This window comes from Oncorhynchus tshawytscha, linkage group LG17 (assembly GCF_018296145.1).
Source record: "Oncorhynchus tshawytscha isolate Ot180627B linkage group LG17, Otsh_v2.0, whole genome shotgun sequence".
Taxonomy (NCBI): Eukaryota; Metazoa; Chordata; class Actinopteri; order Salmoniformes; family Salmonidae; genus Oncorhynchus; species Oncorhynchus tshawytscha.
This window is the reverse complement of record NC_056445.1, coordinates 17,744,674-17,871,188: the sequence shown is the minus strand read 5'-3', so window position 1 is coordinate 17,871,188 and position 126,515 is coordinate 17,744,674. Positions and strand designations below refer to the sequence as shown.

General features: G+C 43.4%; 3 protein-coding genes across 16 annotated transcripts; 1 reads left to right on the top strand and 2 right to left on the bottom strand.

Moving 5' to 3' along the window:
- Positions 1–10,963: 10,963 nt before the first annotated feature.
- Positions 10,964–15,627, bottom strand: LOC112216965 (E3 ubiquitin-protein ligase Hakai-like). Its single transcript, XM_024377135.2, is given in 8 exon segments — positions 10,964–11,489; positions 11,491–11,545; positions 11,548–12,284; positions 14,147–14,220; positions 14,337–14,420; positions 14,527–14,633; positions 14,774–14,941; positions 15,546–15,627. Coding segments are annotated over 8 exon segments (1,458 nt in total). The 5' UTR covers positions 15,559–15,627; the 3' UTR covers positions 10,964–11,269.
- Positions 15,628–21,487: 5,860 nt separating this feature from the next.
- Positions 21,488–39,100, top strand: LOC112216964 (serine/threonine-protein phosphatase 6 regulatory subunit 2). 5 transcript variants are annotated; one of them, XM_024377134.2, is made up of 23 exons: positions 21,488–21,813; positions 25,303–25,470; positions 26,898–27,152; positions 31,994–32,180; positions 32,269–32,406; positions 32,542–32,607; positions 32,717–32,943; positions 33,282–33,408; positions 33,708–33,860; positions 34,059–34,301; positions 34,888–34,952; positions 35,089–35,204; positions 35,332–35,417; positions 35,563–35,643; positions 35,724–35,821; positions 35,976–36,033; positions 36,134–36,261; positions 36,384–36,541; positions 36,747–36,828; positions 37,027–37,109; positions 37,244–37,430; positions 37,816–37,935; positions 38,261–39,100. In XM_024377134.2, the coding sequence occupies exons 3-23, from the start codon at positions 26,926–26,928 to the stop codon at positions 38,310–38,312; spliced, it is 2,682 nt and encodes an 893-aa protein (XP_024232902.1). In that variant the 5' UTR covers positions 21,488–21,813; positions 25,303–25,470; positions 26,898–26,925; the 3' UTR covers positions 38,313–39,100. The 5 variants fall into 5 exon arrangements, with proteins under 5 accessions (XP_024232902.1, XP_024232900.1, XP_024232901.1 ...); XM_024377132.2 differs by having other exon boundaries at positions 36,684–36,828; XM_024377133.2 differs by having other exon boundaries at positions 36,384–36,568.
- A 1,342-nt stretch (positions 39,101–40,442) lies between these two features.
- On the bottom strand, positions 40,443–121,606 carry sbf1 (SET binding factor 1). 10 transcript variants are annotated; one of them, XM_042300311.1, is made up of 44 exons: positions 121,358–121,606; positions 88,850–88,935; positions 86,806–86,943; positions 86,353–86,478; positions 86,016–86,126; positions 85,288–85,374; positions 82,723–82,752; positions 81,194–81,299; positions 76,845–76,977; positions 76,546–76,669; positions 75,392–75,505; positions 72,696–72,773; positions 72,324–72,437; positions 71,953–72,081; positions 71,763–71,861; positions 69,224–69,434; positions 68,601–68,713; positions 68,262–68,411; positions 67,894–67,962; positions 67,610–67,768; positions 67,137–67,429; positions 66,723–66,895; positions 66,389–66,462; positions 64,072–64,264; positions 63,849–63,976; positions 63,480–63,655; positions 62,178–62,314; positions 61,757–61,964; positions 61,144–61,340; positions 56,805–56,942; positions 55,232–55,327; positions 54,818–54,892; positions 50,980–51,152; positions 50,674–50,850; positions 50,392–50,493; positions 50,036–50,221; positions 45,001–45,127; positions 44,647–44,777; positions 44,159–44,401; positions 43,944–44,051; positions 43,514–43,719; positions 43,329–43,416; positions 43,133–43,264; positions 40,443–42,967 (listed from the first exon to the last, which is right to left on the bottom strand). In XM_042300311.1, the coding sequence occupies exons 1-44, from the start codon at positions 121,410–121,412 to the stop codon at positions 42,869–42,871; spliced, it is 5,892 nt and encodes a 1,963-aa protein (XP_042156245.1). In that variant the 5' UTR covers positions 121,413–121,606; the 3' UTR covers positions 40,443–42,868. The 10 variants fall into 10 exon arrangements, with proteins under 10 accessions (XP_042156245.1, XP_042156246.1, XP_042156247.1 ...); XM_042300312.1 differs by having other exon boundaries at positions 67,149–67,429; XM_042300313.1 differs by having other exon boundaries at positions 76,561–76,669.
- Between the last annotated feature and the right edge of the window lie 4,909 nt (positions 121,607–126,515).

Here is a 126,515-nt window from a genome sequence, read left to right as displayed (position 1 = left end):
TGGGTTAAAAAAAAAACTGTTATGCATTCCTGCGCCTGTCTCCCGATCCCATTATATCAAGGTGACAGAATAATCAACCCTTAACTGAGACTGTGGGAATAGCCCTATCTTAAACTAAATATGGAGCCCACAATTAATAAGACTGACCGAACTTAATTTAGCCAACAAAAATGTCTCAATAGTGTCACGTTTTATCAAGGTGGGTGGAATCAGGCGCAGAGAGCAGGTCTCAGTGATTCGAACAGTTTATTCTCCAGCGCACAAAAACATGGTCAACCCAACACACAGGGTGAATAATCCAACACAGGATCAAAATAGACCGGAGAATAAAACACAAGTGCTACAAATACAAAAACAATCCCGCACAAAACAAGGGCGGGACAACCTACTACATATAAGGACGTTAATTAAACTAAAATACACACAGGTGAAACTAATAAGACAAAACCAACAGACAAACGAAAAAGGGATCGGTAGTGGCTAGTACGACGGTGACGACGACCGCCGAGCACCGCCCGAATAGGCAGGAGAGCCAACTTCGGCAGAAGTCGTGACAAATAGAATGAAACAAAACACATTTTGCATATTTAAAGAACTGGTTTAGATTCATAAATAGGCTACATTAATAATAACAATAAAATACAATAAAGATTAAAAACCATAATTAAAAATCAATTTTGGACTGACCAATGTAGATATTTTCAAATACAAGCAACTTAAAAGTGACATCACAACATTTCCATTTGAAATCTTTTGGACATCAGAGCAACCTTGAGGGTATCATATTCGAGTCAGAAAAGGATGTTCATATGATAGGTAAGATATACAAAACCTTGAAGAGAGCATATCCAACTGACAAGCTCAGTTGTCAGTTGTCAGCTAGAAGGCCTGTATCGCCACAGCTGCCGAACCTGCTGCTGGTAAACGCCCTTCACTCCTCAGTTGAAGTCGGAAGTTTACATTCACCTTAGCCAAATACATTTAAACTCAGTTTTTCACAATTCCTGACATTTAATCCTCGTAAAAAATTCCCTGTCTTAGGTCAGTTAGGATCACCACTTTATTTTGAGAATGTGAAATGTCAGAATAATAGCTGTCACGACTTCGGTTCGCCGGCCTACTACCCGTCACCGATCCATGTTTCATTTTCCGTTTGTTTTGTCTTTGGTTCATTCACACCTGGTGCTCATTTGCTTTAATTTCTGCATATTTACCCCTGTTTCCCCGCTTGTGCGGGATTATTTTTCTTGTTGCTTGTGGAGGCATTCCTCAGTGTATTTCTCGTGTGGTTATTATAGTAAGGTGCGTTGTGTTTTTGCGCCTTACGGGAGTTCCCTTACTGTTAGTTCCCTTTGCCATGGGCGTTGTTTTGGGGTATTGTACTGTACCGTGTTTAAGGACATGCCCTGATTAAACTATACGCTTCACTGACATCTCTGCTCTCCTGTGTTTGACTCCTCACCTACCTTCAGTGCATAAACGCAACAATAGTAGAGAGAAGGATTTATTTCAGCTTTCATTTCTTTCATCACATTCCCAATGTGTCAGAAGTTTACATACACTCAATTAGTATTTGGTAGCATTGCCTTTAAATTGTTAAACTTGGGTCAAACTTTTCACCTTCCACAAGCTTCCCACAATAAGTCGGGTGAATTTTGGTCCATTCCTCCTGACAGAGCAGGTGTAACTGAGTCAGGATTGCAGGCCTCCTTGCTCGCACACACTTTTTCAGTTCTGCCCACAAATTTTCTATAGGATTGAGGTCAGGGCTTTGTGATGGCCACTCAAATACCTTGACTTTGTTGTCCTTAAGCCATTTTGCCACAACTTTGAAAATATGCTTGGGGTCATTGTCCATTTGGAAGACCCATTTACGACCAAGCTTTAACTTCCTGACTGATGTCTTGAAATGTTGCTTCAATATATCCACATAATTTTCATACCTCATGATGCTATCTATTTTTTGAAGTGCACCAGTCCCTCCTGCAGCAAAGCACCCCACAAGATGATGCTGCCACCCCGTGCTTCACGGTTGGGATGGTGTTCTTTGGCTTGCAAGCCTCCCCCTTTTTCCTCCTAACATAACGATAGTCATTATGGCCAAACAGTTCTATTTTTGTTTCATGAGACCAGAGGACATTTCTCCAAAAAGTACAATCTTTGTCCCCATGTGCAGTTGCAAACCGTAGTCTGGCTTTTTTATGGCGGTTTTGGAGCAGTGGCTTCTTCCTTGCTGAGCGGCCTTTCTGGTTATGTCGATATAGGACTTGTTTTACTGTGGATATAGATACTTTTGTATCTGTTTCCTCCAGCATCTTTTAACAAGGTCCATTGCTGTTGTTCTGGGATTGATTTGCACTTTTCGCACCAAAGTAAATTCATCTCTAGGAGTCTCCTTCCTGAGCGGTACGACGGCTGTGTGGTCCCATTGTGTTTATACTTGCGTACTATTGTTTGTGCAGATGAACGTGGTACCTTCAGGCATTTGGAAATTTCTCCCAAGGATGAACCAGACTTGTGGAGGTCTACAATTGTCTTTCTGAGGTCTTGGCTGATTTCTTTTGATTTTCCCATGATGTCAAGCAAAGAGGCAGTGAGTTGGAAGGTAGGCCTTGAAATACAATGCAATCTAAGTGTCATATTATCTTATCACATGATCTCAGTATATAAACAGCTTTTCTGAAAGGCCACAGAGTCTGCAACACCCCTAAGCAAGGGGCACCACCAAGCAAGTTGCACCATGAAGACCAAGGAGCTCTCCAGACAGTTCAGGGACAAAGTTGTGGAGAAGTACAGATTGGGGTTGGCTTCTAAAAAAATATCAGAAACTTTGAACGTCCCACGGACCACCATTAAATCTATTATTAAAAAATGGAACGAATATGGCACCACAACAAACCTGCCAAGAGAGGGCCGTCCACCAAAACTCACAGACCAGGCAAGGAGGGCATTAATCAGAGAGGCAACAGAGACCAAAGGTAACCCTGAAGGAGCTGCAACGCTCCACAGCGGAGACTGGAGTATCTGTCCATATTACCACTTTAATAAGCCGTACACTCCACAGATCTGGGCTTTACGGAAGAGAGCCAAGCAAAAAGTCATTGCTTGAAGAAAAAAATAAGCAAACACGTTTGGTGTTTGCCAAAGGGCATGTGGAAGACTCCCCAAACATATGGGGAAGGTACTCTGGTCAGATGAGACAAAAGGTGAGCTTTTTGTCCATCAAGGAAAACGCTATGTCTGGCGCAAACCCAACACCTCTCATCACCCTGAGAACACCATTTGTTTTTCATTGGCAGGGACTGGGAAACTGGTCAGAATTGAAGGAATGATGGAAGGCACTAAATACAGGGAAATTCTAGAGGGAAACCTGTTTCAGTCTTCCAAAGATTTGAGACTGGGATGGAGGTTCACCTTCCAGCAGGACAATGGCCCTTAACATATTGCTAAAGCAATACTTGAGTGGTTTAAGGGAAAACATTTCAATGTCTTGGAAAGGCCCAGTCAAAGCCCAGACCTCAATCCAATTGAGAATCTGTGGTATGACTTAAAGATTGCTGTACACCAGCGGAACTCATCCAACTTGAAGGAGCTGGAGCAGTTTTGCTAGATGTGCCAAGCTTATAGAGACATACCCCAAGAGACTTGCAGCTGTAATTGCTGAAATAGGTGGCTCTACAAAGTATTGACTTTGGGGGGGTAAACAGTTATGCATGCTCAAGTTTTCAGTTTTTTTGTCTTATTTGTTTGTTTGTTTCACAATACAAAATGTGTTGCATCTTCAAATTGGTAGGCATTTTGTGTAAATCAAATGAAACAAACCCATCAAAAATCTATTTTAATTCCAGGTTGCAAGGGGGGAAAAAAGGAAAAAATGCCAAGGGGTGAATACATTCGCAAGCCACTGTATCTTCATATTTACTGTCACAACCGGCCAGGGGGGGTTGGCTGCGTTTCTGCCTTACTCCCTCCGTCACTCCTTCACTAACCTCACACCATTTTAGTGTGTTCTAGGGTATCAGCCGGCCCTGGCACCCAGGCACCAGAGTCAGATCGAGGCTCCTGCAGTGGACGATTGGTTCCCACGCCTTGAGGAGGTATGGAACACAGCGCACACCCATCTCCAGCCCGTCGTCCTCCAGCAGAAGTAGCCTGCCGATCGTCACCTAAGTGTGGCCTCAGTCTTTCACCCCGGTTACAGTGTCTGGTTTTCCATGAAGGACCTGCCCTGACGGAAGCTGAGCCCGCGGTTTGAGGGGCCATTCAAAGTCCTGAGGAGACTCAATGAAATGACGTACAGATTACAGCGCCCCGTCAATTACCTTATCTCACTCTCATTTCATGTATCTCTCTTCAGGCCGGTGGCAGCTGGTCCTACTACTCCTCTCTACACTTGTGACACCGTGCTTTCAGGGAACGCTGTAAAGTCAAAAAATTATGGGTGAGGCTAGAAAGTTGGCTGTCAGAAGTATTACCATGTAAATGTACCTTTAATCAGTCTGTCTGCATATTTCAAGACATGGCATATGGGGGTTGTGAGATTCACAAACGTCTGGACGATTCTCCTCTCATCACTCATCTTGAAAAAACGTACACAAAAAACCTGGAAATCAATCAATCCGCCATCATTTACAAAATGGAAAAAATCTAATGTAACGATGTGTTCTGAGTCAAAACTATGAAATAACACATATGGAATCATGTAGTAACCAAGAAATGTGTTAAACAAATGAAAATATATTTTAGATTATTCAAAGTAGCCATCTTTGCCTTGATGACAGCTTTGCACAATCTGCAGGGCTGGGAAGGTTGAATCCCCATATATACACTGCTAAAAAAAATAAAAGGAACACTAAAATAACACATCCTAGATCTGAATGAATGAAATATTCTTATTAAATACTTTTTTCTTTACATAGTTGAATGTGCTGACAACAAAATCACACAAAAATTATCAATGGAAATCAAATTTATCAACCCATGGAGGTCTGGATTTGGAGTCACACTCAAAATTAAAGTGGAAAACCACACTACAGGCTGATCCAACTTTGATGTACTGTCCTTAAAACAAGTAAAAATGAGGCTCGGTAGTGTGTGTGGCCTCCACGTGCCTGTATGACCTCCCTACAACGCCTGGGCATGCTCCTGATGAGGTGGCGGATGGTCTCCTGAGGGATCTCCTCCCAGACCTGGACTAAAGCATCCACCAACTCCTGGACAGTCTGTGGTGCAACGTGGCGTTGGTGGATGGAGCGAGACATGATGTCCCAGATGTGCTCAGTTGGATTCAGGTCTGGGGAACGGGCAGGCCAGTCCATAGCATCAATGCCTTCCTCTTGCAGGAACTGCTGACACACTCCAGCCACATGAGGTCTAGCATTGTCTTGCATTAGGAGGAAACCAGGACCAGGGGTCTGAGGATCTCATCTCGGTACCTAATGGCAGTCAGGCTACCTCAGGCGAGCACATGGAGGGCTGTGCGGCCCCCCAAAGAAATGCCACCCCACACCATGACTGACCCACCGCCAAACCGGTCATGCTGGAGGATGTTGCAGGCAGCAGAACGTTCTCCACGGCGTCTGCAGACTCTGTCACCTCTGTCACGTGCTCAGTGTGAACCTGCTTTCATCTGTGAAGAGCACAGGGCGCCAGTGGCGAATTTGCCAATCTTGGGGTTTTCTGGCAAATGCCAAACATCCTGCACGGTGTTGGGCCCTCATGTTTCTGACCGTTTGAGCAGACACATGCACATTTGTGGCCTGCTGGAGGTCATTTTGCAGGGCTCTGGCAGTGCTCCTCCTGCTCCTCCTTGCACAAAGGCGGAGGTAGCGGTCCTGCTGCTGGGTTGTTGCCCTCCTACGGCCTCCTCCACGTCTCCTGATGTACTGGCCTGTCTCCTGGTAGCGCCTCCATGCTCTGGACACTACGTTGACAGACACAGCAAACCTTCTTGCAACAGCTCGCATTGATGTGCCATCCTGGATGAGCTGCACTACCTGAGCCACTTGTGTGGGTTGTAAACTCCGTCTCATGCTACCACTAGAGTGAAAGCACCGCCAGCATTCAAAAGTGACCAACACATCAGCCAGGAAGCATAGGAACTGAGAAGTGGTCTGTGGTTATCACCTGCAAAACCACTCCTTTATTGGGGGTGTCTTGCTAATTGCCTATAATTTCCACCTGTTATTCCATTTGCACAACAGCATGTGAAATTTATTGTCAATCAGTGTTGCTTCCTAAGTGGACAGTTTGATTTCACAGAAGTGTGATTGACTTGGAGTTACATTGCGTTGTTTAAGTGTTCCCTTTATTTTTTTGAGCAGTGTATATAAACTCAGCAAAAAAAGAAACATCCTGTCACTGTCAACTGCGTTTATTTTTAGCAAACTTAACATGTGTAAATATTTGTATGAACATAACAAGATTCAACAAATGAGACATAAACTGAACAAGTTCCACAGACATGTGACTAACAGAAATGGAATAATGTGTCCCTGAACAAAGGGGGGGTCAAAATCAAAAGTAACAGTCAGTATCTGGTGTGGCCACCAGCTGCATTAAGTGCTGCAGTGCATCTCCTCATGGACTGCACCAGATTTGCCAGTTCTTGCTGTGAGATGTTACCCCACGCTTTCACTAAGGCACCTGCAAGTTCCCGGACATTTCTGGGGGAATGGCCCTAGCCCTCACCCTCCGATCCAACAGGTCCCAGATGTGCTCAATGGGATTGAGATCCGGGCTCTTCGCTGGCCATGGCAGAACACTGACATTCCTGTCTTGCAGGAAATCACGCACAGAACGAGCAGTATGGCTGGTGGCATTGTCATGCTGGAGGGTCATGTCAGGATCAGCCTGCAGGAAGGGTACCACATGAGGGAGGAGGATGTCTTCCCTTTAACGCACAGCGTTGAGATTGCCTGCAATGACAACAAGCTCAGTCCGATGATTCTGTGGCACAACGCCCCAGACCATGACGGACCCTCCACCTCCAAATCGATCCCACTCCTGAGTACAGGCCTAGGTGGAACACTCATTCCTTCGACGATAAACGCGAATCCGACCATCACCCCGGTGAGACAAAACCGTGACTTGTCAGTGGAGCACTTTTTGCATGTCCTGTCTGGTCAAGCGACGGTGGGTTTGTGCCCATAGGTGACGTTGTTGCCGGTGATGTCTGGTGAGGATCTGCCTTACAACAAGCCAATAAGACCTTTGGCAGTCTCTATGGGGGTACCACAGGGTTCAATTCTTGGGCTGACTCTTTTCTATGTATATATCAATGATGTCGCTCTTGCTGCTGGTGATTCTCTGATCCACCTCTACAAAGACGACACCATTCTGTAAACATCTGGCCCTTCTTTGGACACTGTGTTAACAAACCTCCAAACGAGCTTCAACGAGATACAACACTCCTTCTGTGGCCTCCAACTGCTTTTAAATGCTAGTACAACTAAGTGCATGCTCTTCAACCGATTGCTGCCCAACTAGCATCAAATCAAATCAAATTTATTTATATAGCCCTTCGTACATCAGCTGATATCTCAAAGTGCTGTACAGAAACCCAGCCTAAAACCCCAAACAGCAAGCAATGCAGGTGTAGAAGCACGGTGGCTAGGAAAAACTCCATGGAAAGGCCAAAACCTAGGAAGAAACCTAGAGAGGAACCAGGCTATGTGGGGTGGCCAGTCCTCTTCTGGCTGTGCCGGGTGGAGATTATAACAGAACATGGCCAAGATGTTCAAATGTTCATAATTGACCAGCATGGTCGAATAATAATAAGGCAGAACAGTTGAAACTGGAGCAGCAGCACGGCCAGGTGGACTGGGGACAGCAAGGAGTCATCATGTCAGGTAGTCCTGGGGCATGGTCCTAGGGCTCAGGTCCTCCGAGAGAGAGAGAGAAAGAGAGAATTAGAGAACGCACACTTAGATTCACACAGTACACCGAATAGGACAGGAGAGGTACTCCAGATATAACAAACTGACCCTAGCCCCCCGACACATAAACTACTGCAACATAAATACTGGAGGCTGAGACAGGAGGGGTCAGGAGACACTGTGGCCCCATCCGAGGACACCCCCGGACAGGGCCAAACAGGAAGGATATAACCCCACCCACTTTGCCAAAGCACAGCCCCCACACCACTACTCTGGATGGTTCTGACCTAGAATATGTGGGCAACTACAAATATCTAGGTGTCTGGTTAGACTGTAAGCATCTCCAATCCAAAATTAAATATAGAATTGGCTCCCTATCGCAACAAAGCCTCCTTCACTCATGCTGCCAAACATACCCTTGTAAAACTGACTATCCTACCGATCCTTGACTTTGGCGATGTCATTTACAAAATCGCCCCCAACACTCTACTCAGCAAACTGGATGTAGTCTATCACACTGCCATCCGTTTTATCACCAAAGGCCCATATACTACCCACCACTGTGACCTGTATGCTCTTGTTGGCTGGCCCTCAATACATATCCGTCGCCAAACCCACTGGCTCCAGATGATCAAATAAGTCTTTGCTAGGTAAAGCCCCACCTTATCTCAGCTCACTGGTCACCATAGCAACACCCACCCGTAGCACGCACTCCAGCAGGTATATTGCACTGGTCATCCCCAAAACCAGCACTTACTTTGGCAACCTTTCCTTCTAGTTCTCTGCTGCCAATGACTGGAACGAATTGCAAAGATCTATGAAGCTGGAGTCTTGTATCTCCCTCTATAACTTTAAGCATCAGCTGTCAGAGCAGCTTACTGATCACTGTACCTGTACACAGCCAATCTGTAAATAGCACACCTGACTACCTCATCCCCATATTATGACTTACCCTCTTGCTCTTTTGCACCCCATTATCTCTACTTGCACATCACTCCAGTATTAATGCTAAATTGTAATTATTTTTGCCTCTATGGCCTATTTATTGCTTATCTCCCTATTCTTCTACATTTGCACACACTGTACATAGATCTTTCTATTTTTATTTTATTTTGTGTTATTGACTGTACATTTGTTTATGTGTAACTCTGTGTTGTTTTTGTCGCACTGCTTTGCTTTATCTTGGCCAGGTCGAAGTTGTAAATGAGAACTTGATCTCAACTGGCCTACCTGGTTAAATAAAACTTGAGACATATGTGGCATTGTGTTGTGTGACAAAACTGCACATTTTGGAGTGGCCTTTAGCTGTCCCCAGCACAAGGTACACCTATGATCAAGCTGTTTCATCAGCTTCTTGATATGCCACACCTGTCAGGTGGATGGATTATCTTCGTAAAGGAGAAATGCTCTCTAACAGGGATGCAAACAAATTTGTGCACAACATTTTTGAGAAATAAGCTTTTATTTCAACTCATTAAACACACGACCAACACATTACATGTTGTGTCTATATTTTTGTTCAGTGTAAATACCAGACACACATGTAGTTTTAGTACTCTTGATAAATCCAATCCTGTATAATCAACATGTTTACTCAGTTATAACTTTGTTGGCGTTCTCAGTGGAAAGGTACAAATCAATACAATGCACTTCAGGTAGCCTGGTGGTAAGGAGCATTGGGCCAGTAACTAAAAGGTTGTAGGATGAATCCCCGAGCTGACAAGGTAAAATCCCTAATTGCTCCAGGGTCGCTGTCAATAATGGCTGATCCCCTGGCTGTGGCCCCACTCTCAGTGGGAGAAGAATATGCAAAAAATCTATTTCACACTTGTGCAGGTTACCCACTTGTACATACAGTGAAACAGGACTATATAAGCACCCCCTAATTATTAACTTTGATTGAACAAAAGAGTCTGTCTCTGAGTGAAGTCATCAGCAGGTGTCCAACATTAATTCTCCTGCGAACCGAGAGTCATGGAATTTCGGGAGGGAAGATCTGACAGAGAGCTCATTATTTTAGCATAAATAAGGTTCCGAAATGAAATATTGTCCAAGGTCAAAGTGATGTAAACAAGTATGCTATAATGGTCGATTTGAAACCCAAAACCTTTTTTTCATTTAGCAGACACTCTAATCCAGAGCGATTTACAGTATAGTGAGTGCATATTTTCATATTAGTCCCCCATGGGAATCGAACCCACAACTCTGGTGTTGCAAGCACCATGTTCTACCAACAGAGCCACACTGTTATAGGCTGATTCCAGATGTTTATTAATAATGTGAAGACCAATTAGTGGGAAGTATTGGAGTTAACATGGGAGAGCATTCCTGTGGAACACTTGACACCTTGTAGAGTCCATGTCCTGACAAATTGAGGCTGTTCTGAAGGCAAAGGGGGGTGGAACTCAATATTAGGAAGGTGTTCCTAATGTTTTGTACACTCAGTGTATACTTCTGTGTAGCAAAGCCATTTTTTATGGACATACAATAAAGTTGCTTATTTTCAAATAGCCTCAACAATCCTTAGTATCAACAAAGCAAATACTCCACAGCAAAACACTACTAGCTAGATATCATTTTTGTAGCAGAATACTCCCCTGACGCATTTGCTAGGGTGACAATAGCACACTGCAACACCCAGGCAGGATAACACAGTTAATAAGTCACAAATGTTAGTAAAATACTTTTTAATAAAGTAATCTTGGGGTTTTGTCCTTGACATAATTACAGTGCCACCCCTCTCAAAATGTATTTATTTTCTCCCAGCAGCTATCTTCTCTTTTATCACATTTTGTTCAATCATGTTACATGACCTGGATTTCTACTTTTATTTTAAGCTCTTTCCAGAAATGAGAAAAAAGCAATTAAGCAATTGTCTGAAGGACGGTGTTGTACCATCTGACATAAAAAGGGGGACAGTTTGATGAAAAAGCTTTAAAAAGGTTAAAATCCAGGTCATGTGATTAACCAAAACACAGGGCTCCCTCCACAAACAATGTCAAACGTTAGATCATACACTGCCCCCTACTGAAATGGATGAAACAGTTTCCACAACTAATAATATTGAAAAATAATGAGATTTAACGTTTTGTTAGAAAATATTTATTGAGACGTCATCAAACCAAAATTTTTCAAGATACAACAATGTCCATTGGAGACAAATACAGGAGCGATTCAAATGTATCGTTGCTCATTTGACAGTCCAAAAGGTTCATATCAATAAAAGTGAACAGCTACATACATACATTCACCATAGACTAGTCTCTTTAAAGTGTTTCCATAGAAATGACAGTCATACAGAACCCAGAGACTCATGTTCACATTATTCAAACCAGTGGAGAGGAAAAGGGACAAGTCAAACAATGCCCCTGACTTTGTGGGGAGTTGAGAGTTTACTGATAATAAGGGCGGTAGCGGGACTGATCGGGGTGATGGGGTCCAGGCATCTGGCCCTGAGGTGGGGGGCCCTGCATCCTTGGAGGAGGAGGCCCTCGAGGGGCAGGCCACATCCCAGGGCTCAGACCCCCTTGCTGGTTAAAAGGGGGACTGAGTGTGCCCTGGTCCTCAGGGAATTGCTGCATGGAGTTAGGGTTGTAGTGGTGGGGAGGGGGCGTTGACTGGAGGACCACCGTGTTGAGGTGGGGGGCCTGGAGGAGGGTGGTTCATGTAGGGGGCATCTGACCCATGATGTGTCCTGGCGGGGGGGTAATGGGAGGGGGTGCGTTGGACATAGGCGGGGGAGGGCCGGCCTGGTTGTACACCATGTGGGGTGTCCCAGAGCCCTGGGGCGGGTGCTGCATGGGGTGGTTGATGGGTGGAGGGGGAGGAGGTGGAGGGCCATAGTGCTGTTGCGGTGGTGCCATCATGTGGTGGGGATGGGACACTACAGGCTGACCAGGGTAGTCCCCAGGATGGTGGTGTGGGGGTGGAGCAGGGCCCGGGCCAGGAGGGAGAGGGTCACGGGAGGAAGAGGTAGAGGAAGAAGCGGAGTCATCCTGGATTGGCACGGTGATGAGGTTGCTGCGTGCGCGTGTAGTTACTGTGGCAATGCGGAAGGTCTCCTGGGAAAGAGGAGGTGCATCATGGGAAGCCGGTGGTGGCTGACCGTAGGGGTCATGACCCCCGTGTTGGAGAGGGGGCGGGAGGTGCCCTTGGGTCTTGGGCAGGTGAGGCGGGGGCACGCGGAAGCGGTCAGGTACCTCTGTGGATGGGGGAAGGTGCAGGGCATCCTGGCGGCTTGCCAAGGCCTTGGCTGCCCTCATGTGGCGGTGGTTGATGTGGGCTTGCAGGTCACGCTGGGAAAGGTAGGTGCGCTTGCAGCCCTTCACAATGCTGCACATGTAGAGGGAGCCCCGCAGACACTGTTCGATGCGCTGGACCGGGTCTGTGCAGCTGAAGAGCTGCATACTAAACAACACAAAAGGTTGAGTTAGTAAGTGCAGTCAGCAACCACACATACAGAAAGTATATTTTAGATATTTAACTAGGCAAATCAGTTATGAACATTTTTTATATTTTTTTTACAATGACGGCAGCCTGGACTCGAACCAGGGTCTGTAGTGACGCCTCTAGCACTGAGATGCAGTGCCTTAGACCACTGCCCCACTCGGGAGCCCTCTATATGGACAGTTGAATACACTAGTGCAGCGATTCTCAACTGGTGGGACGTTTTCAATGGGTCGCGAGTAGTAATCGGGAAACATTTCCAGCCAATTGTGTAGAAAATAGGTTCATTAAGAAGCTTTGTTCAACAGTGTACACTAGTGGTGCCTAATGGTCAAAATAATTTACAACAGCCAAATTGGTATAGATGACATCACACATGCCTTCACACTTTATCTTCTCCCGAAACCAATCAGGTGGTTGTTCGACAAAACTAAGCACCGGACGTCATTGATCATGTGCTTCTGATAAAGTGAGACAAGCCTCGGCACACTGTTTCGAAGCAAACTGCTTAGCGATTTTGATGCATGCACCGGGGCTTCGGTATCAAACGTAACGTCACTAGACATGGCTGTCTGAGTATTTTTTATTTTTTTACTTAAACAACCTCAACCAGTTAGAACGTGTGTAGAAATTATAATGAACATTGTACTGCCATCCTGTTAGAAGGTAACAGATTATTTTATTACAATGGTTAAGATGCATTTTCATTGTGTTCCATGGTGTTATTCGCCCCCTAGTGGAGCTTTCTGGTACTTAGAAAGACTACGCAAACAGGAAGTAGAGAATTCGTTCTGCACGCATAGAAGCAGCTAAAAACAATGCTACGGTGCAGGTCTTTCAGTGTAGTTATTTCTTGTCACGCTTCAGCCTTAGAAAAGTTTGATTCAAGCATTTAGCTAGTGATGATAATCTTGTTATTGATAGAGTTGCTTACATATCAATGTTGGTTGCATTTACTCACACAAATTGCAGTGCCTTTCATGTATGTCGTTAACTGTATTACTTTGCTCGTGCGTCATGCAAACTAATTGTAAAATATACAATACTGTAGTTTTGTTACTGTTTCTAGTGTAATATGCTTTGTTATTCTACATAGATGGTTGTACATTATTAGAGTAATGAAAGGAGTTAGCCAATTACCATATGAGTAACAATTAGCTATATGGTTTGGCATCATGCCAGATGCATGGTACCTTAGCACGTGCTTTGCATTTATGCAACTTCAAATGTATAATGTGCAGCTACAGTATATCGGTGTGAATTGAATAATAAAGTATATTATTTTCTGTATTTTGCAGTTTCACAACATAAACGTTTTCAATATATTCATTCAAGAAAAGTCACGCCTTGGGAGTTTTATTGAGGACTTAGTTGTTAGCTATCTGTCTAGTTTTGCATGGGAATGCAACTCAAGGGCAGAATAAACATACTTTAAAAAATATATATAATTGAATCTCTTTACCATTTTTGTTAAATCAGTATTTTTTATATAGCTATTAGCAGAGCTATTTAGCAGATCTGGTTGATGTTGTGGTCTCAAACAAGTGAGCTTATTCACATTCTTCATCAAGAATATGGGATTTAAAAAAAAAATTGACAATGAAAAGGTAGGAATGTTTTTCTCTTGTCATATAATTGCTACCTTTACTATCAATATAGCATTAAAAACATTTTTACAGATTGCATTAGGGATATTTTTTGTTTCACAATGCAAATATTGACTGAGACAAGCTGGTTTAATTTGGGTCCAGAGGCAAAACCAGTTGAGAACCCCTGCACTAGTGGGTAGGTTAAAAAAAAAAATAATAATGTCAAGAGCTTACCCTGGGCACATCTTGTCTCCCTTCTTCTCGTGGAGCAACGCACACTCATAACAGAATACATGTTTGCATGGAATCTGGTGAGTTAATACAGATAATAACATTATAAGCTGCTGCGCTCATAGCCTCTTACTATAAAAAAAATAATTAAGAGACACAACACACTATGTAAAACGTGCTCGAAGAGACATACCATGCGTCCATAGATCCTTATGGGCAGACCACACTTGTCACAAAAGTGTGCTGGAATGTCATCCTTTTCACCTATCAAATTCAACTGTGGGGAAAAGACCAAGAGGTCTATGACACAGTAATGATGTAGGTGGAATGCATTCCTGCATCCCCCCCACCCCCCACCACCACAATAGAAATTGAAACACTACCTTAAAGTCCCAAAACATTTGCTGGGGGAACTTCCGTTGACTTGCAAACACATCCCCAGCCTTGGTACCACAGTCGAACCTCTCCTCTTGCTTGAAGCTAAAACTCTCTAGAAACACAGATATGTTGCCTTTACAGTAGTCCCATATGAAAGCTTGCTTCTATGACCTAGCAACAGGTTTCCCTGCCCCAATCCTAGCCCCTGGAAATTAAAACAACGAGATGAGAAAGCACTTGTGGCTGGCTAACCTTCATCCCCGGCCTGGGGTTTGGAGGGCTGCCTGCCCATGGGTCTTTGTGTCCGGGGAGCAGGTTTGCTCCTGATGGTTGGTTTGGAGATGAGTTTGATGGGGATGCGTCTGCGGACATCAGGGCCCCCAAGACTCCCCGAGCCGTCCGTGCCTTGCAGGTCATTGTCTGTGGGGGAACGATGGGTCATTCAAAATGTCAGTGACCAGTCAGTCATCTGCTACCAAGCGAACATTTACATGATACTTCCTACTAGCATTAACACTATAACCACGATAAATAGTTTAGCAAAGCGCTAGTGTTTCATTTTTGCCAACGCGAACATTGTCTGGAGTTTCAGAAGTTGATGGGAGAATGCAAACCTTAGCTAGCACATAGTCTAAGCTACAAACATAACATTATTTATTCTGAATATGTTGTCAAGGTTAGAGTACTGTCCTGACAATTTAAGTTATTAGCTTAGCACTGGCAGATCAACTCCAACCGCCACTTTATTCTAAAAGTATAGCTAGCTACTACTGTAACAACACAGATCTGTGGACGCTAACGCTAGCAATATATTAGCTCTTTAGCTAGCAGTGGGCTGGCAACGAGAGGTTGCTACAAGGCCGCAATTTTTGTACTTTAAACACTCCACTCATAATACTTGTAAAGTATAATTGAATATGAATACGTTTGTAAATTAAATCTATTTCGCTGTGTATCAAGTTAAATCTACTGATACACAAATAAAACTAAAATACAGCTGAACCTGGAGTCATTTGTCGCCTACCAATTTGGTCCATAATTCACCGCAATGCAGTATGGGAAAGTATAATAAAAGGGGAGGAGTTGAGTTCAACCACTGAGGGGATGTCACCAGCACCACAGCCAAAGTCACAAACCCCGCCCATATCTACAATTGCCCTTTTTAAAATCTTAAACCTAACCCTAACCTCAACCCTAACCACACTGCTAACATTATGCCTAACCTCAAATGAAGACCAAAAAAAGCATATTTTTGTATTTTTTTAAATTTATGTATTTTTTATTAACAACAAATCAATACAGGAAGTACATGTGGAAACACAAGCATATTTAAATAATATATAAAGGACAATTGGGCTCAGGGGAACAATATCACATTGCACAAGGACCTTAAGGGACATACATACACTTATAATTCCAACAGCTTTTTTGTTTAGTATAGTAATTAATTGTCTTAAAATACAGTTCAATTTATTTTTGTAAGTTAAGAAATGTGGTGTTTTGTTTGTAAACTTACATTTGTGACTATGAAATTTGGCCAAAAGAATAATGAAATTAATTACATAAAATTGTTTCAGCTTATTTCTATCTTAGGTAAAGAATCCAAGCAGTACATCTATCCACAATAGTGTGAAATCTTCATAAATGTGTTCAATTATAAATCTACTGATGTCTTGCCACAGATTCCTTACATGAATACATTGCCAAAAAAAGATGCAACACCGTTTCTGGGTGGTCATCACAAAAGGTACAATTTGAGTTGATGTTTTCCTTAAACTTCTTCATATAGTAGTTGGCAGGATAATATTTATGAATAATTTTAAAGGAAACTTCCTTAATTTTGTTGACAAGTAGGAATGTGTGTGGCAACATCCAAACTTTTTTCCGACAAATATTATCAATAAATCCGTTCCAATAAGGCATGACATAATGTATAGATACAACATCCTGCTGAAACAAGGTTCGTATTGCTCTGTTGTTGAATGGACCAAAAGATTTTAAAAATCTTTCATACTGATGAGTCAACAGGGTCAATGGAAGGTAGGCTCTGAGGGTCAGGTCTTGACGCGTTCCCGAATAATAAAGAAACACCTGAGGGAATGGCATCTAAAAAAAATGCAAAATCTTTAGGTGTTACAGTGACCTTGTAAAGTGATAAGAATTCCTTATAACTAAGAAAAAACACCCTCTGCATTTACCAGTTGGCTCACCCATAGGATATTATTTCGGAACCAATATTCTAAAAACAAAGAAGCATTTTTATACAATATGTCGCGATTATTCCATATATAATATCTGTGTGGAGAAAAAGTATGCTTATAAATTAAGGACCATGACAAGAAAACCTGCTGATGAAAAGCAGACAGTTTCAGTACAACTTTATCACTATTATAATTGCAAACCATCACATTCCGAGTGTAGAATATTACCACCAAAGGTATTTTTCATTGTAGTGACCAGATCCATGGGAAAGCCAAATATCTTTGCCCCACTGTGACCTCCAGAAGTTGGCATCAGCCCGAAATTGAGTGAGATTCTTGAAAAAAGCACAAATCTGTTCGAAATTGTTTAGAAACTAAAAAATAAGGCCTTGTGCTTCACATTGTTTCGTAACCCCCTAGCATTAAGAGAAACTATAGACAAAGACAAAACAACAAAGATTATAGAACAGTATAAACTGTAGGATGAGTCAAAAACGTATGAGCAGTGAACGTAAGCGACAAGGAACCGAGATCTGCACCATTTAAGTACATTTAAAGTGAAAATAGCTTATTCCATAACAATGAGCTAGACGTTATCCGACTTTTGAAATTCAATTTATCAGAAAATTATGTTCAAGACCAAACCAAGGGTTCTCTGTAGTAAGAGAGACTAAAAACCACCCGTAGTGTAATCAGGAACTATTCTGAGAAATAAGATACAAAATAATCATTTAAATTTAAAAAATAAAAATCATTTTAATCGCCCCTTGCCCTGCAAGTGTAAACTCGTCCGACGTCATAAAACGTCATCAGAAGTGTCCGCTTAATTTGAGGGCTGAGGGGAGAGGGTGTGTCTTTTACGTGTTTGGAATGAGGCCAAACTCATGTGCAGAAATAACGGTCGTCACGCGTCAAATTGTGCATGTTGCCAAATCAAAGGCATTCCTTCAATATTAAGTCGTTTTTGACAAAAAATTCAAACGTGTCTGTTTTTGACTTTGTCTAGGTTGTAGTCATAGCATCTTCTGCTCCTAAAGACATTGGCTCTTTGAGAAAATTAACAACGAAGGAAGAATTTTTCACTTCTCTCATTGACTTCTCAAACCAACAAACCCCGGTCTGGTCTGCTTTGTCTGCTTATAGCAAGCGTTCACGAAAGTCTCGCGATGTTGTACCTCTAGGTTTAAAAACTCTGTGGTTGAACGCAGCGTATTCTTCTTCATGTGTTTTTTTCCGGCAGACTAGACGCCTCGTTGTGTATTGCTGCTTTTCACAGTTCGGAAAGTGAATTGCACATTTGTTCACAAAAAAGGGATATGGGGAAAAAGGAAATTGCACCACCATCTAACCAGATACTGTATATACTCTTTTTTGGTGTCCCGAGTGGTGCAGCAGTCCAAGGCACTGCATCTCAGTGCCAGAGGCTGTCACTACAGTCCCTGGTTCGAATCCAGACTGTATCACATCCGGTCGTGATTGGTAGTCCCATAGGGCGGTGTACAATTGGCCCAGCGTCGTCTGGTTTGGCCGGGGTAGGCCGTCATTGTAAATACGAATTTGTTCTTAACTGACTTGCCTAGTTAAATAAAAAGTAAAACAAATACCACTATCCCCAACACACCCCACCACCCCTTCTCTCAAAACCCCCTGTAGTTATTCTGCACTAAAATCTTTGACACCCAAAAACATCTCTGCTGCTGCTACTACCAGTTCAATCTTCTGGGATTTTCTTTCCATCTGTGCAGTACAATTAATGACCATAGCAATAAACACCAAGCAGCCACCTTACTAAAGCACATCTGTTCAGGTCACTCTGTATTGGCCTACTAATAACACACTTTGCCCTCCACTAATAACACCATTTGCCCTCCATCCTCTACTTTCATCACTGCCTCAGCAAATGACACTTTGTGCACTACTCTCACCCTGGAAACATCAACATGTCCCCGTCCGTCCCCCCCTAACCGGTGTTCGGGGGCACCGGTTAGTTGAGGTAGTATGTACATGTAGGTAGGGTTAATTAAAGTGACTATGCATAGATGACATCAGAGAGTGGCAGTGGTGTGTGTGGGGGGGCCCCTTGGACCTAGACTTGGTGCTCCGGTATCGCTTTCCTTGTGGTAGCAGAGAGAACAGATGTTGGTTTGGGTTTGAACCTCACGTTCTTCTTTCAGCCCCGCATTTCATCCCAGCTCAAGGCAGCATCAAACAAATATAATAAAATATACAAATATAACAAAGTCAATTATATATTTATCATACATAATAATTGTGTTGCAAATTAAATGCATTGTGTTTGTGCAGAAAAACGTATGCTTGAACATTGTATTAGATCTGTAGCAATACATGAAAAATAAAAGTTATTCCATGGACAGTGCAGATGATGCATGGTCATTTCTGTGTTCAACTGGTAATTAGTGGTAAATCAATTGATTATCTTTTGATGGAATTAACGAAGACCTCTAGTCCATTCTAGTGGGAAAATGCCTTATCAGAGGAGCAGGCCAAGACCATTAGGTCCACTATCCTAGACAGTAATATCGCAGACAGGAGATCATATATACTTGTGATTTATTTACATTAATATGCAGCTCATTGTCAGCAATCCACTTAAGCTGCAACCTGGTCCCAATGTATTGAAAACTGTAGCAGACAGACATAAAATTCTCCATGTATGCATCCAGGAGCTGGTGAATAAAAAATTAAAAAATCAACTGTTTATCCCAATCATAATGTAATAATGGAAATTATATTGTTTGATAAATCGACAGTCTCAACGGGGAACAGCAAAGATTTATAGTTTATTCCTCTTCTCTCTCTGAAGTCTTTGCGCCAAGAAAGGTCGACGGACCAAGATTCAAAGGTCAGATTAGGAAGGAAGAGGTGGTGTTTGCTCAGTTTTGTCTAGGACAATGTACATTGCACTCGTCATTACATCTGGTTGGCAAGGATGTAATGCATGGTTTGTGTCTGGAGTGTATGGTCGATGAAAAGGTGGAGCGTGTGTTGTTATATTGTTGTAATTATGTTGAAGAGAGGGAAAGATTGAAGTGTAGAGTCATTGAGGTTGGACAGGTTTGGATGGATTTGGAAGGAATGGGGAAGGGTCTGTTAGAAGTTAGTAGGGCTCTTTTAAATGTTCTTAATAATACAGTTTATGTTTATGTTTATCGGTTTTCTTCCTTTATACATGCAGAGCTAATGTAAACTGTGATTGACCACACACTCCAGCACAGTAGGTGGCAGCATCCACCTTAAAGTTTGTGGTTTGGAAGCGGGTGGTTTGAGTAAAAAAAGATCACGATGACAGACCTTTTTATACAGTTTCTTGACTGTGTCCAGCTTGCTAATACTCACAGAAATTCAAGCTAGACTGTCAGGGAGTATACACTAAAGTATATACTAGTATATACTAAAATTACTCAATATACACTGAACAAAAATATAAACGCAACATTTAATTTGTTGGACCCATGTTTCATGAGCTGAAATAAAAGATCCCAGAAATGTTCAATATGTACAACAAGCAGACAAATGTTCCATATGCACAGGGTTGTCAAATTTTATGCACTAAATGTGTTTACATTCCTGTTAGTGAGCATCTCTCCTTTGCCAAGACAATCCATCCACCTGATAGGTGTGGCATATTAAGAAGCTGATTAAACAGCATTCATTACACAGGTGCACCTTGTGCTGGGGACACTAAAAGGCCATTCTGAAATGTTAAGTTTTGTCACACAACACAATGACACAGATGTCTCAAGTTTTGAGTGAGCATGCAATTGGTATGCTGACTGCAGGAATGTCCACCAAAGCTGTTCCCAGAGAATGTAATGTATCTACCATAAGCTGCCTCAAACTGGTTTTAGAGAATTTGGCAGTATGTCCAACTGGCTTCATAACCACAGACCACCTGTATTGCGTCGTGTGGGCGAGCGGTTTGCTGATGTCAACATTGTGAACAGAGTGCCCCATGGTGGCGGTGGGGTTATGCTATGGGCAGGCATAAGCATGATAATGCACGGCCCCATGTAGCAAGGATCTGTACATAAGCTGAAAATGTCCCAGTTCTTCCATGGCCTGCATACTCACCAGACATGTCACCCATTGAGCACGTTTGGGATGCTCTGGAGTGACTGTGTACCACAGGCACAGCATGTTCCAGTTCCCGACAATATCCACAACTTCGCACAGCCATTGAAGAAAATTATGGGACCACATTCCACAAGCCATAATCAACAGCCTGATCAACTTTATGTGAAGGAAATGTGTTGCGCTGCATGAGGCAAATGGTGGTCACACCAGATACTGACTGGTTTTCTAATCCACGCCCCTACCTTTTTAAAAAGTTATCTGTGACCAACAGATGCATATCTCTATTCCCAGTCATGTGAAATCCAATTAATTAATTAAAATAGATTGATTTGCTTATATGATTGTAACTCAGTAACATCTTTGAAATTGTTGCATTTTGTGTTTATATATTTGATCAGTATACTTTAAAATGACTAAAACCAAATTGAAACTGTGTCGAAATGATAATGGGCCTATTTTATACAGTTTATTGAATGTGTCCAGCTCCCTAATAATCACGGAAATTAAAGATAAACAGGGTGTATCGAAAATTAGAAAAACGATGGATAGAGGACTATATTTTGCAAATGTAGATGGTGAGGTACAGTAACATAACCAATTTTCAGTGAGGCCCCGGGGCAAAATGAGTTTGACACCCAGGCCATAGAAGAAGTCAATGTGCACTCCCCTGCGCGCCTCCGCTAGAATATTCGCCATTTTGTTTCGAAGATATGACCGAGTTTTTCCTGCTTTAGCTTGTAACAGGCTAGCTTTTGAATTTATGTACTGTAGAGGACATACATAGATATTACGCGTAATAATATTGAATATACAAGGTACACATGTGAGGCCTGTCCGTTGCCACGTCGCAAGAGAATAATATCCGTGTCACCAGGTTGACAGATACTTTGCTCATACTGCTCGTCAGCCTGAACCATCAAAACAAATCACATTTGGCTAGCTCGCTAACTAACGTTAGCCATACAGACGAGTGGATTGCAAACTTTGAACAACACGGTAAGTTTCTCGACCAACGTTGTCTAGCTAAAGCTGGTGAGTTATTTGTGCTTGGCGACTTAAAATACCTGGTTGAGCTATCAGTACCTAGTTAGCTGAAGAGGGTTAGCTAGCTTTTGCCAATTTAGCCAGCTAAAGTTATGCTAATGTTAACGTTAGCTGCTAGTTATCGGACTCGGAGAGACACTAACGCCGACACCCAGCCCTTTAACCATCTGGCGACAAAGTTGATGATAATTTGCTCAAGTCCATGTGCTAAAACTAGCTAAATTGTATGTTAACGTTAAGTTAGCTAGGTTAGCTAACTACCTGGATAGCTAGCGGCTCAGGATTCTCTCCGCCTTTGACTGTCGAATCCATCTGGCTTAGCCAATCTACTTTGCTAACTGAATTAGGTTGCTTGCTAATATGTCCTAACTAACGTTAATACTAGCTGACGTTAGCTGCTGCTGTTCAGACATTCGACGTTAGCAAGACCAAAAAGAGAAGTGAAGTTCGTTCAAGATCATGTCTTGGTTGCAAGAAACGCTAACTATCTAACATGTTACTTCTTGCATTCGTGAAGATATACTTGTTGCGGAAAATTCCACACCGTTGAAAATTATAGTTGTCTAAAAACAAATCGACGGTCTTGGAATTTCTATCCATTGAACAAACAAACTCAACCCCGTTTCCAACTGCAGGGCACGGGTATGGCACTGGCAGCTTTAGCTTATAAATAATCAATGTCAAATCTCCAAGTAGTGAATAGAAGTACCCAGCAAGTACTACTGTAGTGACTTGTGAAGTAAACAGAAATGTGAGCTTCCAACACTCAGCAGTTGATGTGCATTTCTTGCCAAGGCTACCAACATATCATTTTACAGTTCTACAGAACACATGTCCCTGCATTGTCAGACAAGGAGTGATAGTAGACCCTAAAGGGTTATTTATCTTGCAACTGTTTTTTCAAATAAATTATTGACACGGAAAAGTAGAATTGGTGGAGTGTTGAAGTGAATTAAATAATCATGTAAAAATATGTTTACATGAGAAAATACTACAAATAATATACACTTTGACAACTGTAGCAATGGTACATGTCCATTGGAGAGTGGGGGCAGGATAAGTATACTGCCTGCATCTAAGTAATGGAAACGGGAGAAAAAGGCTGTAGCTGAGGTCTTTGATAGGCCTACAGACAAAACAAAATGGTCATGTTTGTAATAAAGCAATTATTCAAAACCAACCACATCTTGAATCCTAGGTATAAGGTGGCAACAAGAAAGAGCATCTTAAATGAGGCTACTTTTGTTAGCAACTCATGGAGAAGCACACCTGCAGGTGCTTAGCAGTGCAGCCAACTGAGACTGATAAGCGCCTAATTAGGAAATGGGAGAGCCTGGCTATGTCCCAATTATCTTAGATAGCCTCCTTTCCCTATCAACTCTCCTTCATAACCACCGATTGTAGTAGACTTTATAAGTTTCCACCATTTTGCTTTTGCATATCTAATCAGTGGTCATGAAGGTGAGGAAACAAGGAAAGGAAGCCATCTAAGATTTGTGACAGCCTGCCCTCTGTTTGCTCTGTCTATGCTGTGTTCATGTGCTATCAGAGTTATCAGAAATTCCTAGTTCCGACTGGGAAGTTTCACTTAAACGACCCTCCAAGTCTGAATTACAAGTGGGGAAACTCGGAGAAAATAGTTGATGTTATTGAGAACTACAACCTTATAAAGAAGCTAGATTGACCATATTGTCAATGTTAAGGAAGCTAGAAAACTTGTATTATTACCAACGTTAGCTAGCTTATCAAGCTAACTAAAATCTTGTTGGTTGACGACTTGTTCCGATCAAAAAGCACATGAATGAAATGGTCGTATATCCGACATCACAACTAGGAAATAGGAATGTCTGACGAGCATGTGAACGAACGCTGCATTACTATGCTGCCCCATAAGCCACTTGCTTTGCTTAATGACAGGCTACTGTTGGGTCATAGCATCCAGTTGATTGCTCTTCAACCATTGCTCCTCTTTTCATCATTTACTCTATTAGCCAGCGGACTGTTTTGCTGAGGATGCCCCTGGTGAGTTCTATTTTAGATGAGAAGTCAAGTTTTAGCTTTTTCCTGTGTAGCATCCACAGGGGAGCACTCTAGGGGTTATTGTTGCACTAGTGTGCTCTTTGTAAATGTATGCCAGATGGACTCTCCTGCACGTGCAGGATTGTCCAAATAAGAGGAAAGAGTAGGAAACACTTTGATTTTCTTTTTCAGACCCATTCTTGTGTTGTGTGGGCGGCCAGTCGGTGTAATATTGCACCGGCCAGCACATTTGTCTTTTGTTGACTAAGCAAGTTGGTTTGATTTGGTCCCTTCCAACATATCTAAATAATGGTCTTGATAGGCTAGTTAGTGTGTTTATCATAGCAACCATGGCCAACAGATTTTTCAAAACTATTCTAATTTCCTGTCTATATTTGTGGTTGCCTAGACCTATAGCTAGGTTGTTCAGTGTGAAATGCTGATGTCAAGAACAGTGAAGTAGCTAGAGTTAACCACAACCTTTTCACATTAGTGACGTATGAGTGAGGGTCCAGGAAAGGGTAGTGTGCACTAGATGCATTTACTTTTGCATATTTTTTAAAGCATACAGATAATATTCATTGTAGTAGCTAGGCAGCTAACCCTGCTCGTCACCCCAGTGTTCATACATTAGACTTCAGACAAAGTACTCATGAATTTGACTGTAATTGGTAGCCTATGCAAGCCTATAATCCATTTCAAAATGATTATCTCATTTCATAAAGCATTTGCATAGGCCTAACAAGACCCAAAGCATGCATCTGGGATTTTGTTTAAGATTTTCCAGCCAGCATCTCTTAGTTGATGGTGTGCCTGTATTTCTGTGTGAGCCTCTCCATTGTTGGCCTAAATGCCATTCACTACTGTCTTCAAGTAATTAAGTTAGCTGAAGTTCTTTTATTGTTAGTGTTCTTGACGACACAACAATAAGCGTTGCACATTTCACCGTTGTTAGGCTAAGTTGAGTTGATATATAACGTTAGATTAGGCCTAGTTCTCTTCTTTTTTTATAAGCCACAAGGCAAGTCGGGGCAGGCCGTTGGCACATCAGTTCATTGACTCATTCATAACTGAAAGCTAAGAATTCTATAGAAGCACGTTGACTTAGGTTTCGGCTGCCCAAAGCTAAGATTTCTAAAGTCAAACCCCGCTACAGCTTTCTCACTAGCAACCTACTAACTAGAAGGCTAGGTCATGATCTTATAACTAATGGCAGCCAGACAAACGTCTTTCTTGAAAAGCTCTGTTTAGAATCCTCCTTGTGATGTCGAGTAGTCTGAGTAAATCTGATGCAACACATGCATCTTGCTTAAAGATGACTATGCAAATACTGCTGTTGACTAATAATAGATGCCTTTGAGATCTGATGCAAGGTCCTATATGAATTGAATTATAATTTATTGTAATCCCCTTCTCTCTCAGGTTATGGTGAGCCTTTCAGTGTGTTGTGTACTAAGGATGCCTGTGTTCTAAGAGGAGACCCATGCTGATAAATGCCAGGTCTCGCCACGCTCTCTGCCATCTGCACAAACACAAATGCCTGCCTGTCTGAGGGAGATCTGATTAAAGATACCCACATTTCTTCTACTGGTAAGCACAATTACTGGAGGTTACATCTCAAATTATATCTGTAATGAGTTTGTTGTTCATGTGTGGACAGAGCCAGTGACCATGTTGATGTTTTTAGATGTTCCTGCCTCATTGTTTTCATCCGTTTCTTTGTGTATTTCCCCGGTTACCCTCCCCACCACATGAACAGCTCTTTTAATCTCCCTTTTCTTCCTCTAAAATAAATATATATATATATTTTTCATCTCAAAGTGACTCAAAAGCAAAAAACAAACAAACAAGCAAGCGATATCGTCATGAGTAGGCTAGCTATAGTTGTCTAGGTCAACCAATACATCACCATGAGTAGCCTCGCTATAGTTGGCCAATACATGCATCATCATGAGTAGCCTAGCTATAGTTGGCTCGGTCAACTAATACATACATCATCACAAGTAGCCTAGCTATAGTTGGCTCAGTCAACTAATACATACATCATCACGAGTAGCCTAGCTATAGTTGGCTCAGTCAACTAATACATACATCACCGTGAGTAGCCTAGCTATAGTTGGCTCAGTCAACTAATACATACATCACCGTGAGTAGCCTAGCTATAGTTGGCTCGGTCAACTAATACATACATCATCACGAGTAGCCTAGCTATAGTTGGCTCAGTCAACTAATACATACATCATCACGAGTAGCCTAGCTATAGTTGGCTCAGTCAACTAATACATACATCATCACGAGTAGCCTAGCTATAGTTGGCTCAGTCAACTAATACATACATCATCACGAGTAGCCTAGCTATAGTTGGCTAGGTCAACCAATACATCACCATGAGTAGCCTAGCTATAGCTGGCTAGGTCAACCAATACATACATCACCGTGAGTAGCCTAGCTATAGTTGGCTAGGTCAACCAATACATCACCATGAGTAGCCTAGCAATAGTTGGCGAGGTCAACTAATACATCATCATGAGTAGCCTAGCAATAGTTGGCTAGGTCAACCAATACATCACCATGAGTAGTTAGGTCAACCAATACATCGTTATGAGTAGCCTAGCTATAGTTGGCTAGGTCAACTATACATACATCATGATGAATAGCCTAGCTATAGTTGGCTAGGTCAATTAATACATCACCATGAGTAGCCTAGCTTTAGTTGGCTAGGTCAACCAATAGAGGCCAAGTCTTTGAGTGTATGCATTCTTTAAAAATGGAGAGGGACAGTTCATTGCTTGCTCAGAAGAAGGTAGTCAGGGAGATGAAGTGTCTGGTGATGATCTTGTAGAGGGCTACATAAACCACCAGAAATATGCAGCAAAACCCGATGTTAAAAAAACGAAACGGCTGATAATTATAATAAAATGAAAACCCTTATTTAAAGGAGCTCTCTGCTTAGGCTGCTACTAGGGTGCCATGCCATCATTGCATCCCTCTCTCTCTGACTCTCTCCTTCCTTCTAGGGCTGTGTCCCCTGTCCAAGCAGCCACCATGTTCTGGAAGTTTGACCTGCACACCACGTCCCACATCGACCAGCTGCTGGACCGGGAGGACGTGACGTTGCGGGAGCTCATGGAGGAGGATGATGTCCTGCAGGAGTGCAAGGCCCAGAACCGCCGGCTGCTGCTCTTCCTCTCCCAGGATCACTGCATGACAGAGCTGGTCAACCTCATCACCACAGAGCCCCCTGCTGACTTAGAGGAGAAGAGCCGCTTTAAGTGAGAAAGGGTCACCCGAGGGGGAAGAGGGATGGGCTGAATGTGGCTGTTCAACACACGTGTATACTATGTCATTATTGTAAGAACATTTGTGCTTCACAAAATATACTTTTAATGAAATAAATATTCAAATACACCCTATGCTTAAGCCATCACGGACTGACCTTTCCTCTAAAGACCAGTTGTGCAAAATGAAAGGGGCTTGTCCGTAACATGCTCTGACATGGCCTGGGTTCTATGCTCAGTGGATAAGTACCAACTGCCAAGTTTCAAACTAAGACCAGCATGCATACACTCTATTACATTCTTTGTTTTCCTGTGATTATCAATGTCTAACACCGAGATCCCTGTCTAGAGTGAAAGAGCTTGTGGCTGTGGGGTCTTTGCCTTGTCACTGAGGTTGGGAGTTCAAATCCAGTTATGTCTGTGGAGTTGGCTGAATGGCAGCTGTGATGATTAGAGGTAAAAGGGGCTGGAGCACCATGGCCACTTGATATTGAAATACAGATTTTGCCTAGAAAAACAAAAGCCTTGTTCACGTTGGCAGTTTGAAGTGACTCAAATCATATTTTATTTTTTTGCATATCTGTTTCGAATCTGTTATTTTTCTCTTGCAGTGTGAATGTCCATAAAGCACATGGAATCAGATATTTCAAGCCACATTTCAAACCACGGCTACAAATCCGACTCATGGCCATGCAACTTGTCTGAACAGTCAAATCTGATTAATTTACCCTCAAGTGGTTTTTACTGTTATTTGGCATATCTTGTTGCTTGCTAGCTACTCCGCTACCACCTGTCCTTGTCAAAAATATAACTAGCTTGTTAATTGTTTAGAAATGAGTAAATGTGCTAGAAAGCTAGCTAGTTGAGTGCCGTGGCTTGCTACAAAGGACTCATTTTGGAAGTTGTATCATGTTATCTTTGAGGCTTTAAAATTGTTATTTTAATATTTCTAACATTCAAAGCATCTGGGACACGTCCATGGCCGATGTTGTGGTCACCTTAGCTTGCTACATAACTTTGAGTAATAGGACGCACGAGCACCATCACCAATCAATCTACACCACTGTGCACACACCCGTTGTTACTATTACAACACCACTGTGCGCACACCCATCGTTATTAACTAGTGAGCTAATTACTGCTGTCTGAGCACACACAACCGATTTGGTCACTTCTAACGTTTGAACAGTCAGTATTCCAAAACGGATTCCAGCATTAAGGTCTGCAGTGCCCACTTTTTTGGGGAAATAATCACTGTTATGAAGGTGGGGGTAGGGGGGGTTTATCCCGTCTGCTCATCACTCCCTTCCAACACCACTGTCCTCCAACCATTTGTGGCAGCACCTCCCCAATAACATGAATAAAACTAGCAAAGTTAGATTTGAACCCATAACCATCAGTGTGGGAGGAAATGTTCTTACCCCAGAGCCACAACACCTTCACAGTTCATACATGCCTCTGCATATGATTGATATTGAGAATTGTGGAAGCACAAACACAACCAGTTAGCTTGGAACCCACAACCATCAGTTTGAGGCAAGGTTCTTACTCCAGAGCCACTGAGTACTTCACTATATATGCTCTCTTCACACAGTTGAGGTTGAGTAGAACAAACAAGCACAGCAAGCTAGATTCAAACCTTTGACCCAATGCTTGAGGCAATGGTCTTACCTCATACTCTCCCAAAAATACACAGTTCTCTTCAAATATTTGATGTTGAGAATTGTTTAAACAAAAACACAGATTTGAACCCACAAGTTTAGATGTGAGGCCAGGTTGTTACCTCTCACCCACTGTCTCCTATATAGCAAATATATAAATTGGGTTATATAATAGGCATTGTGGCTTTTAGAGGCAATATCGATTGAGCAGACATATTAAATTATTGCATCTCAGTGCAAGAGGCGTCACTACAGTCTCTGGTTCGAATCCAGGCTGCACCCGGCTATGATTGGGAGTCCCATAGGGTGGCTCACAATTGGCCCAGCGTCATCCAGGTTTGGTTGGGGTAGGCCGTCATTGTAAATAAGAATTTGTTCTCAACTGACTTGCCCAGTTAAATAAAGGCTAGATACACTGCTCAAAAAATAAAGGGAACACTTGAACAACACAATGTAACTCCAAGTCGATCACACTTCTGTGAAATCAAACTGTCCACTTAGGAAGCAACACTGATTGACAAATGTCACATGCTGTTGTGCAAATGGAATAGACAACAGGTGGAAATTATAGACAATAAGTAAGACACCCCCAATAAAGGAGTGGTTCTGCAGGTGGTGACCACAGACCACTTCTCAGTTCCTATGCTTCCTGGCTGATGTTTTGGTCACTTTTGAATGCTGGTGGTGCTTTCACTCTAGTGGTAGCATGAGACGGAGTCTACAACCTACACAAGTGGCTCAGGTAGTGCAGCTCATCCAGGATGGAACATCAATGCGAGCTGTGGCAAGAAGGTTTGCTGTGTCTGTCAGCGTAGTGTCCAGAGCATGGAGGCACTACCAGGAGACAGGCCAGTACATCAGGAGACGTGGAGGAGGCCGTAGGAGGGCAACAACCCAGCAGCAGGACCGCTACCTCCGCCTTTGTGCAAGGAGGAGCAGGAGGAGCACTGCCAGAGCCCTGCAAAATGACCTCCAGCAGGCCACAAATGTGCATGTGTCTGCTCAAACGGTCAGAAACAGACTCCATGAGGGTGGTATGAGGGCCCGACGTCCACAGCTGGGGGTTGTGCTTACAGCCCAACACCGTGCAGGACGATTGGCATTTGCCAGAGAACACCAAGATTGGCAAATTCGCCACTGGCGCCCTGTGCTCTTCATAGATGTAAGCAGGTTCACACTGAACACGTGACAGAGTCTGGAGACGCCGTGGAGAACGTTCTGCTGCCTACAACATCCTCCAGCATGACCGGTTTGGCGGTGGGTCAGTCATGGTGTGGGGTGGCATTTCTTTGGGGGGGCCGCACAGCCATGTGCTCGCCTGAGGTAGCCTGACTGCCATTAGGTACCGAGATGAGATCCTCAGACCCCCTGTGAGACCATATGCTGGTGCGGTTGGCCCTGGGTTCCTCCTAATGCAAGACAATGCTAGACCCCATGTGGCTGGAGTGTGTCCACAGTTCCTGCAAGAGGAAGGCATATGGACTGGCCCGCCCGTTCCCCAGACCTGAATCCAATTGAGCACATCTGGGACATCATGTCTCGCTCCATCTACCAACGCCATGTTGCACCACAGACTGTCCAGGAGTTGGCGGATGCTTTAGTCCAGGTCTGGGAGGAGATCCCTTTGGAGACCATCCGCCACCTCATCAGGAGCATGCCCAGGCGTTGTAGGGAGGTCATACAGGCACGTGGAGGCCACACACACTACTGAGCCTCATTTTGACTTGTTTTAAGGACACTACATCAAAGTTGGCCAAACGTTCTGCGCGGTGTTGGGCTGTAAGCACAACCCCCACCTGTGGACATCAGGCCCTCATACCACCCTCATGGAGTCTGTTTCTGACTGTTTGAGCAGACACATGCACATTTGTGGCCTGCTGCAGGTAATTTTGCAGGGCTCTGGCAGTGCTCCTCCTTGCACAAAGGCGGAGGTAGCGGTCCTGCTGCTGGGTTGTTGCCCTCCTACGGCCTCCTCCACGTCTCCTGATGTACTGGCCTGTCTCCTGGTAGCGCCTCCATGCTCTGGACACTACGCTGACAGACACAGCAAACCTTCTTGCCACAGCTCGCATTGATGTTCCATCCTGGATGAGCTGCACTACCTGAGCCACTTGTGTGGGTTGTAGACTCCGTCTCATGTTACCACTAGAGTGAAAGCACCGCCAGCATTCAAAAGTGACCAAAACATCAGCCAGGAAGCATAGGAACTGAGAAGTGGTCTGTGGTCACTACCTGCAGAACCACTCCTTTATTGGGGGTGTCTTACTAATTGCCTATAATTTCCACCTGTTGTCTATTCCATTTGCACAACAGCATGTGGAATTTATTGTCAATCAGTGTTGCTTCCTAAGTGGACAGTGTGATATCACAGAAGTGTGATTGACTTGGAGTTACATTGTGTTGTTTAAGTGTTCCCTTTATTTTTTTGAGCAGTGTATATTTTCTTTACTGTGAATGGGATCTCTGCAAAAACGGGAACATTGCCTTTAAAAGCCACAATGCCTATAACTCGTTAATTGGATTGAATCCTGAATTTAGTGGGAGCCAAGATATGTTTATGAAGGCTTTTAAGGTTGAAGACTGATAATTTACAGTAGAAACACTGTTTTTAACTCACAATGTCATGAACTGGGAACAGAACTACCAGTGCCATGGTAGATGCCTCTAAATTAGCTAATGTTTTTAGGTTGATTCTTCTAATGTAACAGAAGAGTACAACAGGTGGTGTTGGGTTTGAAACATGCCCAGAGATCCTATTACATTACTATTCTAATTCCTAATTGTATGCAAGCCCTCTTGTGGACAACATCTTGCCCTCTAAAGTAGCTGACGACACAAAGAACACCAAATAGGCCCTGTTTCCCAAAAGCATCTTAATGCCGGAGTTAGGATAGGATGCTATGGTTCTAACGAAGAACTTAGCCTTAAGATACTTTTGGGAAACTGGGCCCTGGTCATGATTGGGTCTGTTAGCATAGCATACACAATGTGGTCATCAGTATACTCGGTCCAATAAACATGAATTCAGAATTGATGAGATGAGCATTGTCAGAATATTTCCAAACATTGTAAAAGTTATATTTCAAGAATTAATACAGACTGTACACCTCCCTCCCACACAGCCTTTCCTTAGACTGTTTCTCCCCCTCTCATCCGGTTGTCCCCTCGCTACAGGTTCCCTAACATCGCCTGTGAGCTCTTGACTTCAGATGTGTCCCTCATCAACGACAAGTTGGGCGGGGACGAGTCACTCCTAGAGACTCTCTACCACTTCCTGGAGCAGGAACCGCCTCTCAACCCGCTACTAGCCAGCTTCTTCAGCAAGACCATCGGCAACCTCATCGCTAGGAAAACAGAACAGGTAACCACAATGCCCAAGCAGTTATAAAGGTGGATATAGAAAGTGTAAGGACCTACCTGGAGCTCACCAAATGTCTCTCTTGTGCCAGGTAATTTCCTTCCTGAGGAAAAAGGATGGCTTCATCGGCCTGGTGCTGAAACACATCGACGCCTCCGCCATGATGGACCTGCTGCTTCGCCTCATCAGCTGTGTGGAGCCTGCCCCCTTGAGACAGGAGGTTCTCAATGTAAGCTGCCACTGTCTGCCAGCCGTTCCTGTTCTCATAAATGTTGTTCAATTATAAGTGTAATTTCTTATTGACCTGGACGTCTTGTATTTCTCTCATTCATTCCCTGTCATTATTTTTCTTTCCTTATCTCAGTGGCTGAGCGAAGAGAAGCTTATTCAGAGACTCACAGAGCTCATCCACACAGGCAAAGATGAGGAAGTGAGTCAGACCTTAAACTGATATTTCAGAATTCTCCTGGACAAGGCACGGCAGTTGATATTAATTATCTGGTCAGAAGTATGAATCCTTTTTTATTACATTTTTCCAGAGACAATCAAATGCGTCCCAGACGCTTTGTGACATCATCCGCCTTAGTCGAGACCAGGCCAATCAGATGCAGGAGAACGTCGAGGCCGACCCCTTATTGGCTGTTCTAGAGTCACAGGAGAGCGTAGCTGGGCTCCTGAAGACCATGTTTGAGGGGGAGAGGAGTGAGGCCTCCATTGTTAACGGAACTCAAGTGCTACTTACCTTACTGGAGACCAGGAGGTCCGGGTGAGTGGAACAACTGTTCTCTCTCCTCAAATAAACTCTCTCTCCCTCATATCTCTTTCCATTACCTTGTCCACAAACAACCTCTAGCCACTTGTGGAGATCTTAAAAGGATATGATAGATTTAAGGAATATGGTAATACATCCACCTTGCCTTCTGATAGGCTGTCTGGATTTATCACCACATTGCTTACACCTGACTAATCCTCTCAGATCTCCCAAATGCTTAAGGCAGGGTTAGGGGCTAGAGGTTGTTTCTGGACAGGGACCATCTCTCCAGCTATTTTAGCATGTGAACATATTTTTCCTTTACCCTCCCTTGTTCTCTCTTTCTGTCCCAGGTTGGAGGGGCTGATGGATCTCTATTCTCAGGGATATGAAAGGTCTTACACTGTCAACAGCAGTATTCTACATGCCATTGAGCCCCATCTAAAGGACTTCCAGCAGCTTCTCCTGAACCCCCCCAAGGTAAGGATATACAGTAAGGCCGTATGGCTGATCAATTTACAGTGGTCTGTGGGTACTAAGAAAGAAAGACTCAGTCATGAAACATACAAATAATACTTTTTGTTAAAATGTTCTTATTTGATTATGTTGGAGGCCAACAGACTGCAGTAGAATTCAAACCATACTTTTATAAATAAGCTGTTCAGGGTGTTTACCTCAGCTCCAACCATTAACACACAATTGAATCAACTTGTTCAACACAGTTCTTCCTGTATACATTGGACTGTTGAGTAATTGAATTGAACATGGTGTGTGTGTAGAAAAGTGCAATACTGACGACCGTTGGCCTTCTGGAGGAGCCGCTGGGGAATGCCCGCCTTCACGTGGCCCGGCTAGTGGCCGCCCTGCTGCAGACCAGCGCCCCCAGTGTCTGTCAGGAGCTCTGCAAGCTCACCACAATGGACCAGCTACTGGTGTGTCTGCACCGCCGGGTTTCATCAACTTGTCATTCTCTTACTCTTTCGCATTCATTCATTTGTTCACGCTCTGGCACTTTCTTTTCTTTTATTCACTTCCTCTCCTTTCTGTTGTTCACACTCACATTCTTGCTCTCTCTTGTTCTGCCACCCACCATCGGTCACGACGGTTCTCTCGTTCTTTGCTCTCCACAGGACCTGTTCTTCAAGTACTCATGGAATAACTTCTTGCACTTCCAAGTGGAGCTGTGTGTGGCGTCCATCCTGAACCACTCTGTCCCAGAGGAGCGGCCCATCCCTGGCCTCCAGAACCACGAGGAAGAGAAGCCCCCAGCAGGCCCAGAGAACCAGGGGGAGGCAGTAGGTGAGGCTGGGGAGCCAGCCAAGGCCAGCGACCCGGTGGAGGAGACCACCCTTCACAACACCCTGGTGGCACATGTAGGTGGCTTGGTAGCTCTGCATTTATCTGTCTATGTGCAGTCAATAGTCTAGTGTAAAACATAACATTTCATTTTCTTATGAGCCCTTCCCTACGATGTAAAATCAATCAATGTGCAGAGGTAGAGTCTATGTACATGAAGGCAGGATAAAGTGACTAGGCATCAAGATAGATGAGTCCAATAAAGAACAGAGTAGCAGCAGCATATAATGTGTGAAAGTGTGTGAATGTCATTGAAGTGTGTATATATTGTCTAGAGCAGGGGTGTTCAACTTCCACCATACGAGGTCCAAAGCCTGCTGGTTTTCTGTTCTACCTGATTATTAATTGCACCCAATCAGTTCCACTTAGAGGGAAACAATGAAAAAACACAGTGGAACTGGTCCAGAGTTGAGTTTGAGGGGTCTAGTGAGTGTGCGTAGTCAGTGCAGATAGTTTGGGTACCATTAATTTACTATTTAGCAGTCTTATGGCTTGGGGGTAGAAGCCGTCTCGGAGCCTGTTGGTCCGAGAGCGTTATACATTATTATTCTGTTTTTATGTTGTCTCTGAATTTATTTATTTTTTCTTCTATTTCCTCCCCAGCTCTTCCAGAAGTGTCGGTTGGTACAGAGGATCCTGGACGCCTGGGAGGAGAATGATCAAATACAGTAAGACATGTCAGACACTCAAATCCAGGGAACTGCTTTTAGTATTGTCCAGTATTGTTTCACTGCAATGGTGGTATCTAACATGATAGTAGTGTCTGTTAGAGGTCATTAACCGGTGTGTGGTTTTGTCTCTCAGGGCGGAGGGCGGCGCTAGGAGAGGTAACATGGGTCACCTGACCAGGATGGCCAACATGGTGGTACAGAACCTAGAGAAAGGACCAGTCCAGTCCCAGATCAGTGACCTCATCAAAGGTATGTGTGTTTTGATGAGCTGCCAGATTACCACTTCTGTATTCATAAAAGAATATCAAAGAATGTTCCACTGCCGGTTACTGTGCCTGGGTGAGTGCTCAGTTAGAACTGGACTGTGATATTGCAGAGTTGCCAGAGGACTGCAAAGGACGCTGGGAGAGCTTTGTGGATGAGACCCTGAGAGAGACCAACAGGAGAAACACAGTGGAACTGGTATCAACCATTCAGTCACCATCTCTGTCTCTCTCCAACACACAGACACCCTTTTTTTTCTTGCTCAATCACACAAGCATTCCCTTCTACACATTCTGTCTGTCATTTCCTCACTCTAATTCTCTGTCTGCCCTGTGTGTCCCAGGTGAGCACCCATAACCTGCACTCCTCCAGTGAAGATGATGATATGGAGAGTCCCTTCCCCAACGATCTGTCACTCCAACAGGTAGGAAGCCACAGCACCATGACGACACATTTGTCTGCCCATGAGGAAAGATCATTATTTCATGTTTTTTTCCCCCCCAGGCTTTCTCAGACTATCAGATCCAGCAGATGACTGCCAACTTTGTGGATCAGTTTGGGTTCAACGATGAGGAGTTCAGTGAGCATGATGAAAACATCAAGTGAGTTTAGTCATCCGTTCCACTATTCCTTCTCCAATAACCAGAAATCAGCTTTGAAACAGACTGTACAGCAGTTTGCTATGACAAAGACCTCTGGGGGGGCTAACAGCTGCTATTTGCATTAAACGCTATTTTGTTTCCTTCCTTTCCTAAGTGCCACATTTGACCGGATTGCAGAAATAAACTTCAATCTAGATGCTGATGATAATAGTGTAAGTTGTTGTATTGTTCTGTAATGTCTAACAGCTTCATTGTGTGTGTAGTGAAAGTTAATTGTTTACATGCGTTTCCCTCTCCCTGTGTTGAATGCAGGCCAACGCTACTGCCTTTGAGGCCTGCTGTAAAGAGAGGATACGTCAGTTTGACGATGCTGAAGAGGAGGACGACATTTGGGAGGAGAAGGAGATTAACTATGCAACACAAGTCAAATCCAGAACACGGTTGGTAAAAATTCAAGATCCAAAAACAAAGTAGGGGATGTTATGCCAATGTGCAGCTCTCGCCCTCGATTTCTCTTTTTCTCATCAAACCGCTCTTCTTTCTCTCCATGTGTGTGTGTCAGGTTTGGGGTGTCCCACACCTCAGAGAGCAGCTCCAGAAGCAGTCTGGAGAACGGGGGTCGGGAGCGGGACCGCGGGTCGGGCTCAGACGAGGACGACGACTCCAGACAGAGCGCCTCAGATCCAGGCAGCCTGAAGGAGAGCAAGGACAACACTCCCAGTACGCCTGGCAGTCAATCAGCTATTTGTAAACTATGCTTATTACCCATATTTACTCAATCAATTAGACAGTCATCATGAATGATTTCCACTTTGCGAAAACCATTGTAGACTTTTTCCTCTTACCATGTTATCATGTGAAGGTCCAAGCTGGACAGCGAGTTTCGGGGAAGCTGGGGGTAACTCGTCCTCTCCGGGTCCTGCAGGCTGGGATTCCCCAGGGGGGAGTGGAGGAGACAAACAGGAGGCAGGTTGGGCCAACTTCACGGAGTTCCAACCTTTCAGCAGGTGGGAACCAAACACTCTCCATACAATTTTATATACATTTGATGTTAGTGTCTGGGATATTGTAACTTGTCAAACTGTTTTTAGTAAGACCTTTTTTAAATCACCAACATAAGATCTTGTTGTTTACTTCATTGTGTTACATACCAAGTGGTGTGTTGTCTGTTCTCTGTACCTGAAGCTTACCTCCTCTCCCTGCAGCCCAGATGTTGGCCCCAGATGCAGCTCTCCCGTAGGCAGCAGTGACGCAGACAAACAAGTGAAACCAGGTCCGGACAAGAGTGGTGAGTGTGGGATGAAGGGAGGTTTCAGCCACCTGACATTTGGCTTAGCTCCCCCTTGAGGAGACGGTCATTATTGCATTTGAGAACAATAAAACGTTTTACAAGGCTTTCATTACTTAACACACAATCCAAAGTGATTGTGTGTCCAGGTGCGAGCCCCTCTCCCGGTGGTGAGTGGCCGGTGGGTGAAGGTAGGAAGGCTCCCCTCGTAGCCTCAGATAGCAGCTCCTCCGGGGGCTCCGACAGCGAGGAGGACGACAAGACTGCCGCCGCAACGGAAACCACCAGCTCGGGCGCCAACAAGAAAGCAGAAGTCAAAAGGTTGGTTTAACATGAGGTATAGACTCGTCATACTCACACAGTCAATGCTAAATCATTTTCTGTAGAAGTCCACTCAAGCTTTAGTACCCATGTAAATAAACATCTATATTTGAAACATAACTACCACATTGAAGTAATTATACACTGGACTTGAACTGAAATGACTGGATTCAGAGTTTGGAAATCCAGGGAGCTTACCATGAGCTATGAATGTGCTTTACTGAAGAGGAAGAATCACTAGCATTTTAAATATGAGTTCAAGTGGTTAAACTACCAAAATACAGTTCAACTCAAAACACTCTTCACATGTTTATTTTCTACACACACACTTCTGTTGATCACTGACTAACAAGCAAAAAAAACTAACTTTTTCTCTGTGCTACAGTGAGAACCCCATCCCTCTGGAAAAACTGTCCCTCACAGACGCGCCCAAGTCCCCCCCAAATGCACAGCTTGCAGCAGACACACCACCAGCCTCGACCCCCACCCATCAGACAGACAACAAGTAGGTGCCAGCTCGTGTGTGTACAAATAATGCATGCTTGCACATAGAGATCTCAGGCAGATCAGGGCTAAAAATATTCTAGCAACCCGGTTTCCTTTTCCTAACAGCCAGAGCCAAGCCACACATCTGGACGTTGAACAATAGCATTGCTAGTTGCCAGCGTTGTGAGCCTGTAGAAGTATTTACTGTGAACTCTAGCCTGCCAGAGAAGGAGGAGAGGCAGTCTGCAATGTTGGATTATGTTATCACCCTCTCACTTTGTCTCCATCTTCCTCACTTTCTTAAATCGCTTATCTCTATACCCTCTCTTCTCCCCCCCCTCCAGAGAGGATCCACCCCAGTGCCCAGAGATGCCAGCAGTCAACGGGCCTGTCTGAGGGGAAGACAGTCCTAAACCCCAAACTGGTGTGAGAGACTGTGCCATTTCCAGGGAGACCACCCTCTCCCAAATAACCTCACTGCAACCTACAGTGTTTTAATGAATCACGCTGCCATGTTATTGGACCTGGACACTGCCAATCAGCATCAATAATGAGGCGGGACGTGTAAAAGCAACCAATAGGCAGAACAGTGTAGAGGAAATTGTCTTCAAAGCCTTTTCTGATGTTGCTCATAAGTACGTGTGGTTTTAATGTAGCAGTGATCTTTTAAACAACCGAAATCCGAAAGGAGTATAAAGTTTTTTTCTGAAGGATTTGTTCTCATACTCTTTTCACAAACGGTTGGACCTGAGTGGTAAGGAGCGGATAGCACAGGTTAACTTAACAAAATAATGCCTCAACAATAAATACCTTTCTGAAATATTTTTCTCCTTGAGAGCTTAAAAGGCATTTATGCAGCCATTTTTACTGTCCATTATAGGACAATGTTATATTCTACACTCAGCTCTGTTGGCCATCTTGTCTGTCTCTCAGATCAAGGTTTTTTACCAAACCTGCTCTTTTTTTTTTGTCATGGAAAAACATCTTTATTCTTGTACCTCACTAGTTCTCTGAATGTTTTAAAGTGTCCAAGGAAAAGGAACACAGTTCTATAATCTTCTGCTCATGTGCAATAATGACAATTAGCCATTTTATTTAAATCAACTTTTAGTGTTGTCGAAAGGAAGACTCATTCGGTATAGTTATGGGCCAACTAATTTGGATATAAACTAAACTCGAGGTTTTGATTTGTCTTGTGTTATTGCATGTATAACCGGTTCTCCGTTGACCTAGCTCGTGAGCTGAGACCTGATTGTAATTGACTGTTATTGCTATCCCCCTTAAAATCAACCAAACATGATCTACCTATATTCAAATATCTACATTTTAAAGTAATTTTACAAGCAATCTTGAGATTACTGTGTGTTAATGTTCCGTTTTTCCTAAACCCTTACAGGGCAGGAACTGCCTTCGCTTCACCCCTATCTGGTGCAGTCTTCTTGTGAAGGTCAGCGTTGGGTTCTGCTAAATACTTCATCTCTCTAGTGCAGGGGTACTCCGGGCAGAGCAAAATTCATTAAGTGGTACATCAACCAGTGTATTTAGTCATTTGACACCTAGCAAGTTGTGTGGTTGACCACATGAATAGCAAAGTACTTAAATGGAGATTTCACTGATCCAACAATTGGATGGATGACAACCATAGTGCTTTCACCCATCCAATCATGTCTGATCACCTTCAGGCAGAGAGGAAGGGGAGGATGCATTGGTGTTTCCCTCATTTTGGGACTGTGACCAGAATGGAGGTGTGTCTTGATGCCAAGTTGTTTCAATCTAAATATATAAAAGTGTGAGCGTAGAACAGATTATGCTTTGTGTTACCAAGTTAATGTCTTGGCTTGTGAAAGCATCAGCTTTCCTTACACCCTGTCATCTCCATCACTTTACATTTTGTGAACATCTTTAATAGCATGTTATCTTGCCTTGGTTAAGTTTAGGGTTGAACGGTAGATTCTGACCTGACAGCATTTTCTTCAAAAGTTCATGTTCTTACTTGGCCAGTCTGATTTCTGTCTGTCTCCTGCCAAGTCTAACAGTGGCTTCAGGAAGGCTATATAAAGAGTTCAGAATGGTGATCCCTGCCCATAGCACTGACCATTAACCACTCCAGGGTGAGGCAGCTCTGGACAACCATCACCTGCATGGATACATAATTAGATCCGTCATATCTATTTAACCATCACATCCACCTTCATACTGGTGCTGTGTCTAACATAACCAGGGAGTGAGGTTGGTTTTAACTGGCTGGTGCTGTGTCTAACATAACCAGGGAATGAGGTTGGTTTTAACTGGCTGGTGCTGTGTCTAACATAACCAGGGAATGAGGTTGGTTTTAACTGGCTGGTGCTGTGTCTAACATAACCAGGGAATGAGGTTGGTTTTAACTGGCTGGTGCTGTGTCTGAACTCATGTAGCTCTAAAATTGAGAGCTTCATAAATCATAACTGATCAGAGACATTAACAGTTGTTACAATCTTGGACTAAATAAGAACTTGCAACAGAGAAAAAAAAGGACAAACCAGTGAATTTTAAACCCACATTGTTTTTGTTTTAATTCTAAAAAATATATTACATGATTGACAGACCCAGCTCAGAAGGAAACTTCAAATTAGAAAAAAAATTAAAACAAATAAATAAGGTTACTGATCTGATTAATGTTGTGGATATAATCTAACCAAATCAGGAGAGATTAGTAGACTGCAGAAAATGGGATGAGCTGGCCTTTAAGTGTGTGTTGAGGTGGGTGGGTGACATGTTAAACACCCCACCTGTGCAGGTAAGCAACTTAATGAGATTCCGTAACTCCATTCCAGAGAACCCACCTTAACTAGGGAGGCTAGTTCTTGCTCATACAAAAACACAATTTCCACTCTGCTTAGGGAAGGACAATGGAAAAAAAAAAAAAAAAAAAAAAAGACATTGAGGGTTTACTTATACAACACATTTTCCAAAAAGTAGCATTAGTCACGTAAACACAGAAATAAACAAATGGCACATTGGATTCCTAATTTTAAAAATAAGTGGTGCTTTTCTTACCGAGGAGACAAAGTTAAATAAATTACTACCATAAACGTTACATACAAATCTGAGTAGTATATACAAAAGGAGTTAGACACAAATCTACAATTCAAATTTTATGTTCAACATGACAGCAGTATAACCATATTTTACACGGCAATGTGTGTGCGTCTGTTTTCATAACTTGGGGGCTCAAAATGAGGGCTAACCGATACTGCTCTGTAGCATAAAAAAAACTAACAATTGACTTAATTGCAATCTCACAAATTCCAGCTAAACATATTTTCTCTACAAGGCTCTAACAGACATTGACTCCTATGTACAGGCTTAAGAATAGAATGTAACAGCCTCTAGGTAAAAACACTGGTTTAGACAGAAGAGCAGCGGCGAGAAAGTCGGGACTCGCTTAAGTATTACTGTTCACGTAGATGCAGTTGTTCAGAAGCCAAGCTGTGACTCACAGACCACCAAACAAAGGCTGAGTAGGTGCACAGAGAGTGATATCTTATCCTCGGACACATGCTTTTGAGACTTTCAATGCTATTAATTGGCTGCGTAATTATAGTTGGGGATTTGAATTATTTTAAGTGCTTTGAACACCCAACGCTCCTCTCTGGTTAAGAACTATATTACCGGAAAACAAAATGGGTTGTTTAGAGCACATTCCAATCCAACTGTCTAATACATGTCACATGTTAAAATCCACTGGCACTTGTATAACTGAAATACCATTTGTCCAACATTAAACCTGACCATAGAAACAGAAGGGGGGGGGTCATATCCAGGAAGTCTGTCATGTTAGTCAGATCCAGTCTCAGCACTGTGCCATGTAGTAAAACAGACTAGTCATCCATCCCATAATCCCCTCTGCTCTGCCCACAGGCCCCGTGCATAAATTAATCTTCACAAAAATATATCCCTCCTGTTCCTTCAGCATCCCTTAACATTCAACTGTAATAGTGGTTTTTATTTGTTTTTGATAAGAAATATAGAGGGAGAAGTACAGCCCATAGCTTCTTGTGTAAACACTAATATTGTAGACTCCCTGTCCGGTGGATTTAGAATCTCTGACTGCCGTTCTCCTGGTTTGATCACGAGGGCTAATAACGGCATATCAACTGCTCTGGGTGTGATAACTAGGAGGACTGATCTCTCACTGACCCAAAAATGTAACAGATCAGCTGTAAAAAATAGAAATTCTTCATAAACCGTTGAGAGGGCTCCCTTGGTGGTGTGTCTGGGGAATAAGAGACATCTTAGAGGGGATCTGTGAGTGTCCAACTCCTCACGAGTAAGACTCTGCTACATCAGGGGGAAACGGGAGGCTTCAACGTCAGCTAGCAGGTGACCATGATGACTGTCCTGCATCAGTTGGGGCCAATTCTGTGTTCTGTTAAATAATTCACTTCCTGTTATCATGGTCAACAGGACATGGCTGGGCTGGATAATGTAGTTCAACATTACTTCCTCCCTGGTGTGTGGAGGAATGAGAGTTGTAGTCTCTAGGAGATGGGAGATTCTGGCTACATCTGCATGCTGGAACATGCTGGAGGCCCCAGTTAGATTACTGAGAAACTGTCCATCTTCAAGCTCACACAACAAACTACATCATGCTTGTTTCATTTTGCATAGACATCCAGCGCAAAGAGTGGTTGTACTACCAAGGTGACAGGCTGCAGCCAGCAACACGGTGAGACAAAAGCGAGTGGTCATTCAGGGACTTCTTACTTTCATTTCGGTTTTCTTTAATTTTTTTATAACAAAAACACTGAAACGTGACATCAGTTCAACGGCGCTCAACTGTGGAAAGGACTCTGTCTCAATCCCGCCTCCTTCTGGAGAGGAACTCCTGTGATTGGCCAGCAGAGATGTCCATCGGGTGCCTCAGCATTGCTCATTGATTCCTGGTTGGATAGTTCCTGTTATGGTGGAGCCTAGGCATCAGAGAGGCAGCTCTGAATACTGTCCATCCACAGCTGTGCGTTGGGGCTGTCCTGCGCACAGAAGTTATACACTCGTTTGGTCGTCTTGAGCTGCCGTAGAAAGAGAACGAGAGAGGTTAAGACTGTTTGACCGTTCTTATGTTACCGTGTAGATTTCCTTTTTACATTTGAGTCATTTAGCAAACACATTCGCTGATCATAACATGTCACAATACACACATAAAAAACATCACACTGAGGGCTCTGGTAACTCACATCGAAGAAGGCTTTCTCCTCTATGTTTTTGGGCGCTCCCATGGTGGGCGTGCCTGGAATGACGGACTCCACCTCCGCCAGCTCAATCACCCCCTTACACTCCTTGTCCTGCCTGGTCTCATAGTATCTCAGCTAGACAGAGAGAAATCATTATCATCACCATCAGTCCATCATCAGTCCACCTCCTTCCTCTTACCTGATGTTTGGTCTTGTCCAGCACAAACCAGCGGGGTTTCCATGGCTTCAGCAACGCACCTTTCTTAAACAGGATGCCCTCAAAACTCCTGGGAGTCAAAGGTAGAGGAAACCCAGTCAGCCACTTTCGTAACACACCGAGGGGTAATGTGTTGCTGGGGCAGCGATAAGGGTGGGGGTACAGACCTGTTCTCACTCTCTGTGCTCTGGAACTGGCTGTATAGGGTGCTGGTGCTGGGGCGCCCAGCCACAGGGGTGGAGGTGGTGCTGGTCTCACGGTCCATGGCCAGGTTAATGGAGGAGCCCACTCCACTCTCCGGAAGGTACACCCCCTGAGACCGCCGCTGGTGACTCAGATTGGACGACATCAGCAAGGAGCTGTTGAAAGACGGCTGAAAGAGCGAGAGAACGGAGGATGAGCAATAAAACACAGGGGGCTAATATATTCAATAAAACACAGTTGCCACAAGAGGTCAGTAGAACACATTACTATAAATCTACAAGAAGTTATTTTCAAATAATCTTCAAAAAGTCTAAGTGTAAGTTTGTTAGAAGGATAGCATCCTAATAGCTAGTGAAATCCTAGGTTAGCTTCTGGTTGTCCAGCGTTTCTCACCCTGTTCTCCAGCTTGGCCTCGGCCCGTTGGTTGGCCTTGATCTTGTCCCAGGTGTCCTTCCATTTCTCTGGTGGCAGCCCCAACTCTGCCTCCAGACTCTGCAGGTCCTAGGACAGTCAGATTCGTGTATAAGAATTTATACAACAAGTTAGGGTTATACAGGGACTACTGCAGTATACTGATGGTACGTAATGTGAAAGTAATCGCCACTAACCTGCAGCAGTTTGGTGATGGCGTCGGGTACCACTCTGCTGCGGCTGTCGTAGCAGGGCCAGACGATGCGTCGCTGGGACTTGGGGGTGGTGGTGTCTGGTTTGTCAGGTACCTCCTCAGCCAGCCTCTCCTGCCGGCCCCTCTGCACCAGCTCCCAGTCGTAAGACGGGCCCTCAGACAGAGTCTCCTCTGTGTAGAAGTCCCACACCTTCAGGTTGGAGATGAAGCTGTACGGCCGCAACACCTGGGGAAAAGAAAATAGTAAAAACACAGAGGGATTTAGCTAGTAAATGACCACATGGATTTAGTTTGTTTACCACAAAACGTGCATGTAATAACTACAAGATCGTCTAGTACATCTTAAGTCTAAGATCGTAAAACTAAACCTCCACTTGATTAGAAAATGAATCAAATCCACTTGAATTTTCAGTAAACTTCCCCACCAGGGGGCAGTCTAACGCAACCAAGTAGAGTTCCAGGCTCACTCACCTCCTCATCCTCTGGTGAGAACATGTAGTTGAAGAAGATAGGTGTTTTCTTGTTGAGCCGGTCGATGTAATCCCACACTGACTTACACACCTGCGGGTTCTTCCTCTCCCCCTTCTCCTCGTACAGAACCCCTTAACACAAACGGAAGGTTCATCAACTCACTGATCACACTCAACTGGCATACAAGTTACACTTAAACACCCAAAAGTGTACCGAAATAACCTACTTATAAGAATTCAGATAGTATCTATGGGGTCTGGAGTTTCTCCTAACCATGTAACCTAAATCTAGAGAAAGGCCATCTGATAAGGGGAAAACTCGAGCCCTTATCTGTAGAACGGAGAAAAGGCTCACCGAGCTCAATACGTTCGTAGTCCGAGTCGAGCAGGAAGGTTCTGAAGCGGTTGGACACGTAGTGGTAGGCCAGGAACTTCAGGTAGTACTGACTGAACTCAAACTCCATGGGGAACTGCAGGTGGATCTGCAGGGGGGACAGGATTTAAGGTAACACGTCAGTTGCCCTTCCTCTGTTTACTGCTTCCTGATCGTCAAACATTCACGGGCCTTTTCTCAACTGGATTTGCTCAACTCCTCTTTCACCTCCTTTAGAAAAAGTTCAAAGGTAATCGAGGAGAAGGAAAACGAGCTTAGACTCTCCTCTCCTGCGTCAACAGGCGAATGTGATAAATGACGTGATAAAACAAAATGTAGCTAGTTGTGCAAGACATTTTATAGATAAAAGTAGCATATTGTTTTTAAACATGTATATGCTTTTCTCCTACGAAAAAACAAAAGCTGATTCAAATGGGGTGTGGCAGATTTTCAAAACTCTTCCACAAAGAACTCCGATAGGATACTACATACAGTACATTTGGAAAGTATTCATACCCCTTAACTTTTTGTTACGTTACAGCCTTATTCTAAAATGTATTAAATTGTTTTTTCTCAATCTACCCACTATACCCCATAATGATGAAGTAAAAACTGTTTAGACATTTTTGCAAAAGTATAACACATTTTAAACTGAAATACTGAAAAACTGAAATACCACATTAAACAAGTATTCAGACCCTTTACTTCATTGAAGCACCTTTGGCAGTGATTACAGCCTCGAGTCTTCTTGGCTATGATGCTACAAGCTTGGCACACCTGTATTTGGGAAGTTTCTCCCGTTCTTCACTGCTGATCTTCTCAAGCTCTGTCAGGTTGGATGGGGAGCGTCGCTGCACATCTATTTTTAGGTATCTCCAGAGATGTTCGATCGGGTTCAAGTCTGGGCTCTGCCTGGGCGACTCAAGGACATTCAGAAACTTGTCCCAAAGCCACTCCTGCGTGTCTTGGCTGTGAGCTTTGGGTTGTTGTCCTGTTGGAAGGTGAACCTTCACCCCAGTCTGAGGTCCTGAGCGCTCTGGAGCAGGTTCTCGTCAAGGATCTCTGTACTATGCTCCGTTAATCTTTCCCTCTATCCAAACTAGTCTCACAGTCCCTGCCACTAAAAACCATCTGCCACCACCATGCTTCACCATAGGGATGGTGCCAGGTTTCCTCCAAAGAGAGTTCCATCTTGGTTTCATCAGACCAGAGAATCTTGTTTCTCATGGTCTGAGAGTCTTTAGGTGCCTTTTGGCAAACTCCAAGATGGCTGTCATGTGCCTTTTACTGAGGAGTGGCTTCCATCTGGCCACTCTACCATAAAGGCCTACTTGGTGGAGTGCTGCAGAAATGGTTGTCCTTCTGGAAGATTCTCCCATCTGAGGAATTCTGGAGCTCTGTCAGAGTGACTATTGGGTTCTTGGTCACCTCCCTGACCAAGGCCCTTCTCCCCCGATTGCTCAGTTTGGCCGGGCGGCAAGCTCTAAGCTCCAAGCTCTCCGGGCGGCAAGCTCAAACTTCTTCCATTTAAGAATGACGGAGGCCACTGTGTTCTTGGGGTCCTTCAATGCTGCAGACATTTTTTATTACCCCAGATCTGTGCCTCGACACAATCCGGTCTCAGAACTCCACGGACAATTCTGTCGAACTCATGGCTTGGTTTTTGCTCTGACATGCACTGTTAACTGTGGGACCTTATATAGACAGGTGTATGCCTTTCCAAATCATGTCCAATAAATTGAATTTACCACAGGTGGACTCAAATCAAGTAATATTTTGTGCCCCCCTCTTTCTCCCCAAATTTGATCTCGTCTCATCACTGCAACTCCCCAATAGGCTCAGGAGAGGCGAAGGTGGAGTCATGCGTCCTCTGAAACCTGGCTAACCGTGCTCCTTAACTTTTTATGGCTGCAGGGGCAGTATTGAGTAGCTTGGATGAAAAGGTGCCCATATCAAACAGCCTGCTCCTTAGTCATAGTTGCATATTATTATTATTAGTATTGGATAGAAAACACTCTGAAGTTTCTAAAACTGTTTGAATGATGTCTGTGAGTATAACAGAACTCATATTGGCAGGCAAAATCCTGAGTTGAAATCAAAACAGGAAGTCAGAAATCTGAGCTTGTATGTATTCAGAGTCCCTAATGAAATCCCCTTGAGATATGAATGATGTTGCACTGTCTAGGGGTTCCACTAGATGTCAACCATCAATGGAAATTATAATGAGGCTTCTATGTTGTTGTGGGAGTGAATGAGAGCAGAATATATCAGCCGTCCATCAAGCAGCCATTTTGTGATCCCACTTTTTCCTCATGGTAGGCACTTGTGTTCCATTGTTCACGAAGAGAAGAAAGAATACTCCGGTTGGAACTTTATTGAAGCTATATGTTAAAAACATCCTAATGATTAATTCTGTACTTAGTTTGAAATGTTTCTTCGACCGGTAATATCACTTTGAAGTTTTTGTCCGATATAACGCTGACCAGAATTAGCGTTTGGATATGTATACCAAACGCTCTAACAAAAGAAGGTATTTGGACATAAATAAGACATTTTCGAACAAAACAAACATTTATTGTGGACCTGGGATTCCTGGAGTGCTTTCTGATGTAGATCAAAAGGTAAGGGAATATTTATCATGTCATTTCTTGTTTATGTTGACGCCATCTTTGCAGTTGTGGTGTTTTTAAATTGAGCGCCGTCTCAGATTATTGCATGCATTTCTTTTTCCGTAAAGTTTTTTTAAAATCTGACACAGTGGTTGCATTAAGGAGAGAATTCCATGTGTATAACTATATTATCATCTACATTTATGATGAGTATTTCTGTTGAATGATGTGGCTATGCAAAATCACTTGATGTTTATGGAACTGGTGAATCTAACGCGCCAACTCTGATTTTTTTTATATAAATATGAACTTTATCAAACAAAACATGCATGTATTGTGTAACATGAAGTCCTATGAGTCCGGCCCGCCACAAGGAGTCCCTAGGGCGCGATGAGCCAAGTAAAACATTTCTAAAGACCTGTTTTCACTTTGTAATTTTAAGGTATTGTGTGTAGATTGATGAGGATGTTTAAGAAATTAAATAATTTTGGGACAATTTTAGTCTAACGTAACAAAATGCAGAAAAGGTGAAGGGGTCTGAATACTTTCCGAAAGCACTGGATGACTATCCTCGATGAAAGGTGGCTTTCGAGGAGGGGAGGAAATTCTTCCATTTGCCTACCCTTCAAAATTGACACGCTCCTGGACCACTTAGGACAGACTTTCACCCAAATGAGAAAGGGCCACAGAGTCAGCAGACTGTGCACTCTCTCAAACAAATGTTTGGATGAATGGGAAAGGAGGAAGTTAAAACCTTTAAATAATCTGTTCTAGCACATCCATATAACAGGATGGTCGGACATAGCGTACTCATCTGATTACATTCAGGAAATATTTGATCCAGGTTAATAGTTTTTGGCTGAGCTTTGTAACATAGTTTACATGAAGAAGACTATTTAAAGACAGTCTAGGCAGAGAGAGACAAAGGATCCTAGTGAGATATGGGTAATTTGGGGCGACAGGGTAGCCTAGTGGTTAGAGCGTTGGACTAGTAACCGGAAGGTTGCAAGTTCAAACCCCCGAGCTGACAAATGTCATTCTGCACCTGAACAGGCAGTTAACCCACTGTTCCTAGGCCGTCATTGAAAATAAGAATTTGTTCTTAACTGACTTGCCTAGTTAAATAAAGGTACATTTCACCAATTAGGTGCCTTTTGAGGCGCATGAAAAACTAAGAAAAAAAAACAAACATTTTATTTCACCTAATTTTAACACTGTTATAAAGAGCAACTTTTAAAATAAAAAGGTTAACTAAAATTACTATAGTGAATTCATCCAGGGGAAATGGAAGATTGTTGTATGAAACAGGGAGGGGCAACTATGCAAGCTTCACCAATAAGTTGTTTAAACACTTCTAGCCCGTCTTTGTATGGGTAACAGGGGTGACGTGTTATGCTCCACCCACTCAGTTACCACCAAACACCAGAAAATGTACAAATAGAGTAGAACCAGCCCACCAGCTTTACTCTACAATTTGATTATTAGATGGTTCTTTTGAATGAAAAAAAAGATACATGAATAGTTTCCCCATATTAAAACGAGAGTTCACATGACGGGGTTGACCTTAAAATGAGGAATGGGGCTTTTTTCCCCTTCTTTCTCCTTAAAATTAATCACATTAAATAATTAATCCTCTTCAGAAATGACTATCAAAGCAACAAAATAACGTGTTTTTACAATGTTGTTGTTGGGATTGAGTGGGTTAAAAATCTTCCTACAAGCCAGAGGACACAAAATGTATTCATTTTTCAATTCGGTCTATATTCAAGGGCACTTCATTTAATATAATATGATTTTAAAATTCAACATTTGTGTACAATTTCTACATAAAACATCAAAGGGACGCAAAAAGCACTCATTATGGGAACGACACAGATACACTGAGTGTACAAAATATTAAGAACACCTGCTCTGTCCATGACTGACCAGGTGAATCCAGGTGAAAGCTACGATCCCTTATTGGTGTCACCTGTTAAATTGAGGCTGTTCTGAGGGCAAAAGGGCGAGCAACTCAATATTAGGAAGGTGTTCCTAATGTTTGTACACAATGTATGTCCCTGTATGTGTAATAATAACACTACTGACAGTAACAGGGGGTTAAATAGAGCACGCCAGTGTGAAGCTGGGATCATAAATACAGACAGGACTATTGAAACCCTCTGCCAGAAACGCATCATACATGCGAGTCCACGTCACTGGCCGGGGAAAAAAAGAAAGAAATGCACTGTCACACTCAGGTAAACACACGCACGTTTACTCAGACACACGCCTATACAGATAAATAGCAGAATCCAGATTATCTGGGTAAAGTAGCTGACATGTAAACACCCAGTGACACGGTTAGACAAACACACACACACTTTACTGTCACACCTGCACTCATAAAACCCACCCTCACACGTACATACCTGGTGCACGCAGTCGAGAAACTGCAGGAATACAGGAGTGAAGCCGCTGCTCTGGCTGGCCAGGGTCTGGGCGCCGCGATGACTGAACCTGTGGCCAAACGACAGCCACTCCTTCTCCACCAGCAGGCGGAAGCCATCGAAGGTCCGGTAGTACGGGTCTGACAGAAGCTGGACCAGAGACACCACCTAGAGACAGAATCGGTGCGATAGTCAGACAGGATGACTGTAATTTATAGGTTACCTAAACAGCGGAGTGAGGAGACAGACCGTTAGCACAGGCAGAGACAGGGCTGAGACCTACATTAGCTGTGAGAGGTGTGTGTAAGCAGTACGTTTAGGGAGCACGTGTGTTGTACCTGAGTAGTGACGTCCCAGCCATCCTCCAGGCTGACCATGACTGACGAGCCCGTGTCTAACAATTCTACCACCAGGACAGACACCTGCAGAACTCTGTGGAGCTGGACACACACACACACACGTCATGACAAAACCACTTAAAATCATACACACATGAACTTATGCAGTCAGGATAAACATACAAAAACAAAATGCATCCATAGGTCTCCCTCTTGCACAATACATACACTTTTACAGTTGCACATGCTAACACACACATACTCTATGAATGAGAGCATTACCAGGCACATCCATTCGGACTCCTCCAGGCAGCGGTGGAAGGTCATGCTGGGTTCAGAGGTGGCTGAGCTGGGAACACAGGCCTTGATCAGCTTCTTAAAGCTGTTCTTCACCTGACGCACGTCACACACCTCTATGGGCACCACCTCCCACTGCTGGAACGAGTCCTGCTTACCACCCTGATAATATGGGACAAACAGGGGTCAAGGTTCAATGACCAACACCTCCAAAGACTTGCGAGATATTGAGTCTTTATCAATATTCAAATCAGTAGACAGTCCAGTGTAGTATTGTGTATTGGCAGTTACCTTGAGCTGTGTCTTGTCTCCGATGATGTAGAGGTAGGCCCTCTGCTGTCTGAGGAACAGGGCCTCGCTGGGGCCCCCGTTGGGCTGGGGAGACTCCTTACTGGACAGCCTGTTCCCCACTTCTGGGTTGTAGGCACTCAGACGCCCACTACCCCGGATACTGCCCCATTTCCCTGGAGCACACACACGGGGAGAGGTTTTAGAGGGGGTCATCACACACACACACAGGTAGAGGTTTTAGAGGGGGTCATCCCACACACACAGGTAGAGGTTTTAGAGGGGTTATCAGACACACACACACATGTAGAGGTTTTAGAGGGGGTTATCAGACACACACAGGTAGAGGTTTTAGAGGGGTTATCCCACACACACACACACACACAGGCAGAGGTTTTAGAGGGGTTATCCCACACACACACACACAGGTAGAGGTTTTAGAGGGGGTTATCCCACACACACACACACAGGTAGAGGTTTTAGAGGGGGTTATCCCACACACACACACACACAGGTAGAGGTTTTAGAGGGGTTATCAGACACACACACACAGGTAGAGGTTTTAGAGGGGTTATCAGACACACACACACACAGGTAGAGGTTTTAGAGGGGTTATCAGACACACACACACACACACAGGTAGAGGTTTTAGAGGGGGTTATCAGACACACACACACAGGTAGAGGTTTTAGAGGGGTTATCAGACACACACACACACACAGGTAGAGGTTTTAGAGGGGTTATCAGACACACACACACACACACAGGTAGAGGTTTTAGAGGGGGTTATCCCACACACACACACACAGGTAGAGGTTTTAGAGGGGGTTATCCCACACACACACACACACAGGTAGAGGTTTTAGAGGGGTTATCCCACACACACACACACAGGTAGAGGTTTTAGAGGGGATTATCAGACACACACACACACAGGTAGAGGTTTTAGAGGGGTTATCAGACACACACAGGTAGAGGTTTTAGAGGGGGTTATCAGACACACACACACACAGGTAGAGGTTTTAGAGGGGTTATCAGACACACACACACACACACACACACAGGTAGAGGTTTTAGAGGGGGTTATCAGACACACACACACACACAGGTAGAGGTTTTAGAGGGGGTTATCAGACACACACAGGTAGAGGTTTTAGAGGGTTATCAGACACACACACACACAGGTAGAGGTTTTAGAGGGGGTTATCAGACACACACACACACAGGTAGAGGTTTTAGAGGGGTTATCAGACACACACACAGGTAGAGGTTTTAGAGGGGTTATCCCACACACACACACAGGTAGCGGTTTTAGAGGGGTTATCCCACACACACACACAGGTAGAGGTTTTAGAGGGGTTATCCCACACACACACACACACACACACACAGGTAGAGGTTTTAGAGGGGTTATCGCACACACACACACACAGGTAGAGGTTTTAGAGGGGGGGGTTATCCCACACACACACACAGGTAGAGGTTTTAGAGGGGTTATCCCACACACACACAGGTAGAGGTTTTAGAGGGGTTATCCCACACACACACACACACACACAGGTAGAGGTTTTAGAGGGGGGGTTATCGCACACACACACACAGGTAGAGGTTTTAGAGGGGGTTATCAGACACACACACACACAGGTAGAGGTTTTAGAGGGGTTATCAGACACACACACACACACACACACAGGTAGAGGTTTTAGAGGGGGTTATCAGACACACACACACACAGGTAGAGGTTTTAGAGGGGTTATCAGACACACACAGGTAGAGGTTTTAGAGGGGGTTATCAGACACACACACACACACAGGTAGAGGTTTTAGAGGGGGTTATCAGACACACACACACAGGTAGAGGTTTTAGAGGGGTTATCAGACACACACACACAGGTAGCGGTTTTTAGGTAGGGTTTTATCCCACACACACACACAGGTAGCGGTTTTAGAGGGGTTATCCCACACACACACACACACAGGTAGAGGTTTTAGAGGGGGTTATCAGACACACACACACAGGTAGAGGTTTTAGAGGGGTTATCAGACACACACACACAGGTAGAGGTTTTAGAGGGGGTTATCAGACACACACACACAGGTAGAGGTTTTAGAGGGGTTATCAGACACACACACACACACAGGTAGAGGTTTTAGAGGGGTTATCAGACACACACACACACACACAGGTAGAGGTTTTAGAGGGGTTATCAGACACACACACACACAGGTAGAGGTTTTAGAGGGGGTTATCAGACACACACACACACAGGTAGAGGTTTTAGAGGGGGGGGTTATCAGACACACACACAGGTAGAGGTTTTAGAGAGGGTTATCAAATACACACACACAGGTAGAGGTTTTAGAGGGGTTATCCCACACACACACACAGGTAGAGGTTTTAGAGGGGTTATCCCACACACACACACAGGTAGAGGTTTTAGAGGGGTTATCCCACACACACACACAGGTAGAGGTTTTAGAGGGGTTATCCCACACACACACACACACAGGTAGAGGTTTTAGAGGGGGTTATCCCACACACACACACATGTAGAGGTTTTAGAGGGGGTTATCCCACACACACACACACAGGTAGAGGTTTTAGAGGGGGTTATCAGACACACACAGGTAGAGGTTTTAGAGGGGGTTATCAGACGCACACAGGTAGAGGTTTTAGAGGGTGTTATCAGACGCACACAGGTAGAGGTTTTAGAGGGTGTTATCAGACGCACACAGATAGAGGTTTTAGAGGGGTTATCAGACACACACAGGTAGAGGTTTTAGAGGGGGTTATCAGACACACACAGGTAGAGGTTTTAGAGGGTGTTATCAGACACACACAGGTAGAGGTTTTAGAAGGTGTTATCAGACACATACAGGTAGAGGTTTTAGAGGGTGTTATCAGACATACAGGTAGAGGTTTTAGAGGGTGTTATCAGACGCATACAGATAGAGGTTTTAGGGGGTTATCAGACAAATACAGGTAGAGGTTTTAAAGGGGTTATCACACACACAGGTAGAGGTTTTAGAGGGGTTATCACACACATACAGGTAGAGGTTTTAGAGGGGTTATCACACACATACAGGTAGAGGTTTTAGAGGGGTTATCACATACATACAGGTAGAGGTTTTAGAGGGGTTATCACACACATACAGGTAGAGGTTTTAGAGGGGGTTATCACACACATACAGGTAGAGGTTTTAGAGGGGGTTATCACACACATACAGGTAGAGGTTTTAGAGGGGGTTATCACATACATACAGGTAGAGGTTTTAGAGGGGGTTATCACATACATACAGTATGCATTCTCCAATCCTCCCTCCAAGTTTGACATTATCAACACACACAAGCCATTTATGCAGTGACACATACAGTCATTGTACTTTATACCACTAGACTAACTGAAAGCCATGCTGATAAAATATAAATAATTGAACTACTATAGTAAGACTCATCTATTTAGCTAAATAGACTATATGTGAAAATGATGCTCCAAACCTAACACTGGAAAAACACGAGTCATCAGACCACTCACAGCACACAGTAGTAATCAAACACAGAACAGAAACATGGACAAACAGGACGATCTGCAGCAGTGTGTGTAGAGTCGACGGCCCACTAGAAAAGCATGCAAACAGATGCCTAGAAAGAAGAAGAGAATCTCGCCAACAAAGAGATTGGACAACAAAAGGTTAGTCCTGAGAGAGAGAGAGACACACACAAGGACATCACAGGGAAAGAGGGACCGACAGGCGGGGGCACCAGCCAACAAAGACAGACATCACTGTTAAGAGGCCTGATTGGTTAGATTGGGGAGCTAGGGGTCGGTGCATACTGTACCTCCAGGGGGGTTTCTGACCTTGCCTGAAACTCTGGGCTGAGAGAGGGAGATGACCCTCGCCCTTTGACCCAGAGCTGAGGTCAAATGACACAGAGATGATGCCCGTTAACCAACACCATAGACCATAGACCATAGGGAGAGATGGTTTCACATAGCTATACATACACACATGCCCAAATATGGATAAGCTATGGAGAGGAGTTATTATTCAGGTAACATAACCACCTCTTTGGGTTAAAACACACTCGCATGTCAATTCGTTCCAGTGACCGTTCTTTGGCATGTAATTGTAGGGCAAGCCACAATACAATCACAAACCAAACCTAGAAATTCCTTGCAAAGGAGGTTTCAATTAACTAATTGACGCAAGTAACACAACCACATACAAACACTGTAAAAAACCACAATCTCACCTCCGCGGCTGAAGGTTCCAGGTACGTCCTCCTTGCCTCCCATCACCTGTTTCATCAGAGCTCCGATCTTAGGCTGCCTCAGCTTATCTGACGAGTCTGGAGATAGACACAAGGCAGGGTAGCCTAGTGGTTAGAGCGTTGGACTAGTAACCGGAAGGTTGCAAGTTCAAACCCCCGAGCTGACCAGGTACAAATCTGTCGTTCTGCCCCTGAACATGCAGTTAACCCACTGTTCCCAGGCAGTCATTCAAAATAAGAATTTGTTCTTAACTGACTTGCCTGGTTAAATAAAGGTAAAATAAATTTAAAAAACAAGTTAAGAGTCAAACTCTGGCTTATGAGAGAGTGTATGTGTTTCAGGGTTTCCTTTAGGAAAATGTGGCGCTGGACATTTGATCGACAGCATAATTCAACGAACATTTGAGAAATGTACCAGACCTATATAATTTTGATTATGATAAGGCACTTAACAGAACATGCAACTCGAGGATGCAATGGCTCGTGTCCTTCCGAAGTGCACTTGATGTTAGAATAACAGTCCACATTCACTTTTCCTGAGCTAACAAGACAAATAAGGAACAAGAAAATCACTAGCCTATGTCAATCTACTGTTCGCCATTGTAGAACATTTTACCTATTCTATTTGTCAGCTTGTCGTTCTGTGCTAGAAAGAAATGGCCTATTCCAAACAGACTGGGACAATTGTGGGACGATAGATCCCAAATTCATCCAACCAGTACATCAAAATTAAAAGCAGTGAGGCTCATGCACAGATGCATGAGCCTCACTGAAGATGCACTAAAGATGCAACGTCTAGCATGGATTGCTAATATGATTAGGATTGTGTTTTTGGTTACTGGACAATGAAAGAAAGTTGATTTGAAAACCAATAGAAAATGAGGCTACTTGTTTCATTGGCATTGGGAAGTCTTTATAAAAGAAATGCCTCCACGTTTACAGGAACAGATTTTGGCTCAGCTACATTGAAGCAAGGTAAGACATGCCTCATAATATGAAGTTAAACATTAAAGTTTCACTCAATTAAGTGTATGTTTTCAGAATACCATCTCCAGCTCACATTCTAAAGTGGTGTGTGACCTTCTGAATCATGCCTTCAGTTGCCTAAGCACTTGAAATAAAAATAGTAGCACTTTAATGCTGGTTATCAAAACAGTTAACACGTAATTGCATTTAAAATTGTGTGCGATGATTGGGCTTATAAAAGCTCTGGCGCTGTTTAACACATTCCAACAAAGAAAAGCTCTGTATCTGTATGTGTGTGTGATAAATAAGAAACATAACGACTAAAGAAAATAAACACATGTCAATTTAATTCCATGAAATTATTCAAATGAACCTATAGACCGATAAGCATGACTGGTCAAATGTATTTCCATTGACTGGTATTTCCAGCAACGAATAGGCTAAATAGCAGTATTTTGAAATGGGATTATGCTATTTTTTGTGGGACAACTGTCTGGTGCCAATTTATCGTCTTCTCGTACATTTTTTGGGGACAAAAGCCGGCTATTACTGGCTAACGGAAACCCTGATGTGTATGTGTGTGTCCTACCGGAGGTGCTCATGTGAGTGGAGGTGAAGCCGCCGAGCGTGTTCCTGCCACTGGGCTCACAGTAGGAGGGCATGGAGCTGATGATCGCCTGCATGTACTTCTCCTGCTCCAGGCTGGTCGAGTCGGCCTGGGAGGGGCCTGGGGAAGGGTCACAACTGTCCATCACCACTGGTTTATGCAGCTTTGCATGCTGGGTATAAAATGCTGAAGACTAAAAAATGCTGCTCAAGCTATAAGGGACATGAGCTGTGCATTTCAATGCATCTAAAGTGTTTGTCTATTTGCTCATTGTTTCCGATGAGTTGAGACTTATACTACCACATTAAATTGCTACTGATATACAGTTGAAGTCAGAAGTTTACATACACCTTAGCCAAATACATTTAAACTCAGTTTCACAATTCCTAACGTTTAATCCATGTAAAAAAATCCCTGTTTTAGGTCAGTTAGGATCACCACTATTTTAAGAATGCGAAATGTCAGAATAATAGTAGAGAGAATGATTTATTTCAGCTTGTAAGGTTTGTAAGCCTCCTTGCTCGCACATGCTTTTTCAGTTCTGCCCACAAATTTTCTATAGGATTGAGGTCAGGGCTTTGTGATGGCCACTCAAATACCTTGACTTTGTTGTCCTTAAGCCATTTTGCCACAACTTTGGAAGTATGCTTGGGGTCATTGTCCATTTGGAAGATCCATTTGCGACCAAGCTTTAACTTCCTGACTGATGTCTTGAGATGTTGCTTCAATATATCCACTTAATTTTCCTCCCTCATGATGCCATCTATTTTGTGAAGTGCACCAGTCCCTCCTGCAACAAAGCACCCCAACAACTGCCAACCCTGTGCTTCACGGTTGGGATGAGGTTCTTCGGTTTGCAAGCCTCCCCCTTTTCCTCCAAACATAACGATGATCATTATGGCCAAACAGTTCTATTTTTGTTTCATCAGACCAAAGACATTTCTCCAAAAAGTACAATCTTTGTCCCCATGTGCCATACCGTAATCTGGCTTTTTATGGTGGTTTTGGAGCAGTGGCTTCTTCCTTGCCGAGCGGCCATTCAGGTTACGTCAATATAGCGTATTACTGTGGATATATACCGGTTTCCTCCAGCATCTTCACAAGGTCCATTGCTGCTGTTCTGGGATTGATTTGCACTTTTCGCACCAAAGTACGTTCATCTCTAGGAGACAGAACGCATCTCCTTTCTGAGCGGTATGATGGCTGTGTGGTCCCATGGTGTTTATACTTGCGTACTATTGTTTGTACAGATGAATGTGGTACCTTCAGGCGTTTGGAAATTGCTCCCAAGGATGAACCAGACTTGGAGGTCTACAATTATTTTTCTGAGGTCTTAGCTGATTTCTTTTGATTTTCCCATGTCGTCAAACAAAGAGGCACTGAGTTTGAAGGTAGGCCTTGAAATACATCCACAGGTACACCTCCAATTGACTCAAATGATGTCAATTAGCCTATCAGAAGCTTCAAAAGCCATGAAATCATGTTCTGGAATTTTCCAAGCTGTTAACTTCTGACCCACTGGAATTGTGATACAGTGAATTATAAGTTAAATATCTGTAAACAATTGTATATAAAAAAAATTTTAAAAAAAAAATTTAACTTGTGTCTTGTGTCATGTGCCACGCTGAGGTCTGTCCAACGCTGGTCCGACCAAGCTGACTCCACACTCCAAGACTGCTTCCATCACGTGGACTGGGAGATGTTTCGTATTGCGTCAGACAACAACATTGACGAATACGCTGATACGGTGTGCGAGTTCATTAGAACGTGCGTTGAAGATGTCGTTCCCATAGCAACGATTAAAACATTCCCTAACCAGAAACCGTGGATTGATGGCAGCATTCGTGTGAAACTGAAGGCACGAACCACTGCTTTTAATCAGGGCAAGGTGTCTGGTAACATGACTGAATACAAACAGTGCAGCTATTCCCTCCGCAAGGCTATCAAACAAGCTAAGCGCCAGTACAGAGACAAAGTAGAATCTCAATTCAACGGCTCAGACACAAGAGGTATGTGGCAGGGTCTACAGTCAATCACGGACTACAGGAAGAAACCCAGCCCAGTCACGGACCAGGATGTCTTGCTCCCAGGCAGACTAAATAACTTTTTTGCCCGCTTTGAGGACAATACAGTGCCACTGACACGGCCTGCAACGGAAACATGCGGTCTCTCCTTCACTGCAGCCGAAGTGAGTAAGACATTTAAACGTGTTAACCCTCGCAAGGCTGCAGGCCCAGACGGCATCCCCAGCCGCGCCCTCAGAGCATGCGCAGACCAGCTGGCCGGTGTGTTTACGGACATATTCAATCAATCCCTATACCAGTCTGCTGTTCCCACATGCTTCAAGAGGGCCACCATTGTTCCTGTTCCCAAGAAAGCTAAGGTAACTGAGCTAAACGACTACCGCCCGTAGCACTCACATCCGTCATCATGAAGTGCTTTGAGAGACTAGTCAAGGACCATATCACCTCCACCCTACCTGACACCCTTGACCCACTCCAATTTGCTTACCGCCCAAATAGGTCCACAGACGATGCAATCTCAACCACACTGCACACTGCCCTAACCCATCTGGACAAGAGGAATACCTATGTGAGAATGCTGTTCATCGACTACAGCTCGGCATTCAACACAATAGTACCCTCCAAGCTCGTCATCAAGGGCGAGACCCTGGGTCTCGACCCCGCCCTGTGCAACTGGGTACTGGACTTCCTGACGGGCCGCCCCCAGGTGGTGAGGGTAGGCAACAACATCTCCTCCCCGCTGATCCTCAACACTGGGGCCCCACAAGGGTGCGTTCTGAGCCCTCTCCTGTACTCCCTGTTCACCCACGACTGCGTGGCCATGCACGCCTCCAACCCAATCATCAAGTTTGCGGACGACACAACAGTGGTAGGCTTGATCACCAACAACGACGAGACGGCCTACAGGGAGGAGGTGAGGGCCCTCGGAGTGTGGTGTCAGGAAAATAACCTCACACTCAACGTCAACAAAACTAAGGAGATGATTGTGGACTTCAGGAAACAGCAGAGGGAACACCCCCATCCACATCGATGGAACAGTAGTGGAGAGGGTAGCAAGTTTTAAGTTCCTCGGCATACACATCACAGACAAACTGAATTGGTCCACTCACACAGACAGCATCGTGAGGAAGGCGCAGCAGCGCCTCTTCAACCTTAGGAGGCTGAAGAAATTCGGCTTGTCACCAAAAGCACTCACAAACTTCTACAGATGCACAATCGAGAGCATCCTGGCGGGCTGTATCACCGCCTGGTATGGCAACTGCACCGCCCTCAACCGTAAGGCTCTCCAGAGGGTAGTGAGGTCTGCACAACGCATCACCGGGGGCAAACTACCTGCCCTCCAGGACACCTACACCACCCGATGCTACAGGAAGGCCATAAAGATCATCAAGGACATCAACCACCCGAGCCACTGCCTGTTCACCCCGCTGCCATCCAGAAGGCGAGGTCAGTACAGGTGCATCAAAGCTGGGACCGAGAGACTGAAAAACAGCTTCTATCTCAAGGCCATCAGACTGTTAAACAGCCACCACTAACATTGAGTGGCTACTGCCAACACACTGTCAATGACACTGACTCTACTCCAGCCACTTTAATCATGGGAATTGATGGGAAATGATGTAAATATATCACTAGCCACTTTAAACAATGCTACCTTATATAATGTTACTTACCCTACATTGTTCATCTCATATGCATACGTTGATACTGTACTCTATATCATCGACTGCATCCTTATGTAATACATGTATCACTAGCCACTTTAACTATGCCACTTGGTTTACATACTTATCTCATATGTATATACTGTACTCGATATCATCTACTGTATCTTGCCTATGCTGCTCTGTACCATCACTCATTCATATATCCTTATGTACATATTCTTTATCCCCTTACACTGTGTATGACAGTAGTTTTTTTTTGGAATTGTTAGTTAGATTACTTGCTCGTTATTACTGCATTGTCGGAACTAGAAGCACAAGCATTTCGCTACACTCGCATTAACATCTGCTAACCATGTGTATGTGACAAATAAAATTTGATTTGATTTGATTTGATGTATAAAGTACATTTCCTAACAGACTTGCCAAAACTATAGTTTGTTAACAAGAAATTTGTGGAGTGGTTGAAAAACAAGTTTAATTAACTCCAACCTAAATGTATGTAAACTTCCAACTTCAACTGTAGCTGGCTTTGGAGTGGTTTGGCGTGTTTTATTATTTCTAAACAAAGCCCAACATCCCCAGTCATTCCCTTAAAGACACCATCTAACTCATTTTTAGTGTGTGTCGTACCGGCGCTGGTGGCATTGGGGGACTTGAAGAAGCCCACCACTCCCTTAGCATGGAGGCCTGCAGAGCGCAGCAGCACAGCCTTGGTACGAGAGTTCCTCCAGCACACCACAGGGAAACGGTTCTGTCTGTAACAGCGGGAGATGCGCTGGATGGTGGAGTCTGGGATGCTCTGGGGCACGATCAACAGGCCGGGGTAACTGGTAACACACACACACACACACAGATAGAGAGAGCAGAGGGAGTCAGGATCGAGATGACATTCTGTTCATGTCACCTCAGAATGTCATGACCACAAGATGTCATGTGTTTAAATAAAGTTTGTTCATAGGCCCACTCTGCATATCAAGTAGCATCAAAGTAAAACGACAATGTTGATCTATATAAATGTCAAAATCAAACGTGTACATTCAACCAGAATCCAAAACTTGGAGACTAAACTCAGGAAGTTACTTGAAACACGGTCCACAAAAGGTTTGACCATAAACCTACCACATGCAATTGAGATTCCCTATAAACGAAGAGTATCGAAGGGACGTGTATTTTGGGAGTCACAGATTTGACGGTGAACCCGTCGTAAAAACATGTTCTATCTGCAGTTGGACCGTGAACTTACCTCCTGCAGACGGTGTACATGCGGTTGACGGTGGAGATGCGGAAGGGCTCGTTCTTGGAGCGCGTTAGGCTGTTACTGAGCGTGCCCAGTCCTAGCCGCTGGTAGTCACGGCAACAGGCGCGCTCCACCACGTTGCTCATGGTCTGTCTATCCGAGGAGCGGATGGTGGAAGAGAGGGTGAGGGAGCCCTGGTCCAACTCCTCTGAGACTGTAGCAGACACACAGACAGTCAGAGACAGTGTACACTGGTCTACTGCATCAGGTCAAACACTGTAAAGAACATTCAACATTTTAATTGCTGAAAGTTAAACAGCAACTCAAGACTTTTACATAAAACATGTATTTATGTCAATGGGAGTGTGTGGATCTTAAGTCAAAATGCCGCCCTAAACCTTGACGTTGCTACAACACCATGTCCTACCGGAGAGCTCATCCTCGTCCAGCTCTGACTGCAGGCTGCTCCTGTTCTCCCAGGTGGGAGGTGAGTACTTCTTCCGGGTCACATACTGTCGACCGATCGTCCTCTTGGCGCTCTTTACCAAGTTTTTAGAAAGTGTTCTTTGGAAGGGTGGAGGGAGAAAAGGGAAGAGGATGAGTAGAGAGGGAAGAGAGAGATGTATAAGAGTTCAAAACAGTTAACTTCAGTTAAAGCTAAACTTTATGACTCCTACTTCCTGGGTCACATTCATTTGGGCACACCATAGCAAAACACTTTGCAACAGAAAATGAAAACAAGAGTTTCTTATTGAACAAGTTTATATCACATGTCCCTGTTTTGGCCTGTTTGCTTCCATTTCATGTCAAGTGAATACAACCCTGGTTAGAAATGTAAAACTTACAAATGCACTGACTAGGTACTTAGAAGTTTAATTAACCAGCCCATTAAATCCAAGGCACATCCCTAATGCAGACTCGACGGTAGTCTGTATGCAGAATTAAAGCTAATGAATGCATTAAAAGAGTGCTAGTTGAGCCTGCTCACTGCTGACGGGGGAGAGAGAGGGGGGGGATGATGATAAAGCAAAAGGGAACTCTGGGGGTCTACTGGCAGTAACAGTGGACAGAATAGAGTGTAGGATGTGAAGCTGCATTCCTCTGTACTGACCCTGCCTGGAATAAGTCCGTGTGCAGCCAGCATAACTAAACAGTCTGCATGCTATATGGACCATTTGTGGTTACACAAGAACAAGGGTTCACACTCACTGAAGCACTTACACTCGCAAGCAGAAGGTCTATGAATCCGGTTTAATTAATACATCACACCAAACACTGACTTTAAATCAGAGACCGTCAGATAAAAACGCCCACGTTTTGGATATATTCTAAACTGTCAGGATGGCTATGAAATGTAGGGCAATAATGTGGGCTACTATATCTCCAGAGGCTGCTGCTTGGGGCAGGCCTGATATTCAGCTCACATTACAGTGCAGGGGTGTCATTTGTGACCCACATCCTTTAGTGAATAAGCGCTTTTTAATTGGATGTTCTGTACTTGACCTGGAGGATGGGAGAGGTGTGAAACGTCTTACAGATTTACACTCTCTCATTAACAATAATCTGCTGACTGACGATAAAACTGGAACGGTACTGACGTTTTATACAACGCTGATGTGTGTTGAAATGTGTTTGGCGTGTGTATGCTCTTCCTGTTTCCTTTTAGTGTTGTTTTGGGTTCTTGTGGCTGACGTGTGTGTGTGTGGGTGTTCTATTGGTCTCGTCTTACTTTATTGACTGGTTCTTGTCCTTGGTCTTGTGTTCGACCAACGTCTTGCCACTCTGGCCCACGGTGAAGGCGAAGGTTCCCTGGACGTGCTGTGGGTAGCGGAGCTTGTGCATGTGCTTCCGGAACACTTCGGCCAGGTCCGACGCCACCTCCTCATCAAACGCTATCTTCAGCAGCTACAGGAGGAGGACGATATTAGGAGTGTCAGAAAAACACAAATGAATGAGTGTTCTGTCAAATTTTAAATGGAGAGCGTTTCGGTGCAGAATGAGAGTGGGGGGGTAGCAGGGTTGAGAAGGCCTAGGAGCCTAGTGTTTAGGCAGTAGGGTGATGGATACGAGGGTGGCAGGACGGAGGGTAGAGGTGTACCTGGAAAGTGCAGGAGCGTAGCTGCAGACCCTCCTGTATGAACTGGTCCATGGACAGACTGACAGAGATCCTCTTCTCCTTAGTCAGGGAGGCGATGGGGAACGACCGAGTCACCACCTGCTCACCCACTGCACAGCAACAACACTCAGGGTTAGTTAGAAAGTGTGTGTGTGTTTTACTGCTAACATGTGTTTGCATGTTTGTGTTTTAAACACCCTCCTACCCAGCGGGTCATTAGGCGTGCCCTTGAAGATGAGGCGATAGGTGGTGAGGAAGATGGCCCCCTCGGCAGGGAGGAGGGGTGGACCCCCCAAGGCCCCTGTGGCCTCCTCCCGGCCGTCTGAGATCAGGTGCACCCGCATGCCGTCCATCACCAGCTCCTCCCCCGCCAGAAGAATGGGCCTCAGAAGCTTGGGCTGTAGCACGGAGAGAGGGAGGAGTGAAGGAAAGAAGAGGAAAGGGGGAAGAGATCGGGGACAAGAAGAGAGAGGGCAGGCAGAGGAAGAGAAGGAAGAGGTAGATGTGAGGTAAAGAAACGAGAAGAGTTGATAATTGATGGAAGGAGAAAGTAAGCAGATTGAGTAGCGGGACATGGTAGGTAAGGATGAGGGGGAGAGAGACAGTAGAAGAGCTGTTAGTGCTCTATGTCCAACAGAACTCAAATGTATAAGCCATCCTCAATACTTCAAACTAAATTAGAGCAAATTCACAACAAAGTCAATCCAGATGCATGTATCACACGACAGACAGTTGAAAACAGAGACATCAACTAAACTAAAATGTGATTGCAATTTGTTATTTTATTTGTTGAATTTTACCCCTTTTTCTCCCCAATTTCGTGGTATCCAATTGTTTTTAGTATCTACCATCTTGTCTCATCGCGACAACTCCGATGAGTTGTCGCGGGAGACACACGGGCTCGGGCTCCGATACACAACCCAACCAAGCCGCACTGCTTCTTAAAACAGCGCGCATCCAACCTGGAAGCCAGCCGCATGTGTCGGAGGAAACACTGTGCACCTGGCAACCTTGGTTAGAGCGCACTGCGCCCGGCCCGCCACTAGAGTCGCTGGTGTGCGATGACCCCACTGACCTCCGGGTCACGACCGGTTACGACAGAGCCTGGGCGCGAACCCAGGGTCTCTGGTGGCACAGCTGGCGCTGCAGTACAGCGCCCTTAACCACTGCGCCACCTGGGAGGCCCTCAATTTGTTATTTTTGTTAATGTTACATAACATAAACGGCTTGCCTAAATCTCAGTTGGCTGGTGGGATCTTGGCAAAGACAACCCTGATGCTCAACAAGTAAAACAAGAAGGGAAAATACAGCCACGTTTATGTGGTTATTTTTATAAAGTTGGATATGAAACCATTCAAATCTCTTAAGACTGGTATCATATAATGGCAATTTCCCTTAGAAAGAGGTAACATGTTTATAACCATTTGTATATTTTCTCAAATTGTTCTCACAAAATCATCTAACAGCATTCTTGGATGTATAGAGAGGTATTCAAAGTATGAAGAGTGGCAGGTCTAGTTTCTGTTAAAGACCTATAGACCATTTGGCTCAGGGCATTGACATTATTTCCTTTCCCCAGCGACCCTGGAGAGGCCTACGCTGGGGCAACGACACCAAACAGAGCAGCTCAACTCATAAATTAATTTAGGCACTCGTTTTGTAACCCATTTCATAATCTGTTGTGCAACAGCTAATACCCTGGGTCCAGCTCATTGGGAGAGGATTTAACTGGAACTCATATGATATGAACGCTCACTCAGAAAAAAAATCTAGAGCATTCTGGGAGGTGGGATCAGGTCAAATGTGATGCGCTCTGAGTTATTATAAGATGGGATAAACACAAAAAAACTCACAAAAGGGGAGATCCAATTGGACTGATATCTGATACAGGGCACCCCTGTGCTCTTGGTTGATGCATATGCTAGGACCCTGCTTAGTTGCCATTAACACAACAGACATGCCAATAATGCCATGCTAAGCTACCATCCCTCTCCAACTGCTGACAGAAAACTCCACCAAACAACCAGAGCAAACTGCACCCTTCTGTCTGAAGGCACAAGTCAGTGACACAGGCTGTAGTCAACCAGGTCACTGAGAACTACAACCTCCAGCATGCACTGCTCAGGCTGTTGTCATCTACCGGGTTCATGTTCAATAGGCACCAACTGGAGAAAATGTAATGAAACAGAAAATCCACATTCTTGTTCGTATTGGACAAAGTCAGGTAGTACCTCCTCTGTTTCAAAACATTTTCTACCATTTAGATCCAACTGAAAGAGACCCCGGCTACTGAGAGGAGGAGGGGAACTACATCAACCCAGCATGCACTGCTCAGACGTATTAGTGTGAGTCACACTAATGGTGCTGTCGCTGGGACAGACGTACCTGCCGTGGGCGTGGCACTGTGACACTGAGCTGCAAGGATTGGTGGAGAGGGGGTTGGGCGGGGCTGGCCTGGGCGGGGCTGGCCTGCGCTCTGCGTGGCTTTTGTCCAGCGTAACGTAAAATAAGGAATTGGTTACCTTTTGGATCGGTGGCAGTCGCTTACTCTCCCTGTGGACTGCATCCAGCGTCTCGATGTGCATCTGAACGATGTCTGTGGAACAACAGGAGGGGGAGAGAGAAACTGATTAAAACTCTCTCCTAATACACAATTTGAACTCTTGAGAAAACCTGGGTCATATTCATTACGGAACACAGTAGCAAAACTAAAACAAGTATTTCTTATTGGACAAGTTCAGGGAATCCCTCCCCGGCAGTCCTTTTTCTTCCATTAAGTGCCTAATGAATACAACCCTGATCTGTCAAGGAAAGTTCACAACATGAGCACCAAAAACACAAAATGGAGATTCCTACCTGGTATCATGGTGTGTAGTGCCTTGAGGTGCTCGTTGGTCACCCCACTCTCGTTACACACTTTGTCTACGAAGCGGTTGATAAATCGCACCACAGAGTTGGCCACGTCAGAGCTCTCAGCGTCCTCAAAGCCGCTCTCTGTGTCGTAGCTCTCCGCCATGCTGCCAGCAATGCTAAACAAAAACAACAAAGGCATCTTAGGAACGACCAATATGAGCTTGAACTTCAATGTTAAAGTCTTTTCCCTAGGCATATGTTTGTTGCTGGTTCCACTGTAAGATGTTACAAAGCTGCCCACTGTATGATAAGCTGTTTTTAACATGTCTGTTAGTGAGAAAGCTGTTGGGTATGTTTTTCTGTCTGTGTGTACACGTGTGTGTGCCTCGTTGTTGTGTGTGTGTGTACGTCCCCCACCTGTTGGTGTACCTGTTGGTGACGTAGCTGTTGCTAACACTCTCCACATCCCCTATCCCGGACCTGTTGAGCAGGCGGTTCTTGCTGGTGTCCAGGGGCAGCAGTAGGTAGGACATGCGGTTGGCGTAGTGGATGGCCTGGCTGAACACCGTGCTCTCCTCTTTCTGCACGCGCTCACTCTGCTGCTCCTTGCTGAGCGTGGGCCACAGCCTGCTCTGCTCTGACGCCAGCTCCAGAGCGCACAGCAGTTCCTGACCTCCCGCTGCTGGACCAGACTCCTGCTGACCGCGAGACTGGGAGGTGGAAATGGAAAGGTCAGATGGGGTCAATGTATGGATGTACTCCAAAGACTAAGTACCATTATCAAGGAAAACGCCACGGTTGTGTTTTTACTGCTGTGTTTAATACTAATATACAGGAGCGTTAGCTTAAAAAGGTTCTGCTTGTTGTGTAATTGTAGGGTCTGTTCTTACAGCGATGGACTGCTCCCCCCCGTCTGCCTCCAGATACAGGGCTCTGATGTGGTTCTGGACATCACTGTAGAACATGGCCTCCCAGAACTGCATGTTAGTCCACACCATGTGCTCCTGCACACAGCTGTAGGCAAACTGGGTGATGCCCGCGCCTAGTTTCTGCCAGACACAAACACACAAGGCCACACAGAAGCTTTAGAAACAGACCACTTTAAAGCTATGATAAAGGACAATGATTTGTTTCTTTTGTGTTGAATAGGGATTGTTTGTTTTTTGTGACTTACCCTGCAGAAGGCCGTGACCAGGGGAAGGAGGATGGCTGCAATACCGTGTTCATCCATGTGGGAGCAGTCCTGAGTAGGAGAATAGAGGTCAACATCACCATACTATCTCAATGTCAGCCATGCAAACACACCACCGATTAGGCTCCATTATTCAGTGTGTGATCTTATGAAAATATAAAGGCCTCCATTGCAATGTAAAAATAGGTAGCATGGTACTGTTTTGAAAAAGTCCCAAGGAGTTAGTTATTTCTTTAGGAACTCCTTCAATACAGCCGTTCTATGCACTGAACCCGACTGTGTGCTGCGGTCTACAATAGAACTTTGTGTAGAAGAGGAGAGAGAATTTTTTTTGTGGCTTCGGCATGTACCTGTAAGGTGCAGTTCATCATGCGGACGATGTAGTCAAACTGCTGGTCGTCCAGCACAGCTCGGTTCTGCAGGACGTGCTGGTTGAGCTCCTGGGTCAGACACACCCTGGCCGCCCGGCCCTTCAGCGCCCGCAGTACCGCTGGCATCAGCTGGGGGGGGGGGCAGCAGACACAGGACAACATTAGGAGATGGAAGAAAAAAAATTAAAATTAAAATGTTTTTTTTAAATCACTAGACTATCATGTAGGTCAGACCTCTAAACTAGCTATAAATTGTTAACACCTTTATCATTCCAAAATGGCCGAGCACTGAGATGCTATTGTGTCCTTGTCTCTCACCTTCTTGGCCTCCAGCATCTTGTTGTCAAATATGTAGGTAATGCAGTTCCTGACCACCTCCAGCCTGCGAGCGCTGTTAGCCAGGACATGACCATGCCTGTCCACAATGTCTCCTGGAGGAACACCACAACTCAGCGGTTATTACATCACACTCATCAGTCTACACTGAATCCAGCTCAATTAAACCAACACAGAGATAGATGTGTCACACAGAGGTGGTCTGAACACAGTGGCCTGTTTGGTGGACCCGACACACTCATGAGTCTATACTGAAGCTACACTGAATCCAGCTCAGTTAAACCCATGCTGAGAGATGGGTCACACAGAGGTTGTCCTAACTAACACAGTGGCCTGTCTGGAGGCCTGTCTAGAGGCCTGTCTGTGTCTGGATCAGCCTCTTTACGTCAGACGTCAAGCCAATCCATCAGACACAATCTCATGTTGGCATCTCTGCTAAATTCTAACCCACAACCCAATAGGAATGTCTGCATCAGTCTTTCAACCATTCATTCACTGCACTACTTAATCCCACCATCTCATGCCTATGCTGCTCCACCCCCCAGCCCAAACTATCCCCAGCAACCCCCTCCACTCAGTCTTTCCCACCAGCTTGGCACACCCACCCAGTGGGGGTCCGGAGGGCACCATGCCTTTGAGCTCGGCCTTGACCACGGGCGGGGCGGTCTGGAGCTTGGCGGCGGCATGGTCGATGAAGAGCTGGACCGTAACGTCGTCCAGCAGAGGGAACATAGCCAAGTTCTTGGGGTCATTGTGACCAGGGCTCTCAGCTGGCCGCTGCACCTTATGCATGGCCACGGCAGGGTACGGGTTCTCCTGATGGGGAGAGAATAAAACGTGAGCGACCATAAAGTTATAGGGGGAGAAAGGGCAAAGAAAAGAGGTAAGTGGTCTCCTGTTATTTTAGTTACTACATTACATAGATGGAGGATCTTAATTTGACCTATATTGTCGCAGCAATAGGATTTGAACACTTAGTCCATAATGTTTACTTGATCGGTGGTTAGGCTATTAGCTGGCCAAAAGTAGGCTACATGAAAAGTGCAAAAGGACAATTGCATGTCAGCATGGCCAGAAAATATTTTAGGTATCTCAGATTGTTCATAGAAACTTTATTGGGAGGATGAGTGGTTGATACTCTTCGTACATTGTAACACAAACCATTTTGAGAAAATCCTGAAAGTGAACATTTCAAGGCCCTTTTTAGACCTGTACATGACTCCCCTGTAAGACCCAATGATCCGTACATGATACAGACATACCTCTTAGTGTCATTAAACTTCCTTATAGTGTTCTTGAAAATATGGAGTAATGATACCTTCTGAAATACAATTTTACACATTAATTTATTCAACATTTTTAGACATTGTTTTAAACAATATACTCTACAAGCAATGTTACCTCCTAAAAATGTAGGCACTTAACAAATTTCAGGTCTGCTGAGCGCAAACTTGAACGCTGTGAAAATTCTGTGCAACTTCTAGTGCAAGTTTACTGTGAACACCGAGGCTGTACTTTGTTTAAAATACAGTTAAGTGGCCATGAAGGCTACTGTGGCTATTTGATCATAATATAGGTCTAACAGAGTGGCCTACCATCAAAAACAATGGAGGAAATGCATCCCATAACAATATAACATGGAAATAGCTGTTCTATCATTCAGCCAACAGTATCAGCTAATGTGTGGTATTCAACATAGACATACATTCCATGAGACTAAAAAATCAAAATATGTAGGGATTGCCATTAACCTGTTTATGCACTTGTCCTTCAGACAACAAGGTGACTGAAACTGTTGTGTTTGATATAAAATGTATTATTATTCCCATACCATTATAACACAGAATAAGACAAATTATGCTACCCTCTGCCTATTGGCTACTTAGCTTATTAAAGCCCATCTCAAAACACTACACTGCCCATTTAAGACAGAAAAAAAGCTCTTTATCTGACTTGCTTTCAAAGAGGTCTACAACCGCACACATTTTGTGCTCTTGCAGGAAGCAACCACTCCACCATTGCTGACTAGAAATGTGCTATAACTGGGCTAATAACTCACTTAATAGCCAAGAATACAAACAAATGTACACACCTGGACATATGCAAAACAAGTGCATCTACTCACTACCACTCATGCTGTAAACACAGTCCAGTTAAAAGGGAATGGCACAGATCCATATATGGCAATGATCTATTTGCATACAGGGATACTGCAGCTCTGATTGGTTATGGCGCACCAGTCTGTGTAAAGTATGGGACTGACTTGTTGATAGTGTTAACTAAAGGGGAAAACTAAAAAGTTGAGTGAAGTTCAATCTCGTGCTTCTCTGTGCGAGCTGATATTTCTTCTGTGTGGCAGTCCCGGGGGAGCTGTGCACGCGCAGAGCATAGAGGGAACATTGCCTACAAGTACATCACATTTCCAGTGTGGGCTCTCTGCTACTTTTAAAGTTATGATACATTTTATGAGCACTACCAACACAATGAATGGGAAAATGAATTCAAAGGGAATTCCCTCTGCTGGTGATTTGCTGAATGTGCAATCCGACATGAGGCTGTGATTGATTAATGACCCATTATGTCAATTGCTATGTATAAAATGGATAATTTCTTCAAAAGTAGCAGAGACCCCACACTGGAAACTTTGTTTTAAGAGTATAGTTCCAAATAATGTCTTAAAACAAACAAAATCAAAAAGGGTACTTTTGAGATATGAATAGTAGTTTTAAATGTTGAATAAATTAATGTACTTAAAAAAAAAAAAAATGAATCAAGACATACCCCATATTTTAAAACACACTATAAGAATATAATGACACCAAGATGTTGTCTGTATCACATACAGTTCACAGATCATAGGGTCTTATAGGAGGCATGTACAGTATAGGTCTAAAAAGAGCCTAAAATGGATACTTTCATCATTATTATAATTTTTTTTTAAACTATCTGTGATGCCATGCTGCCGTTAAAAATCGGCCAATACTGTTAAAATAACCACATTAGTGTGAGTTTTCAGGGAATTTTACACAAATCACAAAGCTCATCAGCATAAATTCTAAGCAACAAAATGGTGATCAAATTAAGATCCTACATCAATAAATAAAATCAATAAACATGTTTTTCATTTTTTTATGCACAACATACATTTTTGAAGAGCTGCTCAGCCAGCTCCTTGATATGGTTCATGACTTTGTGCGGGCTGCACTCCTCCTGGCGAATACGCTCCACCTGATTGGCTATCAGCTGTAGACACAGGAAAAGACAAACAGGAAGTTAGAATGCTTTTTCCTTCACATCTTTACCACTGATTGGGGAGATGTGGGGGGGTACTCACATCATCGAACAGGTCTGTGGGTCTGTAAGGCGGCCCTCTCTCCGATATGAACCCAGCGAATGCCATACCATCCAGAACCTTCATCAGGAAGTCATCCTCAGTCAGAGCCCTCTGGCCCAGGAATGCAGCCTGGAGGAACACACACACACACTCGTCAGGCAGGAGATTCTTGGGATCCACTCTTCCTTTCTAAGTGTTAGACTCAAAACAGTTTGCAGGTCTGTTTAGAGGAAAATGTTTTTGTCCTCCAGGCACACATTCAAGTGATGTATTCCATTGTGTTCATAAAGACCGTAGTTAGTTCCAGGCTTGTATGAACACAATATATCACCTTAGGAATAAAGTTCAGAGAGATAGAAGGTGATGTGTACCTTATGGAAGCGGATGACTGGTTCAGGGTGGATCCGGATGATGTGCAAACACCAGCGATAGCCATGGAACAGCTGGCCGAACAGCCACAGAAACACAGCCCGGATCTCCTTATCCTGCAACACACAGACAGGGAATTATAACATACTGAGGGGTAAGTATGGGACAGCTGGACAGTAAGCCTGAGAAAGCTCAGAAATCCAGAGACCTTGCTGCAGCATTGCCCCAAACAAAGGGACAGGGACTTTCTCAATTTACATTTGAGCCATTTAGCAGATGCTCTTATCCAGAGCAACTTACAGTAGTGAGTGCAATTGTATTCCTTTTTCCACACACACACACCTTCCACCGAGGATAGAAGGGCTCAACATTACCTGGATCTTGAGTGTGGAGGGTTGTGTGGAGGAAGGGGGGAAGGCATGGTCAGCCATCTCCAGCTCTGGGTCCAACACCTACAAACAAGATGGCAGGAGTCATATAACAACAACATGGACAGAAATATCATCTAACAGTCTTCTCATTACATCTGTTCAGTTCATCAATATTATTCAGTACATAAATCCTACAGCAGCTGCTGCTACATTTTGGCATTTGGACACCGCTTCATCGGGTATCATAAATTACAATACGCTGTCAGAAGCTTTTAGGAAGATGAGAATTCTTGGAAGCCTCGCTCATAAATGAGACCGATGTAGCTTCAGACTAAGCATAAAACACCCATTAACTAAATTAGCTGCAGAATCTCCTATTCACAGTCCTATTTGTGTTTGGGGATGGTGAGGTGAATTAATTCAGCTAATCGTGAAGAGAGCAGCAGAGTACCTAGATAAGCCCACACCCAACTGTTGCTGCCCAACTATCTCTAGAAGCATCACTGCAACAACCTTCACCCACCGCACTCCACCAACCCCCACATAACTTTTCCAGATGATTAAACAAATTAACTATCCCTCCAGTTGCAAAAGCTACCGCTTTTCACGCACTGCAATTATCCTCTCTGTGCTGGTCTGGGTGAAGGTCACTTAGGCCTATTATGTGAGCCGGCTGGGGGGCTGAGGCTTGGACAGCGCTGCACAGAGACTGACAGTGCAGGCAGACAAATGCAGGGCGGAATGGACCCCATGATCACACACAATGTGCTTCACTGGTTATGGAAGGAAGCATGTGTGCATACACGTCACATGCACATAGTGTTTTATTGACTCAGGACACAGAGGACTAGCACTTCCAGTGAAATTGTCCCTGCATTACAGGGCTCTGGTCTCATTCCAGCCATGCAGGGTCACCGGGCCAGCACTACAAGTCTCTATGGCCCACACAGGTTAGGACAGAGGGAGACAGGGGGAAGAAAAGAAAGGAGGACAGAACAGAGAGAAGTGGGAGAGGCCTGTATATTGTATTGTAGAATGGTCAGGTCCCATCACAGGACTGGTTGTTCTGAGATGGAACAATTTTACAGTCCCTATTACTTACCAGAGCAGGTATTGGCTGGTACCTAGCTCTTTCCACTGTGTTGTTTTTCAAACATCTAGGAATGTTTAAACATGGTAATGAAGGGGGAAGTATACTGGTTGAGGAGCAGCTCCTTTTCAATGTACCTCTGACCGAGAGGACACAGTAACAGCCTAACCCTGTCTCATTCTCTTTTGCCTTTTCTTGCTTTCCCCCTCTCCCCCTTTCCCTCCTCATTTGTCCCTCCCGCCTCCTCTCCTGTTCAGTCTAGCCGTAACAGATTGGCTAGTAACCGTGCAGATTGAGTATGGCTCATGTTTCATGCCCTCCAGCCAATAGAGATCATAGAGACCAGCCTGAGATAAAGCCCATTGGTCTCAGACAGACAGCCTTGGAGAGTTAAAAGCATGAACACTGTATACTGTCACATGTACTAAAATATAATTTACCACGGACATGTGTCAAAAAACAACCAAAAATGTTTTTCTATAACAGTTAAGAAAAGTGACAAAAAGCTAATGAAGTACGCATTTTGAGCAGTTCCAAGCAATGCCGGTCTGGCAATATTCTGAGCAATCTACGCAAGTCCATATCAAATGTTCCTTCATATTAAAACATACAACTTGACTCTTATCCTGATAAATAAATGAGGGGAGGAAGACATTTTTATCAAGGGAATAATATGTTCCCAAATATTTCTCATGTGGGACAGCATGTCAGATTCTAGAATTAATCTTCTCCCTCTGGTCCAACTCTGATAACACAAACAGTTAGGGCTGTGGGAATCAATGCCAATGTCATACAGGCAAACAAATAAACCCTCTTTTGGCTCCAGATTGTAGTATCATTTCATTCATTGAAGATGGGAATATCCATTCTTTCATAATTCTTTATTGGACTACTGTGTATTACAGTAAGCTCTGCACATGCCAACTCACACCAATTGTGAAACTAAAAACAGACGTATCCTCATGAACAGTTCATGACTGCATTGTTTTTAGTTGTGTCTCATGGGTAATTTTAATATTGTAAAATATGATATTGTTTTATAGGGGTGTGTAATGGTAGTTCCGATACCTTACAATTAGAATTTAAGATTGTGGTAAATTACTTTGTGATCACAAACCCGATTGCTTACAATATCAACCAGAATCATTCAATAAATAAAATCTGCCACCATGTGTTTGTTGTAGCTAATGATGGGAAAGCAATGGCATGGCTCTCCTCCACATAGAAACAAAAGCATAAAACCAGCCATAGACACCAATGATAGGCAGGCCCAATCAGAAAATCAGATTAGTTTTACATAACATGGATCTTATCTGAACAAGAGGAATTTCCAGATTGTGCTGGCAGTGAGAAGCTTGATTACAATAAGGAACTTGATCTTATTTAGAAAAGGAGTTGGTTCAGAAGTAGTAAATCAACATCTCAATGTGATGCTGTGCTTAAACCACTATAGCTGTACATGGTTCAGGGTAATACATAGTGGGAGTCCCTGTGTTGGGTTAACGTGCTGTACTGGTATTGGTGACTCTGATGTAGCTGTATGACGTGAAGGTGTAGAAGTCTGAAGGGTGTTGCGGTGAGGTATGAGTGTTGTCGTCACGGTGGTTACCATGGAGAGGGCAGTCTGGGTCTGCTGCAGGAGGGGGTCGGGGAGCAGAGAGATGTGGACACACTCCGGGATGGTCACCGTGCCTCCGTCCAGGTCAGCGATGATCACATCCAACTGTAGAACAACACACATAGACGGCTCAGCCAGTGCGATATCTTTGATTGATCTTGTAAGAGATCACTGTACTGCATACTGTACATGAGGCTAAGTGTGCTGATTGAGAACAGTAGTGACTGACAGAGCCACAGACACGCACACAAAAGCTTCTGTCAACAGCTGTTCATTACAGAACTTTACCTACTGCAGCAGTGAAATTGACCTTTTAACAGGCAGTTGGGTTGCCAAGGCGATAACCTCTCACCCCCTTACACTCCATCATCAATCGATCTATGAGAGCCATGTGACTGTATAGTATACTATATTATACAGACAGGCAGTCTGTTGTTAAAAGTCATTACATAACAAAGCATGGCGAGGGACCACATGTAGTTTAACGCACCCTAACCTAGACCTCAGAAACATGACACTATAATGACTGTCTTTTCATAGTCCTAAATCCCAATCTGAAATGTATTTAGTGCCTAGCCCACTACTACTATTTTACCTGCCTTCACTCTAAAATGTACCTTGTTTTTATTGAATATCCTTTTGTATTATTCTTTCCTCAGAGCTTTGAGATAACTAATGAAAAGCGATATACAAAATAAATATATTTGTATTATTCATCTTAACCATTAGTTTGTCCTTAATAACAAAGGGAAACTTTCAAAGTCATCCAACATTCCACTGGATATAGAATGAAGATATTTAAGTTACATGTCATGTATATTGCTAATGTACCTTGGCATGGTTTACAAAGACCGTTGTGTTAGTACTGAGAGGTGTTTAAGCTAAGAGAGGTTTCAGATGGCTAAAACACAGCAGGTCTGGTTTGTTGAGTGAGATGAATTATAGATAAGGAAAGAAGGCCAGAGAACTGACAATATCCAATAATCAAGATCGTACCACAGGCTGTCAAAGTATGGGGGGGCAACACAGAATTAAGACGGTCTTTACTGGCATCAGATAGGCTTTACAAATGCATACCACTGACGGAATATATAAACATGATCTAGAAAATAAATCAAAAAGAAGTATTGTAGATTGGAACATACGGTCATGCTACCCACCAGTTCCTGGGTCTCGGAACGGAAGAAAGAATTGACCCCGATGATGAAAGGCGTGGGCGTGCTCAGCACCTCCAGGAGTTTGCCCGGCAGGATGGGGACGTAAGTAAAACTGGCGGGAGGGAAAACAAGAGGAAATCAGATTTATCAGGAATCAGATTAGGAGATGATAAGTGAGGAAATCACCCAAACTAACATACCAATATCTTGTTAATCAAATCCCTGTAAATTCACAATATTAAAAAGACATCTATGAACCTATTTTACAATGAAAAACACACACACACCTGTATTTGAGGGGGAACATGATGGCCAGTAGTGCTCTGCAGGCGTCTGTTAGTCTCTGGTAGCTGCTGGACAGGAACAGGATTTTGTGTTCCGTCAGAGCAGCACAGAACAGATACAGGACGTTCACTATACCTGAGAGCAACAACATAACAGAGGTACAGTATTCACTTCACCTGCAGGTCCCGACTGCATGGATTGTAAAGATCAAATGTATCTTCAAACAAAATGATCAAACATGCAGGCATTAAGACAGATATCTACAACCAATACCCCAAAATGACAAAGCAAACACAGGTTCTTAGAATTTTTTTGCAAATTTATAACAAAAACTAAATACCTTATTTACATAAGTATTCAGACCCTTTGCTATGAGACTCAAAATTGAGCTCAGGTGCATACAGTTTCCATTGATCATCCTTGAGATGTTTCTACTGTACTTGATTGGACTCCACCTGTGGTAAATTCAATTGATTGGACATGATTTGGAAAGGCACACACCTGCCTATAAAGGTTCCACAGTTGACAGTGCATGTCAGAGCAAAAAAACCAAGGCATGAGGTTGAAGGAATTGTTCGTAGAGCTCCGAGACAGGATTGTGTCGAGGCACATATCTGGGGAAGGGTACGAAAAAAGGTCTGCAGCATTGAAGGTCCCCAAAAACAGTGGCCGCCATCATTCTTAAATGGAAGAAGTTTGGAACCACATACTCTTCCTAGAGCCTGGCCAAACTGAGCAATCGGGGGAGAAGGGCCTTGGTCACTGCCCGAGCTCTAGAGTTCCTCTGTGGAGATGGGAGAATCTTCCAGAAGGACAACCATCTCTGTAGCACTCCACCAATCAGGACTTTATGATTGAGTGGCCAGACGTAAGCCACTCCTCAGGAAAAGGCACATGACAGCCCACTTGGAGTTTGCCAAAAGGCACCTAAAGGACGCTCAGACCATGAAAAACAAGATTCTCTCGTCTTATGAAACCATGATTGAACTCTTTGGCCTGAATGCCAAGTGTCACGCCTGGCACCATCCCTACGGTGAAGCATGGTGGCAGCATCGTGCTGTGGGGTTGTTTTTTAGTGGCAGGGACTGCGAGACTAGTCAGGATTGAGGGAAAGATGAACAGCGCAAACTACAGAGAGATCCTTGATGAAGTCCTGAGTGCTCTGAAACAGGTTCTCAGACTGGGGGGGGGGGAGACAGGTCAATGACCCTAAGCACACGGCCAAGACAACACAGGAGTGGCCCAGCCAGCGCCGGACTTGAACCCGAACGAACATCTCAGGAGAGACCTGAAAATAGATGTGCAGTAATGCTCCCCATCCAACCTGAGATAGCTTGATAGGATCTGCAGAGAAGAACGGAAGAAACTCCCCAAATACAGGTGTGCCAAGCTTGTAGCGTCATACCCAAGAAGACTTGAGGCTGTAATCGCTGCCAAAGTTGCTTCAAAAAAGTACTGAGTAATGGGTCTGAATACTTGCGTAAATGTAATATTTCAAAACCTTTTATTGCTTTGTCATTATGGGGGTATTGTGTGTAGAATGATGGGGGGGAACACAATTTAATACATTTTTGAATAAGGCTGTAATGTAACAAAATGTGGAAAAAGTCAAGGGTTCTGAATACTATCCGAATGCAGTGTACACACAGACAACTGTTAAAAAGTTTGGGGTGACTTAGAAATGCCCTTGTTTTCTAAGAGTGTGTAGTTTGGGAAACAGACGCCTCTCACAAGTCCTCAACTGGCAGCTAGATTAAATAGTATCTGCAAAACACAGTCTTAACGTCAAAAGTGAAGTGGTGACTCCGGGATGCTGGCCATCTACGCAGAGTTACAAAGAATAAGCCATATCTCAAACTGGCCAATAATAAAAGACTAACATGGGCAAAAGAACACAGACACTGGACAGAGGAACTCTGTCTAGATGGCCAGCATCCCGGAGTTGCCTCTTCACTGTTGACGTTGAGACTGGTGTTTTGCGGGTACTATTTAATGAAGCTGCCAGTTGAGGACTTGTGAGGCGTCTGTTTCCCAAACTAGGCACTCCAATGTGCTTGTCCTCTTGCTCAGTTGTGCACCGGGGCCTCCCACTCCTCTTTCTATTCTGGTTAGAGGCAGAATAGAAGGGAGTAGTACACAGCGTTGAAGGGTGTAGTACACAGCGTTGTACGAGATCTTCAGTTTGACGAGTTTCAGAAGAAACGTTCTTTGTTTCTGGCTATTTTGAGCCTGTAATTGAACCCACACATGCCGATGCTCCAGATACTCAACTAGTCTAAAGAAGGACCATTTTATTGCTTCTTTAATCAGAACAGTTTTCAGCTGTCCTAACATAATTGCAAAAGGGTTTTCTAATGATCAATTAGCCTTTTAATATGATAACTTGGATTAGCTAACAACATGCAATTGGAACACAGGAGTGACAGTTGCTGATAAATGGGCTTCTGTACGCCTATGTAGATATTCCATTTATTTATTTTTTTTTTTATCTGCCGGTTCCAGCTACAATAATCATTTACAACAATGTCTACACTGTATTTCTGATCAATGATGTTATTTTAAATGGACAAAAAAAAGCTTTTCTTTAAAAAAAAAAAAAGGACATTTCTAAGTGACCCCAAACTTTTGAACGGTAGAGTAAACTCAGCAAAAAAAGAAACGTCCCTTTTTCATGACCCTGTCTTTCAAAGATCATTCGTAAAAATCCAAATAACTTCACAGATCTTCATTGTAAAGGGTTTAAACACTGTTTCCCATGCTTGTTCAATGAACCATAAACAATTAATGAACATGCACCTGTGGAACGGTCGTTAAGACACTAACAGCTTACAGACGGTAAGCAATTAAGGTCAGTTATGAAAACTTAGGACACTAAAAAGGCCTTTCTACTGACTCTGAAAAACACCAAAAGATAGATGCCCAGGGTCCCTGCTCATCTGCATGAACATGCCTTTGGCACGCTGCAAGGATGCGTGACGACTACAGATGTGGCCAGGGCAATAAATTGCAATGTCCGTACTGTGAGACACCGAAGATAGCGCTACAGGGAGACAGGATGGACAGCTGATAGTCCTCGCCGTGGCAGACCACGTGTAACAACACCTGCACAGAATCGATACATCCAAACATCCCACCGGGACAGGTACAGGATTGCAACAACTGCCCGAGTTACACCAGGAACACACAATCCCTCCATCAGTACTCAGACTGTCCACAATAGGCTGAGAGAGGCTGGACTGAGGGCTTGTAGGCTTATTGTAAGGCAGGTCCACAGACATCACCGGCAACAACGTCACCTATGGGCACAAACCCACCGTCGCTTGACCAGACAGGACTGGAAAAAAGTGCTCTTCACTGATGAGTCGCAGTTTGTCTCACCAGGGGTGATGGTCGGATTCGCGTTTATCGTTGAAGGAATGAGCGTTACACCGAGGCCTGTACTCTGGAGCGGGATCAATTTGGAGGTGGAGGGTCCGTGTGTCACAGGATCATCGGACTGAGCTTGTTGTCATTGCAGGCAATCTCAACTCTGCGCGTTACAGGAAAGACATCCTCCTACTTCATGTGGTACCCTTCCTGCAAACTCATCTGACATGACTCTCCAGCATGACAATGCCACCAGCCATACTGCTCGTTCTGTGCGTGATTTCCTGCAAGACAGGAATGTCAGTGTTCTGCCATGGCCAGCAAAGAGCCTGGATCTCAATCCCATTGAGCACATCTGGGACCTGTTGGATCGGAGGGTGAGGGAGAATCCCCCCAGAAATGTCCGGGAACTTGCAGGTGCCTTGCTGGAAGAGTGGAGTAACATCTTACAGCAAGAACTGGCAAATCTGGTGCAGTCCATGAGGACAGCAGTACTTAGTCAGTATCTGGTGTGGCCACCAGCTGCATTGTTACTTTTGATTTTTACCCCCCCTTTGTTCAGGGACACATTATTCCATTTATGTTAGTCACATGTCTGTGGAACTTGTTCAGTTGATGTCTCAGTTGTTGAATCTTGTTATGTTCATACAAATATATACACGTTAAGTTTGCTGAAAATAAATGCAGTTGACAGTGAGGACATTTATTTGTTTGCTGAGTTTATATACATATATATACACACACACACACACACACACACACACACACACACACACACTCCTGCCTTTTCCCACAACTCATCAAATATAGGCCTGTGATTTGCATTCATTAAGCAATTGAACAATTGGTGAAGGTCTTTAAATCAAAGGAACATTTCCTAGGTGAGGGAACATCGGACTCTGATTGGTCCATATCACTGACATCACTGATCATAAGGTGCCCCATCAGTCCTGGGCTGAATAAACTGCATTGTGATTTGCCGTACCAAGCTGTCTAAAGAGATGGGCTACGCTGCTGCCGCTGACAGGGAGGGAGTCGTTGATGGGAGTCTGGATGACCTGTCGATCGCCCGCACCCAATGTTATAGTCCTCTAGAGAGAGAAAGAAAGAGGGACGCATGGAAAAAGAGAACAGATAGTGTGAACGCTCTTTCTCAGAAAAATGGGGATTAGCAACTACAGCACAATCACAGAGAGTTGGAGTGTATTGAGGAGAAATCACAGATATGAATCACAGGGGTTTAGCAGGTACATTAGAACTCCACAGTAACCAGCCATTCAGAGCTGAACAGGAGAGAACTGACCTATGCTGAACTGAGAAACCCATAGCAATGGGCCTTACCACAGATTCAAATCAGCCCACCATATTAAAAGGGCCTTTATGGGAGTCAAATACCAATGACATTCCAGATTGTCCATAGAGGGACATTTCCATTGCATTTTGGAAAGGGCAGAGTTCAAACATCTGAATGATTTTGGGGGGGGTCTTAACATTTGAAATGTCTTATTGGTTTAGTGTTACTGGATAGTTCTTACGTCCATGTGACACAGAGGGAAGTGAAGTGAGAATGATTTAGATTGTTTTGTTATTGATTATAACATTCACGATACATCTTAGTCATGTAAACTTTACATTGTAGCACATACATTACATTTATAGCTTAAGAGAGTTGTACTAGTTGTTGTAAAATATAAGTTGCCATCATTTGTAAGTGTGATATTTATGTTGCATGCAATGTCAATGACTGTTCTGGATTTTAAGTATTTGCAAGACTGAAAAAGCATGTTAGGCGATATGAGTTAAGGCACAATTTGCACAGCATGATAGGTACCGTGGGTCTTGGCTGCAAATGAAGACCGATTACAAAGAGTTGCATACAGGACAGGTAGCACAAGGTCAAAGAAGGCATCCAATACATCACATAGAAACACAATCACAGCAGCCTCTAGGACAGACATCACATAGTAATACAACAGAATACACAGAAACAACTGGAACTACATACAGAGGCTGTATACCACATTTGACAAGTAGGAATGCAAATTATTTTAAGTACTGAAATTCTTCAAAAATACATTTTCACTATAAAATAGAGAATTGATTTAAAAACAGACATTTTAAATAAACTCCAGAAGCAGGAATCTACTGTAGCCAAATCTTCATTTAAAAGTACTTAAAATACAAGGCCCAAGTATATATCTTGGAACGAGCTCATGCTCTCTACAGCAGCAGCAGCAATGGGAACGCAATGATCCAACTGTTGAACACCATTTCACCGTCACTCGTCTGATCAACAACCAATTAGATATCCTTGAATTTTTCCAGGCTACCAATAACAGATCGTAAAAAGATCAGCCATTGGGTAACAGACTGGGCCTTATCAAAGTGATTTGATTGGTTTTCCCTTGAGAGAGGGTTAGGTGAGATACATAGACATAGGAGGATCCCAAACAGAATTAGGGAAAGCTAGGAGCTGATTGGTTGAAAGGAGAATAAATTAGTCAGGCGGCGTACCAAGCTCTCTTCTCTCTCCTCCTGGCACGGCTACACAAGTCAAGCACCCCAAACACATAAACATACACACAGAGAGAGAAATACACCATAGGAGAACACACGGATTAGAGACAACAGGGTCCAAACAAAAACATGACAAAACATTAACATGACAAATATACACAGATGGTAACAGCGTGGCATTATGACATGAGAGTACAGCAACATTAACACAAGGCTCAGAGTCAAACCAGCTGTCAACTTTGGATAAATAAAATGGAAGCATCCACAGCTCAGTTCAGTTCAGCCACATTTAATATCTGACATTGTAGCTTAGGGCTGGGCGATAAATCAATATCAAGAGGTAATTACTTCTCTCAATAACCATATAAAAACGTTTACATTCATTTTTGTTGATGTCGATAAAATAATTAGGTACAGCGTTCTATTTCACCTCTGTGACGCAGGAGGAACGTGCGGAGAAGTGACAATGTGTACGTGGAGAGGTATACGCCCACAAAAAAACACTTCGCACCTCGAGTGATGGAGTAACCACCATTAACCACGAGAAATTAGTGACGTAGGCGAAAACAGTGGCAGTGATATCCATGGAGAAGGACCAGCTTCCAACGAAGAAATGATTGATAAAAAGGGTTAAACTGTTTCAGTCATTTGGAAGTGGTTTGGCTTTTTGAAGTCCGACAAACAGCAGAGCAATGTTCGGTGCAAATTGTGCCGTAGACAGGTGGCTACGAAGTCTGGTAATACGACAAACCTTTTTCAACATCTTAAGCAAAATCACTCTTTGGAACATGCAGGAAGTTTGAGTTTGCGCCACGGTGTTGATAAACGCCCCTCAAGCACCAGCCAAATCTAGGGATGTTTGCCCGAAGCAGTCAACACTGACAGCATTTATGCCACACATGCAAACATCACAAATGCTATTAGCATCGCATTGCTAAGGACATGCTACCAATTAGCACAGTCGAAAAGGAAGGTTTCAAGAAGCTTATCAATTTAATTGACACCAGGTACATGCTCCCTAGCAGCAAACATGGAACGATTTTCCATGTGTAGCTCACAATTTAAAAAAAAAAAAAAAACCTTTATTTAACTAGGCAAGTCAGTTAAGAACAACTTCTTATTTACAATGACGGCCTATCGGGGAACAGTGGGTTAACTTCCTTGTTCAGGGATAGAACGACAGATTTTTACCTTGTCAGCTCGGGGATTCGATCGAGCAACCTTTCGGTTACTGGCCCAACGCTCTAACCACGGTGTGTTCAGGCATTCTTGAGTTTGAAGCAGATATGCACCTTTTAAACGTTATTTGATTAATAACGTGATAATTATCATTTTCTAATGAAAAAATATATAGATATCATGATAATTTATTTGCCATATCGCCCAGCCCTATCGTAGCTACATATATCCGATGGGTAAATTAGTCAGATGATGTGTTTATGACCTTGGGGTGAAATAACAGAGGACTGAAATGTTATACTTGTGTAACATTGTTACTTTAAAAAGGGGAAATCTGCTTAGTTAATGTTTTACAGTTAATATTTCAGGAAATCAAATAAGTTATTTATGGAGATTGGCCCATTGACAGAACGTCCTTGGGCTGGTAACCAGAAGACATTGTGGAGACTAGACACAGTCATTTACAATTATCTATAAAATCCCTCATACAGACGGGCAGACGTGCGCGCACACACACAAACGTTCAGGCAGGTTCCATATCAGACTCATGTATATTCCACTGTACAGTAACTGGGCTAAAGGTTGCTGCTCTATATGTCAGGAGTGCGTATCTGACAGTTGAGATAATTGCCAGTTGCAGTAGTAAAGTGGGTGTGTTGCAATGTATGTTGGGATGACAGTGGTTGACGTGGAATGACTGGGGAGAGTCCTAGCAAGTCTAGAACTGAGTCTAATAAAAAAGTTAGACATTTGATAGTATCAAACCTGCTATTACACCGTAACAAACACCTAGCATTGCTCTTCAAGTACTGTTTTAATATAGAATGATCTGTGCTATAGTATCCAATGCCTGAAGATCTCAGAGTGTGTGTAAGTCAAGTGTTTTTGTTTGCAAGATCTATGTATGCGTGTTAATGCTGATTAGTCCCATCTCTCATTCAGACCACTGCACTGCCTGCTATAAGGCCATCTGGTGTCCCATATGGTCACCCTCAGAGAACCAGTGTTTGTGTACGGTGTGTGTTCCTCACCAAGTGAAGTCTCTGCACTTCTACAACAGATCAATAATGGCAAACACATCACATCGATCCACGACAAACAGCACACAGAATCAAAACAATTCTTTGACTTTAAAAAGGTCTCAAAAATGATTGAAATTATTGACAGGTTAATGTAGCATGGAATACGCAGCATCGTTAGGCCACAAATTCCACAAAAGCAGACTAGAGCAAACTGCAAACCACTGAGTGAATATTAAATCAGCATGGTTTGAGATGATTACAGGAAATACAAAGACTTTTTAGAATCATCATGTTTATCTAAATAGATAAAATCACAATGAGGCAAGCGAATTGGTAAGAAGCTGCCGGAAGGTGATGTTACCTGGTCCTGAAAGCAGCCCAGTAGCCAGTCACAGGCTAAGGCCTGAGGAACCGAAAGATTTAAACTACATACTGGGGACTCATTTATCTGTAACACACAGGAGGAACCAATGTACAGCGGGGTTCAATGGCATGTTTACACAAGGGAACAAAATGTACAGAAATGTACGTATAGGCCCAATATACTCGTAGTGCACGATTTAGTATACTAGTTTACTGTATGTTACACTACTTCATGCTGTAGCGTTATTGAATTAGTTTGAGACAAACAGTACATTTAAATTGTGCACATAGGGTGAATACAAGAGCTAAGAAAATATTCCTATACATTGTGTGTAGCAGTGGAGGCTGCTAAGGGGAGGAGGCTCATAATGCCTGGAACGGAGCGATTGGAATGGCATCAAGGTGCCATTAAGGTCCATTAAGGATTAAGGTGCCACCAACCTCCTATGGTGTGTAGGTTACTATGCTGGCCATCTCCTCTTTGCTGAGGACCCAGCATTGACACGGCAATGAGGGTTAGCATAGCACACCCGCTAATGCTAAGCTACAATGCAAACAGGTTGGTTAAAGTAATGTGCTTGCAGTCTGCATTGGCCAACATGCTAAGCTAATATGCTAGCAGGTTGGATGGGGCTAACAAGCTAATAGGCTAGCTGGTTGGGAGGGTTGCACAGCCCAGGAGAATACGTAAAAGTCGGTATGCATGCTGAAAGGAGGTGTGTTTACCTGAGAACCACCAGCGACAGGGATGACGCAGGTGAGGAGGTTTCCGATCACCGTTTCCAAGGGAACGCTGAGGCTATCCACATGCACGGCGTAGATGAGTCCCAAACAGTTCTGGACAGGGGAGGCACCCAGTCAAAAGACAAGCACACACTTTCCTTGACTTGTAGTGAAATAACAAATGGGGTTTGTGGGTGAAAAACACTACCTAAAGCAAAATACAGCCAAATCAAGCCTAGAGTTGTCTCAATCACTCTTTGTTGTAACAAGAAACATAGATGAGAAGTGCAATGGGAGTATCGGACAGGGACGTGCAGTATTGTTTTGAGGTGCGTTGTACCCTGAAGACCTCTGTGTGGTCCAGACGGGACACCAGCACCAGGCTCTTGGGGGCAAAGACCTGGGCCGGCTGGACCAGCCCTGGGACTTCGTCCTCATCCACCTCACTGGCCTCAGCTTTCGGTAGCTACACACACAGAATGAGACAGAATATCATACAGTGTACAGAACGTAGCCTACTTTGTGCAAATGTTCTATAGACGTACCATTAAAGATGTAACGTCATATCACAGATGTCACATACAGCTTGGAACTTTTATAAACCGTTACCTGTTTCTAATATGATCAGATCGTCTCATTTCCACAACTTTGTTGCCAGCGTAAAATGTTGGCACATTGTTGCTACACAGTACAGCTGTAACGATACTGTTACTGGTTCATAATGACATTGGCCACACTTCTCCTCACACACTGAGCCAAGGGGGCCTCTTCTCTTTCTCCTCCAGTCTCTCACCTGAGGGTTGTCCAGGCCCTCCCAGAACGTGAAACAGGCACAGTAGTGACGCTCTGAGTTGATGTCGGTCAGAACCGACACGAAGAACGACGGACGCTCCCTCTCTGGAACTAACTGCCATCCGTTGGGCTGACAGAACTGAGAGAGGGAGAAAGAGGAGGAGGGAGAGGGCGAGTGACAGAAAATGGGTCAAGGGGTGCAGGGGTCGAGAAACAAGGGAAGAAGGAGGGTGAAAAGGTGAAAAGGATAGGAGAGGGAGAGATGGATGACAAGAGAGGAATATACAGTATTAGTGGGCCGAATCCCAGCGTGGTATGTCACATGTCCCTACTCTGCATCTCACCTCTGATCTCTAGCCTATCATTTGGTTATTTTCCACCGCTAGGCTATATCAAGTTAAGAAAACTTTCCACGTGTCAGAAATGATTAACCTTACACCCTTATTTTGGATCGGGATGAGAAATAGGCTAGAAGCAAACCAAGGAATAACCATTGTTCTGTAGGCATTCATCATGTAATATATAATGAATGAATGAAATACAAAACAGACATGCCATTGAACCCCGCTGTACATATATAATGAACACTTAGGAATTCTTCAATATTGACTCTGGCAAAACACATTAGACAATAATGAGGTAAACAATACTGGAATAAGGGTTATTTGGGAGACATTAAATACACATAGCCCAGAATAATTTACTGTTGATGTTGATCCCTTCATGATGCAGCCTTTCTTCAGGTGCGGATGATGCATGTAAACTTCCGACTTCAACTGTATACTTAGGTTGGAGTCATTAAAACTAGTTTTTCAACCATTCCACAAATTTCTTGTTAACACACTATAGTTTTGGCAAGTCGGTTAGGACATCTACTTTGTGCATGAAAAGTAATTTTTCCAACAATTGTTTACAGACAGATTATTTAATTTATAATTCACTGTATCACAATTCCAGTGGGTCAGAAGATTACATACACTAAGGTGACTGTGCCTTTAAACAGCTTGGAAAATTCCAGAAAATTATGTCATGGCTTTAGAAGCTTCTGATGGGCTAATTGGACATAATTTGAGTCAATTGGAGGTGTACCTGTGGATGTATTTCAAGGCCTACCTTCAAACTCAGTGCCTCTTTGCTTGACATCATGGGAAAAATCAAAAGAAATCAGCCAAGACCTCGGACTTTTTGTTGTTGTTGACCTACACAAGTCTGGTTCATCCTTGGGAGCAATTTCCATAATGACCATCATTATGTTTGGAGGAAAAGGGGGGAGGCTTGCAATCCGAAGGACACCGTCCCAGCTGTGAAGCACGGGGGTGGCAGCATCATGTTATGGGGGTGCTTTGCTGCAGGACAGACAGGTGCACTTCACAAAATAGATGGCTTCATGAGGGAGGAAAACGATGTGGATATATTGAAGCAACATCTCAAGAAGTTAAAGCTTGGTCGCAAATGGGTCTTGCAAATGGACAATGACCCCAAGCATATTTCCAAAGTTGTGGCAAAATGGCTTAAGGACAACAAAGTCAAGGTATTGAAGTGGCCATCACAAAGCCCTGACCTCAATCCCATAGAAAATATGTGGGCAGAACTGAAAAAGCGTGTGCGAGCAAGGAGGCCTACAAACCTGACTCAGATACACCAGCTCTGTCAGGAGGAATGGGCCAAAATTCTTGTGAGAACTTATTGTGGGAAGCTTGTGGAAGGCTAACCGAAACGGTTGACCCAAGTTAAACCATTTAAAGGCAATGCTACCAAATACGAATTGAGTGTATGTACACTTCTGACCCACTGGAAATGTGATGAAATAAATAAAAGCATTCTCACTACTATTATTCTGACATTTCACATTTTTAAAATAAAGTGGTGATCCTAACTGACTTAAGACAGGGAATTGTTACTAGGATTAAATGTCTGGAATTGTGAAAAACTGAGTTTAAATGTGTTTGGCTAAGGTGAATGTAAACTTCCGACTTCAACTGTATGTAGCTGGGGTAAATATGTAGGCTATTGTGCGTTCGTTTGTGTGTGAGCTATGTACATACCAGTTCGATGCCTTGTGGAAAGGGATTGTCCTCCCAGTCTTTCTCGGGAAAGCGCTGGAGAATGTGACCTTGGCCCTCACTGCCCCCTGGAGAAAGAGAGAGGGTGACAAAGGTCAGGTCGGAACGCTTGATCAGAGAGCCGAGTTATCTGTCAGGGCCTAGTCCACTACTGTAGGGCTGGGGATTGCCAGGGACCTCACCATACGATATTATTACAATTACTTAGGTGCCGATTATATATGTATTGCAATTTGATACTATGGTTTTATGTTCCAAACATATCTTACTATATTGCTGCACGGAGACGAGAGAGCATGAGAAAATTAGCCTAACTGACCCAAAACAGGAAATTTTTACTAGGATTAAAATGTCAGGAATTGTGAAAAACTGAGTTTAAATGTATTTGGCTAAGGTGTATGTAAACTTCCAACCAACTGTATATATGTGACCAATAAAATTTGATTTGTACTGAGGAAAGCCGTATTGCATGCTCAAGAATGTGCTGGTTCTCATACCGCTGCTGCCATTTCAATGGCATTTGAGAACATGTTTGAAACATGAACACTCCTAGCTCCATTCGAACAACTGACTCAAGAAATCAGCTCAACTGCGTCTGCAGCAGACGTGATACCCTCGGTCATGGTATTGAAGCACCTGCTCAATAAAACTGCCGACACAGACCATGGGGTTAAAACTTACAAAAGTACTCGAGACTGTGAACAAGCGATCCGGTGGCATTCTCTCTGAGCCTCTTTACAGTGTCGCCCACCATGCTCGATGCTAGGTACAAGGACCGCTACTTCGATTCAGACAAGAAACAGGGTTTACGTGAAATGCTACATACACAGCTGGACAAGATCGAAACGGACAGTGACAGCGGGCACAGAGGAAGAGAGGCCACAGAGGAAGAGAGGCCTCCCAAGTGGGGCAGGGGTCTAAGGCATTGCATCGCAGCGCTAGCTGTGCCACTAGAGATTCTGGGTTGGAGTCCAGGTTCTGTTGCAGCCGGCTGCCACAGGGAGACCCTATGGGGCGGCGCAGAATTGGCCCAACGCCGTCCGGGTTAGGGGAGGGTTTGGCTGGCTGGCAGGGACAAGCCACAGGAGTCGTGCACTAGCGACTCCTGTGGCGGGCCGGGCGCAGTGCATGCTGACATGGTCACCAGGTGTACGGTGTTTCCTCTGACACATTGGTGCGGCTGGCTTCCGGGTTGGATGCGCCCTGTGTTAAGAAGCAGTGCGGCTTGGTTGGGTTGTGTTTCGGAGAACGCATGGCTCTCAACCTTCGTCTCTCCCGAGCCCGTACGGGAGTTGTAGCGATGAGACAAGACAGTAACGACTAACAATTGGATACCACGAAATTGGGGAGAAAAAGGGGGTTAAAAAAAAAGAAGCAGTGTGGCTTGGTTGGGTTGTGTTTCGGAGGACGTACGGCTCTCAACCTTCGCCTCTCACGAGTCCGTACAGGAGTTTCAGAGATGAGACAAGACTAACTACCAATTGGATACCACAAAATTGGGGAGAAAAAGGGGGTAAAACATAAAAAATAAATGTTTAAAAAAAGAATGAAAAGACTGAACAAATGAAAACAAAACAGCAAGTAAGTTAAAGAAACATTTTGATTATGTTTTACTGGTAATGGGAACATACTTAAATGCCAACAAAATAACTTTTGGTCAATGTGGTGTGGTGTGTGTAACCTTTATTTAAATAGGCAAGACAGTTAAGAACAAATTCTTATTTACAATGACGGCCCACCCAGGACGACGCTGGGCCAATTGTGCACTGCCCTATGGGCCTCCCAATCATGGCCAGATGTGTTCCAGCCTGGATTCAAACCAGGGACTGTAGTGATGCCTCTTGCACTGAGATGCAGTGCCTTAAAACACACACGCAGTGGTCTAACTATTTAACTGTACTAGAATGCTTAAAAGGCAGCTAAAATGTTAAATATCGGTTATCGGCATTATTTTCTTTGGCAAGGAAAATATTGGATATCAGTATCGGCAAAAATGTAATAAAATCGGTGCATCCCAAGTATTTACACTTAGCAGACGCTCCTACCGATATATTTTCGGATTTCTTTCTGTACTGGTACCCCTGTGGGAATCGAACCCACCTTCACCCTCCCAACTGCCACACCATGCATAGAGAATTGGCTATCAGATACAGAGGTACCATACACTCTGGAATTCTTATTTTCACATTGCAAAAACCTCCTGAAGCAAAGACTGGGGGTCAGCTTGATGAACCAAACTACTCAGTAATCTCCATAGAGCCCATCTCACTCACACACACGTTTTGTGATTGCTGATCGGTTCATTAGTACATTTATGATTAGTGGGTTTTGTTATCCGTTTTAACAAACCTTTCTTATTTTTGTACTTATGTATTGTATATAGTTTGTGGTGTGGTTTTTACAGTATATAAGGCCCTTGGGCTTCCAACCACACCTACATAGTTTATATTAGTTTTTATCTGTCTAGTTTTTTTTAATCACTTATCGTTTTGGGTGCAAATAAATTAAACCTAAAAGTAATATGTAACTGTATCAATTCCCCCAATCTTACTGTCAGTCTGTCATAAAGAAAAAGATAAGCTCAATGCCAAAAACTGTTACATCATGACACAGTTATTGTTGACACAGTGGTTTAGGTACCTCCAGACTAAGGGCTCAGACACGCCAATAGCGTTTGCTGGCTGAGAGTACTTCACCTCTGAATGTAATTTGCAAATTGAGTGTGCACAAATTTGACATGTACTGTAGAGTCGCATGAAAAATGTCGGCAGACAGATATCTAAAACAGGTGGTCCCTATAACAAAAGCTCGATCAGCAGACGGATGCTGGATCCACATTCGTGTAACGTGTGCGAGCTTAAACCTGGCCTTGAGGGATCATGACCCAGAAGGGACTGGCCTTGTTCCAGGCTGCCTCACTAATAAGCAAACACTTTCTTGGCACAACGCTCTTGCGATTCTTCCCAAACACAGTACGATTTCTCTTCAGAATTCAGCTAAGACATTAGTGCTGCTCATCTTAGCAGAATGACAAAAGCCTTCTTATGTAACCGCTACAAATCACTCTGTTAACCATCGTTTGAGCTTCTCTGTCCAGACAGTCGCCTTCACAAAGAATTCACTTTGTTGCATCACAGCATGGGACAAGTCACTGAAAGAGACATTATTCCCAAAGTAAAGGAGGAAGAGAGAGTTTGTGGTTGAATGCTGCATCTGTCTGAGAAAATAATAAAAGCCTCAGGCTCTTTATCATGGGGAACAAAACCAGGAGCCCGGTAAGCCCAGTCACAATACAACCAACTAGGGCAGGCAGGCAACTCCCAAAACCAAACACAAATGGGAAAGAAATAGCCTACTCATCCTCTCTTCTGCACTCTCTCCTTCCCCCATCTATTCTCTTACTCCATCTCACCTGTGCTACCATCCCCATCTCGCTCTCCCTTTCTCTCGCGAGAAGATGGGAGTCATGAGACAGTGGGTTGCATTCAGTAGACCAGCTGTCCTTCATTCCTGACCACTTTACAAAGAACATTCTGGTATCAAAATCCCATGATGACCAGTCAAACACAGAGCTGCAGGAATGCAGGCAGCCAGCCTTTCATATTACATGTACTCTGTCATTCGTTTAAAACACCACTCAAGTTCTGTCTAAACAGAGATCAGGGACAGGGAAGGAATTGGTTTACATTTTCAACTTTCTTATTGCACTGCTGTTTATTAATTTAGACCTACTTCGTGCTACATTAAGTGATGTGCAGGCAACATAGAAGGGAGGGGGGGGGGTGGCTAGTAGTAGATTATCAATAGTACCTAAATTATCCATACTGCAATACCACTTACAATGCATATCCAATACATTCCTTTATTTTATGTAGTATGCTAGCGTGGATATTGGAACGTATTGTTTCAGTGGCAGCCAGGTGGTGGTGAAGAGTGTTTTCTACATGTACTCAGATGACCTCCTCAGTGGTGGACTGTAAACTGACTGTTCATAAAAACTTCCTTACGGTTTGGCTCTGTGAGCTTCAGCACGTAGCACAGGTAGGTAGGTGTGTGTGTGTGTCTTTACTTCACAGAACATAGCCCTCATGCATTTTGTGTGTAAGTGTGAGTAAGTGCACGTAGTATATGTTGAATGGGTTAATATGTGCAATAAGAGCTTGCGTGACCAACAAATCGGTCGAAGGTAGAATATTTGACAGTAGCTGTCTGTTGCTACATGCACGTGGCCTGGCCAGTGTTTACACATCTGTTTGCAATGCAATTAGTCTAGGGCTGGGCAATACAGCCTAAAAATCATATCTTTATTTTTTTCAAACATATGGGTGATTCACAATATACACCAAGTGTACAAAACATTAATAACACCTTCCCCCCCCTTCATCTACAATGATCAAAGTGGATTTAACAAGTGACATCAATAAGGGATCATAGCTTTCACCTGGATTCACCTGGTCAGTCTCATGGAAAGAGCAGGTGTTCATAAGGTTTTGTAAACTCTGAATATAGGGGACTCCCACAGTCTATGGCACTGCATCACTACAGACCCGGGTTTGATCCCAGGCTGTCTCAGAGCCAGCCATGACCTGGAGACCCATGAGGCGTCTCACAATTGGCCCTGCGTCGTCTGGGTTAGGGGAAGGTTTGGCCGGCCGGGATTTCCTTGTCTCATCGCACTGTAGCGGCGGGCCGGGTGCCTGCAAGCTGACTCTGGTCGCCAGCTGGACTTCCGCAACAACAAATAACTCGCAAATAATATAATCATTTTATCAAAATTGTTTAAGACATCTTTTTCCAATAATCACTGATCTGGCATTCAAGTCTATGAAAATGCTCGTTTCTAATTTAACCAAAACCATGCATAATGCACATCAACTAATAATGATCAACATTTTGTAGTAGGCATTATAGAAAATTTGGTCTCAAATAATCTCTCAACACAAGCTGAAGTGTCATTGAGTAGCCAGCTTATCTTTATATTTAAAGTCTTGCCAACTTGGATCCATTTGCTAGCTAACAAAGGTAAAACAGTTGATTTGTTATGAACACACCCGTCCGTCCGTCTCCAACTGTTTGAATAGCATACTAGCCTGTCCACTTTGTTCAGACGTTGAAATAAAGTGGCCTACCTTATCTCAGAATGAGAACGAGTTGCCAATTCCTTATATAAAAGTTTTATAATAGTTTTTTATCCGACAGAATTTCACCTTGTCAGCTCAGGGGATCCAACCTTGCAACCTTACAGTTAACTAGTCCAACACTATAACCACCTGCCTCTCTCTCGTTGCACTCCACTGCCTGTTACGCGAATGCAGTAGAAACCGAGGTAAGTTGCTAGCTAGCATGAATCTTATCTTGTAATAAAAATAAATAAATCATAATCACTAGTTATAACTACACATGGTTGATGATATTAATAGTTTATCTTGCGTGTCCTGCGTTGCATATAATCGATGCAATGCTGGGGGATGATTTAACAAAAGCGCATTTGCGAAAAAAGCACAATCGTTGGACGACTGTACCTAACCATAAACACCAATGCCTTTCTTAAAATCAATACACAGAAGTATATATTTTTAAACCTGAATATTTAGCTAAAAGAAATCCAGGTTAGCAGGCAATATTAACCAGGTGAAATTGTGTCACTTCTCGTGCGTTCATTGCATGCAGATTCAGGGTATATGCAACAGTTTGGGCAGCATGGCTCATTGCTAACTAATTTGCCAGAATTGTACATAATTATGACATAACATTGAAGGTTGTACAATGTAACAAGAGTATTTAGACTTAGGGATGCCACCCGTTAGATAAAATACCGAACAGTTCCGTATTTCACTGAAATAAACGTTTTGTTTTCGAAATGATAGTTTCCGGATTCGACCATATTAATGACCAAAGGCTAGTATTTCTGTGTGTTATGTTATAATTAAGTCTATGATTTGATAGAGCAGTCTGACTGAGCGATGGTAGGCAGCAGCAGGCTTGTAAGCATTCATTCAAACAGCACTTTTGTGTGTTTGGCCAGCAGCTCTTCGCAAGCACAGCGCTGTTTATGACTTCAAGCCTATCAGCCTAATGGCTGGTGTAACCAATGTGAAATGGCTAGCTAGTTAGCGGGGTGCGCACTAATAGCGTTTCAAACGTCACTCGCTCTGAAACTTGGAGTAGTTACTCCCCTTGCTCTGCAAGGGCCGCAGCTTTTGTGGAGCGATGGGGAAAGCTGCTTTGAGGGTGGCTGTTGTCGTTGTGTTCCTGGTTTGAGCCCAGGTAGGGGCAAGGAGAGGGACGGAAGCTATACTGTTACACTGGCAATACTAAAGTGCCTATAAGAACATCCAATAGTCAAAGGTATATGAAATACAAATGGTAGAGAGAGAAATAGTCCTATAAATCCTTTATTAACTACAACCTAAAACCTTTTTTGGTCCTCCAATAATCGGTATCGGCGTTGAAAAATCATTTTTTTTTAAATATATATATTATTATTTTTTTTTTTAAATCGGTCGACCTTTATTAGATAGCAATAAAAACGGTACCAAAGAGGCACAGAATAAGTTTGAGGAAAGAGGAAAAACAAAAATAAATGGAGGAACTTATTCAAGAAAGATCCAGTGTAATAGATTACAAAAATAAAGCGAACTGGATGGGGAATATGGGGAAAAATGCACCAAATTATTTTTCAATCTTCAATATAGAAATGCTACCCCAAAAAAAATGTATTAAAAATTGTTACAAATGGAGTCACGCAAAAAAGAGGAAGGAAAGTACTTAAAGAATATGTTTTTAAGAATATGTTTTCATTTCAGGCTCCTCCATCTCCACTAACTGAAACTAAATTGTATGGATTTTTCCCCTAATAATAATGTAAAATTAACATCTGTACAGAAAGACTCATGTGAAGGCCAAATTACAGATGAGGAACTGCTTGATGCAATTGGGGCATTTAAGGATGGGAAAACTCCAGGGCTGGATGGCATACCAGTGGAATTATACAAAACCTTTTTTGATATACTCAAAAGGACCATTATTGGCATGTTTTAACCACTCCTATATAAATGGTAGATTATCAGACACACAACAAGGTCTGATATCATTATTACTGAAACAGGACCCAAGTGGTATATATAAAGATCCAGCCCATTTAAAAAAATTGGAGACCTTACACTTCAGTGTTGTGATGCAAAAATCCTAGCAAAATGCTTGGCGCATAGAATTTAAAAAGTATTGTCAGATATTATTCATCCTAATCTAAGTTTTTTACATGGAATGATACATTGGAGATAATAAGACAAGTACTGGAAACAATAGAATACTATGAAATATCGGGGAGATCAGGCCTGGTTTTCATAGTTGATTTTGAAAAGGCTTTTGATAAAGTACAACTGGAGTTTATATATAAATTTGGGGAATCTCTTATAAAATGGGTTAAAGTTATGGTTAGTAACCCTAGGTGTACAGTGCCTTGCGAAAGTATTCGGCCCCCTTGAATTTTGCGACCTTTTGCCACATTTCAGGCTTCAAACATAAAGATATAAAACTGTATTTTTTTGTGAAGAATCAACAACAAGTGGGACAAAATCATGAAGTGGAACGACATTTATTGGATATTTCAAACTTTTTTAACAAATCAAAAACTGAAAAATTGGGCGTGCAAAATTATTCAGCCCCCTTAAGTTAATACTTTGTAGCGCCACCTTTTGCTGCGATTACAGCTGTAAGTCACTTGGGGTATGTCTATCAGTTTTGCACATCGAGAAACTGAAATTTTTTCCCATTCCTCCTTGCAAAACAGCTCGAGCTCAGTGAGGTTGGATGGAGAGCATTTGTGAACAGCAGTTTTCAGTTCTTTCCACAGATTCTCGATTGGATTCAGGTCTGGACTTTGACTTGGCCATTCTAACACCTGGATTTGTTTATTTTTGAACCATTCCATTGTAGATTTTGCTTTATGTTTTGGATCATTGTCTTGTTGGAAGACAAATCTCCGTGCCAGTCTCAGGTCTTTTGCAGACTCCATCAGGTTTTCTTCCAGAATGGTCCTGTATTTGGCTCCACCAATCTTCCCATCAATTTTAACCATCTTCCCTGTCCCTGCTGAAGAAAAGCAGGCCCAACCCATGATGCTGCCACCACCATGTTTGACAGTGGGGATGATCTGTTCAGGGTGATGAGCTGTGTTGCTTTTACGCCAAACATAACGTTTTGCATTGTTGCCAAAAAGTTCAATTTTGGTTTCATCTGACCAGAGCACCTTCTTCCACATGTTTGGTGTGTCTCCCAGGTGACTTGTGGCAAACTTTAAACAACACTTTTTATGGATATCTTTAAGAAATGGCTTTCTTCTTGCCACTCTTCCATAAAGGCCAGATTTGTGCAATATACGACTGATTGTTGTCCTATGGACAGAGTCTCCCACCTCAGCTGTAGATCTCTGCAGTTCATCCAGAGTGATCATGGGCCTCTTGGCTGCATCTCTGATCAGTCTTCTCCTTGTATGAGCTGAAAGTTGAGGGACGGCCAGGTCTTGGTAGATTTGCAGTGGTCTGATACTCCTTCCATTTCAATATTATCGCTTGCACAGTGCTCCTTGAGATGTTTAAAGCTTGGGAAATCTTTTTGTATCCAAATCCGGCTTTAAACTTCTTCACAACAGTATCTCGGACCTGACTGGTGTGTTCCTTGTTCTTCATGATGCGCTCTGCGCTTTTAACGGACCTCTGAGACTATCACAGTGCAGGTGCATTTATACGGAGACTTGATTACACACAGGTGGATTGTATTTATCATCATTAGTCATTTAGGTCAACATTGGATCATTCAGAGATCCTCACTGAACTTCTGGAGAGAGTTTGCTGCACTGAAAGTAAAGGGGCTGAATAATTTTGCACGCCCAATTTTTCAGTTTTTGATTTGTTAAAAAAGTTTGAAATATACAATAAATGTCGTTCCACTTCATGATTGTGTCCCACTTGTTGTTGATTCTTCACAAAAAAAGACAGTTTTATATCTTTATGTTTGAAGCCTGAAATGTGGCAAAAGGTCGCAAAGTTCAAGGGGGCCGAATACTTTCGCAAGGCACTGTAAAATAGTAAATAATGGCTACATCTCAGAAAGTTTTAAACTCTCTAGAGGAGTAAAACAAGGTTGTCCACTATCGGCATATCAATTTATTATTGCCATCTAAATGTTAGCCTTTAAGATTAGATCAAACAAGGGATTAGAAATCCGTGGCTTAAAAACTAAGGTGTCATTGTACGCTGATGATTCCGGTTCTCTTTTAAAACCACAATTCTCTCCACGGCCTCAGAGGATCTAGATACTTTTGCTATTCTCTCTGGATTAAAACCAAAAAAAACGCACATTTTACATTACCATGTAGTTTACCAATTAAATGGTCTGACGGAGATGTGGACATACTGGGTATACAAATCCCAAAAGAAATGAACTCACTTCAATACATTTTTATAGAAAGTTAACAAAAATAGATTAGATCTTGCTACCATGGAAAGGACAATACCTGTCTATTTGTGGGAAAATCACCATGATTAACTCTTTAGTCATATCACAGTTTACCTATTTACTTATGGTTTTGCCTACACCTAGTGACCTGCTTTTTAAATTATATGAACATAAAATATTCAATTTTATTTGGAACGGCAAGCCAGATAAAATTAAAAGGGCCTATTTATATAACGAATATGAATTCGGAGGGCAGAAATGATTAAATATTAAAGCATTAGACCTCTCACTAAAGGCATCAGTCATACAAAAGTTATACTTAAATCCAAACTGGTTCTCTAGTAAATTGTTACGAATGTCTCATCCTATGTTCAAGAAGGGCCTTTCCCCTTTATTCAGATTACACCGGCCCACTTTCAGTTGTTTGAAAAGGAAATAATCTCCAAAATATCTTTATTTTTAAACAAGCCTTAGAAAGTTGGTTGCAATTTCTGTTTAATCCACCTGAAAAGACAACAAATATTGTGGTAAAATTCAAACATACTAATTGATCAAAAATAAAAATAGAGTAAATGTTTAAGAAAGGTATAATTTTTGTGAATGATATCATAAATAGGACTGGTGGAGTTGTCACACATGCAGCTAACACAGACATTTGGAAATGTCTGCTCTACCCAAAATTACAACCAATTAATTGAAGCATTACCGCAAAAATGGAAGAGGCAAGTAGAAGGGGAAAAAAGTAAGAACTTGTATGTCGGCCCTGTATTAAAGAGCATAAATGGTTAAAGAAAAGTGTGATAAATAAAAACATATACCAATTTCATTTAAGGACCAAAAAACTGACAGCTGTGCCATATAAATTGCAAAATAGTTGGGAAGAGATTTTCGATGTACCCATTCCATGGCACATGGTTTACGAATTGATACGCAAAACACCACCGGATGCAAAACGTCACATTTTTCAATTTAAATTACTATACAAAATTCTTGCAACTAATAGAATGTTATGTATATGGGGGATACAATCTTCCCAGCTCTGCAGATTCTGCTGTAAGGAGGCAGTCATTAGATAATATATTTTGGCATTGTCCATATGTAGCTCGTTTTTGGTCACAGGTCCAGGAATGGCTGAAGAATTGCAACATTTGCCTAGAACTACCGCTGCAGATCGCAATACTGGGTGATTTGAAAAGCCATAGTCAATCAATCAATAATATAATAATTATTTAAGTAAAAATGTGTATTTTTAATGTACAATCTGTAGAATCTATGAGAATAGAAAGCTTCAATTCGTTTGTGGAGCATCATAGAACAGTTGAAAAATATATGGCAAATAGAAATCCAAAATGGATGATGTTGAGAGATCGATGGGAGAGGTTGAATGGAGCTGAAGGGTTGGACTAATAGCAAGATAAAACATGTAAATCATACGGGGTCTGTAAAAATGTATATAGGTTCAGAACTTTTGTGAAATAGCACAGTTACAAACAGAAATCAAACTGGATGGACATCAGAAATAGAGGAAGGACTAAAAACAACTACTGTAAAATAGACTGTCTGTAAAATGTGTATAAATTGAAGGTAAAAGCCGAAGTGTTTATTAGTTTACTCCAATTGGGGGATCGGTGGTAGGGTTTGCGGGGAATAATAAAGGTATATTATTTTTTAAAGTATGTATGTGTGTGTGTATATATATATTTTTTTACCTTTATTTAACCAGGCAAGTCAGTTAAGAACACATTCTTATTTTTCAATGACGGCCTGGGAACAGTGGGTTAACTGCCTGTTCAGGGGCAGAACGACAGATTTGTACCTTGTCAGCTCGGGGGTTTGAACTCGCAACCTTCTGGCTACCGCCCCATATATATATGTATCAGCTTAATATTGCGGAAAGAATATTGGTTCCATCAATGTAATTGTCTGCATCATTTCCAATCCCCCATATATTTTTTGGTAGATAAATATATCCATACACACATGCATATATATATATGGATATATTTATCTACCAAAAAATATATGGGGGATTGGAAATGATGCATACAATTACATTGATGGAACCAATATTCTTTCCGCAATATTAAGCTGATACACCCCTTAAATAAAAAATACATTTAAAAAGTGTCTCAATGTGTTTGTGTCCATATGACCGATTCTGTTTGACAAAACCTCAAATGCAAACAGCCAGTGGAGGATCACAAATGCAAATAGCCTTGTTGTCAGAGGATCTTTCATCTTTGTTGTTGTGAGTGGCATGGGGAGGGGCTTGGTGTGTGGGGAAGGGGCTTGGTGTGTAAATGGGAAGGCGCACAGTCACAGCAGAAGGAGATGAGACCAGACCAAAAACACAACGTGAACAAATGGACATTAGCATTTATAAAAATGAGGGAAAAAAATACTTGCATTTATATATTGCCCAGCGCAACATGAGTTAATCGTAACGTAGTACGTAGGCAGAATTTTGATGGTGCTGCTTTTTGACTGCAACACCAGTGTTACACTAATGCAGACATCCTGATGTTATACTAGGGAAATTGTGTTTACATAGCTAGGGCTTCCTGGCCCAAAGTCAGAGCACGTCCACTGAGGCCATGGCCCAGTGAGTCCCAGGAGCAGGGCTGTTTTTGGCCCAGTGAGTCCCAGGAGCAGGGCTGTTTTTGGCCCAGTGAGTCCCAGGAGCAGGGCTGTTTTTGGCCCAGTGAGTCCCAGGAGCAGGGCTGTTTTTGGCCCAGTGAGTCCCAGGAGCAGGGCTGTTTTTGGTAAAACACCACAGTAATCTGGAGGTGGAAACAAGTCTGAGGATTTTTTGTAAAACACCAGGGTAAATCTTCAGTGGAACTAGAGTCACTGGGCCCAGTAGTAACATTTATCCTCCATACAAACCACCTTAACTGTTATAAATAAATTCAATGATAACACCACCACAAACTTACAGTAACCTAAAATGACCTTTAATAATGTTTCACAAAAGACGACAGTTACCATAACAGATCCAGTCAGGTATACACCCTGGCAGAGTGATTCCTCTGCCACTAGGTTGAGCTATGTTATCAGCCTTGGGCAGTGATTGGTGTGGATATAGTAAAATGTTAAATCAAAATTGTATTTGTCACATGCTTCGTAAACAACAGGTGTAGACTAACAGTGAAATGATTACTTAGGGGCCCTTCCCAACAATGTAGAGAAACAAGAGAAATAGTAGAAAAATAGTAACCAAAGGAATAAAGCCACAATCTGCAATATTAAAGCTGATCTACACCCCATTAAAAAAAAATTAAAAAACATTTAAACACTGAAAAAAATACACAATGAGTAACGTTAACTTGGCTATATAGTGGAGATAGGAGTGCTGGTTTATGGCACTGAGTACAAAGCCAGGCTGCAGGACATCCTGCATCTGGTAAAGGTGATATCACCAAGCAGAGCTGAGGGAAGGAGTCTGCCTTAATTAAGGCACGGACACAACGCTAGTGTTTGCCGGCTGAGAGTACTTAGCACCTCTGAACAAAGTTGAGGCTGTAATTTGCAAAACGGACAAAAACGGCAGCAGTCAGAAGCCCAGATGGGTGGTCCCTAAAACACAGTGTAGTCAGCAAGCGAACAAATAGCAGACAAACAGCACACCATCATTCTGTGAAATGTGTTTTTTTAAGCGCTTTTCGGGCTAATAGCAGAATGTCACTTAGTAGCTAGCTGGCTACAGCAGGCCCCTGTGTTTAGGGCTAGCTAGCTAGCCAACCTGACATGCTGTATGGCTAAGATAAATATCATCAGCTAGCTAACTTCATTTTAGCTTGTTATCTTGATGTATTTATCATAGTAAATTAAAAACACATGCTCCAAATGCATGTGTAGATAACAGGCATGGAGGAGGGTGAACAGATTTGCCTCTCCAGCTGTCAGAAAGGGAGAGAGTAGTCTACTAGCTAGTTAGATAGGGCTGGTCATTTTAGGGGAGGACAGTCATTTCCCCTAGAGGGGGAGTTACAACATGCTGCTGAGGGGAGAATGGAGCAAATGTAATGGCAAACACCTGCAAACTATGCGTTTGATGTAATTGATAACATTCCACCTATTCCGGTCCAGGCATTACCACGAGACCGTCCTCTCCAATTAAGGTGCCACCAACCTCCTGTGATAGCAATTTAATAGTCAGGGCTGTCAGCCATAGGCCCACAGTATGATGGCATTAGTGGCATTATGGGCATGTGCAATGCGCCCTTGTCATTGTACATCTGAAGCAGAGAATAGCTAAACTCACACATTGTTTGCATATTGTTAAGCTGACTATATGTTCACAATTTAAAATGACTGGGGCTCCCTAAAAATTCTCCTGCCGACACAGTGTCTGGTGGAAAATGCACTGTTAGTCAGTAGCACACATTCCTACACTCACACCGTCAGTGACCAGAGTCATCCTACCCATCCCTTCCAGTCTCTCTCTCCTCCTCCTTTCCATCATACCCTCCATCTTCTTCTTTCCCTCCCCCACTCTCCCTCAGCCTATCAGAGACTCCTAACAAACAGAGGAGAGCTCAGATCCATGTGATGAATTGTCAGCGGCTGTGTGCTCAGTCAGTCATCTGGTGATCTGGAAGGGATACTCAAGCAGACTTTCCTTGACTCCCTGAGTACTGATGGGGGAATACTGAAGTCTCATTCCGGTTCCAACATTCCCAGGATCCATTCCAAGATTCTTGATTTCCAAGATATTTAGGTTGCCGAGTCAGCGAAATAGAACAGGCTCTTAGGATTTCCTTTAATACATGGCATGGAGGACAACACACACAAGGGCGTTTAGGGATGCTTATAGTGTTTCAGAGGTATTGCTAATGGATCTCCTCTCTGCTGCTGGTTCTGTCTCTGTTGGATATCACCGCTTTTAAACACTTTACAACAGTCAAGTAACTGGCTCCTTCACTTCTACTACAAAAAAAACAAAAAAAACAGGCCTTTTCACTTTAGAACAACAAAAACAAACCACTGCTCAAATAAACATGGTTGTCATAACAATAGTCTCTGTGTACTGGACAACAGAGCCTAGAAGCCTGCAATGTAATGAAGATTACCATGACAATATAAACGACCATTCAAAAGTTTGGGGTCACTTAAAAATGTCCTTGTTGTTGAAAGAAAAGCACACTTTTTGTCCATTAAAATAAATAATAAAATAACATCAAATTGAACAGAAATACAGTGTGGACATTGTTAATGTTGTAAATGACTATTGTAGCTGGAAACGGCTGATTTTTTAATGGAATATCTAAATAGGCGTACAGAGACCCATTATCAGCAACCATCACTCCTGTGTTCCAGTGGCACATTGTGTTAGCTAATCCAAGTTTATCATTTAAAAAAAGGCTAATTGATCATTAGAAACCCCTTTGGCAATTATGTTAGCACAGCTGAATACTGTTGTTCTGATTAAAGAAGCAATAAAACTGTCCTTCTTCAGACTAATTGTGTATCTGGAGCATCAGCATTTGTGGGTTTGATTACAGGCTCAAAATGGCCAGAAACAAAGAATGTTTCCTCTGAAACTCGTCATTCTATTCTTTTTCTGAGAAATGAAGGCTATTCCATGAAAATTGCCAAGAAACTGAAGATCTCGTACAACGCTGTGTACTACTCCTTTCACAGAACAGCGAAAACTGGCTCCAACCAGAATAGAAAGAGGAGTGTAGACATTAACAAAAATGGCGGCAGTCAGATGCCCAGATGGGTGGTCCCTAAAACACAGTGTAGTCAGCAAGCGAACAAATGGCAGACAAACAGCACACCATAATTCGGTGCAACGTACATAACCAGGAAACAGAATAGGCAGGCAACTGTCTGAAAGTTTATAACATTCAAAGGGACCTGGTCCCTAGAAAGGTCTGTGCTACAGAGGTGTACCAGGCTTGGCCAGCACAGGGTGGCACCGGGTACTAGAGCAACTCATGACCCACCAGTCAGCTCTGGCTGGCACACCCCATGGCCATGGGGAATGCACCCAGCAACCGTATGACCAGCTGGCATTAGGACGGGCAAGACCGAGTGGGCACTGGGTTGGCATCCAGTCACTATACAGGTCAAACAGACTCAATGACATGGTCAGATAAATGATTAAACATTACCGTTTGCCTTAGTGACAATCAGCAGTTGAAACAAAATGTTCTGGTAAAAAGTTGCGGCATGGGGCTGAAGGAATGTAACCGCTCTCAAATTCATAGACAGAGAAACGGATGCAAGGACTGACCATCTGTGATATCAAAATTATAGTTACAACCATGTTGATGCTATATAGTGTTTTACTTTGTTTACAAACATTGGCGTAAAACAAGCTTATATTTGGGGTTCTGATCGGGTACAACAGTTTAACTTAGCTTATGAGGCTTTTATAAGTTAAATTCTTCAAGAATCAATGGGACATAATATATCATTCATTTATTAATCAAAAAATGGATGCAGCAACTACAGATTACCCGCTTTACAGTGGCTGTTGCTATTGGTTTTGGCATTCACCTATGATTTTGCAACTGTTATTCTCAAAACCTACATTTTTGGTGAGCGGTGGCACAAGCTGGAGCCCTTGCATAATCCTTAGTTAATTCTCCCTGTAGGTGAAAGTTGAGCCATTTAGAGTTGTTTGATGGGAAAAGAACAGGCCCTAGGCCTCAGGCCCTGGAGGTACTATCAACATTTACAGTAGAGGGTGTTACCTGCAAACAAAAACTAAAATATTATGATATGAAATATGAATCATAGCTCCAGTTCTGGAGAGGCAGTTAGCAGCGGCATGTCAAAATTAAAGTTAGGCCTATACCTGGTAAACTTTTAACACACAGGTATTTGCATGAGTGAGGTTCGCAGGCCATTGATCAGTAGGTCCCCCCCTGCGAGAGGCCCAGTGACACACTAAGTGTGACACGGTGGAGGTGAAGTGAAACTATGAGCAGGTGATGCTTATTTTGGTCAATTGTCACAAGGTGAGAAAGTTAGCGGATGTTAGGTGTTGACCGGGTGGTTCTGCTCTTCCAGAGAAGAGGATATGTCTCACACAGTATTGTAGTGCTTCCCCTAGCATCACAAGGTAGAAGTAGCCACTAGACAGTATTCTAGTGCTTCCTCTAGCATCACAAGGTAGAAGTAGCCACTAGACAGTATTCTAGTGCTTCCTCTAGCATCAGGTAGAAGTAGCCACTAGACAACTGACGTGTTGGTAGCAGCCCTGACCATAGTTCTAAGTTCTTTAGACCTCACCCTTATAGAGACCATAGTAACCAGAGTTCTCAATCATGGTCCTAACTCCAGGGGACCCACAGGGACTGTGCAGGATTTTGTTCCAGCATTGCACTGACACACCTGATTCCACTAATCATAAAAGCCCAGTTGATTCATTGAATCAGGTCAGTTACAGGCGGGAACTCTCAAAACTGGGCTCTTGGGCCTAAATTAGATACGGTGAGAGACCCTGATTGTCTTGGCTCAGGTACAACTATGTGAGCTTATCAACTGTGAAACCTCAGCAGAGTGAGTCTGGGCCAACCTGGACAGTTAGGTAGACTATAGTTGTCTCCTGGGTGACGAAGTAACAGAGTCTGATGTAAGAGAAGGGTTTCCTTGCAGAGCATTCAGACTGGAGCGTGACTGGAATGTGAACTGAGCTGGGCAGCGTGAGGGAATGTCAGACACACTACTATCAGCAGGACCTGCTGTTGGGTAAAAACTACTGGAGGTGGAGAAAGCGAGGAAGGGAGTGGGGTAGATACAGTGGGGAGAACAAGTATTTGATAACCTGCAAAATCAGCAGTGTTTCCTACTTACAAAGCATGTAGAGGTCTGTAATTTTTTATCATAGGTACACTTCAACTGAGAGACGGAATCTAAAATGAAAAACAAGAAAATCACATTGTATGATTTAAGTAATTAATTAGCATTTTATTGCATGACATAAGTATTTGATCACCTACCAACCAGTAAGAATTCTGGCTCTCACAGACCTGTTCGGTTTTCTTTAAGATGCCCTCCTGTTCTCCACTCATTACCTGTATTAACCTCACCTGTTTGAACTCGTTACCTATATAAAAAGACACCTGTCCACACACTCAATCAAACAGACTCCAACCTCTCCACAATGGCCACGACCAGGGAGCTGTGTAAGGACATCAGGGATAAAATTGTAGACCTGCACAAGGCTGGGATGGGCTAGAGGACAATAGGCAAGCAGCTTGGTGAGAAGGCAACAACTGTTGGCGCAATTATTAGAAAATGGAAGAAGTTCAAGATGACGGTCAATCACCCTCGGTCTAGGGCTCCATGCAAGATCTCACCTCGTGGCGCATCAATGATCATGAGGAAGGTGAGGGATCAGCCCAGAACTACACGGCAGGACCTGGTCAATGACCTGAAGAGAGCTGGGACCACAGTCTCTAAGAAAACCATTAGTAACGCACTACGCTGTCATGGATTAAAATCCTGCAGCGCACACAAGGTCCCCCTGCTCAAGCCAGCGCATATCCAGGCCCATCTGAAGTTTGCCAATGACCATCTGGATGATCCAGAGGAGGAATGGGAGAAGGTCATGTGGTCTGATGAGACAAAAATATATATTTTTGGTCTAAACGCCACTCGCCGTGTTTGGAGGAAGAAGAAGGATGAGTACAACCCCAAGAACACCATCCCAACCGTGAAGCATGGAGGTGGAAACATCATTCTTTGGGGATGCTTTTCTGCAAAGGGGACAGGACGAATGCACCGTATTGAGGGGAGGATGGATGGGGCCATGTATCACGAGATCTTAGCCAACAACCTTCTTCCCCCAGTAAGAGCATTGAAGATGGGTCGTGGCTGGATCTTCCAGCATGACAACGACCCGAAACACACAGCCAGGGCAACTAATGAGTGGCTCCGTAAGAAGCATCTCAAGGTCCTGGAGTGGCCTAGCCAGTCTCCAGACCTGAACCCAATAGAAAATCTTTGGAGGGAGCCGAAAGTCCGTATTGCCCAGCGACAGCCCCAAAACCTGAAGGATCTGGAGAAAGTCTGTATGGAGGAGTGGGCCAAAATCCCTGCTGCAGTGTGTGCAAACCTGGTCAAGAACTACAGGAAACATATGATCTCTGTAATTGCTTACAAAGGTTTCTGTACCAAATATTAAGTTCTGCTTTTCTGATATATCAAATACTTATGTCATGCAATAAAATGAAAATTAATTACTTAAAAATCATACAATGTGATTTTCTGGATTTTTGTTTTAGATTCCGTCTCTCACAGTTGAAGTGTACCTATGATAAATTACCGAACTCTACATGCTTTGCCGATTTTGCAGGTTTTCCTACTTACAGTGTATCAAATACTTGTTCTCCCCACTGTAGGTGGAGAAAGGTAAGAAACCGGTGACGCAGGGTCAGAGTTTAAGTGGGGAGGGGTCCTATGCTGACAACTTGCTGAGATGGGGGGACTTAGATCAGGGTTTCCCCAAACTCGGTCCTGCTTCCTGCCCGCCCCCCCAAGTGCAGGTTTTGGTTTTAGCCCTAGCACCACACAGCTGCTTCAAATAATCAAAGCTTTATGATGAGTTGGGGGAGGGGGGCTAGGACTGAGTTTGGGAAACCCTGCCTTAAAATGACCATAGAGCCAGTGACTGAAACAGAGTGATCTTTTTATGTTTTATTTAACTAGGCAAGTCAGTTAAGAACAATCTCTTATTTACAATGACGGCCTACACTGGCCAAACTAGAGGTCGACCGATTAACCGGAATGGCCGATTAATTAGGGCAGATTTCAGGTTTTCATAACAATCGGATATTGGTATTTTTGGGCGCCGATTTTGCCAAATTTTTATTTTTTTACACCTTTATTTAATATTTGTTTAACTAGGCAAGTCAGTTAAGAACACATTCTTATTTTCAATGACGGCCTAGGAACGAGGCAGAAAGACAGATGTTTACCGTGTCAGCTCGGGGGATCCAATCTTGCAACCTTAGTTAACTAGTCCAATGCTCTAACACCTGATTACATTGCACTCCACGAGTAGCCTGCCTGTTACGCGAATGCAGTAAGCCAAGGTAAGTTGCTAGCTAGCATTAAACTTATCTTATAAAAAACAATCATCAATGCCTTTCTTAAAATCAATACACAATTATATATTTTTAAACCTGCATATTTAGCTAAAAGAAATCCAGGTTAGCAGGCAATATTAACCAGGTGAAATTGTGTCACTTCTCTTGCGTTCATTGCACGCAGAGTCAGGGTATATGCAACAGTTTGGGCCACCTGGCTCTTTGCGAACTAATTTGCCCGAATTTTACGTAATTATGACATAACATTGAAGGTTGTGCAATGTAACAGGAATATTTAGACTCATGGATGCCACACGTTAGATAAAATACGTAACGGAATAAAGGTTTTGTTTTCGAGGTGATAGGTCAAATCTGGAAACTAAGGCTCGTATTTCTGTGTGTTTATTATAGTTAAGTCTATGATTTGATATTTGATAGAGCAGTCTGACTAAGGGGTGGTAGGCAGCAGCAGGCTCGTAATAGTCAAAGGTATATGGTTTAGAGAGAAATAGTCGAGGCGTTAAAATTCCTGTAATAACTTGCGGCTGAACTTGAAAGGGGTTCCTTCGTTATTTTACCGTTCATGTCTTCCATAGAGAATGTCTTGATCTACTTCAAATAAAGTCTGTGTTTCGTGCATGCTTAAACCGCCTCAGCGTTTTGATACTCGTGTAAATCTCACTAGGATAAGGTAACGTTTGTCAAAATATTTTCAGAAATCCACTCTACAAAAAAAAATGATCTTCGCTTATATTTAGCCAATATTGATCAGAGTTACCTTGTCCTATGGATATCTACACAGTTATAAAAAAAAAAAAGGCAAGTGGTGTAAGCCTACACGAAACACAGACCTTATTTTATGTTAATCTAAAAAATATCCTATGGAATAAATGAAGAAACCGCTTTTCAGATTTTGCTAGAAGGTGTCATGGGAATTATGACTCGCACTTTGGTAGTCAATTCTTACCATGTCCATTATTAAAATAGGATTTCCTGCATATATTCATCACAGGTAAACTCTATTTTTATTCAAACAGTTGAGAGTATTTGTCTCCTAAGCAGACTCTTCAGTATCATTGTCACTTAAGAGCTGTTTGTGTGTTTTACAGATGGCAGAGAAAAGCAGTGTAGGACAATGACATGGAATTGGCACCAGGGAAAGCAAGGTGTCTTATTTGTGATAAAGATGTAAGCATGGGGTCAGCAACGGCTAAATCCAAAAATACCACCAACCTGTGGAATCACCTTAAGAACACCCATGCAAAAGCCCATATGTATTATATTAAGTTAAAATAGGTGTTCATTGTTCATTCAGTATTGTTGCAATTGTCATTATTTTAAAAATGTGTATATATACATTTTAAAATCGGCCAATTAATCAGTATCGGCCTTTTTGTCCCCCAATAATCAGTGTCGGCGTTGAAAAATCATAATCGTCGACCTCTAGGCCAAACCCAGCCAATTGTGGGCCGCCCTATGGTACTCCCAATCACGGCCGGTTGTGATACAGCCTGGAGTCAAACCTGAGATGCAGTGCCTTAGACTGCTGCGCCACTCGGGAGCCCATCTTGGAGGATAGGCAGTTGGAATAGTGACTGGCTGTAGACTGAAAATTATCATATGGTCTTGGATGGACAGTCAAGGGTATTACTGCACCATAGGAGCTAGGAACATAACCATTTTGCTACACCCACAATAACATCTACAAAATGTGTGTGACCAATTAGATTTGAAGGCAGACTGATAACAGCCCTGTGTGTGTGTTGTGTTCTTGGCATCAGAACAGACCACAACCACAGCTTCTCGCTTTCGTCTCCAAACCACCATGACATGACAGCTGGTTACCATGGTTACTGCAACTCACAGGATAAATTAGCAGACGGTGTGTGTGTCTGCATGGTGACGAGCGGAGCTGCTCTGGGACCTGCCATCACATTACATCATATCCTTAGCACATAGATCCTTAGCACATAGATCATTATCTTGATCTAATCTTCATAGTTCCAACATGATCAAGTATGTTTCTACCTGATAAAAAAAAAAGACGTCAGGACACCAACAAGGTTCGCGTGCCATGGTTACTGCACTGTGCAGCTCTGCATTTTTCAGGCTTCTGAGGCCAAACCACACATGACCGGAAAAGTGGATCCATTACAGCCCCGATGCACAACGCACTCTTTCTCCCTCGCACACAGTATACAGGCCATAAACCTACTCAACACACATAACACAAAATTATATCATTTTCAAGCCCATCACCACACCCACTCTGACACAGTCCTCTCTTTAACGTGTGAGCCAGCCAGCCAGCGGTGTAATATGAATGAGGGTGCGGGTGAGTCACTCTCTCTAATTAAAAGCAGCAGTGCAGGCCCAAACCTAGCCCTCTTCTTGGTTCAGACATTGGGTGAGATGCACAATGTGACTGGTCACTGGAGAGTATGGCAATAAATAAATCAATAGGATCCAAATATCATTTTTTTTTTGTCATTAACTGAATTTAGAAATAGAAGACACCAGGGGAAAAACTTCACTATGCAAAGAAAGATAAACCCAATCCATTTAAAGTGATCTCCAGTAGCAACCAACACTGGCTTGCAGACAGACCAGAAGGGGGAAACCGCCATCGCCATGGTGATTGTCGCCATGGTGACCGTGGGGGTCATTTTCTTTGTGCAAAAAAAAAAAAAAACCTCACATCCTTCCTGCTAAACTTACACCCCCCCCCCTTCAAAAACAAAAATGCAGGCTTTCAAGGAGAGGAAATACTAAATTCAGAGAGAGGTTGTGTCCCAAATGGCACCCTATGTAGGCTACCCGAAATGCACGTCCTGGTCAAAAAGCAGTGCACTACATAGAGAATATGGTACCATTCAGACAAGAGAGATGTTAAAGCGAAGACTTGATCACATTTCCCTTTTTGTTTTGCAGCAAAACAGTCAAGGTCACTATTTGCTTCCAAATATGGTCGACTGATAAACATAACTCACTTCCTTTGCGCTCGTCTCAGAGGTCTTCTCCTCCTACTCTACTACTTTCTAGCCATGACCACACACACACACACACAGGTGAACTTTCCAGTGAATCTTAGCACTGTGAAATTAGTTTGATATTACAAAAAGTCTGACAGCTAAGTGCCTGTTCTGTATCAGACTTCTCCATTTGAGCCCCTGTCTTTTCTACATTACCGGTATGCATATACAGCAGCCTACAGTATCTACCTGCCCTGTCTCAAAGCCCTTAGAGCCCTGGTCTAGAAAGAGTGTTTTGGCTTTAACTTATCTTGGACGGGGTCAGGTTAAGGGGTCAAGGAGAACTAATCTTACAACAGTTCATAAGCGTCACATTCCTTGTGGAGCATGACACACACACATTGCACTACTCACACTCTTGGCCAGGTAGCACACAGTCTGTTACGTTGGCAACTCTAGTTTAGTAGTTTGTCACCTATCACATTCACATCACAGCTGTATGCAGACAGACTAGGGGGAAAGGACCCAAATATCTCCAACTTTAATCAGTGGCACTCTTCAGCATGTTAGCGCAATGCTATGCTAATAGAATAGCCTACAGTTTTGAGGCCTGTAGTGGTCAATGACTTCTAGAGCAGGGATCATCAACTAGGATAGGGTGGTATACCGTACATAGACACCCTATACCGAGGTATTTTGAAAAAGTGACGAGAGGGTTGTTCAATCTCTCTTTGAAGTTTAATACATTTGAATATTTGTTGGTGCGGTCTTGTTTAACAGAGAGACTATGAGGAGAGCTGTTACACAGGGCATTGACCATGGAGATGGACCACAACAGACAGAAGGCCTATGGCTTACTGACCATGCAGTACTCTCCCAATGATCTCCTCTGAGTGGGACAGGGGTGGGTAGCTCAGGAAATTAAAACAATAGATTTACAGCAATCAAACTTATCAAAAACCCTGTCCCTTCACTTCACTTAGAGCAAGTAAACTGAGGGATAGTAGATTCACTCACTAGGGCTGGGAATTGCCAGGGACCTCACGATACAATATTATCACTAAATAGGTGCCAATACGATATGGATTGCAATTCTCACAATTCTATTGTATTAAGATCTACGATGTGATGTCGTTTGTGGTGACCAAGGGCACGATATGGCATCCATAACAATATTGCGATATGTAACTATCAATTTTTTCCTCCATCACTACCGCTTCCCCTATGCCCGTCTTCCCCTTAACCAGCTCCCCAGGTACTAGTGTCTACCTCCCATGGCCATCCCAGTAGCTATCCCATCTAAAAGTATCGTCCTAACCCCACACCATCCACCACACCCAGAACTTAGGAGTCTATCTCCAAGGTGTCAAAACGTCACGCTGTTACATTTGCTCTTCAGCTGGCCGACACAGGAAAGAGGCAGTGGATGATATAGCCATAGAGTTTCTAAACCCAGAGGCGCAACAACGCGAGACCTCCGGGAACGCTTGCGAAACAGACCAAGCAGACCGGCCGGGATTTGGGAAGTCAATGAGAGAAGTGAAAGACTATTTGTTAGTAGTCAATTGTCTCGAAATCTAAAAAGGCACAATCTAGATGAAAAGATTTGGCATGGGTCCCAAGATCCTCTAAAGGTTCTACAGCTGCACCATCGAGAACATCCTGACTGGTTGCGTCACCGCCTGGTATGGCAACTGCTCTGCATCTGACCATAAGGCACTACAGAGGGTAGTGCAAACGGCCCAGTACATCACTGGGGCCAAGCTTCCTGCCATCCAGGACATATATAATAGGCGGTGTCAGAGGAAAATCCATAAAATTGTCAGAGACTCCAGTCACGCAAGTCATAGACTTTTCTCTGCTACCGCACGACAAGTACCGGAGCGCCAAGTCTACACCCAAGCCACTAGACTGCTGAACAATTAGTAAAATTGACACCGGACAATTTACATTGACACACCCTCCCTTCTGTACACCGCTGCTACTTGCTGTTTGTTATCTATGCGTATTCACTTCACCCCCACCTACATGTACAAATTACCTCAACTAACTCTTCTTGAACTGCACTGTGGGTTAAGGGCTTGTAAGTAAGCATTTCACGGTAGTCTACACTTGTTGTATTCGGCACATGTAACAAATAAAGTTTGATTCGATTAGATTCAAGCCAATGTCACTTCAGTCTCATTTAAACACCAGATTCACTTAAAAAGGCACATTTCAAAAAATAGGTGGTCCAGGTAAGTTATGACATAGCACAAGTGGTGGGGGTGGGCCTTTCCTCTTTTGTTCCTATACTGTTCCACAATCAAGGCAGGAGGCTGATGACATCACAACTTCCATCAGAACAACTCCTTGAATGCCCTACTCCATGAACTTTTGCTCAAAACATTATTTTACCCTTTGCTGTGTACATTACTATATTCATAATTGGGGTATCGCTTTTCAACAGTAAAATTGTTGGGTTTTTTGGTTGTTGTTTTTTTTAAATCGCTGTAGGATGCCTATCAATATCACACAGAATGTGATGCAAGTCCAACAGGAGACCACTTGAGGTCTGTGAAAAATCTGAGAAAAGTAGATTTTTAGGTGTAATTACACTTTAATTCAAGTGTGCACCTAGCAAGAGGCTGTTCAGCTACGTTTTTGTAACACACATTGGACGGTAGAGTTTGCAAACCAAATACCCACTGGATTGATGAAAATAATCATGATATTTTGACAGTTAAGCCATAGCCTACTTTTTAGTTAACATTTAATTGAGAAGGTTTTTTGGGAAAGCCTTTCCATCTGCCAGAAGACAACGGCTACAGAAAGTGGTACACACCCATACACAGACATTCTCGTTGCCCCTTCAAAAAGTTGCAGGAAATACAAATCACTGATGAATTCTGTTCATGTCTTATGATAAAGTTGGGCATAAACTTGGGCAAAATAATTGTTCAATACATATGGTTAAATTCCGATTTAACGCCGGAATTCTATAACAGGCAGTATCAGAGGAAGGCCCTAAAAATTGTCAGACTCCAGCCACCCAAGTCACACTGTCTAGGACCAAAAGGCTCCTGAACTGCTTCTACCCCCAAGCCATAAGACTGCTGAACAGTTCATCAAATGGCTGCCTAGACTATTTGCATTGACCCCCTTTTTTCTGCACCGACCCTCCTGCACTGGCTCTAAGCACACTCACTGGACTGGACACACACTGCTACTCAGTTTATTATGTGGCCTGATTGCCTAGTCCCTTTTACCCATACCTACATGTACATATTACATCAGCTACCTGGTACCCTTGCACCTTGTATATAGCCTCATTATTGTGATTTCATTGTGTTACAATTTCCTTTTTTTTTATTTAGCTAATTGTTCTTTTTAACTCTGCATTGTTGGGAAAGGGCTCTTAAGTAAACATTAGCTGATACCTATTGTATTCGGCGCATGTGACAAATAAAATTAGATTCTGACTCCGCATAGCTGGCTATGTGAAACGTGATCGATAATTAATGTGCCAGAAAACAATAATTTGGCTAATTGGGTTTCGACTCATCGTTACCACTTACATTACACGGGGATGTGCAAATTCACGAGCATCATGCGCTCTCCCTCCCCTGTGTGAATAAATGTGACTACAACCAAACAAACAATGCACACGAATTGTACCGGGAGGCGAGAGAGAAAACTGCATTTCCCTGTCATAGCCCGCTTTGTGACTGACAGGCACCTATCCTATCAAGAGATCACTAGATGATGATTATCTTTCATTCTAGCAGATGGCTTGATGGACTAGCCAATTGAAACTTAAATGAAAAGTAGCCTACTAATACAAAGGCAACAGGTCGACCCCCACGAATGATGCAGCGGCCCCCTTTGGGGCAATCATTGTAATTTGGTAAATAACGAATCTCTAAGGCAAGATGCCTTAGAGACAAAGGTCTCTCGAGAGACCTTTGTCCATAGATGCCACATATCAAGTTTGGGGCAGATCAGTCATTAGGTGCCAGAAGAGTAGCAATGTGTTTTTCAAGAAATTCCTGGGGACACTGACAATGAAGTGGAAAAAGTAGGTGGCTGAAAATGCGTCTGTAACCGGCTGATTAGCCGCCGGCCGGCGCTAATAGAAAGCGCTGCCTAGTAGACAGACAGGTACAGAGACACAGAGAAAAGAGCCACACTTTGAGGAACACAGACATTTGCATATTAACAAACAATCTTATCTGGAGTGACCTACAAGGACAGGTGCATACCAAAAACAACCAGGTGGGTGGGGTGAACAACACACAGTAATAATCTGGAACACAGAAATCAAACAGCTTTCCCTGGGAGAGGGGAGGGAGTGGGGTTGACAACTGTAAAAAAATATATATAATAATATATATATATATATATTTTTTTTAACTTCCATTCACCAGAGATAAATAACCATCCAATCAGGATCAACTTTTTCCGGCCCAGGACCAATCAGTATTGCTTCCTGTCCCTTTCAACCAATCAGATGTGTGCGGGATTAGGCGAAACACAGTGGGACACCAGATTATAATTCCTTTCTTTGATGGCGATGATGAAGGGGAGGTGGTCTTGATCATAGATAATCTAGTCCCACCGCTGATATACCCTGGGGGGGATTGGAACAATTACTCCTCTAATCCCAGGCTGACTGGGAACAGGATTGCCCCAGTCCTGCCCTGAGGGGGTAACAGCAGGAGGAAAAGGGTGAGGGGGATAAATTCTCAAAATTCCATGGAAGACCATCAAAGCAAAGCAGGGCTGGGAATTGCCAGGGACCTCACGATAGAATATTATCACGATATTTAGGTGCCAATACAATATGTATTGCGATTCTCATGATTGGCTCCCTAATTAAAATGAAGATTGAGTACAAGCCATGAAGGAAAAATACTTGAGTATTGGAGCCTACTACCACAAAAATGATATTTGCAAAACAATAAGATGCATTGTCAAATAATATCCCGATATGTAACTGTATCAATTTTTATCCCCATCACTAGCTTCTAGAAGTGGGTCACTGAGGGCAGGCTGCAGGGCCCTGGGGCACTCGTCTGCCTCCTGAATAAGGAGCATTCATTACAGCAGACAGACGGCAATGAAACAGCCACACGCACACACAGCCCTGGGCTGGGGCGGGGACATAAACAAAAGTCCCTCACTATAAGAGCAGTAGGCTTACATCCAGGTCAGAGCAGGGACCAGAGTCACATCATGTCTGCAGGGAGAGAAGTATCCGGTGCAAGCCCTGAGAGAGACCAGACCAGCCAGTATTCAGTGTAGCTCCACACGGAGACAAGCAGTGTCTGTTTACAGCCTAACAGACAGGGAGACAGTAACGTTACCATGGCATGACGAGTCCCATGGTAGAAACATTCCGACACACACCACACTCACAGCTCTGTCCCCCTTCCAGCAGCACCCCCGTCCCCTATGAAAGACAGATTGTGAGGTCTATTTCTGGAGGTCCTGAGTGGCTGCAGCCTGGCCTGCTCTAGAAACAGGGAGGAAGTGGTAGCCCACAGATCGAGAAGAGAGGAGTGCTGGCAAGCTCTCGCTCTCGCCTTCTCCCTCGCTCGTGTCCTTTTCCGCTGCATTGGTTGTGGTGTTTCAGTCTCACTCCGGCGCTCTCCAAATGTAAAGCTGATTGAAATTGTCCAGCAAAATGTAGGCATATCTATTAGAGGTCGACCGATTATGATTTTTCACCGCTGATACCGATACCGATTATTGGAGGACCAAAAGGGCCGATACCGATTAAAATCGGCTGATTTTTATTTATTTATTTGTAATAATGACAATTACAACAATACTGAATGAACACTTATTTTAACTTAATATAATACATCAATAAAATCAATTTAGCCTCAAGTAAATAATGAAACATGTTCAATTTGGTTTAAATAATGCAAAAACAAAGTGTTGGAGAAGAAAGTAAAAGTGCAATATGTGCTATGTAAGAAGGCTAATGTTTCAGTTCCTTGCTCAGAACATGAGAACATATGAAAGCTGGTGGTTCCTTTTAACATGAGTCTTCAATATACCCAGGTAAGAATTTTTAGGTTGTAGTTATTATAGGACTATTTCCCTCTATACCATTTGTATTTCATTAACCTTTGACTATTGGATGTTCTTATAGGCACTTTAGTATTGCCAGTGTAACAGTATAGCTTCCGTCCCTCTCCTCGCTCATCCCTGGGCTCGAACCAGCAACACAACGACAACAGCCACCATCGAAGCAGCGTTACCCATGCAGAGCAAAGGGAACAACTACTAGAAGGCTCAGAGTGAGTGACGTTTGAAACGCTATTAGCGCGCGCTAACTAGCTAGCCATTTCACTTCGGTTACACCAACCTCATCTCGGGAGTTGATAGGCTTGAAGTCATAAACAGCACAATGCTTGATGCACAACGAAGAGCTGCTGGCAAAATGCACAAAAGTGCTGTTTGAATTCATGTTTACGCGCCTGCTTCTGCCTACCACCGCTCAGTCAGATACTTAGATACGTGTATGCTCAGTCAGATTATATGCAACGCAGGACACGCTAGATAATATCTAGTAATATCATCAACCATGTGTAGTTAACTAGTGATTATGATTGATTGTTTTTTATAAGATAAGTTTAATGCTAGCTAGCAACTTACCTTGGCTTACTGCATTCGCATAACAGGCAGTCTCCTTGTGGAGTGCAACGAGAGAGAGACAGGTAGTTATTGCGTTGGACTAGTTAACTGTAAGGTTGCAAGATTGGATCCCCCGAGCTGACAATGTGAAAATCTGTTGTTCTGCCCCTGAACGAGGCAGTTAACCCACCATTCCTAGGCCGTCATTGAAAATAAGAATGTGTTCTTAACTTGCCTAGTTAAATAAAAGGTATACATTTTTTTATTAAAATACAATTTTTTTTTATTAAAATGGCAAATCGGCGCCCAAAAATACCGATTTCCGATTATGAAAACTTGAAATCGGCCGTAATTAAATCGGCCATTCCAATTAAATCGGTCGACCTCTAATATCTATGCACCTGACCTAAAGAACCAGTGGGTGAATCTCCTGGCTGTCAATGACAAGAATGCTGCTCACCTATCGCTGATAGGTATTTTGTATTATAATGAATTGGACACAACATTACAGTAGGTGGCATTCTTCATGCTTCTCTATATAGATCTGTTTACCTCTAGCTCTTGTAAAGGGAGCAGAGGCACAGTGCTGAGCTCTGGTCCAGGCTCTCTCACAGTGCCAGAGCTGTCACTCCTGGGTGAAAAACAACTGCTGTGCATTCTGTCTAGTCCCACACTTCTGCATACACAAACAGTAACACTCCTCCAGCTGCCTGGGAGGGAGGTAGAAAAGAAGGGGTCAGAACGGAGAGCAGTGTGTGTTGCGGCTGATCATGAAATGAAGAGGCCCTTGGCTTCTACAAAATTAACGACAACTCCCCACCCACATGAGAACACACACACACCCCCACCCCCCTTCTCCCAGTTTTCATAGAACACAAACACACAGAGGGACAATCTGTATTCTCGCTCTAAACACGTCTCCCAAGGGTCCGCTCTCCTATTTCCTGTTTGGGCCGGGAGCACCGCGAACGGAGCATTTGATTCGCCACAGTGTTCTCAGCACAAAAGGGGACAGCAGTCAAAACAGAGCTACACAAGAAACCCCAGTCAGGCTGACCACACCCTGGCCACAGACCGGCCATCTTGGCTCCCCATGTGAAGTCTATCTGATCGATGAGAGTTTGGGTTGAGCACAATTATCAGGCAACCTGACACCTTAGTGACTAATGGAGGGTGTGAATGGGAGCTGCAGGCAGTGGTCATCAAGGCAGGGACGTGCCCTACAACCACAACATTGACTGCAAACAGTACAGTAGCAAAACCTGCCCCACAGGGTGCAGAGAGGTTTTGTTCCTCTGGATATCCTCTTCAAATAATTAAACTGATGAATGATTTACATTGTACACTGTCGACTCTAATTCTAAGCGTGGTCACATACAATTAAAGGATGGGTGTTTGCAGGTAAAAGCTTTTCTCCATCACTGAATGTTATGTTGATGATGTAATCACCCAGGAAGAATCTTCTCTAGAAATACGGTGATGTTTCAACAACTCAAGTCTGTGGAAGAAACTTACAAACACAGATGAGCTCACACCCCCAAACTGTCAGTCAGCAGTTGTGAAACATTCCAGGCCTGTGTGTGTGTGTGTGTGTGTGTGTGTGTGTGTGTGTGTGTGTGTGTGTGCACGCCAGTCAAAACACAGATGAAGCAACACCTCCACACCTGTGCATTCAGGACATCACAAGACAGGCAGGCTGCAGCTCTGTCAAAATGTCAGGGAGCACCAAGCTCTCTCTGGCATGTGAGAATGATGTCAGAAGACAATGTCATTACCCCTGGGAGCATGCATCAGCCTAACAGAATAAAGAGTATAAAATTGTAGTATCAATCTGGTTACAGAAGAGTGGGTAGCCACTTTAGGTAATGAGTATGGAGTCAGTGTTCAGGAACAGGGGGTAAGACTAAAATAAGCTTGTGTTGTTGAAAAGTAAAATGCATACTTTAAAGAATAAAATGTCAGATGCATATGTTGCAGCAAGTGATTTACTATGCATGTATTTATTATGCATTTGGCTGCTGTAAAAGGGTTTCAACTACAGACAAATCATCATCCCTGAGTCTTGTTTTTTTTTAATTGGGTACGGAGGCCTCGTTTCTCCTTGATCGCCTCAGCGCTTGGGGTTTTTAATGTCTGCTTCCCAGATGCTTTACAGACCTAGTCTGCATTCAGCAGCAAGAACAGCAGGGTAGATACAGGAAGGAGAGACATTCTGCAGTGTGCAACGTCCACATTATAACATCCTGCCGCTGAACCTTGCAGGGATTGTCCCCCTTCAAAACAGACATGCATTAAAATGTATGCAAAGAAAATCAAAATGTTCATTGTCCAACCTCAACTTTCCAACCAAGAAATAAGTACACAAGCCAGTTCTTGCTTGATTTTAGACGCTGAGAACTTGTCATGCTACGATGTTTCTGCATGCTCCATCTAAATAAGTCATAAACAGAATCCATTCTATAAATAAAAGACGTTACAAGTTTCCAACTAGCTTAATATATTCATCGAATAAGGCGGCTTCAATATTTCATGGTGAACAGGCCATTATACCGCACAGATCTAGGACACCGCACAAACCTGGGGGAGCGTCAGATAACGGTCCCAAACGCTCACAGCGTCCGAAACACAACAGGAAGAAAACTGAGCATCTACTGGGCTCGGTTCGGGCCGCTCTGGTTCAAGTGGCTTGGGGAGGGGCAAAGCCATCTAGGTTAGTCCACAAACAAAAACAGACAAAGAAAACAACAATACTTCCATTTCTAAAACATACGTTAGTTGTTCACAAGAATAGTACGCTTTTATCAAGCAAATATTTGCTTTGCTGCTCAGAATGACCAGTTAGTCCTTATAATTTCGACCTCATCATGTAAAATCTCGACACGAATGTGTGACGTTTGCTTTACTAGGTAATTCCTGTTAGCTTGGCGAGAGGTGACAGAAAATGGTTTCGCTTTAGTTAAATAACAAGTTGGTATAATAAACCTACATTAGCTAGAAATCTACTCTAACCAATGCCGCCAAACAAGTCGTTAGCTAGCAAGCTAACAAGTATCCTCTACCAAGCTAATTAGCTTGCAAGTTCACTTAAGTTATTAGTTAGCTAGATATGGCTATGAAAATTATGCATGACATAAAATAAAATTAACTCTTTCCTCGTGGTTTGAAATGACACCAGACAGCGGGCTAATCTCGAGAGGCCTTTGACATCCGCGATTTGTAGTTCAGTGCCCTGCCGGATAAGACACCCCACAACTGTGGGACGCCGTTTTGTCCCGGCCCGTCCCCGCCTCCCTTTCCTCCGCCTCCCCATGTTTACCAGGGCTGAACCGCGGCTAATACGCCAGTATTAGCTAGCTAGCACTTAAGAAAATAGCTAGCCCAAAACTCACCTCTCTTATCGAGGTCGTAACCGACCACCACGAAGTAGTCGGCGAGCCTGGCCATCTCGGAGTTCACGGAGACAGGCCTTTATTGCGGTATCCTTTCCCTTTACCGTCGATATTCCATTCACATTCTGTTGGCGAAAGACACATCACGGGCGACAGTAGCATCCTTCCTGCTGTATCCTGCCGCCATACCGTCAGTATGTCTTGCGCTGACAGCGGAGTGTGATGATTCTGCGCACTGGGTTACAGGGAGCGGCGCATGGCAAGAATGTCCCACAACGTCCCATTAATGTAGTTGGGTGTTGATCCCTTGTAAAAAACTAAACCACTGTTGCCTAGAAATGCAGCACATTGTTCGCTAGATGCTGACAATTATCTTACTGAAAACATGCACTATATGCGGTAGAATGATTATGAACAATTAGTGTATTTAGCATGCATCAATGACATCTTGGCTACAGGGCATGGTACACTTGGGAAACCTTATGTAGTCTTTCATTGCACATCAACATATCAAATAAACACGTTGAAACAAGTCTTTGACAGCTCAAATGGACTTTTTACAGTGAAAATGACAAAACTGTATCATAACCTTTCTGTGCACTCAACATATTGGTTATCTAAAATAGAGACCATATCTTCCTCATATCTGTCACAAGTGTTCCCAGCCCGCATGTCATTGCTGAAATACTCTGGAATCAGAGCGTCTGCCAGAACTGATCAGAGGACAGCCCACAGGAATGCCTGCTTTCGCAGTGTGTGTGGTCAAAACAGATGTTAGCCCATATAGTTGAAATGTAACGTAGACCTATACAGAAAATAATCGGAATTAAATAGGATTTATACATTTTCAGTTTTACACAGTATGCTTGTATGAGAGAGATAGAGATGAAATAGAACATCACCTCTGTGTGCCGCTGAATAGCCAGTGTATCCTAACCAAAAGTGTCACTCGCATTGTCAAATCAAATCAAATCAAATTTATTTATATAGCCCTTCGTACATCAGCTGATATCTCAAAGTGCTGTACAGAAACCCAGCCTAAAACCCCAAACAGCAAGCAATGCAGGTGTAGAAGCACGGTGGCTAGGAAAAACTCCCTAGAAAGGCCAAAACCTAGGAAGAAACCTAGAGAGGAACCAGGCTATGTGGGGTGGCCAGTCCTCTTCTGGCTGTGCCGGGTGGAGATTATAACAGAACATGGCCAAGATGTTCAAATGTTCATAAATGACCAGCATGGTCGAATAATAATAAGGCGGAACAGTTGAAACTGGAGCAGCAGCACAGTCAGGTGGAAGTTGAAACTGGAGCAGCAGCATGGCCAGGTGGACTGGGGACAGCAAGGAGTCATCATGTCAGGTAGTCCTGGGGCATGGTCCTAGGGCTCAGGTCAGTTGAAACTGGAACAGCAGCATGGCCAGGTGGACTGGGGACAGCAAGGAGTCATCATGTCAGGTAGTCCTGGGGCATGGTCCTAGGGCTCAGGTCCTCAGAGAGAGAGAAAGAAAGAGAGAAGGAGAGAATTAGAGAACGCACACTTAGATTCACACAGGACACCGAATAGGACAGGAGAAGTACTCCAGATATAACAAACTGACCCCAGCCCCCGACACATAAACTACTGCAGCATAAATACTGGAGGCTGAGACAGGAGGGGTCAGGAGACACTGTGGCTCCATCCGAGGACACCCCGGACAGGGCCAAACAGGAAGGATATAACCCCACCCACTTTGCCAAAGCACAGCCCCCACACCACTAGAGGGATATCTTCAACCACCAACTTACCATCCTGAGACAAGGCTGAGTGTAGCCCACAAAGATCTCCGCCACGGCACAACCCAAGGGGGGCGCCAACCCAGACAGGATGACCACAACAGTGAATCAACCCACTCAGGTGACGCACCCCCTCCAGGGACGGCATGAGAGAGCCCCAGTAAGCCAGTGACCCAGCCCCTGTAATAGGGTTAGAGGCAGACAATCCCAGTGGAAAGAGGGGAACCGGCCAGGCAGAGACAGCAAGGGCGGTTCGTTGCTCCAGAGCCTTTCCGTTCACCTTCCCACTCCTGGGCCAGACTACACTCAATCATATGACCCACTGAAGAGATGAGTCTTCAGTAAAGACTTAAAGGTTGAGACCGAGTTTGCGTCTCTGACATGGGTAGGCAGACCGTTCCATAAAAATGGAGCTCTATTGGAGAAAGCCCTGCCTCCAGCTGTTTGCTTAGAAATTCTAGGGACAATTAGGAGGCCTGCGTCTTGTGACCGTAGCGTACGTGTAGGTATGTACGGCAGGACCAAATCAGAGAGATAGGTAGGAGCAAGCCCATGTAATGCTTTGTAGGTTAGCAGTAAAACCTTGAAATCAGCCCTTGCTTTGACAGGAAGCCAGTGTAGAGAGGCTTGCACTGGAGTAATATGATCAAATTTTTTGGTTCTAGTCAGGATTCTAGCAGCCGTATTTAGCACTAACTGAAGTTTATTTAGTGCTATTTAGTGCCATTCCTCTCAAAAATTTTAGAGAAGGCTGTTGCTCAGCAACTCACTGCCTTCCTGAAGACAAACAATGTATACGAAATGCTTCAGTCTGGTTTTAGACCCCATCATAGCACTGAGACGGCACTTGTGAAGGTGGTAAATGACATTTTAATGGCATCGGACCGAGGCTCTGCATCTGTCCTCGTGCTCCTAGACCTTAGTGCCGCTTTTGATACCATCGATCACCACATTCTTTTGGAGAGATTGGAAACCCAAATTGGTCTACACGGACATGTTCTGGCCTGGTTTAGATCTTATCTGTCGGAAAGATATCAGTTTGTCTCTGTGAATGGTTTGTCCTCTGACAAATCAACTGTAAATTTCGGTGTTCCTCAAGGTTCCGTTTTAGGACCACTATTGTTTTCACTATATATTTTACCTCTTGGGGATGTTATTCGAAAACATAATGTAAACTTTCACTGCTATGCAGATGACACACAGCTGTATATTTCAATGAAACATGGTGAAGCCCCAAAATTGCCCTCGCTAGAAGCATGTGTTTCAGACATAAGGAAGTGGATGGCTGCAAACTTTCTACTATTAAACTCGGACAAAACAGAGATGCTTGTTCTAGGTCCCAAGAAACAAAGAGATCTTCTGTTGAATCTGACAATTAATCTTAATGGTTGTACAGTCGTCTCAAATAAAACTGTGAAGGACCTCGGCGTTACTCTGGACCCTGATCTCTCTTTTGAAGAACATATCAAGACCATTTCAAGGACATCTTTTTTCCATCTACGTAACATTGCAAAAATCAGAAACTTTCTGTCCAAAAATGATGCAGAAAAATTCATCCATGCTTTTGTCACTTCTAGGTTAGACTACTGCAATGCTCTATTTTCCGGCTACCCGGATCAGGATCATTGTCTCTTCATGATCGCCAAAACAAAACTAAAGTACCTGTAACATAATACATTCATGCCCTTGTCAAATTCCAGCGTAAAACTGCAGAGCACTTAGTATTATTACATTCAACAATATCACCTTTAAAATACAGCAGTCCCAACACAGAAAAACTCTTGCCTCATAATGAACAAAGAGCAACATTGTCACAACGTTGCAGTGATTTTGCAATACCGTTAGGTGATAGGGAGGTTGAGCGCAGATGACATTTATCCATCCTCTGAAACAGAGGCCCAGTTCCGTGCGGCCTGCTGTCCTTGGCTGCTGACATCGTAACGCCACTGAGAAAATTCCAACACTTCCTGCACTGTGACCTTTGACCCAAAGTACCTATCACCTCGGGATTAAAAACCAGGCATGGCTCTTAAGCATTTTTGTCTTTTGTTTTTGTTCTGTATAGCCTTCTCTCCTTCTCCCAGAGGATTGGTATCCCCCCTTGACTTAGAATGATAGACTGTCGCTGTGGGTGGTTGGCAAGAAAATGTATGTCAAGAAACACCCCCTATCCCTTCCCCCTTCAGTGAGCACAGTGTCAACCCGATAGCATATACTGTAGATAAATCATTGTTGACAATAGAGTGATGCTATTTCCCTATGCCTGTAGTGAGTCAGGTCAAGGGGGATGGTCTATGCTTCTTACAGCTGATGAGACACATGGCCTTGAACTTCACTTGACGAACTGCCAGTATGCAGGAGGGAGGGAAACACACAAGATCCATCTCCTTGGCTCTCCTGGTTGAGCACTAGGCTATAAGGTAGCAATATTCACTGCCCTGTTAACTGCAGTAAATAAAGGTGTTCTAGATACAGAAAGACCTGAGAGAACGACCTAGAGCCTTCTGGCCTTAGTTACAATGGATACACTGATCAAGTTCCCCCACAATGCCTTGAGAAAGACCAATCAAATCAAAAAATCATTTATAGTGAAATGCTTACATACAAGCCCTTAACCAACAATGCATTTTAAGAAAAATAAGTGTTAAGTTAAAAATAGATAAGTAAACATTTAAAATGAAAGTAACAAATAATTAAAGAGCAGCAGTAAAATAACAATAGAGAGACTATATACGGGGGTACCAGTACAGAGTCAATGTGCGGGGGCACCGGTTACTTGAGGTAATTGAGGTAATATGTACATGTAGGTAGAGTTAAAGTGACTATGCATAGATAATAAACAGAGAGTAGCAGCAGCGTAAAAGTGTATGGGGAGGGGCAATGCACATAGTCTGGGTAGCCATTTGATTAGCTGTTAAGGAGTCTAATGGCTTGGGGGTAGAAGTTGTTAGGAAGTCTTTTGGACCTAGACTTGGCGCTCCGGTACCGCTTGCCATGCGGTAGCAGAGAGAACAGTCTATGACTAGGGTGACTGGAGTCTTTGACAAATTTTAGGCCCTTCCTCTGACACCGCCTGGCATAGAGGTCCTGGATGGCAGGAAGCTTGGTCCCAGTGATGTATTGTCAAAGACTCCAGCCACTCTAGTCATAGACTGTTCTCTCTGCTACCACATGGCAATCGGTACCGGAGCGCCAAGTCTAGGTCCAAAAGACTTCCTAACAACTTCTACCCCCAAGCCATTAGACTCCTTAACAGCTATTCAAATGGCTACCCAGACTATTTGCATTGCCCCTCCCCATACACTTTTACGCTGCTGCTACACTGTTTATTATCTTTGCATAGTCACTTTAACTCTACCTACATGTACATATTACCTCAATTACGTCA

What these genes read in the sequence shown, in the direction of transcription:
- LOC112216964 (XM_024377130.2), top strand. Translation starts at nt 26,926, where the DNA reads ATGTTCTGGAAGTTTGACCTGCACACCACGTCCCACATCGACCAGCTG. An exon ending in ACACAGGCAAAGATGAGGAA is followed by an intron (nt 32,608 to 32,716) that starts GTGAGTCAGACC and finishes ACATTTTTCCAG; the next exon opens with AGACAATCAAATGCGTCCCA. An exon ending in GATCAGTGACCTCATCAAAG is followed by an intron (nt 35,205 to 35,331) that starts GTATGTGTGTTT and finishes GTGATATTGCAG; the next exon opens with AGTTGCCAGAGGACTGCAAA.
- sbf1 (XM_042300311.1), bottom strand. Translation starts at nt 121,412, where the DNA reads ATGGCCAGGCTCGCCGACTACTTCGTGGTGGTCGGTTACGACCTCGAT. An exon ending in TGGAACCTTCAGCCGCGGAG is followed by an intron (nt 54,893 to 55,231) that starts GTGAGATTGTGG and finishes ATTTGACCTCAG; the next exon opens with CTCTGGGTCAAAGGGCGAGG. An exon ending in CTACGAACGTATTGAGCTCG is followed by an intron (nt 44,778 to 45,000) that starts GTGAGCCTTTTC and finishes GTTTGTGTTAAG; the next exon opens with GGGTTCTGTACGAGGAGAAG.